Source organism: Eretmochelys imbricata, chromosome 1 (assembly GCF_965152235.1).
Source record: "Eretmochelys imbricata isolate rEreImb1 chromosome 1, rEreImb1.hap1, whole genome shotgun sequence".
In the NCBI taxonomy this organism is placed as follows: Eukaryota; Metazoa; Chordata; order Testudines; family Cheloniidae; genus Eretmochelys; species Eretmochelys imbricata.
In genome coordinates, this window is record NC_135572.1 from 39,756,756 (window position 1) to 39,887,593 (window position 130,838).

A 130,838-nucleotide genomic window follows, 5' to 3' on the forward strand; every position below is an offset into this window, starting at 1 on the left:
TGAATCACTCCATAATTGACCTGTTGCACTGCCCCTGAAGCGCTGTTATGGGCAAAACGGACGATGGTCTGATCCAATACGGACGCTCTTCTGTTCTTAACAAGAAGGAAGAAATGAAGCAATGGAAGGAAGCATAAAGGTCAAGAACACAGGAGGTAGCAGACTTGGTCTCAGATCTTGCAAAGAGTTCTGCATGCATGCATCGCTGTACCTGCTTGAGTCACATCTATGTCAGTGGTGCTGCATGTAGGTGCAAGGGTCTGCCTGGCTAGAGCTCATGAAGGATTAGGACCCTGGGTAGCTCAGAGCACAATCTGACAAATAGAACAGGCTGGAACAGTTTGAAAAGCACCCTAAGCTTCAGCATATCAGGAGCTCAATATTTCAGAAGAGAGGACCATGTATTTGGATGCACTTTATGGAGGGAATACTAAAGTGTTAGTTGAATTTTAACGTCATTTCACCTTTGCAACAGAGAAGGAAATCTTTCATAAATGAAAACAAATTTGTTCATTATATCCAAAATGCATTATGAAGGATCCTAGTATCTGTTGAAAAGTGGGCTGTAGGCTTTCATAGAGCCTAGCGTCTGAAAGCTCAGATCCCAGTGAGAGCTGAGGTATAACTGGAAAAGCATGTTTAAAAGAAAAGGCAAAATGGTTATCCTACCTGTAAATTTCAAGTCTGCACATCTGAGCCACCCATTCAGAAAACAGGGATTGTTCCAAACTCTTTGCTGGCTCTCACACACAATGACCAGTCTGTGCTAGGAGCTTTTGCACTAACCAGGTCTCCTCTGTTGATGTACATTTCCATCTCCACTTGTTTCTTCTCTAGTATCTAAACACTATTCCTATGCACAAACACTCAGTGACATGTTATTTAATAAAGCTAATATAAACTCCACAAGGGATTCTCTGGATTAGTGAATAAAATTCCCTGTTAACTATTCCCGTTTTTCCTAATTTCTGTCTGTCGGTCTTTAGAATGTGAGCAACTTGAGTATAAACTATATCTTCCTATCTGGAAAGTGCCTAGCACATTGTAGGTGCTACATAAACAAATAAGACTAATTATTGGATCGGACTCTCAATACCAATAAACTACACATTTCTTTCTTCACTACTACCTACATAACACCTGGGCTTGGGCTTTAATACTAAAAAAGAAAGGGGAGTGAAGAAGCTGAAAAGATGTCCTAAACATAGTTCTTTTGAATTACTCCACCTATAGGGTGACCAGATGTTCTGATTTTATAGGGACAGTCCCGATTTTTGGGTCGTCGTCTTATATAGGCTCCTATTATCTCCCACCCCCGTCTCGATTTTTCACATTTGCCATCTGGTCACCCTATCCACCTATGATGTATTCCTTAAACATAGCCAGATCAAGAGGCAAATCAGTCAATAGAGATCACCAATTATCTGACAAATTTCTTCAGCTGAAACAAAGTCAGCTGAGCCACAATTCCTCTCACAAAGAAGTCCAGCCTAAATATATCATTGGAAAAATTAAACTGGGCAAATTGTTTTGTTGGTTCCTCTGGAAAGTCAAATTAACAGTGGAAATTAAACTATGAACTGTAAATCAGTGTTTTATTATTCAGTATTAATCATGATTCATGTTATAAGCTGATCCACAACTGGTGTCAGGAAGAAATATTTCTCTCCCCTTCCCTATAGATTATATGCATTATGGGGGTTTTACTTCCCTGAGGCATCAGTCATTGATTACTGTTGAATATAAGATACTCGCCTTAGATACCATGATTAGAGATGCCACAAAAGCACTTAGACTATAGGTCTCATTCATCATGAAAAGTCCCATGTTTCTAAAAGATGTTTGTCAAGATATTCAACTATATGGATTGGGCTATTTCCATTTACTTCAAGGAGCCTTTGATCAGGCCTCTTGTAAGGAAGTTTTAATTTTTCTATCACATTTTAAAGAGATACTATCCCAAGGATAGATTACTTCTTTCTGAAGGCTAGAAACAGCTTTAGGGGCTAAGGCTCAGTTATGTTTTTTGGTGAAGTCCTCCATAAATGAAATATGAACAAAACTGCTTTAGCATTCAGAAGAGACCAGGAATTTAGCTTCTCCAAATTTGAATAGATGTGGAAAAATGTTCCTCATGTTTTTCCTTTAGCAAACAGGTTTTGCTGATCTTGTTGATTTTAAGTCCAATACTTTAAATATGATTTTTAGAAAATAGAGTTTCTCCTCCTTAGAAGCTTTCAATTACTTTGAAACAAGACATTCAGAATCAGGAAACAGTTTTCTTTCTTTCATGGATGGGTTTGAGCAAATTATTTTAAATGACTCTGGAGACCATACTTTGAGAATGAGGAGAAACCAGCTTTTAAGCTGCTGTTTCAGGGTACTATCCCTATTCAGGAAAGCACCTAAGCACTTTCCTGAAACGGGAACTTACTTCAGCACAATGCTTAAGTACTTTTCCGAACTGGGGTCTAAATATGCAGAGACATGAGTTATAGAATGATATGGTCTTGGATTTCCACCGTAATTCCATTTTGGATAAAATGAACAAAAATGCATGAATGTGTATCTGGAGAACCTGTCAACAAAAGAAAATTTATGTTTTGGAAATATAACTATGAAGGGGAGAATACTTCTGAATAAGCTGAATTTCCCTCTCCACCCAACTGGGAATCTATTAAGTCCCTATTAAGTAAATTAACTCGGTGCACTGCACAGGTGCCAACACAGGGGCTGGAGCACCACAGGGGGGAAAAAAAAAAAAAGAGAGAAGATTGGTAGAGAGCACCCACCAGCAGCCCTCCTCTCAGCACCTCCCCCTCCCCACAGTGCCTTCTGCCAGCCCTGCTGATCAGCGCCTCCCACCCACTGTGGATCCATGGCATTCAGGAGGCACTGGGGGGGAGAGGGGAGGAGCGAGGGCAAGGCACTCGGGGGGAGGGAGCAGAGCAGCAGTGGGAAGAGGCAGGGCGGGGAGGGGAGGGGCCTTGGGCGGACCTGGAGGAGAGGTACATTAGAAAGTCGGCGCATATAGTGGACAGGGAGTATGGGAACGTTTCTAGCCTCCTTTTCTCTCTTCCCCATGAAAGAAAAATACCTTCAAAGCATTTGCCTCCCAATGCAACCAAAATATTCTGAGGTTGGCATACCTATGCGGGAGCACTCTAACAATGGGGCATTTGGAATCCAACATTTCATCAGAAAGGGCTCTAGTTAGGGGAAAGGACAAAATCAATCTACATGTATGGTAGAAAAACAAAAGCATATATTGTGTATTATATGGCCTTTCATTTATTTTAACAACTCTGACATATCTAACAGAATGGAGGGCTCTGTGTTCGAACCCATGCAAGGCCAAAGAGAAATGTGAGTCTGAACAATATGTCAACTGAGAGGAAGCCCGATTCATGTGCAAATTCTTTAGCAGATTACTTTGTCTAGCCGTTTTTGTGGAAGAAGCCAGAAGCAGTGCATGTGCTCCACATTAGTGAAGAGGATGGTAGAAAAGGCAAGCTTGCTTATAAATAAAAAGCATCTTTAAGCATCTCTGCATTTGAAAGAACTATCCAGATAATATATGCCATGTTAATAAATAACATTAAAAATAATAAAAATGTTAAAGACAAGCCAGTGACCAATTAAACTAAACTTTACTTTGCCTGAGGCTAAGTACAGTTCAGGCAGTGATTGAAAGTTCTTACATTACCCTGCAGCTCTTATGTGGCCAAATTTGATCTTCTTGTCTCAAAAGAGCCAATTTACTCTGATGATTCATATCCTCTTGAATCAGCAATCACCAGTTTTTCCTCCCAGTTGTAGGCGGTAATTTCTGAAGCAGACTATTATTCTTTGGGGATTTAATTTAAAACCATTTTTATTTTACTTTGACCACAATGTGAAATTTTAAGACTGATGATGATCTAGAAGTTATTCACTGCTATGAAAAAAGCTATTGCAATGAGTTTAACAGATTTGCCAGGGTAAAGTACTTTAAATAACAACAGTGGACCTCAAAGAAATTAACTGTATCTCTTTATTGTTAACCAATTCATGTTATCCAAAATAGTAGATGTAATTGTAGCTTAATTGTACAACACAAAACATGATGCTAAGGGGAAAACATGTTGAAATTTACTTCACCAAGTACTCATTAAATGCATTCATAATAGCTCTGTATCAATAAGTGTTCCCAACTATTGGTAATAACCACTCTGGATCATTGTGAAAATCTACATTTCAAATAGTTGTTCCTGGTTATTTAGAAAAATTCACACAGCTTTATAAATGGATTAGATCCATTTTAATTCTAATCTATATATTGTAGATTTATGAACAACAAATTTAACTGGTATTTCTCAACATTGATAAACTGATGTACTAATGTTAGTGCACACACTTCAGAAAAAACCATAAAAACCCACTGATAGCACAGTATTTCACCTGCTATGGCAAGTGGTTCTAACACTTTGGAAATTCAAATGCTCATGCAGGAAGCCTGAGATACACAAACTGTTCTTTCAATGCACTGCAAGTAGAAACACTAGACTTCCACCAACCCGTGTTTTGAAGTATGGGCACAACATTTGCACACCAGTCTTTTCAAGGTTAACCAGCTATTTTTAGCCCCACAACTCAAAATATATTAAATCAACTTTATACCCTTTTCCATATCATCCCATAGTGCGTCTTTAACTCAGCAAAATCAAAAAAAGCTCAGTTGAACTGTTCATAAATAACTTGAACCTATTGTGTCTGAAAAAATGTTTAATAAAATGGCATATTTTAATAGATAAGTGTAAAATTTATGAGTGCATAATACCAAATGGAAGATTGCTGAACCATCCTCAGAGAAAGCAGGGCTTTTTCCAGCTAGACACTAACCAGGGTACTATAAAGTGAAGAATAATTGCAGTCCATGTTAGTTGTAAAATAATTTCTTAATTTATAAATTTCTTAAAGGAAAGACTCACTTTCTATGAACTATTTGACCCTCTAAAATTAAGAAAATTCTCTTGTTTAAATCTCCTTTTCCAGAGTTTGAGACAACTGAGCAACAATGATCAGACATCAGATACAATAACAATTACACACTGGCATCATTGAGAAATAAAGCTACAAGCCTCTTTTTTCCCCCAATTATGGGTATTTTCATTTGGTAGAGAGAAACCCATAAACACAAGCACATTCCACACCCCTCCTGTAAGATAGTATACCAGTGACAGGTTACAGTTTTAATGTATATCATATAATTTTATAATTTAAGTCAACAAAAAGGCAGTTAAGCAGTATTTAGCACTATAAATCCTTCTTGAAGTAAAACAAAATCTTTTTATAGTATCATAAGATGAAAGTCAATTTGCACACTCAAGTTTACATAGTGTTTGAAGGACCAGTCATCATATATATAGTAGTGAGGTAGGATACTGTCCCCTCCTTGGGACTGATGTTTTCATATGCTCCCTTGCCAGAAAGGTCCAGGTTTTTCTGATTGCAATTAAAATAATAATAAAAAACCAGGATACAAGATTCTTATATCTTGTTTTTCTTTTCTTTGCTTTATTAGAACATTTCTACACATCTAAAGTGAAAAAGTAATACTTATTTAGGCCAATCGCAGACAACTGCTGCCTACAGGTAGTGTTCCATTTTAAAATCTCTGCTGGAACCTACCACCTGCCATCTAGACCTTTGTGAACAGGTAGGCAAAGAAAACCATCAATGATGACAGGACATGAAACACCCAGAGAATTCAGCTCTGTGAAAAAATGATAAAGTCAGCAATATCAAACTCCTAAGGAGATGTGGCTACATGGGAAAATGTAATTTCAAACTGCATCACACTGAAATAGTATCCATCAGTTTTAGGTTCAGATCTAATCTCCTTTCTGACTTTGTGTTTTGGTAATACATACACACTTGACAGTCATGATAATAGTAAGTGCCAGTCTTCAAGAGAACAAGCGGCACAAACTATGAAAATGGAAAATAAAATGTAAGACAATGGAAACCTTCTGCCCCCATTCCTTTCTCCCTCCCCAAAAAAGCCAAAGATGACAGACTGCCTTATTGTTGAATGGGTTCCCCTAAATTTGTCTTTTTACCACCACAGTCAAACTGGTATAAGTGCTTTGGCAAAGTGGGGTACAATCTTCAAATCTGCAAAGGCCTGCTTTTTTCTCTGTTGGTGGTTCAGCTTTACGAAGAACATATATGCAAAATAACAGCTCTCACATTGCCTCAAACTCATCAATACGCTGCTTTGTATTCCCTTGTCGGATTTGTCGAAGAGTCTTGTACTTGTCACGACCTGCTTTAACATTCTCAGCATGGAGGACATCATTTTGTGTTTTCTTGGTTTCATCTCTGGCTTGGGCCAACTCAGAACTTAGTGTCTGTGGGAATAAAATATTTGAGTTTCAGCATTTTCGCTCCTCGGCACCAAGACTTAGGATTTCCTGACAACATATGATCTACAGTCTTGGACAGGGATTTGCTAAATGTGAACTATAGGAATGCTTCCTGCTATGCTCAAGAAAGAAGTGAAAATACCTGACTGTGCTGAAGCTGTTAGATACATCATGCAGACTGAGAGGTTAACAAACCTGGAGGCAAAGGGTCTTCACATTCTAATATCCAGGAAGAAAATTCTAATAAGAGCAAGGGAACACAGTCTGATAGGAGAAGCTAGGGCTTTACTCTAGTTTCTACTTAACTGAAAGGTAGCAGCTATTTACTTCTCTGCTTGAGTACCATGACCATCACTGCAGGAGGATATTTACACAATTCAGAAAATATTGTTTGTTGGTAAAATACTGATACTGAGAAAAAGTAGGAGCTCACGTTCGTTTTAGTATCTTCATAGAAAAATGGTACCTTTATGTTGTATTAATAAATTGTCCAATGACAGATTACTTTTTAAAAAAAGGACAGAAAAAAATGAAACATTATCTTCTAGAGTCTAACTCTTTGAATGGAGATAAAATTCTCTCCTAACAGGTTTATGTTTTTACTTTGCTTTTTATATTTCTAGATACTGTGAGTTGCTGCTGAGAAACGCAAATAATACTCACTGAACAAAACACCAGTTAGTATGGTAAAACAATTTTTGGTTCAGAAATTAAAGGATTAAGTTTTAAAGATTATAGTGTACTACAGGGGAATTTACATTTTTAATATTTGATTGTAAATATTTGTGGTAGTGCAGCATCACATTTATATGTACACTTTTTAAACTATACACAGAGTATGTTATTCTACTCCAAGTCTTATTTACTCAGTTTTGTGCAGTTTAGTTACAAATCTAGTAAGTGATAAAATATGCGAAGGAAACTACACATTACAGTTTCACTTAAATGTGCTGCTTAAATACACAAGATTTTCAGCTATTAAGGAATAAAAAACTGAAGGCTTAATTATACCATTAATGCAACCACAACCTTCATTACCTGGAGCTGTTTCTTAACACGTTCATTTTTCTGTGTCTCTGTTACCCGTTCTTCCTCACTTCTGTGGTTCATGACACCATCAGAAGACAGTTCTGCACTAGCTTCAGCATTGTTCTCATCATGTTCATCATGCTCATTCTCTGTTGGAGGAATAACTGGTGGTGGAGGAGGTGGTGGTGGTGGTGGAGGAGCAGACATTACAGTCTTCAGTTCTTCTTTGGTCTTTTCCAAATCCTCTTGGGCTGCAAAAGCCTAAATAATAATACTAGTACTTAGCATTTATATAGTTTCACCTTCAAAGTGATCTAAAAATAATCCAAGAATTAAAAAGAAAATAGTTTAAATGTCTACATATATGGTAACCACTCCTTCTGTACACTAGCAGAGTCATTTATAGACTGAAACCTGTGAGGATATAAGCCAGAGTGGAAAGGAGTTCTGATGACAGTATTTTTCTCCACATTGATTTATCGCTCAGTATTCTGAAATTAAATAGATATTTTGTATGGTTTGAAGAAGTTGGAGGACTAGGTCTTTTGGGGTGGGATTTTCAAAGGAGCCAAAGGTAGACATGTACCCAACGTCACTAAATTTCAATGGGAACTGTGCACCTAACTCCCTCCTTTGAAAATCCCAACTTAATACACAATGAGAGTTTATTACTTTGTGCTGCCATTCTGAGGCTTCCTCTTCCTTCTTCTTCTTGGCCTCCTCTAGAAGTGCGATCTTGGCAGTGAATTCAGCAAGTTCTGCTGCCTAAAAACAAGAAAATTAAACAAGCAGAAAGATTAATTTGCTACTCATTTTTGGCTATGCGTAGAAGGGGCAAAGCTTTTGCTATGCTTTAGGCTAGAAGAATTAACTAGGAGCTCAATCACTAAAAGTACTATTTTAAAAGGTACAAAAAATATGAATGAGCTGGGAGAAATTCTATGCTGCACCTCACAGGAAGCATTGCCTAGTGAGGAGGGCTTTAAGTCACCTTTGTACATCCCAGATTCTGAGCTGGCTGAGGGCTGATACAGCCCCAGGTGTGAATTAGAACAGCCCCAGGAGCTCCTAACATTTACAGAAGCCTTACCTGGGCTACCTACAAGCTGGCACCACAGTCCAAAATCTCGGGCTTGTCTTCACTACTGAGGTAAGATGACCTAAATTACGCTACTCCAGCTACATGAATAACGTAGCTGAAGTTGACGTAGCTTAGATCGACTTACCGCAGTGTCTTCACTGTGTTGCACTGACGGGAGACACTCTCCCGTTGATTTACCTTAATCCTCTCAGGGAGTTGGAGTACCGGGGTTGACCGGAGAGCGCTCTGCTATTGATTTAGCAGGTCTTCACTAGACCAACTAAATTGACCCCTGCTGCATCAATTGCAACAGCGCTGATCTCATAGAATCATAGAAGATTAGGGTTGGAAGGGACCTCAGGAGGTCATCTAGTCCAATCCCCTGCTCAAAGCAGGACCAACCCCAACTAAATCAAATCAAAATCTCCCAACAGTGAAGACCAGCCCTCAGTGCTATGGTAACTCTCCTTCTCACTCTCAGGCCTATCTGTTACAGATGGGGACTGCAGGGGGTCAGGGTAGGGCTGCTCCTACACTGGAGGAAATTCTCCCTGGATAACTATGGTGCCTTTATAATATAGTGTGTACAGGCCAGGGCCTGGAATCAACCTACTATATTTTCTTACTTTCTACCCTCAGTGATGGAAAAGGGAAAAAACTTACATAGTTGTAGTCAAACATAATATTTTCTTAAGCTTAATTTTTTCCCATTTAACAGAAAGATCAGCCTCTCAATGGGATGAAAATGACTGGCTATCTTACAGTGAAAGAAACTAAGGGAAGCCATTCTGGTTCTCAACCAGATGAACCTGAAATATTAGGCGGGGGTTTGTTTCAGAGTGGCTATATAGGACATATCTGTGAGGGAAGCATACTATGGCTTCCCTGTGTCTGCTCCCAAATCTTATTTTCTGCTGTGGGTAGCAATACAGTGGGAGATAGCCATATTCTGGCAACTTCTCAACAGTGATCTCTATGATAGCAGAGTATGCTGATGTATGCCACCTATACAGGTAATTTTAGTTATTATGAAAAAATACTTCTACATTCTGGGTGGGATTTTCAAAAGCGCTCAGCACTGGCCAACTCTCCTCCCAAAAGAAGTCAGCAGGAATTTTATGATTGATTTCACTGGAAGCAGAATTAGGCAACACTGAATTTTCCTGAAAACTCACCCTGAAATTTTAATGTACAATTTCTTTAAATAATACAAGTATATTAGTGTAATATGGTCCCATAATGAGCAATCGAGCACAGCATGTTACCAGACACTAAAGGACTGCAATGGCTCCTGGAGGTGACTGTGGGAAAACCTACAAAGGATGTCACTACATGCTCTGAGTAAGATATTTCAGTATAAATTCCATTTGGCATTTTAAATTTATTATTAATAATGAACAAGTCAAACTATTGTGATTGCCACTTATGTAAAAGGTATCAATCTGCTTATCAAAGCTGGAATCTAACGGTCAAGATAACTTACAGGTACCTATGTTCCATCAAGGAAGAGTATCTGTTTCTTTCAACAAAAAGGTAATTAATGTCAAACCACAAAACGCTGTATTTTCAACTTATTGAAATAACTGTAACTTGATTTCAACTACTTACTAGCTGCTCCTGATTCTTCATCTGATCAGCAGCCTGTTTGGCTAGAGCAGCTTTAGCCTCTTCTGCAGCTCGACGGTCTTTTTCCAGGCGCTCTGCTTCCTCTTTTGCTCGCTTTCGTTCTTGATCCAGTTCTAGAGCTTTTCTTGTCTGTTCTTCCAGCTCTGTCCAAAGGAAGGTTCACAAAATACACTGTTCGTTGGTTTTTGTACTGATAAATATAAATGTATCAAATTTTATATTCTCTATTAAGTCAATAAATTACCAAACTGTAAATTATTTAAAAAGTTGGCCAAGATTTTAGGGTGACTAAGGTTAGGCTCCTAAAGTCCGTATTTAAGCACCTAAATAAGTGGTCTGATTAAAGCCAATGGGAGTTGCTGAGCATTCAGCACTTTTGACATTCAGGACACATTTTTAAGGTGCCTAAAGCTAGGCTCCTTTTGTTTTTAAATCTTGGCCATTATCTTTAACTGTTCATCACATAGGACTTGATTTTCAGAAGCCCTGGCAGTTTACAACACAATTTGCAGAGAATAAGAGGTGGGGTGGCTCAGCACCTCTGAAAATTCTTTATCTCCTTATTAATAAAATAAGGCTTAAAGATACTTTCATCTCTTTGGAAAGGAAAGGCGTATATGTTAAATATTTTGCCATGGCATTTCACATAACCATTTTAATACAAAAGATAAGTGAAAAGCCATAATATCCCACTAAAATGGGTAGCAACCATTCCTTATCCACAACAGAGGAATCTGCTGGCCATTTTAAGTAAGCATCTCTACTACTAGAAGATAAGAGCAGTAAGGTTCAGAGAGCTAGCCCCTGGAAAACAGTGTTTTAACAGAATTTATGCCACAAAGTGCGTATTTAGGTAATTATACTCTTTCATTACCATGGTATAAGTGTCTGGGTTTAATTTGGGCATCTGCAATTAGTTTTGCCTTTTCCTTTAGGTTACATTTGTGAATTTCTTTTTTCTATTACGTTGAACTTTCAAGAAAAGTTATACAATCTTACATTTTCAGTATGACTAAATGAAGTCAAATTGTATAGTCTGTCTAAATGTGACTAGTGTCAGTTTTCCTAACAATGTAAAGATATTTTATGAACCTTAGATCCAAAAAACTTTGATATTGCTTCTCTGCAAGAAATTAATTTACTATCCAGAGAAGCCAAATAACTTCAATTTCAAAAGGGAGTGGATAGGAGAATTTTAATAAAAAAAGCTATATTGTTTTAAAAGTCATTTAACCGCCAGTTTATCAAAATATTGTGAGCGGGAGGGCAGAATTGTGATAGATGTGAAATACAAAGGAATTGATAACTGAATCTGCCAATCCCATTAATTCAGCAGAATATTTTAAACAGTCATCTACGAAAGAACATCATGTCATGCCATGTCTTGTAGTAAAAGTTTAAAATATTTTATACTTTATCCATTTTTGGGTAAGTCAGTTCCCATTTGCCTTCAGCTCTCTCAGGATAGACAGGCAGTTATGAAACCAACAAACCACTATTTTGTGTGGAGCGCTGTGAACATACTGAGAGAAATCTCAAGAAATCCTGGATCTCCAATATTGAAAAGGGCAGGAATTTATACAAACAGAAAGCGTGCCTAATCTTTTTACTTAAAGGGAACTGAAAATGCATGTGTAAATACTAGCTCATTGTACTGAGGGAATAATTCCAAATGTGGCAATGCTCTCTCAGGAGGGTGTGTGTCCACTTTTCTAAATTTATTATTAAATTGATAGAGATCTCAATGTCCACTTTAATATTAGACAATAGAACAGATTCTTAGATTTTGAGAAAAATGACAAGAAGCAAAACTTAAAGTTACACATTTTAAAATTCCATAACATTTATTGGACACCTTCTTGTCTTAGTTGGCAAAGTGCAAAACTGACAATTATTTGAAGTGCGGTGGAGCTAGCGGTAATGTCTTTTGTGATTTGGCAGACAAGCAATAATAGGACTAGGGATTTACATAACTTAAGAATACGGAGCAGCAAGTTACTAAGAAACTCCAAAATAGTTACGTATTTTCACCAATTTCAAAAATAAGACATTTAAAAATGTATTCTATCAAACACAAAGAGGCTTCCTTTGTGAAAATGGACAAAAATTACAGTTCCAGCTATAAAAGATTGATATATAGCATATATATATATATATGGCAGAAATCGCTGTATATATGTGATTATTTAAAACAAAATGAAAGAGACATGTAGAACTTAGTAATATGTGAACATTTTATTTCATATTAAAAATTTCAAAAATAAAAACTGAATGTATTGTTTCAGAAGGTTGCTGGAACTTGTAATGACTTGCTGGCAGTAGGGAAGTTTGAAGTGAGGACATACTTCTTTTATTTGTATAGTTTCTGTTTCACTTTTCTTTTGCTAATTTCTTAATCAGTTTCTCCTTTCTATTTTCTTTCCTTTATGGTAGATTTCTATAGATAAATATTTATTACTATTTTTATTATTTGGCCTACCTGAATGAAATTTTTAGTTCCAAATAATTTAAGGATTATGAAGAATCAATGCTTTAAAAGAAAACTGGGAATAACAGCCACTGGGAATAATATTAGAATAGAAGCAAGACACAGTTTGGCGCAATGGTTCCAGGGTAAAAACTTATTTCTAGCAGATTATATAATTTTTAAAAATCTACTACAGTACAAAGCTAAGTGCTTTTATACTACTTAATTCCAATTAAAATTATATTTTAATTTTACAGTGTTTCAACAGTCCTTTTCAGTCACATAACTCACCTCTAAAACTTAATGTTCTTATGCCCTAATACACACTCTTGTGTACACTCCTTGTAGTAAGATCATTCAGTAAATGATCACAAAATTAGAAGGTGGGGATAGCAGCACTGCCTATTATTAAGGTGCCTGATGCTTCCCATTATAAGATCCTGTTGTCAAAGTTATATGCAACTGACAAATTTTAACTGTTCTAGCAAAAATTTTCCACGCCTAGTATCTGCCTTAAGGCTGAAGTCTTTGGAGAGTTAGAGCCAAAATGGTTCAGCCATTTCTGAGAATGATGTTAGCGGCCATATTAAAAAATTGCAGTGAACTTCTATAAGAGACATTCTACAGTTCCCATGATTTGGAGAGGGGATTTGAAGTTTGCCAGGGGCCTAGCTGTTTTGTCAGGGATGTGTTTTTTGCCATCCTGGTGAAGTTTCACCCAAATTTGGCCAACTTGAAAAATTGCAGTTTGCACATGCTCAGTAGACAATTATTACAGCTTCACAACTAAATTCTCCAAATATTCCAACCACCCTGTTCATGTTCCAGTCTAGGGATGCAAGGGCAAAGCGGGACTCTCCCTGCAACTGCTGCTTGTGGCTGCTTGGGGCCAGTTTGGGACTGAAAGCTGGGAGATTGTATTCCCTGAACTCTCAGTGCTCCCTTAGCTGGGCTCAGGCACCATGATGAAGGAGGCTGTGCAAACTGAATCCAGAAAGGACAAGAATCAGACCTAGTGTAGGGAAAGAAGAGAGAAAATGAGACTGGGACTTTGGAGATTGGGTGGGGAGAGACTTGGACTGGCTAGGCTAAAAGACTGGCAGCCAGAGTGGGGGAGCTGGGACTAGTTGGGCAAAAGGGTTGGAACTGGGGGCGAGGAGGAAGGGGGCACAGAGGACACTAGGGGCCAGATCTGCCAAGGAGACAGAATATGGGGGAGAACTGGGACGAGGTGGGCAAAGGGACACGGAGCTGAGGACGAGGAGGCTGAGATTGTTGAGAAAACTCAGACAGCGAGACTGGGGACTAGCACAGGGAGAAATAAACCAAGGAGGGATGACTGGATGCAGGAAAGAGGGGAAGATTACACATAGATCAGATTAAGAGAGATTGGGAGTGGCGAGCCCAGTGGGGCAGACTAGAACTGACTGGGCAAAGAGACTGGGATAAGGAAGAGGGGTGGGGAATAAACAGTACTGGGACAAGGACAGGTTGTAAGGGACAAGGTGGAAGAGGCAGGCTTTGAGGGAACTGGGGCAGAAGAATCTGTGACACTGGAGCACTGTCTCCCGAAACGCAAGATTTCTGAATCTCACCATTCCTCTGTTGTCAGCAATACCTATGAAACCCACTGGCAGTGTCTCATCCATCTTGAACACTGGTTATGTAGAGGATGATAGCCTACTACTATCAGTTACCGCTTTAGCTCAAGTGGCTGAGCTCTGTGTGGTGGTTCTAAAGATCAACCAGCTGGGTGTACATGATGCATTTGTTTTTTCAATTTGCTATTTTAAAAACCTAGGTATAATCACACACAAAATCCTACATTAAAGGAACATTAAGGTTTAAATTTGAGCACTCAAAAATGAAGACATGCCAGAATTAAGGTTGTCTGTGTAACTGTAATTCAGATCCCTGGTATGCAATGCACTATGATACAGTCTTTAATTATATGATCACAGGACCTTGTCTCATTCAGTGCAGAGGATGGATGAGTAAATCAGGGTAGTGTAATGAAGGAGACTTGTCTAGGCCTCAGATGGTGCAGAATTTGAAGGGTATGTAGTGAATCAGGCAGGGGATTGCAGGAAGAGAAAAGATGGTGTCACAGTTAAGGTAGTTGAATACTATCCTGGAAAACTGGATTCTATCTTTGCTTCTGCCACAGAGTCCCAGTGTGGTACTGGACAAGTCACTTAAACTAAACATGTCACACGTGGTGGTAATTGTGTTCCTCATTATCTGGGTGCCCCAACTGAGATGCGAGGGGTATGATTTGCAAAAGTACTGAGTTCTCTCAGCTGAAACAGAAATCAATAGGTGCTGTGCTTTCATCATATAAAGGTAACGGTAAGTACTCTGAAAAATCAGGTCCTAGGCACCTGAAATTGGACACCCCAATTTAGTACATACGTTTGACCTTAACTTTCTATCTGCCTCAGTTCCCCACCTGTAAAATTGAGATAATACCACCCCTTAACAGGTCTTGTGGAGATTAATGTTTGTGAAGCGCACACATACAATAGTAGTGAGCATCACAGAAAAGCCTATGAAAAAATTAATAAATCTGTCTTCAGAACAGAGTTTGAATCACGTGCAGAAAATACGGCTAAGGGCCACACTCTTTTATCCATGAGAACAAAACAAAATATTGAAAAATGGCTCATTCAGCGAGATAAGGCTTCATCCAGGCTGGTAGGGTTTATTCTTCCCAGACTTGAGACTAGGTCAGGATAAAACCTTAAAGATGCTGGCCTAGGAAAGACTGTGGGGCTGAGCAACTTGTCAGCTGCAGCCCAGAGAAGACAGTGACAGAAACACTAAGAGAGAGACACAAACTGCAGCAAGCAGGCTGCCTCTCCCAGCTTAGAGATGGAGTAGCTGGGCAGAATAGAGCTTATTAAAGTTTTCAAGGAAAGGTTAGTATTTAGGTAAGGGGAAACTTGTGTACAGAACTTTGTTCTATCCCTTTGCTCTGCATGTTAGGTACCTTTGGGTGCATAAATAATGCTTTGTTTCATTAGGCTGTTTTTGAGTCACTTTAATCAGCTGCTGTCATAGGCTCTCAGAGAAAAAGAGCTTACGTGGTTAGTAAACAGGGGACTGCAGCCCAGAGAACCAGACTAAAAGTGGTAGGACTGCATGGTTGCACCTAGATGGGGTGAAGGTAGCGAAACCTATCTGCAAAGGGGTGTCCTTGAGAGGAACTAAAAGGGTTCTGAAGTGCATGACACAAAGCTTCTACAAATTTGCAGCTAAGAACACAGAGAATTATACGTCTTTTTAAATGAAATTATACATTGTTTTAAACAATTCAGTGGTACACAATTAAAGTAGCATATAATTCAACTTCTAAAAAATGCTGCAGTGTTTGAACTACAAGTGTCAGTGAATGTTAAAATCAAAATTGTATACAAAAGTGTCCATTAGTAAAAAAGTCATATTAAGTTTTGTAATTTTTATAAACAATCCTAAATTGTGGAACTAAAACTATTCAACACTTCTGCAAGGATTGAAATAAAAGGGATTACATGATGAATGAGAGTTTACCTTTTTGGGCCTTCATTGTCTGTTCTTCAATTTGTCTTAAGCGCTCCATTAATTCTTCTTTTTCACGTTCTATTCTTTCCTTTTCCTTTTCCGCTATTTCCCTTTTTTTCTTCTCATTTTCTAATTGTGCTCTAAAACCAAAAAAGAAATATATTACACAGCTGTGCATGAGTGCAAAAGGACTAAATTCTGCTTTCATTTACACCAGTTAAACTCAATTGAAGTCAAGGAACTTATTCTCAGTTCACGAAGATGTGTAAGCAAGAGCAGAATTTAGTACTAAGTGTTTCAGATTCAGTTTATCCTACAGATAAGTGTCAATAACTCAGTTATAACATTATTGCAATCTGGAATGTAGAAAGACTCTTAACACAATAGAGCTACAGAACCTGGGTCAAGGCTTGGCCAAGTTACATCCAAGGGTTTAGTGCTATTATGGCCAAGGTTCTGGTTTAATCTTTGCTGAAAATCACAACTGTGATTTTTAAAAGGTCAGAGAAAAGCCACGTTGTAACTGGGTTGAACTTGTATTGTCAAGGGCCCTTAGAGAGACAAGTTTTAAAGAATTAAGCAAAAGAGAACAAAGATATTTAGCAACAGGAATAGCTTTGAGAAATTATTGAGCTTTCCACAAAGACAACGTTTGCATGTTGAAAAGAGAAGCTTACTCACCCTGTGCAGTAACTGTGGTTCTTCGAGATGTGTGCCCCTCTGGGAGTGCCACCCTAGATGTGCTTGTGCCCATGCACCTCAGATTGGCGATTTTAGGGTAGCAGTGTCTGCTTGGCCCACGCACGCATCCCCCACAGCCTCGTGCCCTGCACCCTCATGCCATGCACCGATGCTATATAGAGCTGTACACGCAAACCACCCTCAGTTCCTTCTCTACCACAGAACTCGCTGAAAAGAACTCTGAAGCAGATGGGAGCAGGGTGGGTAATGGTGCACCCACAGGGACATACATCTCGAAGAACCACAGTTACAGCATAGGGTGAGTAGCCTTCTCTTCTTCTTCAGGTAGCGTCCCTATGGGTGCTCAACTCTAGAGGACTATCAAGCAGTACCCTCTACGAAGGGGTGGGGTTCACAGTTGAGTCTAGGATTGAAGACAGAACAGAAGGGCCAAATACGGCATCAGAAACTGAGGCATGAGTGATTACATAGTGTTCAACAAATGTATGAATAGCTCTCCATGTCATGGCTCTACATATTTCTGCAATGGGAATGTTCTTGTTAAATGAGTTCATACCCTAGAGGGAGATTGAAAATCATGAGATTGATAGCAGTAGGTAATGCAGACAGATATCCATCTACAAAGCCTTTGCTTGGAAATTGGAAATCCCCTACTTCTGTCTGCAATGGAGAGAAATAATCTGGGAGATTTCCTAAAGGCTTAGCTCTGTCCAAGTAAAAGGTTAATGTCCTCCTGACATTGAGCGTACGTACTGTCACATCTCCTTTATCCTGGTGTGGCTTAGAGAAGAAAACTGGAAGGTGGATAGGGTTGATTTATATGGAAGTCTGAAGATAACATTGGCAGAAACTTGGGATGAGGTTGCAGCGTGACCTTATTTTTAAAGAAGGCTGTGTAAACAACATCAGAGCCCCTATCTCACCCACTCTTTGATTAGAAGAAATGGCTACTAGAAATTCAGTTTTCAGAGACAGGTATAGAAGGGAGCAGGTGGCCATAGGTTCAAAGGTAGGCCTTGTAAGACATTTGAGTATCAAATTGAGGTCCCATGCCGGTGTAGGGCACCTGATTTGAGGGAAGAGGTTGTCTAGTCCCTTGAGAAACCTCCTTGTTAGAGGATGAGCGAAGACAAAAAAAACCCTGGAAAGCTGTTACAGCTTACTGCTCAGGGAATTCTGCACCATTGTGTGTGCGCAGAATTTATGTTCCCCACAGATTTCTTTGCTTCCCCACAGAAAAAAAGACTTTCTGACAGGGAAGCAAAGGGAAGCTGCAAGAGCAGACATGCACTATTCCCTAGCAGTGCAGGTACATCATTTTAGGCACCTGGAGCAGCCAGTGGAGAGGTAAATCACTGCGGGGCTGGGGACATCCCAGCCAGTGGCTCCTACCCTGAGCCGGGATCAGCTGATAGTCCTGGCTGGGCTGGAAGCAGGAGAGGACGGTACTTCCTCTTCCCCTGCAAGGAGTGGCTGGGGTTGTGTCAGACCCACTCCCAGAGACTCCCCCCAGCTGCAGGAAGCTCAGCATCCTCCCCTGCTTCCTGCCCTCATTGCTCCTCAACTGTGGGGGGAGGGGTCGCTGTACAGTGAGCTGCTCCCCCAGCCAGTCAACCCCCGTGCATCGGGACCTCCCATACCTAAACACCCCTGCCAAGCTTCACCCAGTACATCCAGAAGCCCCCTAGCCCTCCATACCCAAACCCCACCCCACTGAACTTCAAACCTTGCATCTGGAGCCCCCCTGCTTCCGGACCCCTATCCCTGTACCCCCACTGAGATCCCTGCACTCAAACCCCCACTCTGATGCCCTACCCTCTGCAATAGCCTGAGCCCGGACATCCAGACCCCCATACCACTGACCCCCAAATAGCTTTATCGAGGCCGCCACCCCACTAAGCCCCACTTCCCCAGCACCCTGCCCCCACCACTGAGACACCCACATCCCTCCGCTGAGCCCCAACCAGATTCACCTGGAAGCTCCTGCAGACTCCCATTGCCCCTGCACCTGGAACTGCCCCCCGCATGAGCCTCTGTGCATCCAGATCCACCCATACCTAGACCCCCGCACTGAGCTGCCTGCACCCAGATTGTCCCACACAGAATCCTCTCACCCCACACCTGGATCCCCCCACACTGAGCCCCTCCACACTTGTATCCTACCTGGTTGAACCAGCCTGCCCCACACCTGGTGCGCCTGGCACAGAGGAGAAGGGTCCCAGGGTGTTTCTGTGGCAGGCTCAGGCCTTGTGCTGTGTCAGGGTTGGGTGCAGCCTCACCGCTGAGTCCGTGTTCCAGGCATGGGGGATTGGGGGGCTGCAAGATGATCTCCCACCTTCGTGCAGCCAATGGCCTATGCTCCCCACTGCCATGCTAGAGCCTCTGCATTTATTTATTGACAAATAAAACTTGCAGAATTTTAAAATAGTGTGTGCAGAATTTTAAATTTTTTGGTACAGAATGCCCTCATGAGTAACAGCTGCCAAATGCACTTTTACAGAGCTTAAAGATAAACCTGTAATTTTTAGCTTTAAAACGTAATCTAGTTCAAATGATAAAGGAGAGTATGTAGATGAAAGATGTTTTAGGTCACACCAGTGTTTGAATCTCATCCACTTTTTGGTGTATGTGTAATAAGTAGATTGTTTCCTGCTATGAAACAACACTTTCTTCATGGCTCAGAACGAGTTGTTTCTAACCACACAAACCATCTAATTAGCTATACCTTCAGCTGGAGAACTCCGAGGTTGAGGTGAATGATTTGACCATCCAAGAGAGGAGATAGGGGATGGTCTGGAAACAGCAAGCTGAGTGAGGTAAGGAAACCATGTTTGTCACAGCCATGTTGAAACTATGAGAATAACCTTGGCTTTCTTGATCTTGAACAGCACTTTGGATATCAGTGGAACTGGAGGAAATGCATACAGAATGCCTGGACTTCAATGACGTGACCCAGATCACTTCTTGAGCAGAACTGGGACCACTTCTTGGCAAAAAGGTCTATCTGTGGGATGCCACAACATTGAAATATGTGGAGTATAGTGGGATCTATCTCCCATTCGTGATCTTGTGAGAAATGTCTGCTGAGGGCATCCACTGTGGTGTTTTGAATGCCCAAAAGGTAAGCTGCTAAGATGCTGATCTGGTTTTGTATGCACCAATTCCGAAGTCCCACTGCTTTGGGGCAGAGGGAAGGTGATCTCACTCCTTCTTGGCGGTTTATATAAAACATGCATAACTTGTTGTCCATCGGGGATATTTATGTATTTGCCCCTAATCAGTGGGAGAAAATGGATACAGGCATTTCTGACTGCTCTGAATTCCAACAACTTGATGTAAGGTGTGGAGGGTGGACTCGGGAGACCGCCATCTGTCTTGAACAGTGTTAGTGTCTAGATGGAGTTCCCCATCCCAGTAAGGATGCCTCTCATTACTGATGTTGGAGATGGCTGAGCGAAGAGGACCCTTGTGAAAACATTGTGAGGGTTCTTCCACCAGTCAAGGCGTTTTTTGACTACCAAAAGGCATGGAGAGTAGTTTGCTTGGTGAGTAAAAACAGTTCTGAGCTACCCCTGGATGCAGCACATGTGAAGTCTCCCATGATTTATTAAAAAGGTGTCAGCTGCCATATGTCCCAATAGCCGAAGACAACTCTGGCCAGCGTTTGAGGGTTAACTTGAACTGTAGTGACTAAAGTGGCTAGGGCTATGAACCTGTAAGAAGGGAGAAATGCTTTGGCTGTTACTGCATCGAGGTAAGCTCCTACGAACTCCAGTCGTTGTACTAGGGTTAAGGTCAACTTTTGTATGTTTAATTGTAGTCCCAGTCTGAGAAATAGGTCTACAGCCCTCTGAGTGGCCATCGAAGCTTCGTTGAAGGACTGCCCTTTGAGCAAGCAATCACTGAAATATGGGAAAATCAGAGTTCCTTGTTTGCGAAGATGAGCCATTACCAGAGAAAGAACTTTTGAGAACACTCTGGTCACAGACTAGAGACCAAACGGGAGCACCATGTATTGAAAATGCTCTTGACCCAGAGTGACGCATAGCAACCTTCTGTGGGAGTGCTGGATTGCTATATGAAAGTAAAATCTTGAAGACTGAGGACCAGTCCCCTTAGTCCAATGATTGAATTATTGCTACAAGAGTTACCATTTTGAACCTCTGAATCTTTACAAATCTGTTGAGTAATCTTAGCTCTAGAATAGGTCTCCAACTGCCATTCTTTTTTGGAATCAGGAACTACCTGGAGTACAATCTCCTCCCTCTGTGTTGTGTGGGAAAATAGAGTTACCTTTTCATAACTGTTGTTCTTTGAAATGTGTTGCTCATGTCCATTCCATTGTAGGTGTGTGTACTTGCCACATTCACTGGTGCTGGAAGTTCTTCCTTGAGTGCTATCCGTAGGGGAGTAGCACGTATATGCACCAGTATAAAAGGTGCTACCAGCTCACCCCACTCTCAGTTCCTTCTTGCCAGAAACTACAACAGCGGGGAAGGAGGGAGGGTCATGGAATGGACATGAGCAACACATCTCGAAGAACAGTTACGAAAAGGTAATTATCTTTTCTTCAAGTGCTTGCTCATGTCAATTCCATTGTAGGTGACTCCCAAGCAGTACCACCGGAGGGAGGGAGGAGTTAATGGACATGTCGATTGCAACACAGCTCTGTCAAAGCCATCATCATCTCTGGCCTGCTGAGTGATGGCATGATGCGTCGTGAATGTGTGTACTGAAGACCATGTCACGGCCCTGCATATATCCTGTATAGGGACATGCGCCAGGAAGGCACCCGAAGACGCCTGTGCCCTTGTCAAATGGGCCTTCGCTACCGGTGGAGGCACAGCCTGCGCAAACTTGTAACAAGGACTAATGCAGGTGGTGATCGAACTCGAAATTCTCTGAGAGGACACTGAAAGGCCCTTCATCCTGTCAGCTATTGGGATAAAGAGCTGGGCTGATCTGCGGAAGAGCTTGGTGCACTCCAGGTAGAACACCAGGGTGCGCCTGACATCTAGAGTGTGCAGCCGCCTCTCTGCACTGGTCACGTGAGGCTTTGGACAGAACACTGAGAGCAAGATATCTTGGGTTGACATGGAAGTGCGACAACGCCTTAGGCAGGAAGGCCGGGTGAGGCTACAGCTGGACCTTGTCTTTGTAGAATACCATGTATGGGGGCTCTGAAGTGAGGGCTTTAATCTTGGAGACTCGTCTCATCAAGGTAATCACTACCAGGAATGCAACCTTCGATGACAGGTGGGAAAGGGAACAAGAAGCCATGGGCTCGAAGGGCGGACCCGTGAGCATGGAGAGGACTAGGTTGAGATCCCATTGGGGAACCAGATCCCGGATCAGAGGAAAGAGCCTTTTAAGGGGAGGTAGGAGGTTGGAAAATAACAGGGGAGCAGGAGCCAGGACACAGGCTAGAAGGTCGCCCTCAAGCACACCCTCAAAATGCCTGCTTACCACCCGGCTGACTACAGGTGGAGCTTGAGTGAGCAGAGGCTGATGGCTTTGCCGGCGCTTATAGCCCTTGTCATTCTTACAGAAGGGCTCCAGCTGAGGTTGGTTCCCAAACCTTTGGATCTGTTGTGGCTTAAACCGATTCTTTGCCAGCCCCGGCGTGTACAGCCCTAGGATATGCAAGGTATCCCTCGATTCTTTTAGGCCATACAATTTACTGTCTGTTTGTTCGGAAAACAGTGGCAGGCCACTGAACGGGAGGTCCTGGATGGATTGTTGAACCTCCGTCAAAAGGCCTGATGACTGCACCCAGGACACCTGCCTCATGAAATGGCCGAGGCCACGGTCCAGGCCACAGAGACTGCTGCTTTTGATGCCACTTGGAGGACTGCCCTGGCCACTGCCCTATCCTCATTGAGGATAGTCAGGAATTTCTTCCTAGGCTCCTCTGGCAGTGAGTCCATGAACCACAGACTGCCAAATATTAAAACTGTAATTGCCAAGCAAGGCCTGATGGTTGGTTACTTTCAGCTGGAGGCTGGATGTAGAATAAATGTTTCTACCAAAGAGATCAAGCATCTTTGCCTCCTTGTTCTTAGGCATCAATCTCGGTTGGCCCTGCCTATTGTGCTCATTGGCTGCCAACACAACCAGTGAGCTTGGGGCAGGGTGGGTATAAAGATACTCATACCCCTTAGCGGGGACAAAGTATTTTCGTTCTGCCTTCTTGGAGATGGGGGGCAGTGAGGAGAGTGGCTGCCACAGGGCCTTAGTAATTTTTACCACTCCCTCGTGCACTGGCAATGCCACCCTGGAGGGGGCTGCTGCACTCCATACATTAAACAGGGAATCCGAGGGTTCCGCCAGCTCCTCAGCTTCCAGACCCAGGTTTGAGGCGACCCTCTTCAAGAGCGCCTGGTGAGCCTTGGCATCGTCCTGGAGAACCAGGTGAGAGGGCCCCACTGTCACCTCATGAGGTGAAGAGGACAAGGAGGCAGGTACAGATGGGTCTGCCAACTCCACCACTTCTGCCAGGGGAGCCTCAGCCGAGGCTGGCTCGCCCTGGGAAGCCCATTCTCATTCCACGTTTAAGTCAGGGGGGCGGGCGGGAGACTGTCGCTGATCATCTGTCGGATGCCCATGAGGCCGACCTATGCCCCTGTGACAGTTGGGGAAATCTCCAGGGGTTCCAGAGTTGCCAGGGGGCAGGCCACAGACTCTGGGGCCATGCTGCCACTGGTGGTCCAGCAGGGAATGTCGCTGCCCCCGACAGATGGCCCTGGCCTGCAGGCAGGATCTCCTCCTTGCTATTGGAGCCCAAGGAGGGCGATACTTATCTGGGAGACCAGGATGATGACGAGGCAGCCTGTCTACCCTGATCCCGTTGGCTCTGGCCCTGGACCTCACTGATGGCTTTCTGTGCCACGATCCCATTAACCAGCGGCAGCATTCGGTGGATCATGGATGGTACCCTTGCAATAGATGCCTTACACTTAGCGAGTGATGCTGCTCCATTGAGTGGTAGCGAGTAGACCGACGTGTCTGAGACCGTAGATGCGCCCTTGGTGAACCATGCTGGCATTCTGGCGATGGTGACTGGTGTGTCAACCTTCTGGAGTGGTGCATGAGATGGGAGAGCAGCTTGGGCGTTTCTAGCACCAGGGCTCTGTGGACCAGTGCCACGCCTCTGCGGGTCTGCACCAACCCACTGGCAATCGATGCCTCAAGCCCGAGGAATGCTGCCTCAGAGTCTGGGGACCAACGCTGGGAACTCTGGCAGGCAAGCCAACCCCTCGGCTGGGGACTGGTGGCAATGTTCAGGCGTGTGCTGAGGGGGCACCCCCTGTGGCGGGAAGCAGTGCCGCATTGATGGGGACCGTTGCAAGGGTCCCAACGCAGGTTTACCCCATGAACAGGGCACCTCACTGGCTGCTGTGGGTGGCACTGGGAGGGACAGAATGTCCTTAGTGGCCTGAAAGGCCTCAGGTATGGATGGCACCGCCAAGTGCCAAATGCCTCTGCTGCTCCCCGAGATGGCAGGCGGGTCTTGGAGTGTGCTCAACCACTCAGCGGGAGTCGGGGCCTGACCTCCATCTGGAGGGGAAGAGCTGCCCCGCAGCGGTCTTTGCTCTCCTCCGGCTCTCTCCTTCCCTTTACAGGACATAGGAGAATGCCCCCTCCCGGCCTTTCTTTGCTTTTTAGCTGGTAACGGGAATGGCGATCGGTGCCAGTCTGAGACTGGTGTCGGCAGCATGCTCTGCACCAAGGCCACGGTGCTAGGAGCAGAGTCCAATCTGGTTGGCTCTGAGGCTGGTGCAAGAGTCAACTCCATAAGGAGTGCTCGGAGACAAATGTCCTGCTCCTTTTTGGTCCATGGTCTGAAGTTCTTGCAAATAAAGACACTTGTTGCTAATGTGGGTTTCTCCTAAGCACTTCAGACAGCTTCTGTGGGGGGATCACTGACTGGCATGGGTTTCTTGCAACAGTCACAAGATTTGAAATCCGGGGCATGCCCCATCCCTAGGCTAAGTCCCGTTTGCGACCAACAAACTATCACTAAGTCCACACTAAGGGAACTATAAAACTAACAAATCTTTAAATACAAAAATTTCACAACTAGACACAGTTGAGAGGAGTAAGCTTGCTGAAGTAAGGAGACATTCCAGCACCGTCAATGGTGGTAAGTGGTGCCCCTTATACCGGTGCATACGTGCACCACTCCAGAGGGCACCAGAGCTGATCCCCTACGGATACCACTGAGGGAAAAACTTCCAGCGCCAGTGCATGTGACGAGCACACACTCCTACAATAGAATGGTCATGAGCAAGAAAAATAACTGGTTCTAGAGCACCCAGATTCAGAAGAGAGTCAATTTCCTGTCACAAAAGGTGCTCATGAGAGGGGTCCTGAACAGGGACAGCAAGGGGGATGGGTTGCGGGGAGGGAAGTAAGGTGGATGGAGTATTTTGTTGAAATAATCTCCAACACTCACTAGTCCGTAGCAATATGTTCCCAATTCTGACAGAAATGAGAAAGGCAGTCACCGAAGTGAGGGAGACTTGCAGATTCTTGCAGCAGATAAGAATGGGGATGGCAACTCAGCACCTTGACCAATCCATGCAAAACCATGCTCTGAAGTGTTCCTAACCTCTGTTTGCCACAAGCAGGGAATGGGTGCTGGGGGATGGATCACTTGATGATTACCTGTTCTGTTCATTCCCTCTGAAGCACCTGGCATCGGCCACTGTCAGAAGACAGGACACTGGGCTATATGGACCATTGGTCTGGCCCAGTATGGCCGTACTTATGTTTTAATCAGTCAAATCTGGAGTTTCAAAATTGTGGGTTGTGAGGTCAATGCCTGAAAAGTAGTTGGTTTCCTTCTGAACCGCTGTCCCTTACATTGAGGTTCGTAACAATTCTGGGAGGAATCAGATCTCTGTGCCATTTGGGACCTACTGAACTTTCTTTTTTGTGCAGGGGTGTAAATTCCCAGAGTGCGCAAGGTGGCTCTAGAGCGTAGTCAGCCTGCTGTGATGATCACCTGGAATTGCTCCTTCTGGTCTGTTGGAAGATGCTCAAAAAAGGCATTTAACTTTGAATGGTTAGTATGGCTGTATTTCACCATGATGGCTTGATAACAGGCAATCCTAAATCGTAAGGTAGCCAGTGTGTATGACTTACAGCCAAATAAATCAAGATGTGTTAAATCTGTATCATATCAATTTAGCATGGTGCTGTCAACCATGTTCATTCACAGCACCAACTACAAGAGAGTTGGGGGATGGGTGCGAAAAATAAAAATTCAGAGTCCTTGGAGGGAACGTAATTGTTTGTCTGCCCTCTTATGGGTGGATGGTACTGTGGTTGGAGTATGCCAAATTATTTTTGCAGGGTCTAAGAAGGCCTCACTAACAGGTAGTGCAATGCCAGCAGATGATGAAGTGTGCAGAGTATCAAGTAATTTATGTGCAATTCCTTAACCTCCACCAGTGGAATTTGCAAGGGGTCCACTATCCTTTTAATGAGGACATGGAACAGTTTAAAATCATCAGCCAAGGACAATGGAGAAGGCGTTTCAGCTTCATCTGAGGAGGAGAAAGGGCAATCTGTCCAATCTTGCTTCCTGCCCCTCAAAGATCTCCACTTGTGGATCAGGAACCTTAGAAAGAGAGACTGGTGGAAACTGTCTGCTCTTCTCCTGGTAAGAAAAAACTAGGGCCCTGGAGAATTGCTGTAAGGGTTCAACGGTCCCAGTATGGCTACTGAGGTGGTACATAAGGTATGGGTGCAGGCACCCAAGTGTGTCCATACCAGCATGGTGGAGCACATCTCTCACAAGGATAGTCCGACACCTTAGAGGTCTCGGGATAGAAAGTTCCTTGATAATGGAAGGGAAAGCCTCAGACAGAAATGTGAGAAAATGATGAAAAGTCCCCATCCTCCTCCTCCTCACTTGGTAGAGATAGGCATAGACTCCGTCGGTACTGGGCAATCTCTGTGAACGAGAAGTGGTTGGTACCAAGAATGGGTCGGTGCCAAATAGGGGAGATTCAGGTGTTTGTTACTGCCAAGTCCCAAGAAAATCAAAACTGTTGCAGTACTGAACAGTGTACGGTATCAAAGAGGCAAGTTGGGCAGGGGTAACTGTGGCAGAAGGCACAGACAGTACCAAAGGTCTCATGCTCTCCGATGAATGACCAGCAGGTGTCGGTCTGGTCTTTTGTGGAGCTGACGTGCTGGATACTGAGGACCTACTAGACTCTGTCAGCACCAATTTAGAAGAGCACGTCATCTACTCTCTGCCACTCCTATCACCTGATGGTACTGATCTTCCCGAGCTGCAATCCTTAGAGTCCTTAGGCTTGCTGTTGGTCACAGTACCTGAGGAACCTGCCGCCTTGTCAGAAATCATAGAATATCAGGGTTGGAAGGGACCTCAGGAGGTCATCTAGTCCAAGCACCTGCTCAATCAGTAGGTGCCAAAGTGAGTGTCTGAATCTGATACCATCTCTTTGAGGTGGATTCTCTATCCAGAAGACCACTTTCTAGAGTCTTTTTGAGAGGATCCCATAGATTTCCTCTTCAGTACTCTAGAGGCGTGCTGTGCCGAGGTTTAAGTGATAGACCTGTTCGAAGACCGTTGTACGGTGGGGTGGCCCCTGGCTGGAGCAAACCCTCCATCATAAGGAGACATAGTTTAAGTTCCTGGTTCTTTCTGGCCCTCAACTTCAATTTCAGACAGAAATTACACTTTTGGGGAACATGTGACTCCCCAAGGCAACGGACACACCAGGAGCGTCTGTCACTGACTGGGACAGCCTCTCGGCACAAAAGGGAACTTTTAAACCCAGGAGAATCAGGCATACCCTCAGCACACCGTAAAAGCTCCTATCTGAGGCGCAAGCACACGTAGAACAGAGCACCCATAAGAAACACTACTTGACAAAGACAAGGTTTTCTAGTAAAGCCAGATGACCCTTACCAATCCATGATCTAATTTACATATTCAGAAGTGGACAGGTAGAGTTTTACCTTCTGGGACCCCAGGTACTTTGTGATTCCATGGCCTGTTCTCGCAAAATGCTTTAGATGTATTTTATTCTGGTTCACAGAAGATTTTTAATGTCATACCTTTCCAACTGTTTCTGATGTTTCTCCTCTCTAGCTTGGGCCTTCATCTGTTGCACTTCAATTGTATCAGGCTTTCTCCTCCTCATGTACAGTTCATGATTTCCCATACACAATGCCAAAATCCGCTTATTAATTCTCAGACGAGGTGCATAAAAAACAAAATCCTAGCAACAAAATATTTTAAGTTTAATTTAAGTGCAGCTCTTACAGTCTAAAAATCTAGAATTTAAGCTAAAATCAATGCATTATATGTTTGGATTTGTAAGATTAAATATAATTTTACAGCAATCTTGACATTTTATCTCTTGCCAGTCCAATGGCAGAAATCTATAGCAGTGTTCCCCAAATGATGGGTCCTGATCTCCACAATGAGTTCAAGAAAGATTGTAAAATGGGCCATGAGCCTGGCATGGAAAGGAGGCCCAGGGAATGAGGGGGAAGTGAGCCTACACTGCACTCACCCTATAGTGGAAGCTCTTGTCCTACATGGCTGGGCCAAGCTCCCCACTCTGGGCATTGCAACCTGGTCTACAGGGTCACAGAGCCACTCAGTTTGGTCCAGTCACCCCTCCACTGTGAAGTGAATGCGGGTTGGGCCTACTTTCCAACTCAAACCCCATGGGCCTCCCCTCTGCACTGAGCTGGGATTAGGGTTGTGGTGCCCCTTCAGAGGGACAAGGAGAAGGATGCTGGCCTATGATTTTGGAACCCCAACCCCCAAATTTGGACCGTAGGTGAATCTTTCACACACAAAAAAGATTAAAAAAGCAGTTCATGGGTCACCTTAATAAAAAGTTTGGGAACCACTGATCTACAGGACTACCAGCTGAAAGAACTATCAATGTTCTGAAAACAGTGGGAGAATATTCACTGTTTACTTTAATATTTTGGCTAATTCATGAAGTTTAATTTTGTGCCCCAACCTATACTTCAGAAGGAAGATGCTGCAGTGGTGGACAGCAGCAAAAAGTTGTAAGAAAACTGGGAAAAAGCAGAAGTGTAACTTTAAGGGATATTGTACAGCAGCTGTCCAACCTGCACTAATAATGTATTAGTGGAAAAATATCCAAAAATCATCCAAACAATATCCAAAATGTGGATAAGACAAGAACAAGATAAAAATAGCATATTCTCTCTATACTTTAAAATGAACATTTCCTTTTGATTATGCGTTATTCCACAACTGAGAAGTCTAAGTAATTGAGAGGGGCTCTTGGTGCCATTTACACAGCAGAGAAGAGCTAGTGCGTATGCAAAAGTGTCAGAGCATGTTAGATCATAGTTAAAATCCTCATACATAAAGAAAAATATCCCACAGACTTTACTTACAGGGGCCTTTTTGTCAATCGGCTTTATGACAAACTTTTTGTCATTAAATGAGATGTTTCTGATTTCACTCCAAGGGAAACCAATCTTGGGTGTCAACCTTCAAAAAACAAAACAAAACAAAACCAAAAAACTATTTTTAAATCAAAGGCACAAAAATATGCATTCCCACCAAATATTTAAATCCATCTTTATTAACTTTGTATTGTTTTTTCAGTCACACTTTATATGTTATGGTTACATTACCAAACAGTTAATGAAGCAATGATAAATAGTTGACAGATGTTTAATTAATGTTTAATTGTTACAGATAGTTATACAGCGTACGGAATCAAAAGTTTCCTTATAACTAACTATAGCACCTTCTACTGATGTGCTCATATCCTTTAATCTTTAACACATACTATTCATGTTATAAGACTGGTACAAAAATAAATAATTTATTGCCCCTTTATAAACAATTAGAAGTATACCTGTTATAAAATGAGTGACTGTTTTCACAAAAGAAACACTCAAAAGTCTGTCGCTATAGCAAAGACAGAAGTTAAATCATCTTCCTTAAGTAATTTTGCATTTTGATTAAAGTTAGTTGTGCAATTTGAGTTGCTACACTGATTCCCATAATTCAACTTAAACTTCATCCCCTGCATTGTTTTCAGTTAAACATTCGGATATAATTTTTACCAGAAATAGTTGGAACATGTTGTGCATTACATTACATCAATGATGAATATTTTTCTCAATTGAACTAGAAGTCTTTTCCATTTACATTACAGTATCACAATTACAAACACGAGCAGCAGTTAGCAACTGAAGATGTATTTCAGATCAGAAAAGGTATTTCTATTTCATCGCCCTAAATGAATATTTCCTCTAACTCTTAGAAGCTACAGTGCCATCTAATGGCAATTTAGGTTTGCCAGGAATACTCTCAGGGACCTCATTTATTAGTTTGAAGGCAGATATTTTGAATGTAGATGGTATTGGCTATGTGATGTTGAGCTCACAATGTTTAATTCAGAAAATTCATGATGACTTTGTTTGCTAGTATCGTGATTCTAAAGAGTTGCTTTATTATATATTCTTTCTATATCTGAAATGATGGGGAAAGAGAACAAATGAGGAATGGGTGGACAGAAAGCTTCTCTGACCTCCTAAACAGAACAAGATGTTTCAATCTATTAAGAGTTTTCTTTGAATAAAAAAATTACACTTTATACCAGTGCAGCTTTGTTCTACAAGCTCTCCTTTTAATTGTAGCTATTACAAATAAAATGCTTCCTATTTTAAAAGAGTACTTCCACTTCCGCCATACTAACAAGACATCGTCCTTGTTGTTACTCTCACTGAAGAGAGTGGGAAGCACAGAGAGCATCCATACAAAAAAACACTTTGTAAGCCACTCAATCTTCAAAATGTGGAAGTCCAAATTGAAACCCACAAAGTGGGAAGTAAATTCCCCTTTAATTTGAGAGGAATTCAAAAACCTCCACTAGTGAACTTTTCTTCCACTTTCTCTCTCTTGTTATTTAGTCTGTAACATATCTGGGACAAAATTGTCTCTTATTACATGTATGTACAGTGCCTAACACAATGAGGTCCTAATTTCTGTTGGGACACTATTATAATAATACACATAATACAAACAACTTACTTGTCATCATGCTCATAAATATTCAGACCCAAAGCATCAACACCTAGCCACAATTCAGTACCCTTTTTATTCTTTATTTCGAAGTAGTTGACTCCATACATTTCCAGATCTTGTGCAATCTTGAGGTATTCCATCATAGAATCTTCCCTAATGAGAGAAGATAGGGTAACTAAGACAAACGAAAATAAATGATGTATATGAGTGGAGAAACTAAAGAATGCCTAAATTTGACACTTCAAGTTAATAATTTTATTTAATTCCTCTTGAGGAATTCACCTGGAATTCTATCTGGGTACTTATACAGCTGTCATCACCATAGTATTGAGTTCCTCACAATCATTAAATTTTATCCTCAAACACCACTGTGAGCTAGGGAAGTATTACATCCATTTTACAGATGGGCAATGGAGGCACAGGATAGATAACTAACTTGCCCAACATCACAACCCAAGTCTAGTGCCCTATCAACTAGGTCATCCTTCCTGTCTGACCTGGATTGGGGGGGGGAGAAAGGAGGGAGTGTTAAACAAAACCAAAGTAATTTGAAATACCTCCCCACCCCCAAAACTTAAGCTACATGGGACAATTTCTGCATAATTACCTTAACATCCCTCTGTGTTCTTCATGCCAGTTCTGTATTCTTTCTTCCCACTGTTCTTTTGTCAGTTTGTGCTGTTCTAGAACACTGTCAATAAAAGAGGCTGCTATGAAATGAAACGGACAAATGATCTGATCCATAAAATACACAGATAGTTATAAGCTCTATACCTGAACTTAATACATAATATTTATGCCAAATAAAAAAGGTTAACAGATTCAGGGTAAAATATTTAACTGGCATTTTCATTAATACACACTTTATAAAATTTGATTTTCAAAGTACTCCAAGATGTCTAAAAGAGTGAAATAAATCTGAGCGGAAAAAAACCACCCCAGTTTCAGTTTTAACAATTGTTTAAACTTTCACTGTGACACAAGCATATCCATGCATAATTTTAATTCATAGCTTCAGCAATTTAAATCTGTGGGATACAGATACTGGGTCTGAATATGAACTAGACAAAATACAGAACAGAAAACTTTCCAACTCTTATAGCATGAATTAAAGAACTCCTATACACCCACAAATACACCCAAACTTTTCAGTTTATTCCTAGAACTAAACCACCAGTTCTGCTGTTAGCTGGAAGAGAACCTGGGAGTACTTGCAAAAGAAACAAGACTAGGTTTCAGGACTTAAACTAATAACGTCACAAGCAGTTTTTAAACTTAAGGGTTGTTCATGTTAGCTACAGTCATGGACATGTGTTTCAACCTCTTAGAACATATAAGCATAATACAGCAACATGGCCTGGCACAGCAACAGCAGAAACCAAGTGCACAATATAAGGAACTGTTGTTTATTTATGTTAGTTAGTTACTAAGATTAAAAGTCTTTGTATGTCTTCTTAAAAGTTAAACCACAGAAAGTTCTCTCACTTTTAGTCCACATAGCTAACTTTTTTAACATTCCTGTAGAAACTGTTTTAAAGGGTGACTGGTCAGAAGAGAGAGCGCAGAAGTAATCTTACTGAAGAGATCAGCTCAATTGAGTTCCAGCTCTTCCTTGTTATTGACAAAAGTAACATTTACTACTTTTTTTCTCAAAAAGAAAAGGAGTATTTGTGGCACCTTAGAGACTAACCTAACTAAGACTAACTCTAAGGTGCAACAAGTACTCCTTTTCTTTTTGCGAATACAGACTAACATGGCTGTTACTCTGAAACCTACTTTTTTTCCTCTTTCTAGCACCATTCAACGATGGGTCAGTGAACTGGATTCTGTTTTGCCTCATACACCAATAATTCAATTCATACAATACAATTCAAGTACTGACCGTTGCTGGTGACAAATACAGATGTTAGAATAAAACAGAACTTGACCATCATACCCAGGGCAGAGTTTCCAGTGCTGGCTGTTAAAAAGTACATCTGAACTGAAGACAAACAGGATGTCTGAATTTTAAATTAAGCATATTTCAGCTGGAGCTCACCTACAGAGAAAACTGACCAAACAATCCAATTATCACAGTTACTTTTCAAAAAAAGACCACACTTTGGAGTCTGAGCAGTAAGCTTGTCCAAGCTTTAATCTTGTACAAAATAAACTTCAACATACTTAAACTTGCTTTTCTTTTTGAGAAAGGCTTTCAATATTAGAATATTTAAAACTGTTAAATAAGTATGTGGCTGGGACTCAGGTAGTACTGCAATACATACACTCCAGGCCTCTACTGTGCAAGGCACCACACACACACACGCACGCACGCAAAAAAGATTATCTCTGCCCCAAAGAACTTTCAATTTAAGTAACAGATCTTACTATAGTGAGCACCAGTCATGGCCATTCTTATTAAGCCTGCAAGACACTTTCTGTTAAGTTTCTGGTTTTCATGTGCTGACATCAACACTAGAATTTCATGTTTAGTTCACAAGTTTTCCATCACAGTGATCTCTTCCCCAAAATAAATTTGTTCATAAAAATTAAAGCAAAATCCAGCCACCTGATTTTGAATTATGGGAAACTGAAAGCAACTTTAGTTACTTAAAAACTATCCTTTTACTTCTTTGAGTTGGGGCGTGGGGGGAAGGGGGAGGAACTTGATTTGGAAAATAGTTCGGAGCATTTGAAAACTGAATTCTGAGCAGGTACAATATATTTTTATTAGGTCAAGAGATGAACAATTGGATGCATTGTACACAACTATTTAAAATGTACACTTTTCAAATCTACTTAAGATGGCAGCAGTCTGATATTTCTACTTACTATCTCTCAACCTACAGCTCTCCAACAACCTTCCTATCCCTACCGTTTCAAAATGTAAGTGAGGCCCACAGAGGTGGTGGGTTTGTTTTTTGTTTTTTTTTGTCCTTTAAAATGATCTGAAGCCATAAATGGTTTATATATCTTAAGAGTCTAAAAAGTACAGGGAGATGAGCAGTCCCTTGTCATTGTCCTTAAGTCTGGCCCTGAACTTAACACAAAAACTAGAGAAACACATTATAGTACATACATACAGAGAAGCAGCATGAAATGCCTTGACTGTGCCAATCTGGCCAAAAATATCCTGGGTAATCATTGAAATCTTATATGTGAGCAGTCCTAGTAGCTCCATATTTTCTAGGTTGAAACTACAATTTATTAAGAGTAGAAAGCCTAAAATTAGACAGACATGCTTGGTTTTGTTTCACAGGCCCATTTTGCACTGCCCTCTCATACCATACTTCTGTTGCTTGCTCTACCAGAGTTTAAAGTTTCCACAAATTTTAATCATAGAATTCATGTAAATACCATTTGAAACTGGCTGCTCAAGAGAACAAAGTGGGCAGAGTAGAGGGATATTGAGAAATACATGTAACAGTGATAACGTCACACAAACATGTAACTGAAAATAAACCCTGGGTTGTTTGTTGATTAGCCAACTGAACTCAGATTTTTATTCAACTTACAGCTTGTAGCACTCTCCTGTCCTCCAATTTGGTGGCATGAACAGGAACATTACCTCCAAGTATACACTTGTTTACTGCATTGTTTTAAGTAGCAGTAGTAAGAATCTTCCTGTGCTACCCACACAAAGAGCACTAGCATAACTATATATTATGGTTATGGGCATTAGTGTTCTAATACTTTTTGATTGCTAATATGTACAGGAAAACACAATGCTATAGACATGCTCAGAAACCATATTATAATCTCAATCTTAACAGGCTGTAAGTTTTTAGGTAGGATGCCAGGAGAAGCTCTCTTTTTTTAGATTGTTAAACTTTGTTTAGCCTTGTGTTTTTATTAGAAAGCGTTTAGATTTCTTTGGAAAAATATTTTTTTATAAAAATGTTAAGTAACTTAACGTAAGTTACAAAAAAGGAGAAGTACCAGAAAAAATCCAAAATTTCAAGAGATGAAAAATAAATGTGAAATAAGGAATAGAGTCAGGCAAATAACTGATTTTTCAGTTCACTGGTAGTTCTGAAAAATGAGAACAAGTATTCTGTTCAGCTCAAACAATCAACCACACACTGGAAAATTTTGATGAATCAAAAACATCTGTTCTGGGGAGAATGAAACATTGTCATTCTGAATAACTACGAGTTGCCACTATGAATTACTCCTGAGGGTATTCGGCGCCAAAAAATTAAAGATTTTGCACAGAATTATTTTAAAATTCTGCAAATTTTATTTGTCAAATAAATGTGGAGGCTCCACCATGGCACTGGGGAGCACAGGCCACGCAGAGGTAGGAGATCACTATGCAGCTCGCCTCCAGGACACAGACTCAGTGGACAGGCTGCCTGCCCACACCAGATGCACCAGGTGTAGACAGGCAGGCTCAGCAAGGTAGGATCCAAGTGTGGAGGGGCTTAGCGTGAGGGGGGATCCAAGTGTGGGTTAAAAGGGTTCTGTGCGGGGAAATCTGGGTGCAGGTGGCTTAGTGGGGGATCCAGGTGTGGGAGGGGGGGATCTGGATGCACAGGTACTAGTTGGGAGGTTCTGGGTGCAACAGTAATGGGACTCTGCAGGGGAGTACAGGTGAAGGTGGTTGGGGCTCAGTGGGGGGGCGGGGTCCATATACTGGGGAAGTGGGGTGGGGATCCTGGTGGCTTGTTAGGGTGCTCCAGGTGCAGGGAGAGCAGGGCTTATCGGAAGGAGGTTCTGAATGCGGGGGGTGAGGCTCGGCAGGACGGTCTGGGTATGAAGGGGTCAGGTGGATGGGGGAGCAGCTCCCTGTATAGGGATCCCTCCCCCTGCAGCTGAGGAGCAATGGGTGCAGGAAGCAGGGAAGAGTTTGCAGAGCATCCTGTAGCTGGCGGAGAAATCTGGGGGTGGGTCTGACCTGGCCCTGGACGCTGTGCAGAGAAAGAGGAAGTTCCGTCCTCACCAGCCCAGCCCAAGGGTAGGAGCCACCAGCTGGGTCTTCCCCAGTCCCACCCCCTGCCCCACAGTGATTTGCCTCTGCCAGCTGCCCTGGGCACCTGAAACACACTGCTGGGGAGGGTCACATGACTGCTCTTGTGGCTTCCCTTTGCTTTCCTGTGAGAAAGTCATTTTTCTGTGGGGAAGCAAAGAAATCTGTGGGAGACACAAATTCTTCGCATGCGCAGAGGCGCAAAATTCCTCCAGGAGTATATGAACAACAATACAGTCACTGGGCTAGGGAAAGGGTCAGAATATCTGTAAGCTGATGGTTAAGGCACTCACCAAGGATGTGGGAGAGAAGTTCACATCGCTGCTTCAAGAACTACTTAATTATTTTTAGAAAGTAAAGAAACTTGATCAGGAGAGGCAAAGAGACCAACGTTAGCATATTCCATAGCTCAGCGGCTAGAGCACACTCCTACAATGTAGATACCCAAGTTCATATCCCTTCTCCACATCAGGCAAAGGGGATGTTACCCAGGGTTCTTTCAACCCAAAGTTCTTGGTAACTTTTACTCTGTGTGAGGTGGTGTCAGGAAACAAATCAGGGAAGCCACAGCCATCCGACCAATAGATGGCTGGCACAAACAGGACAACACGACTGCTTTCTCTTAAAGCTAAACTTTACTTAGTCTCAAGCACTTACACACATCCACAACAGGTTAGTAAAACACCCCCAAACCGCGATAATTACCAAAGCTGAGTGTGGCTCTCGAGTGGCACAGTGGCAGGTGGGGAACACAAGATGCATCCAGAGGGAAAGTCCAGTCCTGAAGAGTCACACTACCTCAAACTTTTCCCCCTTATTTATACATTAGTGATAGAATGACATATCCCTTAAAGAAAACTTGTTAAGCAAGCAGTTCCAATGGGCGAGCAAGAGGCTCCTTCTGATTACTGATTAACCAGGTGTGGGTTTTTCCAGAGTTTGCAACCTTGAGGCCCCAATAGACATTCCTGGGGCACATCCTGCTCTTCTAAAATGCATGTATCAGCAACTTCAACACAATTCTTATCAGGAAGGACATGGGGTCAAGCTGCCCTTTCTGTGGCACTCGAAACCCCCTCCCCTCTTGCCTTGGTCAAGCTGAGTTTGCTACATGGCCACTTTATGGCCTGCTGACTTGGCTGCTTTTAGCAATAAACCATAGTGGTTTCAGGCACTTTACTGGTTTGCTGATATCCCCCCCGTACAGTTGGAGCTGAACACAGGTCTCCTACATCCCAGGTTAGTGCCCTAACAATTGGGCTAATAGTTATAAGGAGGGCATCACCACCACTAGTGCCCCATCAACATTTTTTGGCACATTCATGTCAAATTCACTAGTAGTTTCAGGTCTACCAAAACTGAATATTTTGGCAAATAAACTATTCAAAATATTTTGCCCAGCTCTACTAAGAAATCCCTATTGATTTGCAAACTGGATGTTTCCAATATTTATTCACAGAAGGCATTGATTCCAGAGAAGAGGTAGGAAAGTGAATTATATATCACTTTAATATAAAGTCATTGGAACACGGAGGAAGTTGCTCGACTAAATATGTGCAGTTACCTCAAGACATAGCTGAAGAGTTACAAAAAATTCAGTTCTCACAAGAACTGTACAGTTCTGATGCCTACTCTTCACTACTCAAAGCCAAAATGATCTCCTCCTTTACTCCTAAATTTTACCAATAAAACAAACACTCACTTCAGAGAACTACCACCACCATATGGCCTAACATTAAAGAGAAGATGAATTATATTATTGAAGAAACTGATACTCAGATTTTAAAAGCTAAAAAAATGTTTCATTAGCAAGTTTACAATTCTGCAGCATCCATAAAGCAGCTGCAGTTTCCCACTTACCGCTGAGGGAGAAGTCTGTCATTGGCCAAGTAGCCTAGTTTATGAATCTCCTTATTGTAATCTCCATACTTAGCTTGGACAGCATAGGAAGCCAGTAGAACTGCAGTTTCTGGTGGACAATAGATTTCATCATTTAAAATGGCTTCTTTGACTTGCAGGAAGAACAGTCTCTGAGTTATTTCCTGAATTAACTCCTCAGATACATCCTCAGGAAAAAACTTAGCCCTGAACTTAAACTGCAGAGGATTTTCTTTCCTTACATCTTGCTGTGTTACCTGAAAATATAAATTAAAGACTTTAAAGAAGCTATATATTATGTTTAGTGTATTTACTTCAGTAACAATCAATTAACTGGCAATAACACAGATTAATCCAACTCTTCCTGGCAAGCCAGTTATTAGCAATGACTAAGGCTCCGTGTTTGTCCAGGAGGTCACAGATTCTGTGACCTTCCATGACCTCCATGAATTCTGCAGCAACCCATGTGGCTGGCCCGGGAACCACCTGAGCAGCTCGGGCTCTCCCGCCGCCCAGCAACAGGAGTTTGGGGGTGGGAGGGCTCAGGCCTGGGGGTGCAGGGCGGTGCTTACTTGGGGGGGCTCCCTGGAAGGGCAACAGGAACTCCCCTCCCTCAGCTCCTAGCTCCACATGCTGCCTCCGCCCGCAGGCACCACCCCCGCGGCTCCCATTGGCCGTGGCTCCCAGCCAATGGGAGCTGCAGAACCAGGGCTTAGGATGAGCACAGGCAGCACATGGAGCTAGGAGCTGGAGCTCACCACTTCCAAGGAGCTGGTTAGGGAACCAGCACCAGTCCCAGCAACCCATCCTCCAAGCACCCGCATTCCCCACCTGAATACCCATGGCACCCCCCGAGCCAACTCCCCCCTCTCCCCCAGTTTGAGTCAGGGATATATAGTAAAAGTCATGGACAGTCACGGGCCGTGAATTTTTGTTTACTGCCCATGACCTGTCCATGACTTTTACTAAAAATACCTGTGACTAAACATAGCCGTAGCAATGACTTGAGAGTCAGACAGCACTATGAATAATTTCAATTTAATTAGGCAAACATGACAACTTTCAAAGACTACTTAAGGCCTCATTAAATTTACTGAAGGCTTATGGTAATTTTAGTTTCTCACCATGATAATCTGAAAAAAATCATGTTAGCTCTAGTAGTGCATTCAATCTTGAGCTCTGGGTGATTGCATAGTGTTTAGAGCGTTTGGTAGTGGAGACAAACAGCCTTGGGGATTTTCTGAGGCTCAATTCTATTGAGGTAGAACGCTAGTGCAAGTCTAATGCCCTGGGTATGTAGTCCTATGTGTTCTCGTGAGGCCTGGGAAAGAATACAGGAAGGTGGATTGGTTGATTTATGTGGAAGGATGAAGATATTTTAGATATAAATAAGATGTGGTCTTAGGGTGACCTTGTCCTTGGAAAAAAAAACAGTAGAAGGTAGGTAAGCCATGAGAGCCCCTAAGTCGCCCACATGGCAGGCTGATATAATGGCTACTAAAAATGCTACCTTCATTGACAGATGTATCAGATAGCATGCCTCAAGGGTTCGAATGTGTCTCCAGTGAGGCAGCATTATACCAGGTTCAAGGCCCATGGCACTGAAGGCGTTAATAGCCTTCCATCACAAGATGGACTTTGATCAAACTAGTGGATAGTCCCAAGTTTTTTAACTCCAAGATGTAGTCCAATATCACGGGCAGAGTTATGGAAACTGTCTTGCTTGGCTTGGCACCATATAGCAAACCTCTTCCATTTCTGAAGGTAAGTCTGGTGTGTGGTTGACCTCCTTCTGTTCGGAACAGGTTAAAAAAGTATTACTAAACAGGTTAATTTGTCATGATGGAACCATGTAGGAGCCATGCCTTCAGGTGAAGTATTTCCGGGTTCAGATGGTGGACCTGCCAATCATTCTTTGATAGAAGGTCCGGCTGGAGCGGGAGAGTGCGTGGTGCATGTAGTGCCATCCGCAACAGGTGGGAGCACCAAGTCTGTCTGCGCCACGTTGGGGCTATCAGTATGACTTTGGCTTTGTCCACTCATATCTTGTTTACTACCCTCAATAATATGGTATTGGTGGGAACGCGTATAGAAGTGGCACCTCCCATTTGAGGAGGAAGGCATCCCCCAGTGACTGGGATCCCAAACTGTTCTCGAGTAGAACCGTGGGCACTTGTAGATCTGCAATGTTGCAAAGAAGTCGATAGATGGGGGTCCCCTCTGTTGAAATAGGTTCAGCAGGACCACATCGTTTAGTTCCCATTTGTGATTGTGAGAAAATTTCCTGCTTAATGTATCCACTCTAATGTTCTGATAGCCTGGCAGGTAGGAGGCTGAGAAATTGATATTGTGTCAGATACACCAATTCCACAGTGACATGCCTTCGATGCATAGGGAGTGGGATCAGGCTGCTCCCTGTCGATTTATATAAAAAACATGCAAGCAATGTTGTCGGTCTTTACTTGTATAGTCTCGTTATCAACGGCAGGAAGGGGAGGCACGCATTGCAAACTGCACAGTGTTTTAATAGATTTATGTGTAAGTACGTTTTGGAGGGAGACCACCTGTCTTGAATTGTATGGTGTTGCAGATGAACTCCCCAGCCTATCAAGGAGTGAGTATCATAGAGAGTGGATCCCGAGAAAAAGGAATCCCCATGCACAAGTTGTTGGGCTATGTCCACCAGTGTAAAGAATCTTTGACTTTGGTTGGCATCGTAAGATGTCTGTTTAGGCCATGTTTGTGCGGCATGTAGATGGTTCTGAGCCAGCCTTGAAGATCGTGCATGTGGAGATGCGCATGTCGTACCACAAATGTGGGTGCAGCCATGTGATTTAAGAGTTGAAGGCAGGTGTGTGCTGATATGTGTGGACTGTTCATTACTGAAGAGATGAGGTTGGTCATAATAATAAACCTGTTGGTTGGTAATGACGCTTTGGCTTTCAGGGTGTTGAGATGGGCCCTGACGAAGTCTAGCTGGTGAACGGGTTTTAAAGTCAATTTTTGTGTGTTTATCTGTAACGCCAGATTCTGGAAAAGGGCAATCGCCCTGTAAGTAATGTTGACAGCATCTGCTGGGTTGGGTACTTTTAGTGAACAGTCGTCCAGGTAGGGGGAATATTATTACTCCTTGCTTGCGCAGGTGTGCCACTACTACTGCAAGAATTTTAAAGAAAACTTGAGGCGCTGTGGAAAGGCCGAAAGGTAGGACCTCGTATTAATAATGGTCTGTTCATAGGAATAATAATGGTCTGTGACCGGAGTTCCGGTGTTGGTATAATCCTCGTCCAGGGAAGAGGAGGAATTGTTAGTAGGTGGCATGGTGTCTTGCTCTATGCTCTCCTCCCACTGACAACTGCCTCGTTGAACTCTGCCCCCCACCACCCTAGATGCCTGCAACGTCAATCTAATCCCCTTCCTATAGAAAATGGGGAGCCTGCTGAACTGCCTTCCATAGGTGGCCTAGGGGTCCCAGTAAGGCCATTATGTGAGGAATGGCATGGGTGAGGCCATCCAAAAGTGCCCGTACCATGGCTGTATGTCATGCCTATAATGAGACCTCAATCACAGAGGTCAAGGGGTTGGGTCCGGTTCTATAGGTGAGGAGTGGTGTGAGGAAAAAAAATCCTCTTCCTCCATGCTGGAAAATGGAGGGACTATTGGACAGATGGGTTGTTTCAGTACTGTGTGCACCACAGAGCCGTTGGTGCCAAAAAATGGTGAGTCCAGCATCACCAATACTAATAGGTCTTTCTGATGAAGGAAGTGGGGTGGTGCCATGGCTTCAGCACTGAAGATCTTGGTGCCGACAATTCTGGTATCACAGTCGACTGTGCTGATGGTTTTGGTGGTAGAGTTGCTGGTACCAATGGCATCATTGTCAATGCACTCATCAGTCCTGAGGAAGCTGGTGGAGCAGGCATAGCCTGTGTTGGAGGTCTTGGTGCCATCTTCACCTTCACGGTGGAGGAGGTAGGCTTGCTCTTGCCTCTTGATTCTGCACAGGATCGCTGGGGATTGGCAAAGGCCACTGTGCAGGCACTGCTGGAGGATCCCAGTGCTTCATAGGTACTCAGCCGTGGTGCGGTCGGTATCAAGGAGAGAGACCGAGATGGAGATCACTTCTTTTTGGTCCGGTCTCTCTGAGGAGAAGTTGCTGCTTGTTTGCTCGTTGATTTTTTAGAGGAATGAGCCTTCCTCTGAGAAGAGGGTGAAGTCTCTGGAAATATTTTTCCAGAGGTAGACTGCTGGCTGACGTCTGAAGCTGGGTGCAGAGACTTCTCCGTTAAGATGAGCTTGAGGCACAGATCCCTGTCCCTCCAAGCTTGAGCCTTTAGGATGCTGCAGTGAGCGCATTTCTGAGGGATGTGCAACTCACCCAAGCAGCGGACACACTGCGAGTGTCCGTCTGGTACCGGCATGGCATCTTGACATGCCAGGCAGCACTTAAAGCCTGGTGAACCAGGCATAACTGAAAAGATGGTGGTTCACCCCATGGGTGAACTTAGCCAGTCTAGGAAAAACTTTTTTTTTTAAACTAGGAAGAAAAATGGGGAAAAAAAGTAAGTAACTGAACTGCTAAGCTTAAAAACTATGCTAAGTAAACTATTTTAACGTGAAACGAGCTAACTTTGTGACACTACTGGGAGCTCTATTTCAGGCAGAGCACAGTTGAAAAAGAACTGAGGGGGTTGGGTTGTGCACGCGCTAGCTGAGGTGCCAACAGCGCCACGAGACAGGGACTGCACATGCATGACCTGGACGGGCACTGCTGCTGAAATTCTCCAATCAAAGGCACAGGAATGCACCAACACCTGAAGTGGAGCACTACAGGGCCATCACTCAAAGAAGAATTGTGGCACATTCACTCCTGAATCTACTTTTTTTTATGGCATAGAGAATCAGGTTCTTTTTAAAACCTTTAGTCTACTGCTATACATGTGCCAAAAATGATGTCCGAGGGTATAATCCGAATATCAGGGTTGGAAGGGACTCCAGAAGGTCATCTAGTCCAACCCCCTGCTCGAAGCAGGACCAATTCCCAGTTAAATCAGGCGTAGAGATGAAAATAACCCAAGAAAGTTATCATGGAAGAATGGTGGTAGGTCAGCATAGCAGGGGATGACCAGAGAGAAGATGGATAGTATGCAGCAGATCACTGAAAAGGTCAGCTGCTGAGTGCTTGAAGCTAGCAATGGATTGAGAAGGCATAAGAAAATTTTGCTTTCGTCACCAATATGACATGAATAAACTGATTTTTACTTATTTTCCTTGGTCCTATTTACATTTCAATACTAACCATTGCTGAGACAAACAGGTTAAAATTAATGTAAAGTAAAATTTGCAGATGTAGCAAATGGTAATAGAAATGTTCAGAAAATACACTGTCAAAGGCCCCAATCCTTCACGTGTAAGCACATGCTTAACTTTATGCATTGTGAGTAGTCCTACTGAGCTCTATGGAACTACTCTTACTGCATAAAAGTTAAATGTGCTTAACTGCTTGCAGGACACGAGACAAATCTGTAGATTTTCCCCTTCTCATCTCAATAAAATTCATCCCAAATTTTAAAAATATTTGGGTTTATGTTTTACAGTCCTTTTCTGAGGAATGTAAATAAGGAAATACCTAAATTGAGAACTATGGATCCAAAAGATGACTGCATTATGTATGCCTAAGACCAGATGCTTGTTATGTCTGCGATTTCTGTGACAAGAACCATGCTTGAGACGTTTTTTGTCCACAAAAGTTATGGATTGTAATCTGTAGAACTTTTGCTATTGACTGAAATAGAGCCAGGATTTCACTCATGGTCTTTTTCATCCTGGCCTGCCTGCTCTCGAGCAAGACTTTCATTACTATCTATATTTGGCTCTGATTTGGTGTTTTACTAGATGTTAACATTTTTAATTAAAAATGCACATAATTAAAATAGTATGTCATGGTGAAAACTTATTTTAAGCTAAAATTATGATTTTTGCATTTTTATTTTATTATTGTTCTTATTAATTATTATTATTATTTACACCTACATCCAATCAACCCCATCCACATTTAACTCAAATATATATGTAGTAATTTAAAAATATTTACAATAAAATACCCTAGATTTCATTTGTAAAGACCAATTGTCACCCTACAAGTTCTTAGCTAAAGTTCAGTAAACTGGAGGTTGCCCAAAAGTGTGTGCAAACTGGCTTAAAAGTAAAGAGTACCTAATGGTTAAGGAAATATGTAGTCCCACCTCTTTTTTCCCCCCGTGAAGAATCTGTATGGACACTGTTTTATAAAAGAAAAAAAGTTCTAGTTCTACTACTTTGCAGTAGAATCTGCCTAATTAATATATGACAAACAAATTTAAATTTTCAACATAATAATATTATGTCCATTCAAAGATATAGGCAATTTTCAAATATTTTTATATTTTACTGATGAACCAGAGCCAGTTGGGGCTGGGGAACACAATGATCAAGGAGAGTCACAACATTATTTATTATTTGTAGTATGATAGTGCCTAAATGACTCAATAGGTCTTGCTTTCTAAAGTGCTCTCAGAATCAAGGGAGATAGCAGGACCGTATAAAGGCAATTATTTCATCACTGTATCAGAAATGCATCCTTCAGCTGCAGTTCTCTTCTTCAACTTTTAAGACAAAGCAAAAGACACTGAATACGTGCTTCTAATGAAGACAGACCTGAAAAGTACTCCATTCTTAAAATGTTATGTCCACTACAAACTGAAAGTTCAGAAAGAACCACCATGACATGGGTTATCTAGAGTATTTACTTCTCATCAAGTGAGCTGACAAGAGAAAATTCTAGTAAATTGCCTATTCCAAAAGGTAAGTTGCCTCCCAAAACTATATTTTGCTTAATTCCTACCTAGAGACAAAAATAGAACGTTGCTGCCAAGTTATCCATTAAGTCCTAGATTCCTCAAGCATTGGAAGAAAGCTACCAGAACGAACCAAAAAGAACTGTAGGCTTTAAAACAATTATTTATATGAAACTGAGCTTCTGGGAGTTTGAAATCTCCTAGATAACCTTCCAGGTGAACAGATTCAGTTCATCATGCCTACCACAATGTGGGACAAAGGCTGAATAAATGGCAACCTCCGAGTACAGCTAGTTGGAAAAATTTTTCAACTTAATTCTGTGTTGGAAAATGCACACTTGTCAAACCCATGACTTTTCACAGGAACATGCCAGATTTGACTAAAGGTTTCTCAAGGTTTCTCACGGAACATCTACATGAAATAAAAGATCATGGCTGCCCTGGGTCAGCTAACTCAGGGTTGTAGGGCTCAGGCTGCAGGGCTAAAAATTGCAGTGTATACATTCAGTCTCAGGCTGGATCCCCGACTCTGAAACTCCACAAGGAGAATGGGTCTCAGAACCCAAGTCCCTAGCATGTGCACTATGAGCTTGAGTCAATTGACCCAGGCTCTGAGACATGGAGCCATGGGTGTTTCATTGCAGTATAGATATGCCCTCAAGGTTCAGGAGGGAATTACTGGACAAAACCATAAAGAGAAAGCCATTCCAGAATAGCCAGAGCAGGGACTTGAACTTGAGTCTCCCACATAGCAGGTGAGTGCCCCAATGGAATCAATTTTGGCTCAATGAATATTTATTTATACGACAGGAGATATGAAGAGAAAGTCATGCAGAATAGCCAATAGGCTAGTGGTTAGGACACTCACTGTAAGGATGTGAGCACTAGAACCCAGGTTCTGTAGAGCCTAGCACAGCTGACATTCCCACAGTGCCATGCAGAAACACAGCCAGGGAGCACCATGGAGAGTAAGTGCCACAAGTCGTACTGCCCAAGGGAGCCAGAGTGACATTACCCTGCGTCCTCTGATTGGCCAACCACCCTATTTAACCTTGAAGGGTGCCTCAGGAAGCTGTCTAGGCAACACCACAGACTTCAGGCCTGCTGTGACTACAGAGCTTACCTCTGATCCCAGCCTGATTCTGACCCTGACTCTTTCCTCCGGACACTAGCCTGATCCTACCTCTGATCTCCAGTCTCCAACCCAGGCCTGACTTTGACCCTAACTCTTGTTTATTCAGCCTGATTCTAGCCTGATTCTAGCGACTCCTCCAACCCCTGCTCACCTACCACCACACATTATGGATTATCCAGCCCAGCCAGACCTCCTGCACTCCAGTCCCTTACAGCTGAATCTCCCACATCCCAAGTGAGTGTAAGTCTTTGGCCGGCATCTAATCACCAGGTTACTGGTTATTCTGGGGTGGATATCTGTCTTTCCCACTCCACCCCCAGAAAAGAAACTGGAAAGGTCTTTTTAATTCTGATGTGAACTAGGAAAATTTTTGAAATCTCAAAAAAGTTTTCATGAGATGAGCAAATCATTTCCCACCCAGCTCTACATCTGAGGATTGCTCCTAAAAAAACCAGAATCACTGCGCCGTGCAGGGCTGGCAGTTTCTCTAAAACATGAAATGAAAGGCATTCTAGGCTAAAATTAATACCAAAAGGCATTTGCCTCCGTTTGAAATAGCACCTCTGATGGCACCCATTTTTGAAAATCCTGGCCTAACATAGGTAGCAATATAAATGGGAAATTCCATAGCCATATTCATACTGCATTGCTTTTTAAAACTTATTCCTAACTTTTCTTCCCCAAAAATAAATTCTGTTGCATGAAAGGGACAGAGGAAGAAAGCTCGTTTGTGATCAAGGATAATGAAATATGAGAGTTTTTTTAATGTACAAATCACCACAGTAACTGAAGTACAGGAAAACACATCTTCATCTGAGTCAAATAAAATGCTGATACAATTGTACAGTAAGATTCCACTGGTTTATAAAAAGTTGAGCTGAACTAATCTTTAAAGAAATCTGTCCATTAATTAGATTACAATTTGTAATATAATATATACAAATAGCAAGCCTGTATATAAACTATTTCAAATTGAAAGTTCATCCGAACAATCAAGAATATTTTACCTTTTTATTCAGCTTCAACCAAGTTGAATAGCCTTTGCTGTCCACATACTGCAGCCCAAAAAACCAGACTTCACGCAGACCAACTGTTTTCACCACCTAAAAGTAAAAGAATCATTAAATCAATAACCTGAAGGGCACCTGGATTTGGGTGTAATGGTTCAAACACAAGTTCAGATTCGGATACAATATACAGCAAGATTTTGTGAGCAACCAGCTTAGGCAAATAAATCCATAAAAGATTTGTATACAAGACAGAGCAAGAAGGAATAGCTTACTCTTAATTATAGTAATATCTTCCTCCATACACAACCAGTCAGCATGAAGTGATATGTCTCTCACTCAAGTTAAGAACATGTAGGCCAAATAACTGTTTTCTTTTAGTGAAAGACAATCCAAACAACAAGAGAAGAAGACAATGGGATTAGGATGGGGAGGAAAGATGACAACAGACATGATTATTGGTAAGTAATTCATTGTTTAATGTCTCCTCTTCCTGCATCCTATAACCAATGGATATGGCTAGCAGTACTAGTGTTGGAGGAGAGCGCTCCAAGTGATATCAGTGGCATTGTCTTACTGGCCACTTCCCAGATCTCTGCTGATGCCCTAGCCAAAAATGCAAGAAGTAGAATGTCTTAATTTTAACTAAACCAGAAGACTAATACCAGCCTTTTAGAAGCTACACAATGAAATCATCCATTTATCTAGAGACAAATACAACTGATTGCTTTCTGAAAAATTTTAGATGTCAGAAGCTTTGCTTGGAGGGTAGGGATAGGGTCCAGAGTGACCTAGACAAACTGGAGGATTGGGCCAAAAGACATCTGATGAGGTTCAACAAGGACAAGTGCAGAGTCCTGCACTTAGGACAGAAGAATTCCATGCATTGCTACAGGCTGGGGACCGACTGGCTAAGCAGCAGTTCTGCAGAAAAGGACCTGGCGATTACAGTGGATGAGAAGCTGGATATGAGTCAGCAGTGTGCCCTTGTTGCCAAGAAGGCTAATGGCATATTGGGCTGCATTCATAGGAGCATTGCCAGCAGACCGACGGAAGTGATTATTCCCCTCTATTTGGCACTGGTGAGGCCACATCTGGAGTACTGCATCCAGTTTTGGGCCCCCCACTACAGAAAGGATGTGAACAAATTGGAGAGAGTCCACCAGAGAGCAACGAAAATGATTAGGGGGCTGGGGCACATGACTTACAAAGAGAGGCTGAGGGAACTGGGCTTGTTTAGTCTGCAGAAGAGGAGAGTGAGGGGGGATTTGATAGCAGCCATCGACTACCTGAAGAAGGGTTCCCAAAGAGGATGGAGCTCAGCTATTCTCAGTGGTGGCAGATGACACAACAAGAAACAATGGTCTCAAGTTGCAGTGGGGGAGGTCTAGGTTGGATATTAGGAAACACTATTTCACTAGGAGGGTGGTGAAGCGCTGGAATGGGTTACCTAGGGAGGTGGTGGAAAGTCCTTTCAAGGCCCGGCTTGTCAAAGGGGAGGGGTTGGTCCTGTTTTGAGCAGGAGGTTGGATTAGATGGCCTCCTGAGGTCTCTTCCAACCCTAATTGTTTATGATTCTATGATTGGCCTAAAGCAGTAAGTTACCTTGATCCAAGTTCATCCTCTGAGCGTAAGGATAACCCTGTAGGTTCATCAACCTCAATTGGGAAATAGTTTAGAACAAACTTACTATGGGACAGCTTTTCAAATCAGTGCAACAGGGGAACCACAATCAACTTCCTATAAGCTAATTTAAAGGCTGGCCCACATAGATGTAAGGACTTGTAAGGACAACAGTAATCTCCAGCATTCTTGATTAGGTGGTTTACTGAAATGCAGAGACAGTAAAGATTCAAGTTTTGGCAGTGGTAAAGTGAAACCTATTTCACCAAGATATGAGATATTATTCATTTTGCATTCATGTCACAACTCCCCGATCATATCTCATTACTGAAGATTCACAAATTCGAGATACATGCTAGTTGCAGATCCTTGCACACACTATTGGGCTGTCGTATATTGATGCTGCTAGAAGTCTGAACTTTTCCCTCTCTAGGCAAAGAAAAGATCCAGTCTCACTTGTAGCTGTGAGATATCTAAGCCAGAGCTCTGAAGCTTGAAAAATCAACTAGTGATTTTGGACATTCTCCCCATAAAGTCTTCTGCTCTGTTCTATTTGGTTCCTCATGTACTAGGGAGAGGAGTAAAATGCACTCTGATAAGTCTAATTATCACCATACCATTTTTTTCTGTCTGACCCTGGTCAGCACACAGGATGGCCAGTGCTCAGGGAACAGAATCAGAGTTCTGTAGTGATCAAAGCTGGTGTCTGTTGGACCCTTGTCTCATTTGCTCTAGAAGCTGGGAGGTGTGTAAAGAATGAAGCAGGGTATGCAAGAAAAAAGAAGCATGGTCTTGTAAGGGTTGAATGCCACAAGTGATAACTCAGTTCTATCCCTTCCTCTGCTATAGACTTCCAGTATGCTGCTGAGCAAGTAACTTAAATTAAAGTTTTGGTAGATGGCCTCTATTTGTGTGTTCTTCACTTTCTGGGTGCCAAACCTGAACCCTTTTGTCCTGATTTTAAGAAGTGCTGATAAGCACTCACAACTGCAGCTGAAGTCAATGGAAATTATACTCAGCACCTGTGCTAGTAAAGCACTGTGGTCTGGACGAATGAATAGAGTTGGGATGCAGGAGGTTGAGTTCTAATCCTGGCTCTGCTACTGATTCAACGGTTTGGCCTCAGGCAAGTCGCTCAGTTTCCCCATCTGTAAAATGGGGTTAATAATACTTCTCTCAGTAGATTACCTATGCATGAGTATCCCTATATTCCAGACCACACAGCCAAGAATAAAGGTTTGGCAGGCTTTTTCTGAAAGGAACTGTGGCTAAGTGGATGAGCTACAGGTCTGCAATGTTAGAGATCTGCACTTTAGTCCCAGCTAGTGTAATCTCTCAGTTGGTTATCAGACATGGTTAATAATAAGCATTATGCATAATACAGACTTATTAACATCAGTCAGCAGAAGATTTAAGTCTAGAACTCAGGCTGTCCTGATTTCCAGGTATTTGTACTCACCTCTACCCCAGGAGTTGCTGACCTGCTCCAGGAAGTCAGGGGCTCCTGCTATATGTGATGCCCCCAAAGGGACTGATGGATTGTTGGGGCTGTGCTGGGCCATGGACGCTGCCAGGGTAGCCCAGCCTGGCACTCTACACCTTGAGAGATCGGCTCCTACCCGATGATGGCTTCACAAGAGTGATGGGTAACTGGGTCCATGCACTGAGTCGGGGGAAACCTGGCCCAATTCTCACCCATTCCCCACCACCAGGACAGCTGCTCTGGCAGCAGTCAGACTAAGTCTGTGTTCCCAGGGGTTCCAACTGCAGTGCATGCTGTCACTGTTGTGGGGGCCTAGTCTGAGAATGTTCAGGGTTTTAGCCATCTGAATCCTTCCTGCTCCATCAGATGTCTCTAAGGGCACAAACAAGGCTCTGCCATCCCTCTCTATTCTGGGACACCCTTTACATGTCTTCTGTTTTGTTAAGTACCATAAGTTTTCCCTCACTGAGTAGTATTCAACGAGAGATTATTTCAGACAGCCCAGTGCATGTGTTCTTCGAGCTGCCCAAAGCTTTATACATTCTGTTAAAATTAAGCAGTAACACCACATGCCATAGCAAAGAAATGGTGATTTTCATCAGCTAGTAACTCAGATAAATCTCAGTGGAATTTCATGGGATGAAGCTGGAGGCATCTCCCTGGCCCCATGGCTTTCCCTTGCAGAAGAACAAAGCCCTGCTGCAAAAATTGGATGCTAGACCTTCTCAAAAAGTAGAAAATATCATAAGAATCTTTTAATAATGGGAAGTATTTAGGAATCTAAGGCCTGGTCTACACTGCGGGGTGCATGGGTGGAATCTAAGTTATGCAAATTCAGCTACATGAATAAAGTGGCTGAAGTTGACGTACTTAGATGTACTTACCGCAGTGAAGACACCACGGTAAGTCGACAGCTGATGCTCTCCCGTCAATTCTGCCTGCGCCTCTCGCCTGGTGGAGTATTGGAGTCGACGGAAGAGCGCTTGGCGGTTGATTTATCGCATCTACACTAGATACGATAAATCGACCATTGCTGATCCAGCGGGTAATGTAGACAAGCCCTAAATACAGAGATCGATGCCAGATCCCCCTATAACATAGGGCTTTTACAATTATTACTGTGGTTTCAGCTAATTTTTATTTCAGGCTGTAGGGACACTATTACATATTTTGACTTTTATAATGCATATTTAACAAGTGTTTAAAAAAAGCTGCTCAGAGCTATGGATTCGTACTTCAACAAATCAATTCACAAAGTTTCAGAACAAGAATTCTCTATTAGGTAACCAAATAAATAGATTTCACTGGGTCTTCCCTGGGAAACTTAGTAGAGGACTTTTGAGATATCTGGCAAGGAGGATGAGGCTATAACTTGAGGAGATGGGGGTGAGTAAAACCCCAAATTTTTCCTGAATTGGGAATATACTATTTTGTCCAGGAGCTTCAGCGGTAAATTCTGAGAACTTGACAAAAATCAGTTTGTGGCTAACAAACATACTTCATGCTGTTCGGTGTCGCCTATGAAGTAAGAAGTGGGGGAAAAGCAGGTTAGTTAAGGCCCACAAAATTAGCCTTTCACCTCCAGTCTGGCCTCCAAATGGATGAGACAAAAAATTTGTGGTGATGGAGAGATGCCTGTTAAAACAGAATCATGTTGGTGGGATAAGGGAGGACTTCACTGAGCTTCGTGACAGCAGGGAGAAAGCCATAGATGCTGAGTTCTTGGACTTCCCATTTACCAGCAGATAGGGAGAGTGAGGGGAAATGCCCTAGTCTGGAAACAAAGAGCAGCTTGGAGAAAGTATCATACTGAAGTGGGAAACAAAGCCTTCCACATTAAATCTTCCCAACATTGACTAAGAAAGGGGTTTGCTGACATTCAAACACCCTCAGGATCATCGGACAAGAGATAATGCCGTGACAAGGTAACTTGCTTTGAGCAATAACTACAAAGGACAAAATTTACTGCAGTGTACACCACATGGAGATAACCATGATGACTAATCAAGCTACCGTTAGTTTAGAATGTGTCACTTCGCTTTGTTGGCAGTAATATTCACAGAGAAATATTACACCTTTTCTCTGAAAACTTCATATTTGTTTCACAGCACAATTCAGTGATTGATTTGGGTCTATGAAGCCATGTGTGGGTTTTGGATCTGTCCAAATGATTTCTCCCCTCATGTACAGGCATGGCAAATGAACCAAGGGACTCAAGCTAACAATTTCTCAATTTAAACATCTACAGGCTAATTGTAAGAACTGCCGAGGCCACCTGAAAGCCATGCAAGGAACTGAGGCAACTCGAAGGAGAGAATCTAGTAGGTATTAAGAGAATTTGCATCTATATATTTTATCCCTTGTTCAGAGAAGCTACAGAATGGGTGAAACTGATTATCTGGGCACGAGACTTTATGCAGCAGCAGATCACCTCCACCCAATACCACATGTCAAGAGGTAGCAGAGATTGGCAGAAGAGAAGTCGCAGCTGCCTTCGCATACCAGAAGATGGCACAATTTTTACTTGTTGAGTTCTTGTTGGCAACTCACCCATACATCTTGGGGAGGAGGCCAGATGACTGCCCTGTCCCCAAAACTTTTCTGCCCCGAAACACTTGTGAACTATTGAAGAGACCGTTTTAAATCACTTTTTAATTCCATTTTTTCTTTTTTCTAGAAGTCTTGTTTCCCTGATTCTCTATTCGTGAACTGGAAGAAAAAGAGAGCATGAAGGTTGAAGTGTGACTCCACAAATTCCAGTACAAGAAGGCAAAAACATAAGTAAAAAAACCCAATAGATTAGGAGGGAAAGGAAGGTGCTTGCTTATACACCTACCATAAATGACAGTCTTTAACCTACTTGCTGCTTTGTGAATAAAGACATACCACTTTTTGAGCTGTCTTGATTGTCGGAGGAGGGAAAAGAAAAGAAAGCATGCAATCATTTTTATTTAAAAGTGGCTAATTAGATTCCATTCCTCAAAAGAATTGTGTCATACTCCTGCTTCCTTACTTCGATAGAAAGGAAGGCAGTCTAGTTATTTTTCAATGTTACATTTTCTATCTTAGATTTATTATTAAAGGATATTTAAAGTTATATAAACATACAATGAATACACTTAGTAATTCCTGTGTTCTTTGAGTATATGATTGAGAATATCTACAAAACATAGTATTAATTTCAAGATGGTTTGATATATGTAATTCAACTGAAGCCTGGCTGCTTATCCACTCTTGGAAAGTTGTCCTTGTATTTAATGCTTTCCTTCTAAATTGAGGAGAGGTGGCTCAAGCGGATTATTAGTATGGCTTAGATCAATATAAGATATTAATTTGAAAGCATGAACAGAAATCTATAACACTATAATGTTATCCATTTTAGCCATGATTATTACATATCATAAAGGGTTACCTGGTCAAAGAGCTGTTTGCCAGTTGTGTTGGGTTGGATGGCAAACTCCAACTCTGCATCCATTGTGGTAACTCTTACATTGATCTATGGAGAAGAAAACAAAATTCTTAGACAGTATGTGTTGTACAATGCTTTCATACAACTAATGACAAGTTTATAAGAAAAAATGTTCCTATATTGGAGTCATTTACCATATTGCAAATATCACTTTCATCTTACTTGTACATAAGACATAGCAGATATACAAATGGCCAAAAGTGAACCTACAGTATAAAAAAAGATTTACATTCATTCAGTGTTAAACTATGTATGGTGTAATATTTAAGTCAGGATTTGAAAATCAAAGAGTATAACAAAGTTTAAAAATTATGCAACTGCACAGCTAAAGTAACTAGAAATAGAATATGGAGCCAGTCAGCTACTGGTCACCATTTCAGTTTGTTCGGGATGTTAGCAGTCAAATAGCACCATTTGATGGATGTTTGGTGGCCTACATTAGGTGAGTTGGCAGCCTGTATTAAATATATCTTGTACTGATGCACCTGCAGTTGGGACCTTTGATGAGAGAGGCCAAGGACTGAATGGGTACAGAGACAGTACTGCTGTCTCACTCCAAGAACTGGTCTTGTTCCTAGAATTAGCACAGCAGTGTGCAGAAGCTGGCACCACCACTATTCATATTATACTTGTCTAGAGACTAACACCACTCTCATTTATTTATCTGAGATTTTCTAGAAGCACTTACGCACACTATGAAAAGGAAATGAAAAAATCCTATATTTCTTCTAGTATCATTAAAAACTATATCTAAAAGAAGTAGCAGTTCTGAATTACAGGTGTTAAATGATGTAACTTGTAAGAAATAAAACCAAGTATGGGTTTGGAAAAATAGTGGATATTAAAAGAAATAAAATTAAAACCTGAAAAAGCTTAAACAGTTTGAGAGATCAACTATATTTTGCTATAAATAGCAGACGAAGCAGAATTATTTCTGATTGTGTGTTTTACCATACTTAAGGCATAAAAGTTTCCCTGTCCTTCACAAAATTTACAATTTTTTTGATGAGCTCCTGGAATAGAAATCCTACCACTCCACTAATTCCTATATAAATCCACTTCCATGACACATTACTCTAGTTTTGCCACTAGATGGAGTACTCTGAGAAGGAAATAAGTCATGTCGTGGTAACCTAATATATCATTGTTTAACATCTGTACTGCAGTAGTGCCCATAGGCCCCAACCAGGATAGGGGTTCCATTGTGCTAGGTGCTGTACAAAATCATACAAAGACAAGGATCCTACCCCGAGTAAAATTTAAGACAATATATGAATGGTGAGGAAAGAGGAGCAGGTAAAACAATGCGTTAGCTGTCCCTCTTTGCCCTCTATCTCACCAGTCACCATCATTAATCGGCTAAATTTCCTAAACACATACTAAAGTATAATTGGGTCTACAGGAAGAATCTGAAGGAGACAGTCTTATGGAGCTCAGGAATATAGTTCTATGCATGAAGTATAGTATGGAAGAACACACCTACACATTTGTTTTATAAACACTGACAGATGGGCAGCAGTCAAGGCATTGTTGGTAGACTGGAAGAGTCAGGGGGGTGGGTGAAATGCAGTAAGAGAAAGCTGGACAAGTAGTAAGGGGTAGGAGTTGTGAAGAGACATGAAGCTGAAGACAAGTCGTTTGAGCTTGACTAAGGGAAAGTGCGGGAACCAATAAAAGTATTCCAAGGGGGGCTGACATGGTTACAGTGATGAACAAGGGAAAGTTATCTTAGCAGCTGCATTTTGATTTATTTGGAAGAGAGATGTGGGTGTCATGAAGGAGGTTACCATAATCAGGAGAGCAAATAATGGCCTGGATGAGAGTTTTGTTTGTCCACTTCTTTCTTTTCTGTACAGACAAATCTTAAATGATATGCAGGAAGAAAATCTGGACACAGCCTGGATGTGTGAGGCAAGAGAGAAAGGGAGGAAGCACAGATGACCTCTAGGTTATAGGCTTGGGTGAAAAGGTGGGGAGGGAGCGCATATCTCAGTGGTTTGAGCACTGGCCTGCTAAACCCAGGGTTGTGAGCTCAATCCTTGAGGGGGCCATTTAGGGATCTGGGGCAAAAATTGGGGATTGGTCCTGCTTTGAGCAGGGGGTTGGACTAAATGACCCCCTGAGGTCCCGTCCAACCCTGATATTCTATGATTCTATGGTGTTTTTTTGTCAACAGTGATAGATTAGAGGGAGTGAAGAGGATTTTGGAGAAAAGAGTTTTTATTGTAAACTCAGAACCAGTGGAGTGGATTTTTGATTGGCTTAAAAAAATTTCCTTCTTCTGGAGGGAGGTTAAAAGTAAAAGTAAACAAATCCATTAAAAAAAAAAAAGGCTGCTGAACTCTCAGCAGGACACATTCATCAATTTTAAGTTAAAATTTAAATCTTTCCTAAACTGCTTTATTTTTCAAATTAAATACTAAGAAGTCTACCTAACAATTTACGTTAATAGACCTTTTATCAGTTGGACTCAGAAGGAATAAAGCTGGATCAGATTTTAGCACATAACAAATACACTGACATTTAATATGAAACACCACCATTATTACCAAACAAAAAGTGTCACAAAAACATCATAAAATGCAGTACGTTATACTGTTAAGTGATCAGTTTTCTAAAATGATTCCAGAAGCTCTCTGGAGTAATAGTACTGATCTGTATACAGAAATCCTCTGTTGTGACAACCACCTGACACAAATCAAGAAGTCATTAGTCAACAGCGTGCATCATCTACAAGATACAAACAATCAAAGGGACATTAAAAAAAGGGGAAAATATACAAACTGAACATCTAACTTGCATCTTCTATTTGTACAAGAGCAAGTTTTCCAATTCAGATAAAGTTTCTGATTGATAGAGGTCCAGATACGGGAGGTGTGTTGAAACAGTATCTGACACGTACAACTGGGAGAGATACAAACACACATATTAGCAGTACTAGGTCAATTAGGGTATATCTACACTGCAATTAGACACCTGTAGCTGGCCTGTGGTAGCTGAGTTGGGCTCATGGGGCTTGGGCTAAGGAGCTGTTTAACTGCGGTGTAGATGTTTGGGCTTGGGCTGGTGCCCAGGCTCTAGAATCCTGCGAGATGGGAGGGTCACAGAACTCAGACTGCAGCCTGAGCCCGAACATCTACACCACAATTCAACATCATCTTAGCCTGAGCCCTGTGAATCCAAGTCAGCTAACATGGGCCAGTCACAGGTGTCTAACTGCAGCGTAGACATACCCTTAGACACATTACACTAACCAACATAGTCTTCAGCTATTTTGTTATAGCAACAGTCAAAGAAAAAGAATCAGCCAGCTACATTTAACATTTATGTGCTTGCCTCTGTTAACAGGAGATTCATGTCTTCCCACTCAACATGTTCCCTTTCTTAAAATAAATTTATTTTTTTTTTTTAGTAAAAGAAGAGGACTAAGAAAAGGAGTTCATTGTTAAAATGTTTTCTATTTTAAGCCTGCTGGCAGCTGGGTTGCTTTGAATGCCTTCCAAATAATTCTATTGCTAAAAAAAAAAAACATAACAGCTTTTAAAGGTGTATACCTACAAAATACAATTCTTTAGGTTTGTAGAATCATAGAATCATAGGACTGGAAGGGACCTTGAGAGGTCATCTAGGCCAGTCCCCTGCACTCATGGAAGGACTAAGTATTATCTAGACTATCCCTGACAGGTGTTTGTCTAACCTGCTCTTAAAAATATCCAATAATGGAGATTCCACAACCTTCCTAGGCAACTTATTCCAGTACTTAATTACCCTGATAGTTAGGAAGTTTTTTTTAATGTCCAACCTAAACCACGCTTGCTACAATTTAAGCCCATTGCTTCTTATCCTATTCTCCAAGGTTAAGAACAACAAGTTTTCTTCCTCCTCCCTGTAACAACTTTTTACGTACTTGAAAACTGTTATGTTCCCCCTCAGTCTTCTGTTCTCCAGAATAAACAAACCAAAAATTTTCAATCTTCCCCCATAGGTCTTGTTTTCTAGACCTTTAATCATTTTTGATGCTCTTCTCTGGACTTTCTCCAATTTCTCTACATCTTTCCCGAAATGTGGCACCCAGAACTGGACACTGTACTCCAGTTGAGGCCTAATCAGTACATAGTAGAATGTCTTGCTTACAATACCCCTGCTAATACATCCCAGGATGATGTTTGCTGCCTTTTTTTTTTTTTTTTTTTTGCAACAGTGTTACAATGTTGACTCTCATTTCACTTGTGATCCACTATGGCCCCCAGATCCCCTTCCGCAGTACTCCTTCCTAGGCAGTCATTTCCTATTTTGTATGTGTGCAGAGCTGGATTACCCAATAGGCAGACTAAGCACGTGCTTAGGGCACCAGCAAAGCAGGGGGCACCCAAAAAACCAAGATTTTTTTTTGGAAAAGATATTTAAAAAAAAAAGCATCAAAGTAGTCATCATGGGAAAAATCAGAACTTTGTTAGACTTCCTTACACTCCACTACACACTTTCCCCATTTTTCTGTTCTCTTTTTATTACTTATCCCCACCTAAACCAGGGGGGCATCCTACTAATGTAGAGCAAAATAATGCAAGGACATCAGATCCTGTCATGTATTGCAATAAACTTATGTTTTATTATTGATATATTCTTCTGAGTTATACGTACTTGATTCGTTTTTTTTTTTTTTTTTCTTCTTTCTTATGAAAACGCTGCCAACATGTCAGGGCATTATCAAGGAATGCAGAAGAAGCTTTTAGAACAGAACAAATATGCCATATTCTTACCATGTGCTGCACACTTTCTCAATCTGTATTTTCCACTGAATGCATCCAATGAAGCGAGCTGTAGCTCACGAAAGTTTATGCTCAAATAAACTTGTTAGTCTCTAAGGTGCCACAAGTACTGCTTTTCTTTTTGCGAATACAGACTAACACGGTTGCTACTCTGAAATCTCTCGATCTTGTTGGCTGCAGTGCTGTTGATTGTTGTATGGTAGCAGTAAGTTTTTTCTCAACAGTCCAGTTACTTTATACATTTTTCTCTGCCTCAACACACCGATGGGCAGTTCTTAAAACATATTTGGGCAATGATCGTGTGTTGAAATCTCTTTCTAATACTCGCTGGCAGGCACATGCAGTGGCAACAAGTGCAATTCTGGAGTCCTACTCAAAGATTGTGGATGCATTAGAAAGTATAGCTGAAGACCAATCACAAAAGGAAAAAACTATACGAGAGGCAGAAAACATTGCAAACAAGATGCAAGAACTAGAGTTTGTATTCATGTTGACCATATGGAATGAAATTTTACAACACTTTTACCACACAAGTCAAGCTCTCCAAGAAAAAGAATTGGATTTGAAAACATGTGCAGACCACTTACACACTTTGAGGAATGATTTGAAGACATATCAAAAGATATCTTGCTTGATACTAACCACAAAGAAGCCCAGTCCTGCAAGCAAATCAGGAAAAAAACATGCAAATGACAGCAATGCAACAGAAACAGCACTGAATCCTAGAGACAAATTTCACGTATGTACTCACTATGCTATAATTGATACACTTGAAGCTCATATGAAGAGAGGTGAAGTGTACAAAGAAGTATCGAGTAGATTTTCTTTTCTAAACGATATGGACTTATCTAACAATATTCACAAGGTTCCCAAAAGCTAGTTGACTCATACCCTGTTGACTTGAACATGAATCTCTGTGGAGAAGTACAGCAGTTCCACTGTTATATGCGCGCAAAGTTTAATGAAACAGGAAAAATGAAATTCAGTCACATTGATCTTCATGACACAATACTGAAAGACAAAATACAATGTGTATTTCCAAATGTAGAGATCTCACTATGTATTTTTCTAACATTGATAATTACTAACTGCTCCGCAGAATGCTCTTTCTCTCAGCTGAAAAGAATAAAAAACCCTCAGAGAACATCAGTGTGTCAGGACAGACTTGATTCACTTTCCCTATTGTGTATGGAAGCGGACATGCTTCGTTGAGTTAGCTTCAATGAACTTATCCAGAATTTTGCAATCAGAAAATCTAGAAAGAAGCTATTTTAATTTCAGCATACATGCAAGTTTTGTGTCATTTCAAAAAATAAAATTTTATTTTACAGTGTAGTATTGTTTTTATTTTGAATTACATATGGGGGGGCACCATAACCTTTTCAGTGCTTAGGGCCTATAAAAGTCTTAATCCAGCCCTGTATGTGTGCAACTGATTGTCCTTCCTAAATGGAGTACTTTGCATTTGTCCTTATTGAATTTCATCCTATTTACTTCAGACCATTTCTCCAATTTGTCCAGATCATTTTGAATTTTCATCCTATCCTCCAAAGCACTTGCAATCCCTCCCAGCTTGGTATTGTCCACAAACTTTGTAAGTGTACTCTCTATGCCATTATCTAAATCACTGACAAAGATATTGAACAGAACTGACCCCTTCGGGACCCCACTTGATATGCCCTTCCAGCTTGATTGTGAATCACTTATACTACTCCCTGGGAACTGTTTTCCAACCAGTTATGCACCCTCCTTATAGTAGCTTCATCTAGGCTGTATTTCTCCATTCTGTTTATGAGACGATCATGTGAGACAATATCAAAAGCCTTACTAAAGTCAAGATATACCACATCTTCTGCTTCCCTCCTATCAACAAGACTTATTACCCTGTCAAAGAAAGCTATTAGGTTGGTTTGACACAATTTGTTCTTGACAAATCCATGCTGACTGTTACTTATCACCTTATTACCTTCTAGGTGTTTGCAAATTCATTGCTTCATTATTTGGTAATGAAGTTAAGCTGACTGGGTATTGAAGTTAAGATGACTGGTCTGTAACTCCCTGGATTTTTCACACCCCCTGAGAGATATTGTACTGATATAAATTCTTAGTGTAAACCAGTCCTGAGACAGAAAAGGGGGTATTTACCAATTCTGAGACTGGATGGAAGCTAAGGTGGAGAGGCAGCCAGGAAAGGAAATTAAGTTTAAAAAAATAAATCAGGGCTTGACAAGGAGAGGTCCCTCAGCACTGTATCTTCTCTCTTACCCAGCACCTATCAGTTTTCTTTTTTATTTCTAAAAAATGCTTTTTGTCAATGTATTGCAACAATGAGTGAACAAATAAATTTAGAACACCTGATAAATGTTAGACAATAATTACCCATCAACAATGGCAGGTTTCAGAGTAACAGCCGTGTTAGTCTGTATTCGCAAAAAGAAAAGGAGTACTTGTGGCACCTTAGAGACTAACCAATTTATTTGAGCGTGAGCTTTCGTGAGCCACAGCTCACTTCATCGGAGTATACCGGTATGCATCCGATGAAGTGAGCTGTGGCTCACGAAAGCTCATGCTCAAATAAATTGGTTAGTCTCTAAGGTGCCACAAGTACTCCTTTTCTTTTTTCCATCAACAATGAAACTTCTATGCACACTGAAGTTTCCCATAGCATAAAATCTTGTGTATATCTTAAAATAGCAATAAATAATTGCAATACAATTATTTTCAAGTTAAGTCATGGTTCTTTTGTCACTTATCACTTAGCCTTTAATGTAATAGCCTAACAGGCTTGGCTTACCTGTCTGCCCTAAATTGCAGTATCTCACTGCTCTGCTCATATAAACTAAGCACAAAATAACTTTTTTTCCCCTAAATACTAACACAGTAATCTAGCATAATCAGGATTTACTTATAAGTACAGCTAGCTTGCAAAAGCCAAAAAATACAGGAAGTGTGGGGAATAGATAATGGACCTGCTGATATACAGTAAATACCACTGGGCTCATCTCACCTGTTAATTTTAATATAACTAGAGAAAGCAGTAAACTTAGGGCTTTCTACACCTACAGCATTGCAGCGACACAGCTGTGCCACTTCAGCACTTAGTGAAGACACTACTTAGGCCAAATAGGAGAACTTCTCCCATTGGTGCAGATACTCCATCTTGCCAAGAGATGTCAACAGGAGACATAGTGCTGCTTCCACTGGGGGTTAGGTCAGTATAACTACATCACTCAGTGGTGTGGATTTTCCCTTGAGTGATGTCAAAATAGCAACATAGGTTCCGTGTGTAGACCAAATCCCACTGTGTGCCACACCTAATTTTGAAACATGTTTTGGACCATTTTCTATTTGCCTTCTTTGAAAAAAACATGAAAAAATGAAATAATCTTTTGAACAGCTTTACTTTGCATTTATTAGTATCTTCATTTAATAATGTCTTTCTTCATGCACTTGTTTGTTTTGAAAGTCAGTACATTAGACTGAAAACAGGACTGATTACGTTCAACTGAAAAAGAAGATGGAGAGATTTTTGTGGGGAGGGAGGAGAGACAAGAAATGAGGGCACACAGGTGGGACAGTATATTCTCATCTCTATTAACATTTGAAATTCCGAACATGCATTCTTTAAAATATATTTTACTGAACGCTCCAAGGACTCAAAGTTTGGCATATAATACTACAAAGCAAAATTAAATATTGAAGATGCAATCATAACTGTATAAACCAGATAACAAATCATGATTAAGCTAGACATATTAAAAGTTATAGTTTCTTCCAGTCATTCCATCATTCTAGGTCAAATGCCAACTGCCTATAAACTGTATTGTGCATTTTAAATGATCTGAATTACAATAGTACCCAGGGGCAGTCTCTGTACCAATATAACTAAAGACAACACATAAGTGGATGTAACAAAAGCTGACAGAATAAGGTAAGGAAAGCATGACACAGTAAACAACAATAGCAACACTATGGTTTTTCAAAGTCACTGCGTGCACATTTTAAAAAATAAATCAGTCCTCTCTGGGTATGTCTACTCTGCATGTAAACCCATGCTCAGATTCAAGCCCCAAATCCATTTCCATCTACACACAATTCTAACTCAGGCCCAGCCCCTGACCTCACACGCATGGAGTGTTTGAGGGCCCAAGTCTCACGGAGCTCCAACCCAAACTCCCATCATTTTGTAGTACGGATGCAACTTGAGCCTGTGACACCGAGACTTAACATAAGAGCAGCCATACTGAGTTGGACAAAAGGTCCATCTTGTCCAGTATCTTGTCTTCTGACAGTGGCCAATGCAGGTGTCCCAGAGGGAATGAACAGAACAGGTAATCATCAAGTGATTCATTCCCAGCTTCTGGCAAGCAGAGGCTAGGGACACCATCCCTGCCCATCCTGGCTAACAGCCATTGATGGACCTATCCTCCATGAATTTATCTAGTTCTTTTTAGAACCTGGTTATAGTCTTGACCTTCACAACATCCTCTGGTAAAGAGTTCCACAGGTTGACTGTGCGTTGTGTGAAGAAATACTTCCTTTGTTTGTTTTAAACCTACTGTTTATTAATTTAATTTGGTGACCTCTAGTTCTTCTGTTACAAGAAGGAGTAAATAACACTTCCTTATTTACTTTCTCCACACCAGTCATGATTTTATAGACCCCTATCATATCCCCCCTCAGTCATTTCTTTTCCAAGACGAAAAGTCCCAGTCTTATTAATCTCTCCTCAGATGGAAGCTGTTCCAGACCCCTCATGATTTTTGTTGACCTTTTCTGTACCTTTTCCAATTCTAATATATCTTTTTTGTGATGGGGCACCACATCTGCACACAGTATTCAAGATGTGAGTGTACCCTGGATTTATAGAGGCAATAGGATATTTTCTGTCTTATTATTTAGCTCTTTCTTAATTATTCCTAACATTGTTAGCTGTTTTGATTGCCACTGCACATTGAGTGGATGTTTTCAGAGAACTATCCACAATGACTCCAAGATCTTTCTTGAGTGGTTAACAGCTAATTTAGACCCCATCATTTTATATGGATAGTTGGCATTATGTTTTCCAATGTACATTTCTTTGTATTTATCAACGTTGAATTTGATCTACCATTTTGTTGTGCAGTCACCCAGTGTTGTGAGATCCGTTTGTAACTCTTCAAAGTCTACTTTGGACTTAACTATCTTGAATAGTTTTGTATCATCTGCAAATTTTGCCACCTCACTGTTTATCCCTTTTTCCAGATCATTTATGAATATGTTGAACAGCACTGGTCCCCGTACAGACCCCTGGGGAATACCACTGTCTCTCCATTCTGAAAACTGACCATTTATTCCTACCCTCTTTCCTATTTTTAACCAGTTACCAATTCATGAGAGGACCTTCCTCTTATCCTGTGATAGTTTACTTTGCTTAAGAGCCTTTGGTGAGGGACCTTGTCAAAGGCTTTCTGAAAATCTAAGTACACTATATTCACTGAACCCCCCTTGTCCACATGCTTGTTGACCCCCTCAAAGAATTCTAAAAGATTGGTGAGACATGATTTCCCTTTACAAAAACCATGTTCACTCTTTCCCAACAAATTATGTTCACCTATGTGTCTGACAATTCTGTTCTTGTGAACACTAACGCAGCATTCTGTTGATTCCCCCATGAATTTTGACCCAATCCCGGGCATCGACAGCTGCAAACATAATAGTTTGAAATAAGCAGCTTGAAATAAAATTTCCCTTTGCCATTCTGGAACCTCTGGGATTGTAATGTCCTCAAGAAAGTACAATGTCTGAAAGTACAGAGAAGGTTTCTGTAGTAAGCTCCCCCCATGCCTCTCAAGGAGCTCAGCAATTAAAAAAAACCTGTAAGCTAACTTGCCATTGGCTGTGCAGTATTTTCACTGTGATTAACTGAGCTGAGGCATTCCTCTCAGAATATACTGAAGCTCAATTTTACAAAGTATCATTTTTTGGCCTTGAGATTTCACAAGGCACATTTGCCTGTGGATGGCACTGAACCTATTGTGAAGCACTGGAACAATAATGTACTGTTTGATTTCTGCTTTTAGTCCCTTCGAGCTCTGCTGGTCCTTCAACCTTGGTAGAGTGGGCCCACTCCAGCAGGACCCTGGAATGCAGAACAGTCATGGACAGGTCCAAGCAGAAGTGTTTCCATGATGGTGGAAATTCTGGACAGGGCCAACAAGCAGGTATAGTACCAGAGGAAGAAAAACTCAGCGCAAGTGGAAGGCAAGACACTGACTGCAGAGCAAGAGGACAGAGTTTCAGCATTTGAGGAGAGGCTTCTAGCACAGTTTCTGGAGCAGGAACATCAGCTCAGGGAGGAACCCAGGAGAAAGACCTGTTCAAGATTCTGATAATGCCTATAGCCCCCAGAGTACTACAGGCTCCTGCTGAACCTGTCCTGAGTCCCCTCTATGGTTCGATATCCTGCAGATCAATTCTATGGTTGGGCTGCCTGTGCAATTGGGACTTAGCAGCAGCTGGACATGGCAAATCTGTCCCATGCAGTCCTCCAACCCCATTCCGATCTCCCTTCCCCTGCAAGCTTCCACTCCTGTGCAGACAAAGCTCCACCTCGTGAACAACTCCAACCCCTGGAAGCGGCACCAAATAGGAAGGAACACAAACAGGTGGCCAGGAGACACACAACAGTAAGGGAGTTTATTGTATGAAACTGTTTGGCCTCTTCATGCACTTTGTTAAGGGTTTTGGTGTTAGTTTATTACTATTGTTTTCATGTGCTAATGGCACCTGACCTACCTGGCAATGACTTAATACTGTACTTTTCTAAAATATGTTCAAAAATAAGGTTTTTATTTTGCTAAGAAATTTTATTGCCATCAATGCATCACATTACGTAATGTATGCTTCAAATAACTAAGGTAAACACATGATGAGAGACAACTGGGAAGTTATATGCAAACACTATTTCTCAATATATTTCTCTACATCCTCCCATAAATCCAGTCCCTGCCAGTTTAGAAGCACTCATGTCATTCATAATTACAACGCATAGCAACCTACCCCTCCCCCAACATTTCATTGCATGATGTGATAGCACCTCATTTACTGTAAGGACTGTACAATCACACTCAAATGTACTATTCTCCCTATTTCACTGGCCCATGAAAATCCATAATATAGGAGTAAAGAGCATTCCTGACTTATATTGCCCAGATGCATCCTGCCCTAGCTGTGGCAGGTGCACTTTCTGTCTGAGTGTACAAGTTCAGCAATCCATTACTGTCATAGCTCTCCATTCAGGGGCAAATGGTTCACCTTTGGCTTCACAGATTATGAAGAGCACAGCAAACCACAATAATGGCATGGATGACACAGGCATCCAAACGGGTCTGTAAACAGCACCACAGACTCAGACTTTAAGGTCAGAAAGAAGGGACCATTGTGATAACTGAGTTTGACTTTCTGTGCACATCACAGGCCACAGAACCTCACCGACTCACTCCTGTGATAGACCCATAACCTCTGGCTGAGTTCAGAAGTCCTCAAATCATGATTTACAGACTTCAAGGCCATCCACCATTTACTCTAGTTTAAACCAGCTTAGTAACCTGTGCCCCATGCTGCAGAAGGAGGAAAAAAACCCAGGGTCTCTGCCTCTCTGACCTGGGGGAAAACTCCTTTCTGATCCCAAATATGATGCTCGGTTAGATCCTGAGCGTGTCGGCAAAACCCACCAGTCAGACACCTGTGAAAGAATTAACTGTAGTAGCTCAGAGACTTTCCCATCTCTGGCTATTGTGGATATTTGCTACTACCAGCTGCAGATGGGCCATATGTCATTGTAGGCAATCTCCTCAACCCATCCCCTCCAGCAGGACATTCAATCACCATTATGCACCTGCTGAAAGCCTAATTGAATCTTCTTTTGCCAGGCCTGCTGAGATCAGTATGTGTGTCAGTAGCCAAGGCAAAAGGGAGCATGCAGGGTCCCCCATGTTAACAGTATCTCCATTTATAACAATATCATTTAGTGGGAATAGTGTCCCAGCCTGTCCATGAATGTAGACTCCCAATCATCAGAAAACCTTGGCATCGTGGACTTTTCCAGTGCAGCCCATGTTGGTGTCCATAAGTCTGCCTGTGTGGTCCACAAGGGTCTACACAGTAAAGGAGTAGTACCCTTTGCAGTTTATGTACTCTTGGGCAAGAAGTGGGCAAACTATGAGCATGAATCCTATCAATGGCCCCAGTATCATTTGGAAACCCCATTCCTCAAAACCAGCAGTTACTTCAGGGATATTGTTTATGCCCACCACTTTTGTGGAAATCACCATGCCTGACTGCCTTAGAAACCTCCACAACCATTTTACCCTTGATTGACTTTCCAGCGCCAAACGAGTTTGCAACGGACCTGTAGACGTTTGAGGTAGCCAGTTTACACACGGTTACAGCAACCTGCTTCTGGCCATTTGGGATGCCCTCATGAATGTCATATAATGCTGGAGGGTTGGGGCATGCTGCTCACAAAGCTCCAGAAATGTAGCTTTCTTCATGGGAAAGTCTGGGATTCACTGCTGGCCATCCCAGGTCCACTATGTGTTTGTGGCCCTGCACCAGAAGTGCTGGTCTATGTAGGTGGCATCAGAGGCTACATAAAAAGAGTCATGAGCAGCATCAGTCAGCTCCATTTTTCTGTATCCTGTATCTCCCTTCTCCTCCAACAGGTGCCTTCGGTAGGTCAAAAACTGCTGCAAGAATGTCCGCTTCATCTCATGGCTGCTCTGCCCATTTGCTGGAGTAAAAGTGCAAGCAAAAGAAGCTCTTCAAATGGTGACTCCTCCCTGCTGCTTGCTCCAATTGCTGGGAGCGTGCAGACCCAAAATACAGCTCGGCAGGATCTGTTGAGAACCTGCCAGGCTGTGATAACCTCCTGTAACATGCAGGGTGGACAGTCAAATTTTCCTACACTGCACCACGAACCAGGGGCTAGAGCAACCACAGCTGTGGAAGGCACTAGGAAGCCTGACATAAATTGCTTTGATTCAGTCTGCGTACTGCAATGTGGATGCTGAAGCCTTGGGCTAAAGGCCCTGGGCCAGAAATTCCAAACCTATGGTCAATATGCAGTGTGGAAGCTTAAAGCACTGGGCTTGCAAACCCAGGGTTTGTGGACTCAAATCTCACTAACCCCTGGCTTACACTGCAGTGTACACCATACCCTCTGTTGGCCACCTATATATCCATTTATACTGTGAAAATAAATGCCAAATAAATTTATTTGAATTGTAATTTAGCTACCCATAACAGGGTAGCTGGCCCGTTAAATGGAACTGGTCTCAATTCTCCTTTTCCAGTCCAGGTGCTCCCAGCTGAACCAATTAGTCAGACAGGGCAGCACCTGGGGGCTAGAAACGGTCAGTCAGGAGTCAGAGCAAACAGAGTCAGTCAGAAGAAGGGCCCTAGGAGATAAGAACTACCAGAGACAAAGTGGTTCCTGCGAGAAGGCTGAAGGCAGGAGAGCAGAAAAAGGGATTTTACTGGCTGATGTCCCCCAAGCCAGAGAGCAGAGGGAGATGCCTGCTGGCTCTATGCTGGAGCACCAGAGTCCAGGGACAGAGAAGGCAAAAGGAAGGAGCAGCAGCGGAGGGGCTTATCCACTGACATCTCCTTGCTTGAGAATTGGACCCCAAGGAACAGTGAGAAGGGCCAAGGGGTGTTTGAGGAATGCTTTCCTCGTAAGAATCGTCCTGGCAGAGAGGCAGTGGGAGTTCCCACCGGGAACAGCTGGATTGCAACCCCAGGCGGAAGGACTGTGGATGGCTGTCCTGGAAGATGGATGGAAGAGGACAGAAAAGGAACCTTGCTGTGATGGAAGACACTGGGGTATGGTGACAGCAAGGAGTGTATGTTCGGAGGGGATATGGATGATGTGTTGGGACTTGTTAGAGATTATTGCACAATATTTTGTAATAAACTGGACCCCGGGAGGGGTGATATTTAAGTAAGAGCCTAAAGTGGAGTCCTTTAGGTTACTCACAAAGGAAACCTGAGGTGAGGGGCCACTTGCAGGGCGGTCCTGAGGTCACAAGGCCTACCACGTAACAGGAAAGTAAATGTGAAAGGTTTTCCTATGAAAGTGATATAACTAAACCTTATATAGCCAAAAAAAGTAAACTTACAGTATATTCAATTCAAGCGTCAAATTTAAATACTAATTATTAAAATTCACTATAATCTTTCAAAATTTAAGATAATTAAGAAAATGTTAGGATGTCAACATTGTTCTACAATCTGAAGTCTACTGCTTTTCAGGTATTCTATACCTGAAAAGATCTAAAAAAGATATGCCAAATTACACTCCCTTCCAGCGTAGATTTTTATTTTGTTGCATCTACACTATTTACCGTCATTAGGTGTCCTATGTAGTGTCATCCTCTCTCTTCTAGGGCTTTGCACATACTCCAAAGTCTGACCAAAAATAGCTGATGGGGAAAAAAATTGTAGAAGCCCTCTTACTCTCTGTAAATGCTACGGTCAATTAAACCTAATCTTCTTAGGCTATGAAATGATTAACAGTTATGTAACTATATCTAATTTTAGTCTCAATGCTTCTACTTTAGGTGAAGATCTGGGAAAATGGCATACAGTTAAAAATGATGTTGATTCAGTTTTTTGGGAAGAACATGCTGGAAAAAACATTAAACAAATATTCTACTCTTTCAGGCTGTTGAGGTAACTAAACCTTTCAATGGTCATACATCCATTGATAATAATTATCTTTTGTGATCAGAGTTAAGGGCCTGATGCAACTCCCATTGAAATCACTAGAAGATTACAATGGAAACTGGATCTGGAGCTAAATTCCATGATGCCCAATAGAGTTGAGAGTGTAGAAGAGTACAGGCAATGCTAAATAAATAGCCTATGAGAAATAGCCTAAATGGATCCCAAATATAGCCTCAGTGGAAAAAGTATGCTACATTAATTATCAATCCTAGATATTTCTAGAGTACTCATCACTTTAATATCTTTAAAAGTCCTAACTCCAATTTTTCATTCCAACTATCTGGCCTAATAATGTATAAGTGATCAAACAAACACTCCCACCTTTTAAATAATGGCTTTCTATTACCACTCAAAAGATCTCATTCACAGTCGCATGAACATGATCCCAGAAGGAGACTTAGTATTGAGAAAGTCTTAAGAATTATGAAGCTAGGTTTTGTTATTAAATTCATCTGTGATACAAAACTGCCAGCTGGATTCTGTGTTCAACATTTCAGCCAACCTGATCTATTTTCCATCTAAACACAAATAGTGAAACTGAGATCCTCTCTCGATTTCACTGTGATCTGCAGCTGTGTTAGAGGTAGTAGTGAAATATAAAATACTTCTTTATAGCAGGCTAATACACTGAAGCCAAACACAGTTTGGCAGAGGTCTTTGCTACTAAGTCTTTCAAAGTTGAAACAATGTATATGAGCTTCATGATGATTCCAAGATCAAAAGGTAAAATTTATTCTACACTGGTATGAAGGTTCACCTAAAAAAAGGATATCAATGAATGTGTTATATTGCCCAGGCTCACACTTTACAAGAATTTGTTAGATCATCTGAATTCTACACATTAGACCACTCACATTCCAACCAAGACATTATAAAAAAGACAACAGCTAGAACAGTCATAGTAATACAGGTAAAAAGAGAGCTATAGCATCGTATTATCAAAGTGCTCTCTCATTATAACATTAAGTGCCAACCCATGAGATGCGCTACAGCAGGGGTCTCAAACATGCCACTCGCATGCTATTTCCTGTGGCCCGCCACAGGCGCCGACTTCCCCCCCGCCCCTCACCCCCCGCCTGACCACGCCACATCCCCGCTTCTCCACCTACCTCCCAGCACTTCCCACCACCAAACAGCTGTTTGGCGGTGCTTAGGACTTTCCAGGAGGGAGGGGGGAGGAGCGGGGCCTTGGCATGCTCAGGGGAGGAGGCGGAGCCAGGACAGGGATTTGGGGAAGGGGTTGGAATAGGGGCAGGGAGGGGGCGGAGTTGGGGCAGAGACTTTCAGGAAGGGGTTGGAATGGGGGTGGGGAAGAGGTGGGGCCTCATGGAAGGGGTGGAGTGGGAGTGGGGCCGGGGGCAGAGGGGGGCTTTTGTAACTTTGTATTAAAAGGGGTCAGTGATGCAGCCCTAGGGCCAATGTACTAGTCCTCATGTGGCCCTCATGGTGATTTGATTTTGAGATCCCTGCTCTACAGTAATTAAGGCACCAGTCACAGCTTAGAGTTAAGTCTAAAATACATTACAACTAAAAATCAACAAATACAGAACAGATAAAAAGTTAGAGTAGCCCATTACATGAAAAAAAAGAGGTCCATACAAGGATTTAATTCACAATGAACTTGGGAAAAAAATAGTTATTTGGCTGTTAGTTGGCTGTTTTTAAATTGAGAGATGAGATGAGGCAGATGCCCAGAGAGAGAGAGAGTCCTTCCACTGCTTAGGACTGGCCACAGGGAAACACACAAATCACATTCTAACCCCAGGCACAACAGTAGGACTCCTAGAAGGAAGTAGATGTCACAGTATATATTTTCATAAAGACAAGTCTTGAACATAACCACTGTTTAGGCCAGTCAGGCCGTTTTAAAAAAAAAAAAAAAGGACCAACTAAAAAAGTCCATCCACCACTTCAAAAGCAGCCAGTGAAAAGCCTGAGGGAAGATAGTATAAGTCTCATAATGCTGTTCAATGCTGTGTGAAAGTGTGGTCCTGCATTCTGCATTACTTATTAACAGTAGGTGCAGTTGATGGCATTTATAGAAGGTAATGCCAGTGGATTTCTTCAAAATACAGTCATGTACAGTAACTCCTCACTTAAAGTCATCCCAGTTAATGTTGTTTCATTGTTACGTTGCTGATCAGTTGGAGAACATGCTCGTTTAAAGTTGTGCAATGCTCCCTTATAATGTTGTTTGGCAGCCGCCTGTTATGTCCACTGCTTACAGGAAGAGCAACCCATTGGAGCTAGCTGGTGGGGGCTTGGAACCAGGGTGGACTTGCAGCCCCCCTAAGTTCCCTGTTCAGCAGCCACCCAGCAGGCCATCAACTGCCGGGCAGTTCAGCTGTCCTTCCCCTCACGGCCATACGCTGCTCCTGCCCTCTGCCTTGGAGCTGATCCAGGGAGCCTCCTGCTTGCTGTGCAAGGGGGTGGGGGAAGAGGGGTGCTAATATCAGGGTGTTCCCCTCTCCCCGTTCCTTTACCCCATCTCTACAGAGTGGGGGGGGGGAGGGAGGGAAAACACGACAGGGCTCACAAAGGAGGGAGCTTGCAGGCAGCAGGTGCTGTCTCAACTTGCTGGTCTACTTAAAAAGGCAGTGTACTTAGAGTGGGGTCAGCATACTTTAAGGGGCAATGCGCGTCTCTCTCCCACATACTCGGTGTGTCTGTCTCTCTCTGCCATGCTGTCTCCCCTCCCTCCATCCGTGCTGCCTTGTAGAGCATGAGGCTACATTAACAACGTGTTAATCCTTGAGGGCTCAGCCGAGGGCTAGTTCATCATCTAGCAGTAAGCCATTCCCTGGAAGATATCCCACCCTCTTCCACCCTGACTTGACCATCTCAACCAAGCTTCCCAATCATCATTGCTCATATATATAGTCTTTTGTCTGGCAAAAAAAATTTCCATGGCGCCTAACCCTCCCCTATTTACATTAATTCTTATGGGGAAACTGGATTCACTTAACATCATTTCACCTAAAGTAGCATTTTTCAGGAACATAACTACAACGTTAAGCGAGGAGTTACTGTAACTCCCTTCCCTAATGTGTTTATTTCACTTGGTATTCCTCCATGGATTTCACATTCTCCCCAGAGGTCAGCTGGCAAAGGCCAAGACAATAAATTGAGAAGTTTTGTATAAAAGTTCCCATAAAACAATTGCACCCCTCCCTAACAGGAGTCCAGATTCTTCTCTGTGATCTGGTATTCAAATTTTCCTGGTCTCTGAGAGAGAGTGCCAGCACTTCTAACTCCCTCCAGTCTCAGCTATGAAGGAAGAAAGCAGTTTCTAGCCTACTTCCTCCCTTCTTCCCAGCAGCCCTGGGACTATACTGCCCAGGATTCTCTCTGGCTAGCCAAGGTAAAAGGGAGCCTTGCCCACCCAAACTTCAAGGTTCTGGTCTCACGCCCCAGACAGAGGTAGCAGCCTGGGCTCTCCTCAAGGCACTTTCCTCCCAGTTGCTTTAGTTGTTCCATGGATCTGGGTTTGCATAAAAATCCCTGTAATGCAGTAGGATGGCCCCAGAGACTTCCCTCCTCAGTCTTAAAGGACCAGTAAAACCCCCACCACCCAGTTGGGAAGCTCTCCTGAAAACCCTATTAAGAGAATCAAGCCTCACTGGGTCACAAGTCCGTGTGTTGTGGCATTTTCCTACATTTAACACACAGCTTCCAATGGAAAGGGTGTAGCCATAAAAGAAAACAATCTCCTTATACTGACAAGTCTGAACCAACAGCAAAATTTCTTATAGAGCTACTGAACAACAGAGATACATAAGGGCTAGGTATTACCAAAATTATTTATTCCAGTGGCTGAGTACAAGGCAGAAATAGCATTCAAGCTCCCATTAAATACAGAGAATAAGCAAACAGGCCATTCCATGTCAATGAAACTTGGAGGATGAAGGGACAACTAGAAGCCACTTTATGGATGGTAGAGGAGAGTCTTACGGTCCTACTAAAGCTCTGGCAGAGTGATTCAGTGGCTTAGTAATATTCTCCCAATAATATTCTCTTCAAATAATATTGGAACCTTTCTGGAAGCAGAAGTTTAAGGGTTAACCAGTTTGTGTCCCTCTTCTCAGCAGGAACATGGATGAGACCTGGCCTCAATGCAAATGAGGCGCTAATCAGACTATGAAAAGTGTGTGCTTTGTCTTCCTCTCACATTTACAGTCCCAAACCACAAATAAGATCCAAGTTATTTCCACCAAGGAGTCAAGCCAAAAGACATCCAGGCCAGTCCCATGGTGCAGTGGAGGCCATGGCATTCTAAATTGACACATAAGTTTCATTACATTGTTACTCATCACTCCCCCGACCCCCGACCATAGGGACTGTTATCACTGCTCAGCTAAGCAAGTCTTTCCCTGCAAGCCCCCACACAGGGTCAATCCAATACACATTAAGACGGTGGAAGTACTTCCACTGACTTAAACAGGCAATGAATCAGATGCATGAAGTGCATCTCTGCAGCCACTTTTCACCATTATGTTTCACCTGAAATATAGAAACTCCAGAAGCACAATTCCCCCTAACACCGTGCTGCAATGTTAGTTCAGTATTGTCAGAGAGTAGGGCCTCCCAAAATTAAATGCTAATCACCACTTTTTGAAGTACCTAGATTTTCTATCTTGGACGCTTGCCCATATACAAGTATTAAATAGACCCAACCTTGATTATTAGCTTATGAGATCTGACAAGATCACAGTCCAGGGAGCAGGTTTTAGAGTGGTAGCTGTGTTAGTCTGTATCAGCAAAAAGAACAAGGAGGACTTGTGCCACCTTAGAGACTAACAAATTTATTTGGGCTAACAAATTTCATAGGCTAAAACCCACTTCATTGAATGCATGCGGTGGAAAATACAGTAGAAAGATATATATATATACACACACACAGAGAACATGAAAAAAATGGGTGTTGCCATACACACTATAACGAGAGTGATCAATTAAGGTGAGCTATTAGCAGCAGGAGAAAAATAACTTTTGTATGGATAATCAGGATGGCCCATTTCAAACAGTTGACAAGAAGGTGTGAGTAACAGTAGGGGAAAAAATTAGCATGGGGAAATAGTTTTTACTTTGTGTAATGACCCATCCACTCCCAGTCTCTAATCAAGCCTAAGTTAATTGTATCCAGTTTGCAAATTAATTCCAATTCAGCAGTCTCTGGTTGGAGTCTGTTTTTGAAGTTTTTTTGTTGAAGAATTGCAACTTTTAGGTCTGTAACTGAGTGACCAGGGAGGTTGAAGTGTTCTCAGACTGGTTTTTGAATGTTATAATTCTTGACATATGATTTTTGTCCATTTATTCTTTTGCGTAGAGACCGTCCGGTTTGGCCAAGGTTCTCTGTGTATGTATCTTCCTACTGTATTTTCCACCGCAAGCATCCAATGAAGTGGGTTTTAGCGCACGAAATCTTATGCCCAAATAAATTTGTTAGTCTCTAAGGTGCCACAAGTACTCCTAGTCCAGGGAGCGTTATGGCTATTATGTCAAATTCTAGAAGAGCAAGGAGGCATCCACTTACTGGTTTCGGCATTTTTCTCTCCTTCCTTGAATATCTTGTTCAGTCAAAAATCTTCTGCAAATTATTTTGTCCCCTTCTGTTAAAGACAAAGACAAATACAGTACAGTTGTTTTGCAATTAATCATAGTAGAGTTCATGTACATCATAGCAAATAGTACAAATTCCAAACGAGGTAAACAAATAAGTAGCCTACCTGCCCAAAACACACTTCACTCCATGGTTGCATAAAAGCAATTGGGACATCTGGTAAAAGCAGCAATGTCCTTTTACCAGAACTAAAAGAGCAGAGTGCAAGCAAATTAGATTCATTTTATTAGTTTTCTGCAGCTGCACTTTAAATGAATACAGAGACAACTGTGATCTAAAATGCTTTAGCACTCCTTTAACAACTTTGATATCACAGACTTTTTAATACTAAGGATTCTAAAGATTAGCCACTATTTAAAAATTTCTTTAAAGTTGAAGAGTGCTGCATAAGAGTTAAGTATACCTGGGCCACCAAAATTTGCACACTGAATTCCTACGCTATAATTTAATTTGTTCACCCTAATCAAACTTTAGCAGTACGCAAACATGAAGAGAGCCAAACAGGATCTTTAAAATTAAGATATCCTTTTAAAATCTATTTAAGGAGGAGTACCCTGTTAATTTTGCAATCAATCAGGTGCACTAATTCAGGGATTCCCTTTTTCCAAACAAAACGAAATGTACATAAGTTGAGGTAAAAAGTGAAATAATGCAGAGCAAGCAAAATCTGCTCTCTGAATTTTACTTAAAAGCATCAAAGTAATGAATAGTGCCACTTGCTTAAAAAAAAGCAAAACAAAAAAGCTTTTCACTCTTGTATAGACATAACTGCAAAAACATTTACTTTTACTGTGTTCTAGAATTTAAATTTAATTCTTCTGTACCACAAGAAACTTGCCTGCATTATAGCATTAGATCAGATAGCATTATTATCTAGTCACCTTCTCCCCTTTGGATATAGCATCATTTGTTAAAGTTAGTCGTTGCTATGACCGTTTTGTACAGGTTCATTGCCAGGGAGTAAGGCATCATCCACAAAAACAACATTCATTTTCAGTGCAGTCGTACTCTGAAAAGTGACTAAGAATGTGCTCACCAGAACTGAATACAGTGACTTGTCTGGGCAGCAGGAGAAAAAAAAAAAAAGAGGACAAGGTTCCTTTAAAGGTCCCTACTACATCTGGGGTACAAGGGAGACAGAAATGCGATGGACTTACCAGAGTGGAGTGGAACAGGACATGGCTGGACCAGGGAGGGACACTGACCCACCATATGCACCAAAAGGAACTCTCTCTCAAACACTGATCAGCAGCTCTCCCTCCCACACATGGGAGCAGAGTAGAACCAGGTTTTATGATCTGCTGTGGGTTTGCACTAATCACCTGGGGGGGGGAGGGGGAGGAGGCTGGGAAAGAATATTTCCCTCACTCCCAAACTGGTTGAGGAGGGTTGCAGTTTTTGCCTTCTCTACAGCAGGTCATGGACCCAGTGAAGTAGGTAAGGAGGTTAGATTAAGATGTTGCAATTCAGAAGGTAGCAGGCTCGTCACATGTCCAATGCAGATACTCATTACAGAAAAGATAGAGCTCCCTGATAAACAGGAATTGTAAGTGAATTTAGGTGGAGGCATCCCCTCAGGAATCCAGAAGGTGGCTTGGGGGTCCTAACATCTGCTACATAGGGAGACAATCCCCTTTAGTTCCAGTCCCCCTTAACTCTAGTATAGGGAGGTTGCAGGGTTCCAGCAACAGGATGGTTGGGAAGGAGGAGGGACAAACTGAAAATGAAAGTTTTTCCAGATTTCATAAAACCCCAAGAAAATTAATAAAAACAATTTTTTCATACAAGTTTTAGTTTTCAAAGGAAAGACCCATTTCTCATTTGAATAATTTTAGATAGTTCTGGTAATGATAAAACAAAGTTATTTCATTTTAAGCTAAGGAACGCTTCTAACGTGGTACTGCTGGAACCAGTCTTATTTAACATATTCATTTATAATATGGTAGAAGATATCAACCGCACATTACTGAAAATCACAGAGAAGAGTTCATAGACTTTAAGGCTACCAGGGACCATCATGATCATCTAGTCCAGCGGTTCTCAACCTATTTACCACTGCGGGCCACATATGCAGTTGTGTGTGTCCTGTGGGCCACATCCACACAGTATATATACTATTTGTATGGCCCTGAGGATGTCATATGGGCCACACGTGTGTTGATCAGGCTGCTGGTTGAGAACCACTGACTAGTCTGACCTCCTGAACATTGCAGACCACAGAACCTGACCTACACACTCCTGTATCACAGAACATCAGGGTTGGAAGGGACCTCAGGAGGTCATCTAGTCCAACACCCTGCTCAAAACAAGACCAATCCCCAACTGTAGCATGCCCATAACCTCTGGTTGAGCTACTGAAGTCCTCAAATCTTGATTTAAAGACTTCACGTTAAAAAGAATCCTCCATTTATTCTACTTCAAACCAGAAAGTGACCTGTGCCCCATGCTCCAGAGGAAGACAAAAAACCCAGGATCTCCACCAGTCTGGCCTGAAGGAAAATTACTTCCTCACCCCACGCTGACCGAGTGGAGTTGCAAACACCATGAAGAAATAATTTATGGAGGTCCTAGACAGATCAGAAACAGGAGCAAGAAAATAAAGGGCAGAAGACGGGGGCAAAAAATAATTGCTTGTGGATTGTATTCATTTCTCAGATTCATATGATCGAAGGGCATGGCTACACCTGTGAGTTAGAGCAATTAAAGCAGCCCCGTGTGCCCAAACTCACAATGCGTCCACACTGGCAAGGCACGTAGAGCACCCTGACTCCACGGCTAGAGCGCTCCTGGTAATCCACCTCCGAGAGAGGCATAAAGCTTGGTGCGCACTGGCGGGAGCGCCGCAGCACCACTGTGGATGCCCTGGTCTGCTAGTGCACTCTGATCAGCCTCCAGAAGTGTCCCACAATGCCTGTTCTAGCCACTCTGGTCATCACTTTGAACTCTACTGCCCTCCCCTCAGGTGACCAACTGTCAGACCCGCCCTTTAAATTCTCTGGGAATTTTGAAAATCCCCTTCCTGTTTGCTCATCAAGGGGTGGAGTGCTCTCAGCGGATCTTTCCAGGTGACAATGCCTCCACGCGCCAGGCGATCCCCAGCATCGAGCAATGGCAAGGTGCTGGACCTCATCCGTGTTTGGGGGAAGGAAGCTAGACTCAGCTGTGCTCCAGCAGTAGGAATTATGATACCTTTGGGCAGATATGAAGGGACATGATGGAAAGGGGCCACGACCGGGACACACTGCAGTGCAGGGTTAAAGTGAAGGAGCTGTGGAATGCCTACCGCAAAGCCCTAGAGGCAAACTGCCACTCCGGTGCTGTCCCTGCAACCTGCCGTTTCCTCAAAGAGCTGGACGCAATACTGTGGGGCGACCCCACCTCCACTCCAAGGACCACCATGGATACTTCAGAGTCCAGTTCAACAAGGCAGGAGGAGGAGGAGGAGGAGGAGAAGGAGGAAAGTGGGAGCGAGGGTGCTGACAAGGAAGAGGACACCCCGGCATCCCTAGATGCATGCAGCCAGGAGCTGTTCTCAAGCCAGGAGGAAGGTAGCCAGTCGCAGTGGCCGGTGCTTGGGGAAGGACAAACACCAGAGGAGTTACCCGGTAAGTGGCTTTTATTTTGGGAAGGAAGTTATTCGGTTCGGGTTCTTGGGGCAACGAGGGTTAGGGCTCCATGCATGCCTAGATGTGGAATAGGACATTGATGTGCTCTCTCACATCACAGTAATTGGCCTCAGTAATCTCTTCAAAGGTCTCATGCAGAAGCTGTGCAGTGCGCTTGTGCAGGTTCCTTGGGAGCGCTACTGTACCCCTTGTCCCAGTCAGGCTAACATGTCCGCGCCACTGTGCGGTGAGGGGTGGGGGAACCATTGCTGCATACAGGCAAGCTGCATATGGGCCAGGGCGGAAGCCACATTATAGTAAAATCATAGAATATCAGGGTTGGAAGGGACTTCAGGAGGTCATCTAGTCCAACCCCCTGCTCAAAGCAGGACCAATCCCCAATTTTTGCCCCAGATCTCCAAATGGCCCCCTCAAGGACTGAACTCACAACCCTGGGTTTAGCAGGCCAGTGATCAAACCACTGAGCTATCCCTCCCCCCAGAAGACCTTCCCTTGCTTCCCAGGTCACCCTCAGCAGTGAGATATCTTCCGGACGAACTCCTGTAGAAAATGTGGGGACAGTGTTCAATATAGGGGCTCCTGCAGCTGTTGGCTCTCCCCAAGGCACAGAACCCCAAAAGACAGTACGACAGTGAAACAATCAGTCCCCCTCGACCCTGTGCTTATTCACCATTTTGGGGCTCCTCTGGGTTGTGTGTGCTCACTTTGGGAGAGGCAAATTCTGCTATTGTTTAGACTGTGCTTGTTTTAAGTGTGGGCGAATCATTGCTCTGTCTGGTGTGAACAATGCCACCTCTGTTAAGTTCTGCATTTTGCCTTTACAGCTGCAACCTTGAATCTCAGCGGTCTGTGTTATCACCGGCCGAAAGACTCCAAAGAATTAGGAAGAGGCCATGTAGAAGCAAAGAAGACATGCTGCACAAAGTAATGCAGCAGTCCCTTGACGAAAATCAAGAAGTGCAGGAGTGGAGGGGGAGTGAAAGGAGGTTTGGCCAGCAGAATGCAGAGCGCCGGCACCAAAGCGCGGAGCAGCTGATAAGCATTATGGAGCGTCAAGCGGACTCGATCCAGACGCTCGTAGCCATGCAGGCGGAGCACTACCATGCCTTCCCTCCCCAGCCCTTGTCCCCAAACTCTTTCCCTTGTGTCCCCATGTCACCTCCAACCCACTTTCCCCAACATCCGGGTTCCTATTGCCAGCAGCTGCCTCCAACATCTATAGATTAACCACTACAACCCTTATCCACTGCACTCAACCCCCATCACCATGCATTTTAGCCAGCCTGAAGTGCAGCACTCATTGCACAGCACTCCACACAGGAAGGCTGAGTATGAGAACAGGACATACACAAATCTTGAACCGTTCCCCATCCCACCCCCTTTCCCTGTTTCCCAAGCAGTTGTGTTTCTTTTCAATAAATTAATTTTCTTTTAATAAATCACATTTTTGGCTTTGAAAACAATCTTTATTATTGCATTAAGTAAAAGATACCTTAGCCCAGGAAAGCAACAGGCACTGCAAGCCAGTGTAGCAAGCACAGATTCCTAATAACATCGGAACCACTGTACTTCACTCCTATGTAGGGCACCAAACATTACTGGTGGCTGTCAGCCTCATATTGTTCCCTCAAGGCATCCCTAATCCTTGCAGCCTCGCGCTGGGCCCCTCTAATAGCCCTGCTCTCTGGATGTTCAAATTCAGCCTCCAGGTGTTGAACCTCCGAGTTCCATGCCTGAGTGAATCATTCACCCTTCCCTTCACAAATGTTATAGAGGGTACAGCACGCGGATATAACCATGGGGATGCTGTCATGGGCCAGGTCCAGCTTCCCATACGAACAGCACCAGTGGCTCTTTAAACGGCCAAAAGCACACCCCATAGTCATTCTGCACTGACTCAGCCTGTTGTTGAACCACTCCTTGCTGCTGTCAAGGCTCCCTGTGTAGGGTTTCATGAGCCACGGCATTAAAGGGTAAGCAGGATCTCCAAAGATCACAGTGGGCATGTCAACTTGCCCTACGGTGATCTTCTGGTCTAGGAAAAAAAGTCCTGGCTTTCAGTTTCCTGAACAGGCCAGTGTTCTGAAAGACGTGTGAGTTATACACCTTTCCAGGCCAGCCTGTGTTAATGTCAATCAAATGCCCACCGTGATCCACAAGCACCTAGAGAACCACAGAGAAATACCCCTTCCAATTAACGTACTCAGAGGCTAGGTGGGCTGGTGCCAGATTTGGAATATGCGCCCCATCTATCACCCCTCAGCAGTTAGGGAAACCCATTTGTGCAAAGCCAGCCACGATGTCATGCACGTTACCCAGACTCACGGTTCTTCTGAGGAGGATGTGATTAATGGCTTGGCAAACTTGCATCAACACGATTCCAATGGTCGACTTTCCCACTCCAAACTGGTTAGCGACCAATCGGTAGCTGTCTGGAGTTGCAAGCTTCCAGATTGCAATAACCACCCACTTCTCCACTGGCAGGGCAGCTCTCAATCTTGTGTCTTTGCACTGGAGGGTGGGGGCGAGCTCATCACACCTTCCCATGAAAGTGGATTTTCTCATCCGAAAGTTCTGCAGCCACTGCTCATCATCCCAGACTTGCATGACGATGTGATCCCACCACTCAGTGCTTGTTTCCCGAGCCCAAAAGCGGCGTTCCCTGGTGTTGAGCATGTCTGTGAATGCCACAAGCAATCTCGTATCATATGCGTTACGAGAGGCAATATCATCAGACTCCTCACTGTCACTTTGTAGCTTAAGGAGTAACTCTACTGCCAAACGTGACATGCTGGCGAGACCCATCAGCATATTCCTCAGCACTTCAGGATCCATTCCCGCAGAACGAAAGGAAAGACAGAGCGTGCAGTACAAAAAACGTTGAAAGATGGCACCAAATGTGGACCGAATCACAGGGATTGCTGGGATGCGAAGCAATGCATCACAGGGCGTTGGGACAGGACCCAGAATGCCCTGTACCCTTCCCACAAGGCACAGCACCAGAATGGGAAGAGGTGCTCTGTGGGATAGCTGCCCATAATGCACTGCTCCCAATGCCACTGCACGTGCTGCAAATGTGGCCACACCTGTGCGCTTGCAGCTGACAATGTGGACAGACTGCAGTGCTTTCCCTACTGCGCTCTCCGAGGGCTGGTTTAACTCACAGTGCTCTACATCCGCAAGTGCTCTGCCCTAAGAGGTTGACAAAATTGAGGGAGTTCAGATAAGAGCAACAAAAGAATTAAGGGGCTGAAAGGACTAATTTACCAGTAAATAACCTTACTCTTTACATTTAGCTAAAACAACAGCTAAGTCCTTGATACAGAAAAGCAGTTACGCGCACTTGCGTTAACTCCCATTGATTTCAATGAGACTTTAAAATGTGCTTAAATGGTTTGCTGAATTGGGATCTAAAAGGAGAAGACACAGTAACACCAAGTAGGGAGATGAATTCAGTATGATACATGGTGAAAAAAAGAGAGAAAAAGAAAACTAAAAGTTAAGATTACTGATATTAGTTTAACCTGGTCTCCAAGGAAGACATTCATGATAATGCCTGCCAATGAAGGTTTGTTCCTTACACCATGTTTCCTAGTCATCTAATCCAATTTTTAAAGTCCCAAATTATGAGATTTCCACTACCTCCCTAAAAATACTATGCCACAGCAGAAACATTTCACTATTGGCAAGTTTTTTCTCATAAACAGCCTAAATTTTTGCTCTTGTTTTTTGTCTGTACATCTTTTTAGGCTCCTTTGCATCATACTAATAATCTAAAAGATTATTGAAAGTTTTGAACAGGAGATCTGCCAATAGAATCTCTTGCACTGGAATTTGTCATCTCATCCAATCACAATTAAGGCTGCAAGTCTGTCATGGAAGTCATGGATTCCGTGACTTTCCAGGACCTCTGTGACATCTGCAGCGGCTGGCCTAGGAGCCACCTGAACAGCTCGGGCAGCCCTTGGGCCAGCCGCATCAGCCGCTGCTGGGGCAGTCTCAGGCCACCTCACCCCCCCGACCCAGCAGCAGCAGGAATTTGGATGTGGGAGAGGGCTCTGGGCTGGGGCAGGAGGTTGGGGCATGAGAGTGGGTGAGGGCTCCGGGCAGCACTTACCTCAGGGGACTCCCCAGAAGCGGCGACATGTCCCTCGGCTCCTAGGCAGAGGCATGGCCAGGCACCTTTGCGCACTGCCCGCCCATAGATGTTGCGAAGCCAGCACTCGGGGCAGGGGTAGCACATGGAGAAACCCTGGCTGTACCTCCACCTAGGAGCCAAGGAACATGTTGCTGCTTCCGGGGAGCCACGTGGAGTGAGGTAGGGAGCCTGCCAGCCCCCAAACCACCCTCCCCCAACAGCAGCGGGGGTCCCAAGCCACATGCTGCTGCCCGGCGCTCTCCTGCCCCCCACCCCCATCAGCAGTTGTGGTGCCACCGGGCCACACACACACACACACTCCCCCATCCAGAGCACCCACGGTGCCGCTGAGCCGCTCCCTGTCCCAGAGCACCCAAGATTTAGTCAGGAGTATATAGTACAAAGCCATGGACAGATCACGGGTCATGAATTTTTATTTACTGCCCATGACCTGTACCAAAAATACCCATGACTAAAAGGTAGCCTTAATCATAACTAAGCAGTACATAATTTAACAAAGTGATTATTTATCAATCGTTTCTATTGCAGTACGACACAGAGGCTTCAGTCAGGTCAGGGTCCCACTGTGCTAGCTGGAAACTGTAGGTTAATGACAGTCCCTACCCCACAGAGCTTTTGAACCTGGTTAACTGTGCAGAGTACACAAGTGACAAAGGCAAACAGTGTTAAACTCTTTTACGCATTTCTTCTTTAAATAGTATACTGCAAACATCTAAAGTCACAAAACTAGTCATTGCAGTTTTTCTTTAAATTTGATACCTTCAACAGAGATTGAAATCAACTTTGTCAACAATATGCTTAAGAGAACTTTGATTAAATATTTCTAAAATCTTTTTTATCTGCTTCAATATCTTCACAAAACTGTGGAGGGCTGCAATGACTCTTTGTATTACATTGTAAATTTCTCTTTCAAATTTCATTAGAGACTGAGACCAGGTCTACAATACAAACTTTTGATAGCATAACTATGTTAATCAGGGGCGTGAAGAGATGTGATCTCTAACCACCATTAAGCCCCTAGTGTAGATGCAATTATACCAGAAAACTGTGCTTTTGTCCATACAGCTTATTTCATTTGGAGGAGAGGGGCAGGCTGCAACAAGCTATACTTACAAAAGTATAGTTTTGCCAGTACAAATTAATCCACAACACTATCAGCGGATTGCCAGTATTGCTGTAATCGCATAGCTCTACCAGTAAAAATGCTTCTAGCGTAGATCTTGCCTCAGGGTAACATTTTCAAAAATGCCTAAATGACTTAGGAGTTCATTTTCCAAAGTGAGTTAAGCACTTCCCTAATGGTTCCTGTACTTTGTAAGTCATAGTAATATTTTCCTGGAAATGTTTGGCTGACCGCACCACATGTAAGTAATCTTTGTATTAATTCCTTCTCTTAAAACAAAGAAGACAGATCTGGATTAATGTTTACACATTTAATGAGGGTCATACCTTTGTAAAGATTTTGAATCCAACACAAGTCATGAGAAAACCCACTGATTTATTACCACATTTTAATAGAATGCTATAATAAATTAGATGTGGTTCTGTAACTGTGTAATATAACCACGATATTATAATGCTATGTAAAACTCAGATACTGTGGCAAGGGCCATGTACCTAGACATTCATTTTTATAAGATCTGATATCAGACCATTTCTTCCTTTAACATGTTCATAAAATGTTTCAATTAACCTTTGCTAATTACCATCATAATAATGGAAGAAAGAAGGCACATACACACACTACATGATGATGTAGTTAGCTGGTATTTTATTTTACATTTAAAAACAAAACAACTTGGGATCAGATCATCACTTCTCATGGAAGTTATTCAGGGGTGAAAGTAACATTTAAAACTTACCAGTTCCGGGGGCCAGCTCTCTTCCCTGCTCTCCCACCCCCCGGAAGGGGCGGGGCTGGGGGGTTAGCGTCCCCCAGCCAACCCTTCCACGCTGCTTGGCCCATGCCGCCCAGGGCTCCTGTGGTGATTTAAAGGGCCTGGAGCTCTGGCCGCTGCTGTGGCAGCAGTGGCCACAGCCCTAGGCCCTTTTAAATCACCGGCCCCAGGGAAGCTGCTCCTTTTTCTCCCCTCCCCACTGTTGGCAGCCTTACGGGGGGAGGGGAGGAGCAAAAGGGGCAGCGACAATAAAGTGCTGCCCCTTTTGCGTTCCCCTGTCGGCGGCCCTGCCACTAGGGACCCAGCAGGGCCGCCGACGGGACGTGCAAAAGCGACAGCGACATTAAAGCGCTGCTGCAGCAGCGCTTTTAAGTAAGGCGGTAGTGGCTGGTACTGGTGGCTACCTTTTACCAGTATGCCCTATCAGCCTGTACCTCCTTACTTTCACCCCGACGTTATTACAGGAATGGGCCAGAAGGAAAAGACTATAACGTTACAGAGTTGCTGACATGTTATTCCTTCAGAAACCGGGTAGGGGACTTAATCTTTGAAATGCAATGAGCTCCCCAGGAACATCTCAAAGGATCCACTGAGAACAAGAGCAGCAGGGGACTTCAGCGCTTGCTCAGAGACATGCAGCCTTTTTGCCCATGTGTGTCTGTTCAAGCTCCAGGAAGCACCAGGCTCCTTCTCCTGGAGCCTGGCAACACAGCCCTAAGAGAATCATCCCCTTTCCCCCAATCACCCAAAGTGGAGGGGTTTTCCACACTCAGGCTAAGTGTTTCCACACCAGATTCCCCAAGGAATTGGCCAAGGGCTCTAAACACTGCTCTATCTCCAAGTCTCCCCATCCCACACGTAGACACCCGAACTCCATGATCTCATAACTGAGTAAAATATTAAGAAATATTTATGCTTTAAAATTGTGTTAGAGTGATCAAATAAGCAGTTGTTCAATAAAGTGCATCCTGTCCAATTACTGACACTAATTATTGTTCCAATAAAGCAAATACCATGCAAATATTTGGACAAAGAAAATTTAGCATCAGTGCCATACAGCATATTAGATGGCAAAAGGGGATTTCTACTCCAACTGTTTCCAAAAATATCACATTTAGTGTAAATAAGTATTTTATTTGATAAAACTGAAATGTTTAGGCTTTGGAACAATTCATTAATTCCATGTACTTGCTTATAAGTTCTCTAAACATCCATGTCACACTGAATTGCAAAATCCTTGAGAAGGGTCAGAAGAGGCCAAATTATTATCTATTTGGATTTCCTGCACTTCGCAAACTATTCATTACCTTAATCCAAAAAAGGCTCATCATCTACGTTTCTCAATCTTGACTTGAAAGAGGCACCTTTAAGATGAAGGGATAGTTCATGCTCCGTGACTAATCCTTCAGTCCTTCAAAACCATACTCTACACCAGTCATTTGGACCTTCTGCAAAACTGTCAAAATTGTCAGCTGTGTCTACATCACAAAATCAACCATCTGAGAATTCTCCAAGAATGCAGGCTCTTGATTAAGAAAGGACGTCTAATTACAACTCGGTCAGATTTTAAGTTATTAGCATGTATCAAAGTTCCTACTGTAGCCAACAAAAAATGTATTTATCAAAAGCTGACGAATAAAGGTTTCTTTGTAAAATGGCAGCATATAAAATGCTTGATGCCAAATTCTGTCATCACATACTTTATGCAGCAGCTAGTTTCCAAAGGAAACTTTTATATACACAGTAAAAGCCTGGGGAAAGAAGAAGTGGGAGACTTGAATAGGATGCCTGCTTGGAAGATTAGATAACATGCCTTATTGTGAGGGACTCATTGAGCTTTACCTATTTAGTTTAACAAAGAGAAGGTTACGGGGAGACTTGATTACCATCTCTAGGTATCTACATGGGGAACAAATATTTAATAATGGGCTCTTCAATGTATCAGAGAAAGGTATAACAGGATTAAATAGTTGGAACTTGAAGCTAGACAAATTTAGACTGGAAATAAAGTGTAAATTTTTAACAATAAGGGTAATTAACCATTGGAATGGTTTACCAAGGGTCATGGTAAATTCTCTATCACTGGAAATTTTGAAATCAAGATTGGATGTTATTCTAAAAGACATGCTCTAGAATTATTTTGGGGAAGTTCTATGGCTTGTGTTATACAGAAGGTCAGACTAGATCACAATGGTCTCTTCTGGCCTTGGAATTTATGGGTATGTCTACACTGCAATTAAACACCCATGGCTGGCATGTGCCAGCTGACTCGGGCTAAAGAGCTCATGCTAAGGGGCTATTTAATTGTGGTGTAGAAGTTTGGGCTCAGGTGGCAGCCTGAGCTCTGGGACCCTGCAAGGGGGGATGGTCCCAGGACTGAGGCTCCAGCCTGAACCCAAATGTCTACACCACAATTAAACAACCCCTTAGCCTGAGCAAGTCAGCGTGGGCCAGCCACAGATTTTTAATTACAGTATAGACATACCCTAGAAAGACTGAAGAACAGTTGGATGCCTGCCTAAGTGGCCTTAACTTTCTGCAGGAGAAGATTCACTGCTCCAATTAAGCTTATTAGTCCAGCAGGGCAATCATCTTCCCCAGTAATGCACCTTCTAAAATGCAAAGGCCAAGGGCTCCCTAATAGCACGCTTCCTGAATCCCAGCAGAGGAGTTCCTCTATTGTAGATTTTAGGAGGTCTGTAGATATTCACAATTCATGTCTGTTCCAGAGATGTGGAGAAAAGTGGGCCATGCAACAGCTCATGGTATCAGAGAACCAAAGAGGAGACTTATGTAAGGGAACTCACAAGAAGTGCCTGGATGTCCAAGCTGCAGCCAGGTAATAATTAACACATACACCTAGTTGGTGACAAGGGACTGTATGCAACTGAACCAAAAACTTTTGATTTCATTTAAAACAATTAAGAGTAGCTTTCCTGGCTTTAAAACGTGGATGAAGACAGATTAAGCTTTGTCACTCTTAAGTTTCTAATTTTTTTTTTTTTTAAATAGAAATTCCCAAACAAAAACCCTTTTTGGAGTAAGGTTGCTGACTTTTATGCAAGATACATAATTACAACAGTACCATTAAGATTCTTATGCGTTAAAAGATTAAGTGCTGTATGTAGTTAAGTATATACATTGAAAGAATTTGAAAATGTGTGTCTTCTGACCAACAGCTAATGTTACTGGAAGGTATAACATAAATTTCCACTTACCAATAAAGTAGTCCATACTAATTAACTATAATGGTAGCAGAACATTAATGCAATTTAGCTTTATGTGTAATTTTCTGGGGGTTTTTTGTTTGGTTGGTTTTTTTTTTTAAACAGCCGTGTTATGTATTTTGCATAAAGTTTATTTTAGTAAGGTTAACCAGTTACCCCATGTTAATTTGGGTTTTTTTTTTGTTTTGTTTTGTTTAGAGTAGCTACAACTTTTGAAAATTTCACAGCAGAACAAAAAGCAACATAACCTCACAATATATTTGTCTTATATAAGAGCCAATATTTAAAATAAATGTAGAAATTGACAAAGATGACTGATCTAAATGTTCACATTTCAATATGAAGTGATATAATGTTCATTGCCAACACTATTTTTAAAGGGATAACAACAAAAGTTGTAAAATTGGATACATTTCATTTCAGACCTGATTATTTTCCTTTCCAAATAGCAGTTTAGTCTTTTAGAAATACTTTATTTTATGCTTGGATTGAAGTCATGGTAAGTATCTGAATATTAATCTGCATTATAACAATTCTATCCATCTCTATATATTATGGGTTAGGTTTCTTAAATCATAATATGTTAGTATAGAACACTCATTACCCCTTTAGTCCTAGCACTTTAGACTAAGGCCAATGCATGGTTTGTTTTCCCCCTATACTATAGGATATCGTGACAGAAATGAAAAAACAAACAACTTGGACTCACTTCATGAAATGATCAATTAGATTCTAAGGCTACGTCTTCACTACCCACCGGATCGGCGGGTAGTGATCGATCTATCGGGGATCGATTTATCGCATCTTGTCCAGACGCGATAAATCGATCCCCGAATTGGCACCCGTACGCCACCTCGACAAGTGGAGTAAACGGAGTCGACGGGGGAGCTCCCGCAGTCAACTCACCACCATGACGACAGCCAGGTAAGTCGAACTAAGATACTTCGACTTCAGCTACGCGAATAGTGTAGCTGAAGTTGTGTATCTTAGTTCGAACCCCTCCCCCCCAGTGTAGCCCAGGCCTCTGTAAAGGAGAACAGTAGTTTTGGATCATGAAACAAAATTCATACTCCTGAGCTTACTGACGATAAAATTAAGCAGCAGTACAATACTGATAAGGAATAAGATGCTTGGAGAGAAACATATATAAAGTCAGGTTTCAGAGTAGCAGCCGTGTTAGTCTGTATTCGCAAAAAGAAAAAGAGTACTAGTGGCACCTTAGAGACTAACCAATTTATTTGAGCATAAGCTTTCGTGAGCTACAGCTCACTTCATCGGATGCATTCAGTGTAGCTCACGAAAGCTTATGCTCAAATAAATTGGTTAGTCTCTAAGGTGCCACTAGTACTCCTTTTCTTTTTGTATATAAAGTATACTCATTCAGCCTGCAAGAGAGACTATATTAAGATACATATGCATCCTTCCAATAATCAGAAGTTTTTCCAAAAATCTTGTGGCAATCAGACAATACTTTAGTTTATACAAACAGTCTTGAAATGCCTCCCCTTCATGCACCCACACACCTTCAACCCAAGATGATAGCAAGACAATTTTTCTGTGCTTAAAATGTACAATACAAAAAAGTAATGCCTTGAACAACTTCCACCACGATATGTCAGCAATCAGGGCCTACAGCAGAGCTAATATCCAGACATCCTCATCAGTACAGGGCCAGCAGACCAGCTCTTAAGCCAGTAGCTCTTAAGCATTGCTGGCTGCTCGATGCTTATGCCCACCACTGCACCTGCTCTTGCACTATCTTGTTCTTGCTTCCCCTGTCTTGAACTCAGGCTTGCCTCTGTCCTGCCGCTGCTTTGAAACCCACCATTCCTGCAACGACCCTCCAGTTCGACCTTTAGTTTCTGACTCTGGCTTAACCCTTGGCTCTGGTTTGACTCTCAGCTCTTGCTTCCAACTACCAACTCCAGTTCTGACCCTAGTCCTTGGTTCCTGATACCTGCTCCAATCACTAGTCTAGATTGCTCTTGTACCAGTTGTCTGACAGATTGAGCAACTCCTAAAATTATAGCCAGGTGTCCTTAAGCATGGACCCTACTAAGGTCCCAATGGAACTGGCAGATACCGTCCAGAAACCTGCAGGTGCAAGTACCCATCCTTCAATCACAGAATGTGGTCCTGCAGGTGCAGGTTTCTCTGTTGGCTCCTCCTACCCAGCTCTTCCTGGAGCCAAAGATTCCTTCGCCTAACGAATTTGACAGAAATCATAACAAGTGTTGGGGGGTTCTGAACCAGTATCAGTTCCTGTTCCTACTACACCCTCGCTCATTCCCCACAGGCCATAGTGAGCACACCAGGACCCCCAAGTCAGTTTGCAATGCAACTCTAAACACCTGTATTGATTTGACTACTGGTAAGCGCCAAGATCCATCTAGGTGCCTTAGTCAACCCGGGGGCCTCAAGTAACTTTATGGACTTGAACTTTCCTAAGATCCATGTGTTTCCAACCAAATGCAAGGACTCACCAGATCTGGTCAAGACTATTTATGGGCCTCTTCTTTCCTTAGGACCAGTAACCCACCAGACCTGCAGAAACAGTTATCCTCCAGGGGCACCAGAAAAACCTTCAGTTTGGATTAATCCAGGCCCTCAGGCTCCCATCATCTTAGGTATGCCCTGGCTTACAAACCATGACCCCCACATTCGCTGGTATTGTCAACTATCCAGTGTCTCAGGCATCAAGAATTGCTCTGCAATTCACGTCAGCCACTGGAAGACCCCCGACCCTCAGTGTCCTCACAGCTTCTCCTGCTGTGACCAAGATCACCCACAAATACAGAGACTTTGCAGATGTTTTTGACATGGAGAGGTGCCCTCTCCGAACCCACATTTCAGGTTCTCCACCTGTACATGCAGGAGGATCTTCAGAAGGGTTTCATTTACCCATTCACATCCCCAACGTTTGCACCAATCTTTTTTGTCAAGAAGCAGGATGGCTCTCTGCAGCCGTGTATTGTCTATCTGACCTTGAACAAGGTGACCGTATGAAACCGCTACCTGCTCCCTATTATCAACGAGCTCTTAGACTGGCTAGGCACAGTCTGTATTTTCACAAAGTTAAATCTGTGTGGGGCTTATAACCTGGTGCGCGTATATGAAGGAGACGAGTGGATGACCACTTTTCATACTTGACACAGCCACCATGAATATCTAGTCATGCTGATTGGCCTATGCAACGCTTCATAAAGTGTTGAAAGAGTGCTGAACGATATATTTTGAGATATGCTGGACCACTTTGTCATTATCAACCTTGTTGATATTTTGATTTTCTGCAAAGACCCAGCTTTTCATGACCAGCAGGTGTGTAGCGTTATTGAAAGACTACTTCTGAATCATCTATATGCCAAGCTGGAGAAATGCAAGTTTGACCTTAAATTTCTTGGGTGAGATGATACATCCAAGGGACTGGCAGTGGACCCCTGCAAAGTGATGACCATCACAGATCAGGTGGCATCGAAGGATGTCTGCGGAATCCAATGCTTCTTGGAATTTGCTGATTTTTATAGATGATTTATCCCAGGATTTTCTGTGCTCACCAGTCCTCTCACAGCAAAGCTGTGAAAGGGATTTGGTTCTCATGGTCCTCAGAAGCACAAGCTGCCTTTGATAATTTGAAACAGAAATTTGCAGACACTCCAAACTTTGCACTAGGGACAGTTCTTGCTCAACCTACTGCTCCCGATGATTGAATTCATCAATGTGCTTTTTACTTATGAAAACTCACTCCTGCTGAGATGAATTATGACAACCCGGACAAAGAATTGCTGGATATCAAAGCAGCCTACGCAGAATGGCATGATCTTCTGGAAGGTCCTAGGCTCCACTCCAAGTTCTGACATCATAAAAACTTGTAATACCTAAAAACGGCCAGGAACCTGAATCAGCAGAAGACATGCTGATCCCTCTTCTTGTGCAATTCAAGTTTGGGGTCACCTACCAGCCAGGAACAAGGAAAGCAGAAGCATAGTCCCAAAAGAATGAGTACTACAAACCTGGTGAGGAGACTATGTCCATGATTCTCAAGCCCTCAAACTTCATTTCTGGCATCACAGCCCACGACCTGTTATCCTCCATCCACTCTCAGTTATCTAGAGATCTCTTTGCCATCCAAACTCATCAAGCCTGAGATCCCAAAAAGGACCAGACGGCTGCAGGCTTCATGTTGCAGGACAGAAGTCTATACCATGAGGAATGCACGTGTGCCCCCAAAGGGGCCACCTGGCTTCACGTCCGACAACCCTGCCACAATGCTCCCCTAGCAAACCACATCCGCCATTCTAAGACCCAAGACCTAGTTTCCAGGGACTTTTGGTGGTCTGCCATACGCACCTCTGTTGCGTCCTGTACATATGCTTCCTAAACTATCATCAGGATGATTGGCTTTCCTTGATCTGTCATGCTGAATTTTCTTAAAACAAATGCCACACATGCATCCACCAAGAAAACACCTTTCTTTACTATCTATGGTTTCCATCTTCATGCTCATTGATTGTTTGGAGGCAATCTCTGGATGCCTGTTGTTACCAAACTCACAGCCCACATACAGCAGGTACACCAAGAACTCTAGAGGCAGTTAGAAGGCACCAAAGCAACCTACATACAAGTATGCCCAGTCGTCCCACCAGCAAAACCTGGCTTCACGACAGGGAATAAGGTGTGGCTGTTCACCCAGAATCTGTGATCAACTTGCCCCCCCATGAATCTGGAAAATAAGTATCTAGTACCTTTCCAGATTACAAAACAGATTAACCAGGTTACATTCAAGTTACAGCTAACAGATTCCTTCAAGATTCACTCAGCCTTCCATGTCTCTCTTCTAAAGCCATTAATCAAGAATCCCTTCCCACTCCATACTACTCCCCCTCCTCCACAGATAAATATTCAGGGCCAAGAAGAATATGTGGTTCAGCAGATTCTAGTCAGGTCTGAGAGAAACTACAATATCTAAATGACTGGGATGGGTACAGCCTGAATCTCCTGTGCATCTTTCACCATACTTACCCTGAGAAACCAGGCCCCAAGGTCTCTAGATGGCACTCTCAAGGGACAGTACTGTCAGGAACTAAGGCCTGTAGCAGAACTAATCTCCAGGTAGCGTCATCAGTACAGCTGGTCTGCAGCAGAGTGCCTGATTGGCCACACCGCCTGATTGGCTGTACGAGGCAGCAAGCCAGCTCTTAAGCCACCAGCAGTAGCAGTAATTCATTGTCTGCTGTATGCTCATGCACACCACTGTGCCTGTACTTGTGTTACCCTGTTCCTGCTGCCCTTGCCTTGCACCCAGTCTTGCTTCTGTCCTGACACTGCCTTGAATCCCTCCTTGTCTGCTCTCCTGCTCACTCAAGTTTGAACACTGGCTTTGGCTTCTGATTACTGACTCTGGGCTTGACCCTTGACTCTGGCATCCAGTTCCTGCCCTCGGCTTTGACCTCTGACTATTGACCCTACTGCTTGGTTGCCAATGCCTGATCAGACCACTTGGCCTGACACCCACTCTGATCACTAGGCTAGACTCTCCTCATCCCAATCAGCAGATGCCATCCCTGCACACAAACAAAAAAATCTTGGGGAACAGTAAAAGATCATGTCATTAAAAATGTCTAGGTGTCAGACTGTATATCTAAAGAAACCTCATTTACTTCATTCCCAAAGAAATACTGCTTACTGTCACAGTTACCGGGTGGACTGCACCTCTGACCCCATCCTGGTCTCTCTGAGTGTAACCTCTTGAGGTCTGTCTCATGCCTCTAGCTGTCACCTCTGTCTCAGGGTGGAATCAAACAGTTCTCCCACTCTCAGACTGGGCCTTGGCTGCAGTGCTCTGTTTATCAGCCATGATTATCTCAGCAGGTCTAACTTATGTCCAGACCCGGCAATTCTCAATTCTCAGCTCCACACTGGTCATGCTTACACTGCATATTTTCTATTTCATATATAGCACCAATTGTACGATTTAAGGACTGATGGTTACATTTGGCATTTAGGGCTAAATCCCCGAAAGGGATTTAGGTGTCCAAGTCCAAAATTTAGATCCCCAAAGCCCCTGCTCAGCTGCTGCTTTACCCTGTAAATACTTAAGTATCAACCGATAAAATCCTATAGACCCCTAAAAATCTGCCACTGGGCATACACACCACCACCGCAGTCCAGGCAACCAGGCATCTAACTCACACCTAAACTCCAGCAGAATCCTCAAACTATGCAATGCCCTGCCTATCTCACCTGTGTGGCCTGATCTGATAGACATGCTCAGTGGCTTCCTAATAGATCATGCCCTGTACAAAATGCCAGAAGTGGAGGTGGTGTCCCCTTTGTATGTTTTAGCCTAGTGGTTAGAGCACTCACTCAGGATGTGGGAATCCCAGATTCAATTCCTCCCTCTGTCAGATGTGGAGCAGGAATTTAAACCCTTGTCTCCACCTTTCAGAAGATTTAGCTCAGAAGTTAGGGCTAAAGATATTCTGGGGCTGTTCCCTCTCAACCTCTCCTGTTTAAATGGTTCCACTTCTTATAAACAAACACTCTCTGGAAAGAGTGAGAAGAACAACTATAAACCAGTGGTTTGGGGACTCACCTAAAACATGGGAGTCCCAAGTTCAAGCCCATGCCAATCACTACCCAAGGTGAGTGCTCTATCAGTCAGGCTAAAAATTTAAGGGGGGGGGAGCACCTCCACCTTGTTTTTTTGTAAGAAAGGTCTTAGGGCTTGTCTACACTTAAAATGCTATGCTACCTATGCTGTCGGCGTAGGTAACCCACCTCCCCAAGAGATGGCAGCTAGGTAAGTTGACAGAAGAAGACACAGCTACAGACTAGGGACCGAATGGCTAGGCAGCAGTTCTGCAGAAAAGGACATAAGGGTGACAGTGGACAAGAAGCTGGATATGAGCCAGCAGTGTGCCCTTGTTGCCAAGAAGGCCAATGGCATTTTGGGACGTATAAGCAGGGGCATAGCGAGCAGATCGAGGGACGTGATCGTCCCCCTCTATTCGACATTGGTGAGGCCTCATCTGGAGTACTGTGTCCAGTGTTGGGCACCACACTACAAGAAGGATGTGGATAAACTGGAGAGAGTCCAGCGAAGGGCAACAAAAATGATTAGGGGTCTGGAACACATGACTTATGAGGAGAGGCTGAGGGAGCTGGGATTGTTTAGTCTGCAGAAGAGAAGAATGAGGGGGGATTTGATAGCTGCTTTCAACTACCTGAGAGGTAGTTCCAGAGAGGATGGTTCTAGACTATTCTCAGTGGTGGAAGAGGACAGGACAAGGAGTAATGGTCTCAAGTTGCAGTGGGGGAGGTTCAGGTTGGATATTAGGAAAAACTTTTTCACTAGGAGGGTGGTGAAACACTGGAATGCGTTGCCTAGGGAGGTGGTGGAATCTCCTTCCTTAGAAGTTTTTAAGGTCAGGCTTGACAAAGCCCTGGCTGGGATGATTTAATTGGGTATGGGTCCTGCTTTTGAGCAGGGGGTTGGACTAGATGACCTCCTGAGGTCCCTTCCAACCCTGATATTCTATGATTCTATGACTTCCCTCGACCTAGCACTGTCTACTGGCTAGCTTAGGTGGCTCGCTGCTCAGCTTGCCCCTTTTTTTGGATCCCATTCTTAGACACCTCTCCCCAGGCATTGTATAGGGGAGTCTGTATACCTAATGTGGGGCTATGAATTCCATTAGGCAATAGGGCACCTGAATGTTGGACATTACAAGACTGAGTCTAAGCCCCTTTATGGATCTGCCCTTATGTAGCACTTTGAATACATATACTGCATTCCTGTGACACAGGTAGGGAGGCAAATACCTGCAACTGATCAATACAGAAAATGAGGCATAGCAAGGTGAACTGGACTTGCCTAAAGCTACACAGCATTACACCTCAGGACTTTGTCTCCCATCCCTGCACTTGTTGATTCACACTAATAAACGGCTGTCAACAAACATGTACTGTAAGTACATGGCCTGTGATGGGTTTTAGATGGGGTAAGATCCAAGTTACCTGGGAAAGAATTTTCTGTAGTATCTGGCTGATGAATCTTGCCCATATGCTCAGGGTTTAGCTGATCGCCATATTTGGGGTCGGGAAGGAATTTTCCTCCAGGGCAGATTGGAAGAGGCCCTGGAGGTTTTTCGCCTTCCTCTGTAGCATGGGGCACGGGTCACTTGCTGGAGGATTCTCTGCTCCTTGAGGTCTTTAAACTACAATTTGAGGACTTCAATAGCACAGATATAGGTGTGAGGTTTTTTTTGTAGGAGTGGTGGGTGAAATTCTGTGGCCTGCGTTGTGCAGGAGGTCAGACTAGATGATCATAATGGTCCCTTCTGACCTAAATATCTATGAATCTATGAATCTAGTAATATCAAATCCTCCATCAGTACGATATAGTCTGACAAATGCAACTTCACACTTTGTTAAATAAAATTAGTGTAATCAGTTACATCAGCACTAAGACAAAGTGGTATTTTAAACATCCAGGCTGATAAAACCAACAAGGGCAAGGGAATTATCTAGCTAAGAAATATATTTTCATGCTTTAAAATTTCCTTGACTTAGCTAGTTTTTAATGGTGAGTTTGAAAACAAAGATTTGCATTATCTGTATCAGACATTTATCCAACTTAACATAATGTACAATGGCTCAGGCTGTTGCAACCATTATGTAGATCAGTATTTAGAGATTATAAAATGTACATTTGTTGTAAACAATAGCAACAGATGCTTCATAGTGAGTTTGTGTGTGTGTTTTTTGGAAGGGGGTGAGGGGGTGAGAGAACCTGGATTTGTGCAGGAAATGGCCCAACTTGATCATCATGCACATTGTGTAGAGAGTTGTCACTTTGGATGGGCTATTACCAGCAGGAGAGTGAGTTTGTGTGTGGGGGGGTGGAGGGTGAGAAAACCTGGATTTGTGCTGGAAATGGGCCAACTTGATGATCACTTTAGATAAGCTATTACCAGCAGGACAGTGGGGTGGGAGGAGGTATTGTTTCATGTTCTCTGTGTGTATATAAAGTCTGCTGCAGTTTCCATGGTATGCATCCGATGAAGTGAGCTGGAGCTCACGAAAGCTCATGCTCAAATAAATTGGTTAGTCTCTAAGGTGCCACAAGTACTCCTTTTCTTTTTGCGAATACAGACTAACACGGCTGTTACTCTGAAACCTGTCTTTACGGACTAAGTCACTTTCAACTTTTATTTTCAAACTGAGGAGTGAGCTCTAGTTTCAAGCTGGAGCGATTTACAAATTCAAAGCTCCCCCCAACTCTCAAAAAGCCCTGGAGGCGGCGCGGGAATGTAGCTGAACCTGACGCGCCCGCAAACCTCTCAGCAATCCTCGTCGGGCTGGTACCGCGGCCGCCTCCTGCTCCTGGGCTGCAGAGGGCAGAGGGGTGGGTGGGTGTTTTGTTTCTGACCTGAGGAATGTGTTACAAAGTATCGTCCTCGTTGCAACAAGTAGCCGAGGGGCCTTACCGAGTTGCACTTTCGTTCAACCCCCTCCCCGCAACGTAGGGCTTTGAGCAAGTCGGGTTTATGCGTCGGCTCCGGGAACCGAGAACCAAGATTAGACGGCAGCGGACGAGACGGAGTTAGTAGAAGAAAAGCATCAACTCCCATCCCGCCTCGCAGCGGCTTGAGCCCCGTCGCAGACCCCCAAACCCCTTCTCCCCATAACCGGCCGGCCCCTTCCCGCAGTCTCCGAAGGGAGCGGGCAGAGAGGAGGCTGGGGGCGGACCGCCCAGTGTAGAAGGGGGCCGAGAGGAGCACAGGGTGAAGCGACAGCAGCGGCGGGAGAGGGGGGCGAGCAGCGTGGCGGTGGCAGGGAGGGACACAGCCCGGGGGGAGAGGGACACAGGGCTCTAGAGGAATTACGCGGCGGGGGCGCGCGGGGGAGGACACAGCGCTGGGGGCGGGGCCGCGGGGGGACACACGCGGCCCTGAGGGGCCACGGGGGGGAGGGACACAGAGCAGCCGGGGGGGGAGGGGGCACAGACACACAGGCCCGAGGGGAACACGAGCCGGACAACCCCGGGGAAGGGGGGAGGAAGGACCAGGCAGGCAGCCCCCGGTCATCTGATAACGGGCTCTGACAGCTACTCGCTCCCGAGACCCCGGCCCCAGGCTGGCTAGAAGCAGCGGAGATGGGGCGGGCCGAATGCGGCCTGGTAAGCGGCGGGTCCGGCAGGGCGCAGACACCAACCCCCTCCCCAGTTCTTCCCCACGTCCCCCTCACCTGCAGCTCCGCTCCCCGGCGCGGGGCTCTGCCGGGGGACTCGCTCCCACCGGGTCTCCGATGCGCGCTCGGTGGTCCGCTGTGGCCGGGCCCCCGCGCAAGCCCCTCCGCGGCCGGGCAACAGTCGCTGGGGGCCGCCCTGGGCTGTTCACTGGTGGGTCAAAGCAGGAGACGCGCAAAGCGCCGCTGACAGCTACGCAATATGGCGGCGGCTGCCGCCGTTTAGATTTTCCTCCTTGTTGTTACAGAGCATGCGCGAGAGGTGGGAGCATGCGCACTAGCCACGGCGAAGCCGCTGCCCTGAGCTCCCCGCCGCGGGGGGCTAAGAGCGCGCGACCGTGAGGAGCCTCGGTGTGAAAGAGGGTCCGCGGGAGGGTTGTCGGCAAGAGGGAGCGGGGGCTGCGTAAGGGGGGAGGTGAGGAGCACGGAGGGACCCGGCGTGCAAATACACAGCGGCGGAGGGGGTCTCGCTCCTGAGAAGTAGTGTTGGGGGGAGGGCAGGAGGTGGCATGTTATGCCCTTGCTGGGACCAGACCCAGTGTGACCCCTCATTCCTCTCCTCCTGTCTATCCAGATGGCTCTTGGCACGTGTGGACGCTGCTCACATAGGTGATGTAAGGCTAATTTTTCACGTCTAATACACGTGTCCAGAGGTGCTGGGGCACTTGCCAGTGCCACACCCCCTGGTTTGAAGTGGTTTCTCTCATATACAGGGTTTACGGTTTGGTTGCATGGCCCTGAGCACCCCCACTGTACAAATTTTTCCTGCACTCCTGCAACTGTCATACATACACTGGCTGCATGGGTGGTTCCTGAGAGCTGTGTTTGGCCCTGGATATTAGAGAGACAATGTGGGGGAGGTAATTTATCTGATTGGACCAACTTCTGTTGGTTAGAGAGACAAAGCTTACAAGCTATTGGGCCCTGAAGAAGAACTTGGTGTAGTTTGAAAGCTTGTGTCTTTCACCAACAGATTAGTCCGGTAAAAGATCTTATCTTGCCCACCTTTCCTCTCTAATAGGTGCACCTTGACAAACCTGCTTCATTAGTGAAATCTTTTTGAGTGCTCCATTTGGCAGCACTCTGTCACGCTAAAGCTTATTACAAGTGTCCCTTTATTTTTTGTTGGTTTCAGAGTAGCAGCCGTGTTAGTCTGTATTCGCAAAAAGAAAAGGGGTACTTGTGGCACCTTAGAGACTAACCAATTTATTTGAGCATAAGCTTTCGTGAGCTACAGCTTTGTATTACTCCTTAGGAGCCCATGCCTGTCCTGCACTGTGCAGACAGACACCCCTCCCCACACACACAGTTTGAAAGGAATGGGGCTCTGCAGAGTTTCAGCTGGAGTTACTTGGGGAAGCTGATTCAGTCACATAACCTGTTGCCTCTAAGGCTGGGACTTCAAGAAGAGGGTGGCATAGGTGCCGACTCCATGGGTGCTCTGGGACTGGAACACCCATGGAAAAAAATAGTGGGTGTTCAGCACCCACTGGCGGGCCCTGCCAATCAGCTCCTCCTCCTTCCCCCCCCCAGCACCTCCCGCTTGCCAGCGGGCCCTGCCAATCAGTTCCTTCCTCTCCCTCCCAGCGCCTCCCACCGATCATGGATCAGCTGTTCAGCGGTGGGCAGGAGGTGCTGGGGGAGGGGGTGGAGCAAGGGCAGGGCACACTTGAGGGTGGGGGCAGAATGGAGTGGGAAGAAGCAGAGTGGGGCAGGAAGGGGTGGAGTGGGGGTCAAGCCACCCTGGGGAAATGAGAAATTCAGCACCTGTGGAGGGTGGTATGAAGCCAAAGATCCCTATGGGTTGTACAGGAGGGGCATTGCTAACACTCTTAGACCCTGCTCTTAAAAGACTTAGGTCTTTAAGCACGGTGGGTGGAATCCACAAAGAGTCTTAGGTGCTGCAAAGCTGAGTGTTATAGGGCCTAACTTTTAGGTACCTAGAAAATCACAGGAACAACACTGCAACCCACAAAACCCTAGGCTCCTATACAATGAATGGGAGAGATAGGTGACTAAGAAAGCGATCCACAAAATCTAGCTCACTATTAGGGAACCACCTATGCTTAAAGTATGCTCACCCATGGGAGATACCAAACAGGGGTTTGGTCTGAGCATCCCCTCTCTGAGATAGGGGCAAAAGTCCAGGCTCTTGGGAGACACGTACTTTGGCTTAGTGATCCATGAACAGGCACCTACCACCCGGAGACAGACATCTTAGGTGCCTACAGCATTTCTTGTCCACTGGTTCCCTAGACACTTTTAAGGAGTAGTGGATGCTCTCCAAGGTTCTCTGCTCAGTGTCCCCTTCCAGATCCCTGATTTTGTTCCTGTGACCCTCATTCCTGACCCTGTTATTTTTTCATTATCCCCTGTAATTATTTGAATCCCAGGTTCAGTAGTTCCTCCCCTTAGGCTGGGGGAGGGTCATTCAGACACCTGCCTGCCTCCCAGACTTCAATAGGTATAACATTTCTTGTGGGAATGGGTTAGGTACGTGCCTTACTCCACACAAAACAGCCGGAGGTGATACCCATTTTATAACTTTAGCCCAGTGGTTAGAGCAGTCTCCTGGCATATGAGAGACTCACATTCAATTCCCCCTCTCTTATCAACAGTTATGATTGTGAAAATGATTGATTAAGGTATAGCTAAGCAGGAGTCAAGTTTAACTATATAAACTGGGGTCCAAAAGGAAGCTTTGGAACCTAACTCCAGGACACAACCCAATATCAGAGCTGCCAGACCTCAATGCTCTGCCAACTATGTCATGCAGAAGCTGGAGCCCCAGATGACCTGATCCTGACTGGCCACAAGTAAAAATTCGTCTGCTTTATTGGGAGTGGTGAGCATTGTATGCTTAGTGTGTGTATTCTGTTTTGGTAACTGTTAATAGATAACGGTTAAGGATATTACTGTGTAAGGCTTTTTCACTGATAAAAGGACCTTTGGTGCAAAGCCGCAAAAGATTACACTCTGAGCCCTAGGAAATGGGTACATGTGGGTACTTAAATTAACCAGGTTACAGTCTGAGCCCTAGGAACTGTGAATGGCTGGCCCTGAGCCCTAAGAACTGGGTATAGGTAGGTGCCTTCATCCAGAGCCCTAGGAACTGGGAAAGGGTGGGAGTGAGTAAATTAACTGGGTTATGCCTTGAACTCATGGAAGGGTAAAGGTGGAGTGCCCTAGAGTGTGCAGGTAACAGAAGAAGTTCCACATTAAACTAGCCCATAACTCTGTGGTCAGAACATCTTCGTGAGAGGTGGAAGACCCTTATTCAAATCTTTTCTTCCCCCTCTGGCAGAGAGGGGATTTGAACATGAGTCTCCCACATGCCAGGAGATGAGACTAAACATTATAAGGTGAGCACTACCTCCTCTCCTCCAGCTGGAGATTTTGAATGGCAGTCGATCCTGTAGGTGCACTCTGAGCACACCTATCAGATTGGGCTCTGCACACAAGTTAGGCAGCGGAATGCTTGTCTTCCCCTGGTTTGTGGATCGCTCTGGACAGGGCCGGCTCTACCGTTTTTGCCGCCCCAAGCAGGACGTCTGAAGACAGAAGCTGCCGCCGAATTGCCGCCGCGGCACAGCCTGCAGACTAAAGCTGCCACCGAATTGCCACTGCAGCAGCCTGAGGAAAGAAGCTGCCGCCGAATTGCTGCTGCCGCGGAAAGACGAGACACCGCTCTGACGGCACACAGACTGCCGCCCCTTTCACAGTGCCACCCCAAGCACCTGCTTGGAATGCTGGTGCCTGGAGCTGGTCCTGGCTCTGGGGCTTAGGCAGGAGATAGGCAGAATCATAGAATCATAGAATATCAGGGTTGGAAGGGACCTCAGGAGGTCATCTAGTCCAACCCCCTGCTCAAAGCAGGACCAATCCCCAGTTTTTGCCCCAGATCCCTATATGGCCCCCTCAAGGATTGAACTCACAACCCTGGTTTAGCAGGCCAATGCTCAAACCACTGCAGCAGTGTGCATGCTCAGAGACAGAAATGCAGGCTTAGAGGGAACTTTTTCTCTGAAAAATTAGGCCATTAGTGAGTTTAGGGGCTTACAGGGTTCATCAGGAGTTTTGAGGATCAAAACTGACATTAGCAGATACTAAATCTGGCATCTAGGTGTTCAAGTACCTTTGTGGTTCACACTTCGTGAGTAAAAACAATGAGGAGTCCTTGTGGCACCTTAGAGACTAACAAATTTATTTGGGCATAAGCTTTCGTGGGTTAAAACCCACTTCATCAGATGCATGGAGTGGAAAATACAGTAGCAGGTATATATATACCCATTGATTTCAGTATGAAGTTAGGCCTGAGAGTCTTCGTAGGGCACAGCTATTCTGTTGATCACATGCAAACACATGAATGCAAATTCTTTTGGCGTCTAGAAAAAATGTAAAATTGTGGTCTCAACAGAATACATTTCATATCCTTGTTTTAGTATTTTTCTCTTTCCACCATATTTTATGCATTGTTAACAATCATGCCTGATTAGTTTCTCATAGGAAGCTCTAGCTTCACTTCACACCATCATCTATTTGAAGTCACTGCCTTAAAAAAGGCATAGGCCCAATGGTACTTTATTCACCTGGGTAGTATCATCAAAGTCATGCATGTGCATAAGTATTTGCTGAATTAGGGCCATGATATGTGCCTCTGTAAATCATGTGACTCTGTTCAACATGAAATATGTTTTGAAACAGAAAATAATTTCTTCCTAGTCACTAAACTGAAACTCATGCTAGTAACCATACCTGAAAAGAGTAATTACAATGAAAATACTATATAAATAAGGCAAGGTTACTATCCTGAGTAAGCATTGTGCAAGACAATGGAAGATTAGAAAGGAAAGTGAGATTTAAGGGCACAGGGGAAGAATAGAATGTTAAACACCTCCTAAACCAGGGGACAATTGGCAGGCCAATAATTTCTGTTAGAAAACATATTACACAGACAGCATAGACAGATGAGAGAAGAATTATAAATAAGGCTATGATTTACTCAGTTATTTTTTGTAAAAGTCATGGACAGGTTACAGGCAATAAACAAAAATTCATTGCCTGTGACCTGTCCATGACTTATACTAAAAATAACAGAGAAAATCTTGGGGGGGAAGGAGGGGTACCTAGGGCCAGCAGCACCAGCTGCAGGGGTCTGCCCAAGCAGTGGCTGGTGTGGCTGTCCCTGTGCCCACCTGAGCAGCTGACCCCGGGGTCAGCTACACTGGCCGCTGCAGAAATCATGGAGATTGCATGATAGACACAGAGCCCTAATTATAAATAACTTACTTCGGGTGGGGGGAGGGAAGGCAGTCATTTGACACAGATTTCTCCTGTTAAAAATTGCTTCACTGGACCAAGGCAGAGAAAGTTACATATTTTGATGACTAAATGAGTGTGAGGATTCTGACACTACACTCCAGCCATTTCCTTACCTCCAAAGTGCACTAGCCTCAGCCAGCACCCACAGGCCCAATAAGGACTTTAACCCCATGGTCTGGTTAGTGTTGCCCACCATAAAAGGAGGTGGTTGCTCTAGGACACCATCCCTCTTGGAGAAAGGGAAGGTTCAGAAAGCAAGCACGGAGGTTAAGAACACTACAGTTCCAAGGTCACACTGGCTCTGTCCTCCTATCCCCTCCCTTGCCACATGTGAACACACACATGCAAAAGGGGCTAAGATGCTGCTTCACACATTCTGGGATTTTTGTGGTGTGGGGGAAGAAAAGGAATGCTCAGGCTCTGACTACTTTTCTGTCACTCATGAGGTATGGAGGAGAGACTCAGACTGTCCTCAAGTAGGGATGTGTATTGTTGAATATTATTCTTCATATAAAATTCCTCCTTCCATGGTGGGTGGAGGGAGTAGCAACAAAAAGAGAATTCTGGAGGAAAAATGGGAATAAAAATACTGAGGGAGACCCAGCTGCTTCTCTGTTTTGCTGTTTTATTTTGGTTGTTTGATAGGAAAGGTGCTCTCTCCTAGACCGACAGTATAGCCAGGGACACCAACCAGCAGATCTCACTATGAAGGGATCCACTTGAGTTAACAACTCTGAGTCATGCAGCAGCTATTAATATACCTTGACCTCTGGCTGTCTGATAAAGAAAGAAAGGTTGGAGGAAGAACAGAGAGGAATTTCTAATTAAAGCTGCTGCTTCAAAGAGTAGTAAGAAAAAAAACAAGCTTTCAAAAAAACCCAAACAAACAAAAAAGAAGCAGCACCAAGCTGCTTCCTGACAGTGAGATCATGTGGAATAATCTCCCTGAGGGAAATTATGGAAGCTGCATCATTTAAGTCATTTAAAGTTAGTCTGGACAAAACAGCTATTATGTAAAGAATATTCCTGTATGCTGAGAGGGATATGCATTAGATCAGTGGCTCTCAACCATTCCAGACTACTTTTCCCCTTTCAGGAGTTTGATTTGTCTTGTGTACTCCCAAGTTACAACTCACTTTAAAACTACTTGCTTACAAAATCAGACATAAAAATACAAGAATGTCACAGCACTCTATCACTGGAAAATTGCTTACTCTCTCATTTTTACCATATAATTGTAAAACAAATCAGTTGGAATATAAATATTGTACTTACATTTCAGTGTATAGTTTATAGAGCAATATAAACAAGTCATTGTGTATATGAAATTTTAGTTTGTACTGACTTCGCTAGAGCTTTTTACATAGCCTGTTGTAAAACTAGCCAAATATCAAGATGAATTGATGTACCTCCTAGAAGACCTCTGTGTATCCCCAGGTGTACATGGACCTCTGATTGAGAACCACTGTATTAGATCAGTGATTCTCAACCTTTTCCTTTCTGAGGTCCCCCAAACATGCTATAAAAACTTCATGGCCCACCTGTGCCACAATACCTGGTTTTCTGCATACAAAAGCCAGGGCTGGTATTAAGGGGTGGGTAGAAAGCAGGGCAATTGCCCAAGGCCCCATGCCACAGGGAGCACCGTGAAGCTAAGTTGCTCAGGCTTCTGCTTCAGCCCTAGGTGGCAGGGCTCAGGGCCCCACACTTCATCCCTATGCAGTGGGACTTCAGCTTTCTACCCTGCACCCCAGCAAGTCCAATGCTGGTCCTGCTTGGTGGAGCCCCTGAAACCTGTTCGCAGCCCCCAAGGGACCATGGTTGAGAACCACAGTATTAGATGATTCAGTAGGTCTCTTCCATCCAGTTTCTGTGAGAGAATAATGCAGTAGAGTCCAGGTGGTAAAAGGGTTGAGCCCACACAGTTTTTAATAGGCATTTTAGATTACATATTTTGTATAGATATTTCTCTGGCACTCAATGCCATAGAATGTGAGCCCCTCACACTATAAATTACATTAAATTACCTCTAGAAGGCTGAAGTCTCTTTCCTGTTGCCCCCCCCCACGCCCCCTTTTTTTTGGAGCCAATTCATTACAGTGAAAGAATAAGGGTGGTCAGTTTCTCCAGTATCTGATGTCATTACTGCACTAATATTTAGAGTAATGCTGGGCTTCTGCAGAACCATGGTCCAAAATCATTGGCCTTTCACGAATCTTCCTTATCTTTAGTCACCACAATACAAGATCTGCTCCCCATTCCCCCATCCATTGAAGTGTCCTTGCTGAGTACAGCAGGTATGATGGGGAGCATAAAGAGATGGAATCTTACCTATCCAGACCCTAGCGTATTCAGGGTTTTGGGGGCAAGAAGCTTGAACTGGACCAAAATTTGACTGTCACCCAATACAGACAACAGCACACAGGTGTAGTGTGTTCATTCGGGTTGGCTGTTGTAGAGACAGGACACTGCATCAAATGCTGCTTCAAGGTAGCCCATTGAGCCAGCCCCAAGTATTGAATTAGTTGCAGTTGGTCATTACAAGCATTAATAGAGAGTGGTGGTGGTAGGTTCCTCTAAAAACAGATACATTCGTTTATAATTTTTTTATTTTACATTATACTTTACATCCTGTCTGATTACATAACGTATGTTTATAGCTGTATTACCCCTCAATAAAAGATAAACAAGGTATATGAAGTAGTTTTATCTACCTTGTAAACATGATAGTGACTTCCCCCACCCTCCAGGGCTGTAAAATTGCATTCATATCTCTATCAAAACAGTTTACAGTCAATAATGCATTAGAAGTGTAGTCAGATTGCATTCATCCTAGAGGTAGAAGTGAAACTACTAGAAGGGCTGTGGTTACTGCATGTTATTTTTTTTTTACAGAAAGCTTTCAGAGATATATGTCTAATTACACAATTCTTAAGAGGTAGGTTATAAAGATAACGTTACAACTACTAACAGAAGCTACTGTACTATAATTGAACAATAAAGATAATAGGAAACACACTTGGTTTTTAACTGTGGAAAGACTGTATAAAATGGATTTGGAGGATTCTTGCCCAATCAGAGCTGCTAGTATAGACCCCCTGTACCCATGCAGAGACCCAGTGATTTCAAGGAGGTTCTGCTCAAGCATAACAGTTGGTCCATGCAGATTATTGCAGAATTGGGACCTAATATGGCTAAAACTAAAGATATTCATCTGACATTTTACTGTATGATCTGAGGCTCAATGAGGGAAATTGGATAAAGCATTTTGGAGATGACTGCTTTTGTGAAGGGTTAAACTTTTTGTAGAGTTTCCTAGATTTGTCATATTCAAAAATGGTTGTGTACAATTTCAAGTTTATTTTATCCTGTTATCCAAGATTTATGCCTTTGGCTAGTATGGGAATGTTTACTGTGTTAATAGTTTAGGCCTTGACCCTGCCACTCTGTGAATAAAGTCTCAGATATGCTTGAATATTTGCAAGATGGCGTCCTAGCTGTTCATCCTGGGAATATTTATCCACATGACTAAATTTATATACAGAGATCTATTAATGTGCTTAATATTTGCAGGAATCGACCCACAGTCGTGTAAAACTATTGCAATACCAGTGTTAGAATACCATTAGCAATGCCATGCTTTAAAACTAAAGTGTTTTATTCATATGTTAAAAGAATCATAAAATGTTTAAATTAATAGGCCCTTGGCCTGGTTTATATTTTCTACAAGGAAAAAAAGATTACTTTTAAAAAAATTCCAGAAGACAACAGAAATACAGGGATGGTGATTGTCAGATGGCTGTTAAGAAGGTTCTCCTGTTCTAATAGTATCCACCATCACCAGATAAAGAAACAGATCTTTAAAGAAAACTTTGTTTCATAGCATTCTGTCTGACAAGGAATCACTTACCAACAATTCTGATTGTGAAATCTATACCGCTATTGTTTTGTCTTTATTGTCCCCACTTCTCTATTATTTATCTGAATAGTCTCTATTTCTTTAATTGTTATGCAACAGGCAAAAACTAATTTTGCAAGATTTAAATCAACTAAGGTGGTGGGGTTGATGAAAAATACTGGTTTTTAGTACTTTAATTTAAAATGATCAGTTAAGGTATACATCAGCAGGATTAAAGTTTTACTATATAAACTGGGGTCCAAAAGGAAGTTCTTTGGAACCTAACTCCAGGACACAGCCCAAGATCAGAGCTACCAGACCTCAACGTCCTGCCAGCTATATCTTGCAGAAGCTTGAGTCCCCAGACGATCTAATCTTGACTGACCACCAGTAAAAATTCATCTGCCTTATTTGGAGTTTGTGTGCTTAGTGTGTGTATTCTGTTTTAGTAACTGTTAATAGATAAAAGTAGTATAAGGACCCTACCGTCAATCAAACCCTACCCCCGCCCCTTGACCCCACCCCTTGACGCTTTAGCCCCGCCCCAGCTCAAGGGGGCCCTACCATCAATCAAACCCTAACACCACCCTTTGACCCCTTGACCCCCACCCCCTTGCCCGGAAGTCCCGCCCCCATCTGGGGTTTTACTTCCGGGGTCAAGGCTGCCACATGACCGGAAGCAAGGTGTGTTATGTGACCCCCCAACCCCGCCCCTTAGCCCCACCCTTGACCCCTGCCCCCCTTCACCGGAAGTCCCATCCCATGGGGGTATTACTTCCGGGGTCAAGGCTGCCACATGCCCAGAAGCAAGGTGTGTCATGTGACCCCTCTAACAACTCCTCCCACTGCCCTCTACCAATCAGGATGGGTTTCGCCCCTGTAGGACCACCCAGAGAGGAGATTTGACCAATCAGGGAGAGTTCCGGGGCGGGGGTGACCCGTCCGAAAGTGGGTCTTGTGACCCCTCTAACGACTCCACCCCCAACCCTCTACCAATCAGGAGGGGTTTTGTCCCTATAGGACCGGCCCCAAGAGGAGATTTGACCAATCAGGATGAGTTCCGGGGCGGGGTGACCCGTCCGGAAATGATTTGTGTGACTCCTCTAACAACTCCTCCCACCAACCTCTACCAATCAGGCCGCCCCGAGAGCAGAGTTGACCAAAATAGGGCAGGTTCTGGGATGGGGTGAACCGCCCAGAAGAGGGGCATGTGGCCCCTCTGCCAATCAGAGCTCAGCACCATCACCCCATAAGTCCCAGCATCGGGCAGAAGAGGCTGTCTTTTACCAAGAGCGCATGTTTTACAAATCGTGGAAACATGGATGCCTTCACCACCCCCATGAGAACTTCAGACTTTGTTTTAGCCCCGAGGGCCTTCAACAAACCGCAAAGAAAGCGCTACATCAGCAACAGTTCTGAGGTGGAGGAGGGGGCGATTGAGGGGAGCCCTTTGGCCCAGCCATTGATGGATACCCCGGACCCTGAAACGCAGCCACTTGTGGCGCCCCGCGATGAGCATGATGGCTTCTTGTTGTCCACCCCCCTGGAGGAGGAAGGCGATCACAGCTCGGGGAAGTCACTAGTGGACAAGATGAATGGAAGAGACAATGCTCAGGTAAATGAATGTTTAAGAGGTGACGGTCGAGGTTGGGGGTGTAACGGGGCTAGGAACCAGGGATTGGGTAAATCAAAAACCAAGTAGTGGGGTGCTTACGCTCTTTCTTTTCTAAAAAAAAAAAAAAAATCTCTCGGCAGTTCGACGATGCCTTTCTAGAGGACCCGGAGACCCTGGACAGCGTTGCACCAAGCAGCGAAGATGAACTGGGCCCACCTTGGTTTTGCTCAACGCTGATACAAAATGTTGAAGAGGACTCCGAGGATGACAGCTATGAGGAGTTTAAGAGGAGGCTTGGCATGGAACTGACTGAGCCAGTGCCACGTTGTGAGCGTAAAAAAGTCATGCGGACTATTGTACACGTTGCTGTTTATTCTGTTCTTAATCACTGTCTTAGGGAAAAGCTTTTTGAAGATTGCGAGGGCTGTGTCATAGATGCACCAGGCCAGCGGCACTATGACTGTGTGACTTGGACTTCAGTGGATATAAACTGCAAGCTCCAGGGCCTGTGTGCTGAGCTGTGTTTGGAAAGCTTATTAAACACTGTTATTGCCATAGGTTATGCTATGCAATGTCTGTGCCTAACCCAAGAACATTTAGCACAAGGGGTGACCTTGATAAATGCTGTGCAATTCAGTGGAGACCTTGACCATGTTTTAAAGAAAAAGACCAAACCGGAAGATGCCTGCTTAGAGCGTTATATTGACCGTCTGGTCCGCACAAAAAGTTACAGAACCCTGCTTAAGAAAAAGGCTATTTGTAAGAAATCTAAAAGGATTAAGTTAGAAAATAGTGAGGGGCCAAACATGCGATATAAAACTTGGTAGCTGTAAATTTTAAAAAAAAAATCTATTGAAAAGGGCTTTGTGACTATCTGTATTTCTGTTAAAAGGTCTCTGGCCCTTAAGGGAGCTTAGTTTTTTGTTTTTTTTTCCTTTCTTTTTTTAATGGAGCATCTTGGTTTGTTTTCAAGGAGCTGTATATCTTTTAAATAAAGAAAAATTGTTTGTAAGAACCTAGCTCTTGTGTCTTTTGTGTAAGAGAGACCCATTTACAGCAAAAAAAAAAAAAAAAAAAAACTGAAATGTATGTTGTGGGAGGGGGAAAAATATCCTAAAAATGTGTTTACAATAAAACAAACAGGGATGGTTCAGACATGTGGTTGAGTACAATAGAGCTGACTTATTCAGTTGAACTGAACAGGTTTAACCACCCCCCTCACTGAATAGCCAGGGTGCCTGTGATTACTCACCCTTGCTGCCATAGGGTTAATTTTGATGGGGGTGCACCCATAGTAAGGGAGGTAGGTGGGTGAGGATGGTGAGTTCTGATTAATATGAAATAAAATAAAACCTCAGGAGTTCGCAGATGCTATTGGACAGTTTAAATATAACCCCTGGAGTTGGTGGAACGCTATAGGCCGGTTTAAATATGGCCCAGGAGTTGGTTGAAGGCCACGGGGCACTTTTTCTAGAAAGCACCCCCGCCCCACCAAACTTTAAGCATGAAAGAAACATGTTTTTAAAAACAAAAACAAGCCCCATGACATTCATTGATATCTGCAAAGGGCCCCTCACTTGAAATGGTTACTATAAGAAGGCCCTACGGGGGGGAAAAAAAACAAAAAGTATTTGAACTTAAAAAAGAAAAGCAGCCCAATTGTGCAGAAAACTTATTCCCCACACCCGATCACAAAAGGGAACGCTAGGGAGGGGTGATCCAATCAACCTGCTAACTATTTTGAAACAAAAGAGTTAGGATGGTATAAAAAAAAACAAACCTCAGGTAGCTTGGAGACTGTCTCTTTCAACAGAAACTCTCTTGAATTGCTGCTGGACTGCAAGTGGAGGTATGTTCCCTGTTTTTTTAACTCTGAATATATATATATATATATATTATATAATGCCATTCTTTGGCCATGCTGTCTTAGTAAATAATGGTGCATATCTTTATTGCAGTGTGATCTGTTTAGCATAGAGCCAGTAACTTTAAGTTGCAGTTCATCACCAGGCCAAGGTAAAAACCATTTTTAACTGGAGTTGTGCTTAATAACTTCAGGTATTACATAGGTTGAATAGGGATTTGGGAGCTAATACTAACTAACATTTTGGCTTGTTTTTTACCCCAAAGACCCCAAGCACACATGGCTGGGGCGGGGGACAGAACAACCAGGGGTCTTTTTAAAAGCATGTGGATTTATTGAGAAGTATTTTGTTGCAAACAGTGTTTTAAACTCTGTGTGTGTGTGTGTGTGTGTGTGAGAAACATAGGTGGTTTTTAAAAAGTTTATATCTACAAACTGATGGTGATGGTGTGTTTCCAATTAACAGGGTTTTTACTTTGCAAAATGAGATGTATGTTTTAAAAAAAAAATATTTGTGGGGGTTGTTTTCAAAGTGGTAGAAATAAACTCAAAACCTGTGTTTGTTGTACAGCCTGAAATGGATTATTTTGTTTTAAAGCTATGACTTTTTTAAATAGAAAAAACACCCTAATGGATATTTATTATTTTATTTTAAAGTTTACTAGACAGTTTCATGTGTTTTATTAGAATGTTGTTTGCTTTACAGCACGGTCAAAACATGAGCGGGTAAAAATGCTCAAAAGAAAAAGGAAAGAGACAACTGAAAAGAAAAATTCACAAGTATCAGTGACAGATGGATGGATGAAGCCGGGTAAATATATTTTGCTTATTAGTCTGGTTAATTTTGCAATGTCGACATACCCTAGATGTCAGAAGCCAGTGTCTCATCAGGGAGGGGGTTCCTCCTCAGCTGATGGAATTCTGGGGAAACTGAATGAGCTATAAGGCCCTGAAAAGAGCTATCAACAAGGATCATTGGGCTAGTGCATCACCCTCCCCTTGGCATCAGCTTGTGATGGATCTGAAGGGCAAAAATCACCACATCCCAGTAACCCCTTGGGAGGCTGATGGCTGGGGTTCTGTATTCAACACTCTCTCCTTCCCCACACCCAAGCTGCAACTGGGGCTGGTGGAGGAAGATGAGTCATAGGACTTGAGTAACCTCCCCAACCCCAGCAGAGGCGAGTGAGTAAGGCCCCACATATGTCCTTTGTGCTCTTTAAGATAAGCTCCTTGCTTCCTTGTGAAGATGTATGGCTGCTGACCAAGGAGAAGAAGCAAATCTGATCACCTCCCTCATTCTCTTTTGCACCAGGCTTGGTGGGGATACCAGCAGGATGAAATCTCAGCAACTCATGCTTGAATAAAGTCACCTTTTTAGTATTACCAGTAAAGGGAAGAAAAAACTGACTTACATAAATTATCAATAGCCAGATCATATCCTCCATGGGTCAAACCTCCACAAGAGACACTTGCACAATTTGATATAATAAGCATCACAGAAACCTGGTGGAGTGAGGATAATCAATGGGACACAATCATTCCAGGGTACAAAATATATCAGAAGGACAGAACAGGTCATGAGGGGGCCGGGGGGGGGGGGGGGGCGGGGGAAGTAGCACTATCTGTGAAAGAAAATGTAGAATCAAATGAAATAAAAATCTTAATTGAATCCATATGTTCCATAGAATCTCTATGGATAGTAATTCCATGCTCTAATAAGAGTATAACCATAGGAATCTATTATTGACCACCAGACCAGGACAGTGATAGTGATGATGAAATGCTAAGGGAGATTAGAGAGGCTAAGAAAATCAAATAATTCAATATTCGTGGGGGATTTCAATTATCCCCATATTGACTGGGTACATGTCACCTCAGGATGAAATGCAGAGACAGAATTTCTCTATACTTTAAATGACTGTTTCTTGGAGCAGCTGGTACAGGAACCCCCAAGGGGAGAGGCAACTCTCGATCTAGTCCTGAGTGGAGTGCAGGATCTGGTCCAAGAGGTAACTATAACAGGACCGCTTGGAAATAGTGACCATAATATAATAACATTTAACATTCCTGTGGTGGGAAGAACACCTCAACAGCCCAACACTGTGGCATTTAATTTCAGAAAGGGGAACTACAATACCCACCTGCGGAAGTGAAGAAACAGATTGATAGAGCCAGAAGAGTTCCCAGAAGTCACCTACTACAGGACAGGACTAACAAAGAAAATAACAGAACTCCACTAGCCGTCACCTTCAGCCCCCAACTAAAACCCCTCCAATGCATTATTAAGGATCTACAACCTATCCTGAAGGATGACCCAACACTCTCACAAATCCTGGGAGACAGGCCAGCCCTTGCCTACAGACAGCCCCCCAACCTGAAGCGAATACTCACCAGCAACCACATACCACACAACAGAACCACTAACCCAGGAACCTATCCTTGCAACAAAGCCCATTGCCAACTGTGCCCACATAGCTATTCAGGGGACACCATCACAGGGCCTAATAACATCAGCCACACTATCAGAGGCTCGTTCACCTGCACGTTCACCTGCACATCCACCAATGTGATATATGCCATCATGTGCCAGCGATGCCCCTCTGCCATGTACATTGGTCAAACTGGACAGTCTCTACGTAAAAGAATAAATGGACACAAATCAGATGTCAAGAATTATAACATTCATAAACCAGTCGGAGAACACTTCAATCTCTCTGGTCACGCGATTACAGACATGAAAGTTGCGATATTACAACAAAAAAACTTCAAAACCAGACTCCAGCGAGAGATGTTGAATTGGAATTCATTTGCAAATTGGATACAATTAACTTAGGTTTGAATAGAGACTGGGAGTGGCTAAGTCATTATGCAAGGTAACCTATTTCCCCTTGTTTTTTCCTAACTCCCGCCCCTCCCCCGACGTTCTTGTTAAACCCTGGATTTGTGCTGGAAATGGCCCAACTTGATTATCATACACATTGTAAGGAGAGTGATCACTTTAGATAAGCTATTACCAGCAGGAGAGTGGGGTGGGGGGAGAGAAAACCTTTTGTAGTGGTAAACACCCATTTTTTCATGCTTTGTGTGTATAAAAAGATCTTATATACTTTCCACAGTATGCATCCAATGAAGTGAGCTGTAGCTCACGAAAGCTTATGCTCAAATATATTGGTTAGTCTCTAAGGTGCCACAAGTACTCCTTTTCTTTTTAATTCAAGAAGTATACTCTTTGGAGGAGGCTACTTTCTTAGATGAGGAAAGGAATAATCATGTGAATGAGTTGCTAGTGTATCCTTTTCAAGCTCCAATACAAAATCCTTGTAGGAAATGTCCAGGCACACATGATAGCATTATAAATGGGACAAAAGCTTTGTGAGTAAGGAAAGGCATCTTTAAAAAAGAAAACATCACTTCACTCCTTTACAGTGAGTCAGTCAAGATATGAGCATAGGACTGAAGTGATTAAAGATCTTGACTCCTGTAAATATTCTGGGAGGCAGAATCACATATATAGAGTCCAAAAAACAAAGGGAAAGTGCAAGAAAGCCCACCTATAAATAATTTCTGGTTTTCAGCCAGGGCATATTGCGCAAGGCTTTGTCTGGATCTCTTTATTCCTCTGAGAAAGTATGTGTCAGAACCCACCAGGATTCCCAAAATGAGAGAATCAGCCACCTTTGCCTTCCCCACTCTTCCTGAGTCGAGTAGTCAAAAAATCCATGTGCATGCACTCACACCTCTACACCTTGTTTATTTGAAAAGCCATTTTTAGTTCATAAAAATCCCCCCAGAAGTATTTGACAATTTCCCTTCACTAGTTTTAGTCCTGAGCTGCACCAAGCGCAGCACAGGATCTGCCCCATGAACACACAAAGCTGCTCTGAAGAATACAGCTGCAGTCTGCAGAACAAAAAAGATCCTAGCATGAACACTTGCTTTATATTAAGAAACAAATAAGTAAACTTAGGGTACCCAACTGTTCCGATGTAGTATGGCTTTTTACACCTGTGTAACTCCATTGATCTCAGTGGAGTTACTTCGGATTACTGCTGGGGAAATTCTGTGCCACTGCACGTGTGCAGAATTTATGTCCCCCGGAGATTTCTTTCTGCAGATGACTTTCTGACAGGGAAGCTGCAAGAGCAGTCATGCACCACTCCCTAGCAGCACAGGTACATCATTTCAGGCACCCAGAGCAGCCGGCAGAGAGATGAATCACAGTGGGGCTAGGAACACCTCAGCCAGTGGCTCCTACCCTGAGCCAGGATCAGCTGCTAGTCTTGCCTAGGCTTGAGCCAGGAGAGGACGGGACTTCCTCTTCCTCTGCAAGGAGTGACTGCGGCTGTGTTACACCCACCTCCAGAAACCTCCCCCAGCTGCAGGAAGCTCAATATCCTCCCCTGCTTCCTGCCCCCATCACTCCTCAGCTGTGTAGGTAGGGGTCACTGTACGGGGAGCTGCTCCCCCCATCCACCCAACCCCCGTACATCTGAACATCCCATACCCAGACACCCCTGCCAAGCCTCACCCCATACACCCAGAATCCCCCTAGCCCTCTGTGACGTTATGAGTGTAATATCATACCTCATTGAAAGGTGATGGGGCCAGAAAGAGTTAATTAACTCACAGACTGACCTGACCCATGGCCGAACTTTAAAGACTGGTTAGGAAGATATGTAATTGAATAGAGCTTTGAAACGCAAGTCTGCATTGTTAGAGGTAGAAGGGTAGATGTTTGCTCAGGTCTTGTGATGTAAGCAAATAAGTCTTGTCTATTGCTAAAGCTTTTTGATTCAAAGATCAAAAAAGGAATATTAACATTTAGGAAGACACTTGAGTGAAATAGTATTATTGTCTCTGTCTCTTTGAACGTTGTGATAACCTGTATCTGAACTGTTTAATGGATAAATTATCCTGTGCTAATTGCCATGATGTTTGGAAGAAGGAAAGTTAAGCCTATCATCTTCTCAGGAAACCATAAGCCATAAGAATTGAAATCCTCAGTCACTGACTGGAGTCACCCTGAATATGGACCTTGGACTATAACTGTCAAGGTTCCTCCCCCACTCTGAACTCTAGGGTACAGATGTGGGGACCTGCATGAAAAACCTCCTAAGCTTATCTTTACCAGCTTAGGTCAAAACTTCCCCAAGGTACAAAATATTCCACCCGTTGTCCTTGGACTGGCTGCTACCACCAAACTAATACTGGTTACTGGGGAAGAGCTGTTTGGACGCGTCTTTCCCCCCAAAATACTTCCCAAAACCCTGCACCCCACTTCCTGGACAAGGTTTGGTAAAAAGCCTCACCAATTTGCCTAGGTGACTACAGACCCAGACCCTTGGATCTTAAGAACAATGAACAATCCTCCCAACACTTGCACCCCCCCTTTCCTGGGAAATGTTGGATAAAAAGCCTCACCAATTTGCATAGGTGACCACAGACCCAAACCCTTGGATCTGAGAACAATGAAAAAGCATTCAGTTTTCTTACAAGAAGACTTTTAATAAAAATAGAAGTAAATAGAAATAAAGAAATCCCCCCTGTAAAATCAGGATGGTAGATATCTTACAGGGTAATTAGATTCAAAAACATAGAGAACTTCTCTAGGCAAAACCTTAAGTTACAAAAAAGATACACAGACAGAAATAGTTATTCTATTCAGCACAATTCTTTTCTCAGCCATTTAAAGAAATCATAATCTAACACATACCTAGCTAGATTACTTACTAAAAGTTCTAAGACTCCATTCCTGGTCTATCCCCGACAAAGACAGACTATAGACAGACACACAGACCCTTTGTTTCTCTCCCTCCTCCCAGCTTTTGAAAGTATCTTGTCTCCTCATTGGTCATTTTGGTCAGGTGCCAGCGAGGTTACCTTTAGCTTCTTAACTTTTTACAGGTGAGAGGAGCTTTCCCCTGGCCAGGAAGGATTTCAAAGGGGTTTACCCTTCCCTTTATATTTATGACAATAACCTATGGACTATTTCTAAAAGGACTTTTGGCAACTACAAGCTGAGCTCTGCTATGTATCTGAACCTCAAGAATTGAATTCAAGTCTGTATGTGTATTGATCTTTTAACCAACGCTCTCTCTTTTTTCTTTTTTAATAAATTTTAGTTTAGTTAATAAGAATTGACTTTAAGTGTATATTTTGGGTAAGATCTGAGTTATCAATTGACCTGGGTCTGGGGCTTGGTCCTTTGGGATCAGGAGAACCTTTTCTTTTATATGATGAAATAAGATTCTCAAAATTTATCATCATATGTTTGACATGTGTGTCTGGATGGAGGCCTGAGGCTGGGTACTTTAAGGGAACTGCATTATTTGGACTTTTCAGTAACCAGTGAGGTACTATAGAAGCTGTTTTGTGCTGGTTTGGTAAATCTAAGTATCGGAATATCCAACAGCGTTTGGGGTTTGTCTGCCCTGTTCTGTTTGCAGTTCACCCTGATTGAGTGACCTTAGCTGGCTCCCACAGGCAGCCCCGTCACACCCTCCATACCCAAACCCCACCCCACTGAAACTCAACCCCTGCATCTGGAGCTCCCCTGCACCCAGACCCCCTGCCTCCAGACCCCGACCCCTGCACCCAGACTACTCCCTTCTGAGCTCCCTGCACTCAAACCCCCAACCTGATGCCCCACCCCCTGCACCACCCTGAGCCCCCACATCTAGACCACAATCCCACCAAGCCCCACTCCCCCAGCACCCAGACCCCCCCACACTGAGGCCTCCCACACCCAGACCCCTCCACTGAGCCCCAATCACCTTCACCTGGAAGCCCCTACAGAATCCCATTGCCCCTGCACCTGGAACCCACCCCCACAATGAGCCTCTGTGCATCCAGATCCCCCCACACCTAGAACTCCCACTGAGCTGCCTGCACCCAGATCGTCCCGCACAGAATCCTCTCACCCCACACCTGTATCCCCCCACACCTGTATCCCCCCACACTGAGCCCCTCCACACTTGCATCCTGCCTGGTTGAGGCTGTCTGCCCCATACCTGGTGCACCTGTCCCAGAGGGGCATGGCCCCAGGGTGTGTCTGGGGCACGCCCAGGCTTTGTGCTGTGTCAGGGTCAGGTGCAGCCTCACTGCTGAGTCCATGTCCAAGGGGTCGGGGGGCTGCAGGGTGATCTCCCACCTTCTTGCAGCCAATGGCCTGTACTCCCCACCGCAATGCTGGAGCCTCTGCATTTATTTATTGACACTTGCAGAATTTTAACATATTGTGTGTAGAAGTTTTAATTTTTTGGCGTAGAATACCCTCAGGAGTATCTGTTGTATACTAGTGAAGATTAAAAACCTTAAAAGATTAAGTCATTAAGCCTGGGTGGTATTCCTCCAAGAGTTCTGAAGGAATTTATCAATGAAGTGGCTGAGTTGCTACCAAAGTATGTGTTGTCACATTAAAATCAGCTATTATGCTATTACTGAAGTGAATGCCCACATCCTTTTTGATTTCATGAGCATAGTAGGAGAGAGGTGTACCCAGAGATTTCTTTTAGAGGGGCTTGATTAATCCTACAAATTTGTCTTATGCTGTGTGATCTTTTACATATCTGTATGCATCCAGTTTCAGGACTGGAGCTTGAGAAAATAATTTAGCTTTACATAAGGCATGTGTTCACGTGTCAGTTGTCAATGTGTTGCAATTTTACATTATCAGAGTGGATCATCCTTGATCAAAGTTCAGTGGAAGAGAGAAAATGGCAGTGGGGGAAATGGTAATACAGTTTGCTGTAAGAGAGTAAAAAAAAAAAAAAAGCAGCCTTTCCCCCCTTCATGTTGTATAAAGAAGGCCTGAAAGCTCATCTTTCTACTTTTTTTAAAAAATCAGATTTTTTTTAAAAGTTAAAAGTTCAGATCTTTCCTATCCTGCAAGAGTGTAGATGGCTGAAGAACAAGTAGGATTAGGATATAAAATTACCAAAGTAGTGAAACCAGACTAACTTGATAGGGAAGTTTTTATTTAGACTGTTTAAAACTCTGGGATGTTAACAAAAAACCCTCCCCGTTAAGGTTCGATTATGTATATCAGAGGCCCTCAAAGATTTCTGCAGCAAGGGCATGGAAGGCCAGACTTGCCATTCCTGATAGTTCTGAGATGTAACTTTTTGTTGTGTTTTAAGAGTCTGAAAAAATTTTTAAAGTAGTCCCTCTTTAAATCATAAAGCAGCAATAGAAGTATATCGAAGATACAGCCTTTCCTATCCATCCACACAGCTAGAACACTCATCATATTTTGTCTCAGTGACTGCAACATCTTTCTCTCTGGCCTTGACAAATGCAGTCTTTCCCTGCTTATACCCATTCAGAATGCTGCTGCAAAGATCATCCTCCCAACATGTTCCTTTGACCACATCACACCTCTCTTTGCATCTCTCCAATGGCTCCCCTTCTCTATCCTATCAAACATAAAATGCTTGTCTTCATTTTCAAGGCCCTTCATGATCTATCCCCATCCCACCTGTGATCTCTCATTCACTATCAAGATATCTACTCCCACCTCCAGCCAGTGATTTCAGCCTTCATTCCACATTTCAGGAAATCTTGTTATTACAGAAAGCCACACCTTCTAATCCATTTATGCTTCCGCAGTTAGTTTATATAATAAACAATTTCAAGTGTTATTATACAACTGACAGAGCTTGGACCCATGTTTCAGAAAACCTTGTTAGATATGCCAAAATACTGCAAACTTGGAAAAATTTATTTGAATCCAAACTTGCAACTCTACTTCATAATTAATTGTGTCACAAAGTTCGAAGCTTTACCGGCTCTTAACATGCTCCTCAAAGAGCTCTTGCCATTCTTTATGGAAGGGCCCTATCAGAACTCTAGCTAGGGTTGTTTAAAGTTAACCATATTTGAGAGGATAGTTTTCATTCTCCCAGCCAGAGATATCAGAAGAGTTAAAAGCCTACATTCAGCCTCAAGAAGCAGTTATAAATACATCAGAGACTGAAAGAAAGTCACAGATAGATACTGATTTACAAAATAACCCATATAACTGGTAGTTGAGGTCCATGTTGTGCCTTCTTATATCCTGTTTAGGGTGTTTTGCTGGAAAAATATAGATGGCACAATAGGCCATGAATAATATTTTTGTAATTTGTCTGTTTGTTTCTGTAGCAGTACAGAAAGCAGTAAGGAATATTAAATATAAATTAACTTACTATACACATCAAATGATCAAATTCCTTAGACACACATGCTAGGCCTTTAGATTGTAAGCTCTTTGGTCCAGACACTATCATTTCTCTATATGCAGCATCTAATGGAGTCTTTACCTGGTTGACTCTAGCAACTACTGCAATATGTGTTAATACTACACCTTTGCACAATAACCATCAGCTTTCACTCATTTTTGTTCTGACATCAAATAGGAAAACAACTTTCACAAAAATATTGCGTGCGCACACACACACGATAGGCTCTTTTAGGAATGCCTCAGCCAGTGAATTTTTGTAAGGCATGCAACAACTCACTTGCATGCCTTAGGCAGTCCAAAATGGCATCCTCCATGCAGCATGACCATGCACGTTCTACAAAATGGCATCCTCCATGGGGGACAGAAAGAATTATCTCATGGGCCAGATCTGGCCCACGGGGCCACCAGTTGGACAACACACAACTGGTCAAGAACGCAATGCATGCCTTGTATACACAGACGGCATGCGACTGACTAAGGCCCAATACTCGTATCATATATGTTGGCATAACTATTGGCTCAGGTGCCATTATTCCAGATATATATCTGTGCAAATAAGAGGAGAATAAAGCATTTTAAGGTAGTAGGTTGTTTTTTCATCAGTCGTGTAGTTATATTAGTGCTATTAACGGTGAAAAACTAGACACTGGCATTTTTCCACAATGTCTTATTAGTATTGTGATAACCCCAGTTATGGATCAGGGCCATACTGTGCTAGACATGATACAAACACATAACAAAACAAAACAAAAAACAGAGGCTGTCCCAAACTTGGATTGTAGCTTCTTCCCAAAGCGGCTATAATCCAAGTCATTTCACGTGCTCTATTCAGAGCAGGTTTAAAAGTAATAAAAATCCTCACTTTCAGTCTGGATTAGAGCTCCCATTACTGATTGTGTGATGCAGCTGTACTGTTGAGAAGAACTGCCAGTAAGAAAATTCCTCATCTAGACAAGACCCCAGGAAGTCACCCTAAACAAAGAGGACCAGCCTCTGTTCCAGGTGTTATGATGTCCCAGGCAATTTGTCAGAGCCCCTAAATAAGACTTTAATTTTGATAACATTTTACTCTATATTTCTGTTAACAAGATCATCTGGGACCTGCAAACTTGGATCTAAACTTATCCAGCACAGTCACAAAACTACTAGCTAGCCAGAAGCCATTTGTACAGCACCTAGCACAAGCTAATCTTGATGGGCTTCTAGGTACTAATGCAATACAAATACAATACTCTGAGAGTTCAATCCTGCATACCCTTAAACCACACAAGTAGTCCCATTAGTTTCAATCAGATTTACTCATTGACTAAATATTGCTGAAGTGAATTATGATTGTAGGACTGGCAGCCTAGTTCTTAGAGGTTTAGTTTGAATTCAAGATATTTAACCAGTATTCAAGCTATTTTTTAAATTCCTGTATGTAGTTACACACTGAAACTTTGTATATACTGTATAGATGACGCAGAGAACCTGCTGGGCAAAGCAATTATAACAAATCTTAGTTTATTTTTCTTATCCCTATCTAAAGAAAAGGTTCTCTTTGTGCAAATAAAATTAACATAATACAATATTAAGAGTACACTTAATCTATGGTAAACAATATGTCATTAAAATAACATCGCTGATAAAATTTAAGCACTCAGAGTTCCACTGAGCCAATGGAAGATCGGAAACAGAACCCAGGATTCCCAACCATTAGACCTACAAAGCTCTGCTTCCTACAAAGCAGAAAGTCTGCTTTTAGGCCCTGAGCCCACGAACAATGATGCATGTGAGTAACTTTACTAATGAGTAGTCCCATCTTCTGTTGCACCGTCTAATTAAAACATAAAATCCTGAAAATTAAAGCAAGCCTTGTTTTAATATTTGCATCAACCACTGTATGATAATATCTCACAATCAAAGTGACTGTCCAGGTCATCTGGCTTTTCACACAATGGAACTGGTCATGTGAGTAAAGTTGTTCACATGCTTAAGCGTTTGCAGCATCAAAGACTTTGGCCTTTTCTACACACAAGGGTTTGTACCAATTTAACGACATTGGACCAATTTATGAAAGGATGTGATGAAAGGATGATGTTGACCTTGTCACAAGCATAGTTTTATTGGCTTCAGAAGAAAGAGAAGATAATCTGGGTAGTGCCTACTATTTTATCCCTCACCAAGATCTGTCCTTTATGATACGGGGCAGAAGATTAACCTCTACTTTAGTTCCCAAGAAGAGGAGTTCTTAATGCTTGATCCTCAGCTGATGTAAGTCAGCACAGCTCCATTGATTTCATGAGGATTGTGCTGAATCTTGTGCCCGCTCAGGAACTAGCACACACTGAAGTATTATGTCCTGAGAACCTGAGGGCAATTTCTAGTAAGCAGACATTTTGGGGGGACAAGCAATGGCTAGGATACCTGTAGAAAACACACAGCAAGATAATCCAGCGTGCAGTCTCTAATTATGCATCACTTGCTATCACACCCTGAAGTTAGTTTTACTGTTGCCTTTAGACACGTAGGAAGAGAGACTGACAATATGTTCTTATGTTGGTTTGAAGTAGTGTTCGCTGTCCACATTTACTGCCCATAGCATTCCAATCTATCAAATACTGGTATTGTTTATCTGGAACATATGGACATTATGTTTCTTCATCTGTCTTTATGATTTAGCAATTGGAGACAAGGGAAGAGATCTAGCAGCAGGTGAACTAGCCAGCTCTCTACAGACCACAGGCAAGTGCTCTACAGCAGCGGTTCTCAACCAGGGATCTGCGGTGCCCTGGGGTTCCGCAAGCCCTTTCAGGGAGGCCACGGAGCCCCGCGGCTGAAACCCGGTGCCCCGAGCCCCAGCACCCCCCACGCTGAAGCTGGAAGCCGCACTGGGAGCTGCCCCTGCCCACACACAGCCCCTAGCTACCCCCTGCCTGCACCCTGAGTGACTCCCCTGCCTGCACACAGCCCCTAGCTACCCCCTCCCTGCACCCTGAGTGACTCCCCTCACTTCACACAGCCCCTAGCTACCCCCTCCCTGCACCCTGAGCGACTCCCCTCACTTCACACAGCCCCTAGCTACCCCCTCCCTGCACCCTAAGCGGTTTTCAAACTTTTTGAACTGAGTCCCCCACTTTGAGTTATATTTTTTGGTTGCATCCCTCCACAGCCCAGACAGATTGGGTGGCCTCCTGAGTGAGTCAGGGGGCGAAAGTGGCGCTCCCTCCTTGGACTCTGCTGTGCGGAGCTGGCTCGAGCCCCGTCAGGCCTTGCCCCCCAAATAGAAGTAAAACTATGCCTATGCCCAAGGATCCCTCCCACCCAGAGCCCCAAGTTCCCTCCCCACCTCTGCTGGGCCCTGGCATTTTTATAGCACGTTGAGGGGGCCTTAGAAAGAAAAAGGTTGAGAACCCCTGCTCTACAGGCTACAACAGATCGCTGGTGCCTCCCCATACTTGGAGAGGGGATGGGAGCACAAACTAAAGGGGAGGACATGTGACCACCCCACATATCTCCCCTGCCCAGCGACCCCTCCCGCCCTGCACCCAGGGCCGCAGTGCTCTCCCCACCCCATGGTACCTGCAGGGAGGGAGAGGGGCTCTGTCCGTCTCTCCCTGCACCTCCCCCCGAGCATGTTTGGCTGCTCTCCCTGGCAGCCGGATGGGGAGCAGGATGAAGCCACTTCTGCCTGAGAGAGCCTGGCTGGGAGGGAGAGCTCTCTGAGACAGAAGTGGCGCCATCCCGCTTTCCCTCCCATCCCCGTCCTGGCTGCCAGCTGAGCAGCACAGCATGCCAGGGGAGAGGCGCAGGGAGAGAAGGACAGAGCCCCTCTCTCTTCCCACCCCCAGCAGGCCAATCTGGGGGGGTCACTTGACCCCCCCCCCCCCGATGCCCTCCTCTACGCATCACCTCTGTTTGAAAATCCACTGCTTTAATCTAGTTATGATCAAGCCTTTGGCCTGGTGCAAATACTCCTGTTGATTTCTACAGAGACAAGTCAGAGAGACAGACATCTGTGGAAGATCTTCACAGACATGTTGCAAATGTCCTGGAGAGTAACTGAACAAAATGAAGATTTTGCCAGCCCAGTAACCCAGCACAAAGATATGGAAGGAAACTAATCCACTATTAATGCCATACTTAACTTTTCGCAATATTAGGTTTCCACTGCAATTTTGACAGTGGGAGCCCCGGATGCCCTGGGGCTGAGAGCAGGAGCCCCTACTGTCAGCTCCATGCAGCCGCTGTCAGCCTGGGTGGCCAACAACGGGAGCTGTTGCGTTCCCACTGTCAGCCCTGGGCCCCTGCTCTCAGCCCTGAGCGGCTGATAGCAGGGGCTCCCACTCTCAGCCCCAGTTGGACAGTGTCAGCCTCGGGCGGCCGACAGCATGAGCCCTGCTCTCAGCCCTGTGTTCCCGCTGTCAGCCCCAAGTCCCTGCTCTGAGCCCTGGGCAGCTGACAGCAGAAAAGTAATAATGGACTTTATTACTGCAAATAATAAAGTTCAATATTACTTTTCTGCAATTTTCCATAGTTTGTTTGCAACTCGGCTGCAATTTTTTGATAATCATCCTGCAATTCAAGTAGGACCTTATCCACTATTCAAAATCCACAAAGCCAAACAGATACGTTTAGCGGTCTACAGCCTAATAAATCATAAAGAGTTACTCAAGGTGAAATGAGATGAGAAACATATAGAAATGCTAGCTGACAACAAAAATAGCTGTGATCTGATTTCTGGAAATACCTTTAACTTCTTCATTGCATAACTGAAAAGTTAAGGATTCTTTCCACCCTAATAAGATACCGCTCTACTCATAAGAGCTCTTAAGTACCATAGTTTCTCACAAAACTGGGTGATTGGGCAACAAAGTGGCAGATGAAATTCAATGTTGATAAATGCAAAGTAATGCAGATTAGTTGGGATTATGTTTCCATATACATAAAACGATGGGGTCTAAATTAGCTGTTACCACTAAAGAAAAAGATCTTGCAGTCACTGTGGATAGTTCTCTGAAAATATCCACTCAATGTGCAGCGGCCGTCAAAAAAGTGAACAGAATGTTGAGGATCATTAAGAAAGGGACAGATAATAAGACAGAAAATATAGTATTGTCTCTATATAAATCCATGTTTCACCCATATCTTGAATACTGCGTGCAGATGTGATCGCCCCATCTCAGAAAAGATATATTGGAATTGAAAAAGGTTCAGAAAAGGGCAGCAAAAATGATTAGGAGTATGGAACAGCTTCCATATGAGGAGAGATTAATAAGACTGGGACTTTTCAGGTTGGAAAAGAGATGACTAAGGGGGGATATGATAGAGGTCTATAAAATCATGACTGGTGTGGAGAAAGTAAGGAAGTGTTATTTATTCCTTCTCATAACATAAGAACTAGGGGTCACCAAATTAAATTAATAGGCAGCAGGTTTAAAACAAACAAAAGGAAGTATTTCTTCACACAACGCACAGTCAACCTGTGGAACTCCTTGCCAGAGGATGTTGTGAAGGCCAAGACTACAACAGGGTTCAAAAAAGAACTAGATAAATTCATGGAAGATAGGTCCATAAATGGCTATTAGCCAGGATAGGAAGGGATGGTTTCCCTAGCCTCTGTTTGCCAGAAGCTGGGAATAGGCAACAGGGGATGGATCACTTGGTGATTACCTGTTCTGTTCATTCCCTTTGGGGTACCTGGTATTGGCCACTGTTGGAAGACAGAATGCTGGGTTCGATGGACCTTTGGTCTGACTCAGTATGACTGTTCTTACATTCACAGACACCCTATGTAAAATCCTGGCCCCAGGAAGTCAGTGGGAGTATTACTGGATTTCACTGCAAGTCCCTATACAGTAATACACTGACCACACAAGCCACTAAACAATACACTGCACTCAAATATATAGGAATTTGACGTAAGTACTAGAAGTTCAGTTGTTTCTTTTATGTATAGAGATATTAGACCAAGTTTTCTGTTAGTAACGGGGCATGGCTCCATTGACTTCAGTAGAGCTATACAAGTTTGAAATAGAATTTGGCTAGTTTTAAGACTAGAATACTGCATGATTTTGTTACGACTGCTTCTCTGTATGGAAGAACAAAGTCAGAAGAATAAAGTAATAAAACAGATTGCTGCCTCAGCCGTTTTGAGATTGCAGTAATAGTTCTGTGGCTTTCTAAATTCAAAATGGTGCCAACATATTGGCAGAGAGCCCTAAAATGGTGCAAAGAATACCCAGGGTGTCACAGATATTTACAAATGCATTTCTCTACCTCTACATGAGAACTGTGACAAAGCAAATGCAATAAATTTACAGCATTGTTTTACCACTGTCTGGGGGATTGCCAAATAGTTGAGAAATATTAGAAGCAGCTGCTGTAATGCTCCAGCAGGATGAGATGTGCTGCAGAGGTTGGGCCCACACAGTGTCAGCTTGGCATAGATCAATCGACATCACACGTAAATGCTAGAGAGAAATAAAAAATGTGACAAAGTCAGACCAGACAGCTATAAGAGTTGTGGAAGTCAAGCATATCAGTCCTAGAATGGTGCAGGCCCTTTTCCTATTAACGGAAAATAGGTTACCTTAGGTCAGCGAGCCGCAACTGAGTCCAATTAAGGGCTGCCTGTGACCTTTAAACCCCCCTCACCCTCTGGCAACAGGGATGAGAGATGAGACACAAGTGGCAGTAGGGAAAAAAGGCTCCTCTTCTCCGTATAGGGGAAGCTACTAAGCTCACTGACTGGGGAAGGACTGGCATCCAGAAGCTAGCATAACAAAGCAACACCGTACAGAGAGGGCAGGGAGAAGACTATTTTCCTTTCTGTGTTATGAATTTGTTTCTTTTGTTTGGTTGAAGAGTACTGCTTGAGCCTACCCTGAGGCCCACCTTGTAAATATTGAAAAATAAATACAAGGGAGAAATAGAAAAAGAATTTCTGAAGTGGGACTGATTGACTCCAGGCCCTCCCGCTGCTAGAGGAAGAAATGCTGGACCCAGTGAGGTAAAGGAAGTGCAGTGCCACAAGAACAAATTTGCTTCAAATGCCAAGATGCAGTTCTCAGTCTGAGTTTCCAATAGAGGGCTCAGACAGGCATCAGACAGCCTGTCTTGTATTGCAAGGGGCATACCCCTCAGCTGTTCTTAATCTTGCCCTAAACGGAGGGGGTTTGGGTAAAGCCAAGAGCCAAATACAGTACTGCCAACTCCAAGCGTTCAAAAATCATGAGTCAGGCCCCAGAAAGTCATGCTTTAAAAAATCATTACATTTGAAAAACAGACTTTAAGTTCTCTTTACTTGGCTTCTAGTTTGAGCCTGTAGGGTTCACATTTTCAAGCTTCTTTACCCACATCCATTAGAGCTGAAAGCTACTTTTCTTTAAACGGTTAAAGTTCTCACATGATCCCAGACTCCACGAGCTGGAGCGTTAAGAAAACATACACCAGATGTTGCAAGAATTGGCAGCACAGCAAGAACCACCATTTAATATGCTGATACCGTTTGCGTGATCCCAAGATGGTAGAGGGAAGGAGCCAATCCCGAGTTACCTCCTGTTCCAATTACATCACTGATGGGACAGCCACGCCCTGTAAACTGCAGGACTGTACAGTGTCCCAAGTGTCTGTGTACTTAGTGCTGACCCTTCAGTTGGTTTTCTGAATTTTTATTGGAGTATCCACAATTAGGTAGTTATGGGTGTATTGTTTTGAATGGATCTTCAGACACTTGAGTGCTTCATAAATGAGCTCTATTGCTGAAAATATACATATATTGGGTTATGTAATGATAGCATTTTTGTTTCCAACATAGCTTTTGTGACTTTATTCACTAATAAATAACCATAAAAGTGCTGGGTTTTTTTAATTCACAAGTAGTCGCTTCTGACCAGCTATATTAATGGCAATGGGTTGGAATATCCCAGAGTGACATTTCCACTAGATGCAGGCTGTATTCCTTGAAGGAGATTTTCTTGCCAGTTCTCTCCACCCATAGTTCTCTTATGAAAAAATATACTATTTAACGATTATAAGTCTTTCATTTTCTATTGCTTGAAATTTTTTACTCCATACACTACCTCGGAAATGTAAAATACTGTTTAGGGGTGTTATGAGCAAGGCATATCCCTTTCTTAGCTGCTATGATGACCCCTGGCAGAGATGCAAACCTCTTGCATGGTAGGAGACGTCACTCATGCACAGCACCTTTTCTAAACATCTTCTGCACATATTTAATGAGCATCAGCTCAGTTAGACTAATACTGACTTGCTGCTTCCCAGATCACTATTTCTCAATAACCAGTCCGTGGACCAGCACCAGTCCCTGAGATCTCCCTGACACAATTTAGGAAGGCAACAAGCTGGTCTCAGATTTTAAAAGGTTGAGAAACACTGCCCTAGAGGACCCTACAAGGAACTACTTTTCAGAGTTCAGTACAGCCAGGCAGACGGAGCCTGATTATTCACTTTCCTACTAAGTGAATGGAATTAAAACTGGTGTTATGGTGCAGACAACCAGATAGATACACAGTAACTACAGTCTCCAACATCAAAGGACATTCACTTATTCTTTTTGTATTGTTTGTGTGTTTCAGTGGAGGGTTGTAAGGATTCATTTTTGTCGAGTACCACCATCACAATGGTCCCTTCTGGCCTCGGAATCTATGAACTATATCTATTACAGATAATAAGGTTTAACCAGCAAGAGAGAAATAACAGAGGAAGCATTGACAAGAGGAGTGAGCGTTAGGCTGAAAGTCATGGGTTTGTAGTTCATGGCTGCCCTGCACCCTGTGCAGTCATAAACAGGCCTTTATTGTTATTTCCACTGGGACCTCTAGGTGCTACCATAATCAGGAGTTCAGACCACATTGTGCCATTATTACATACATTTCTAATAAAAAAAAAGATGATACCAGCCCCCCAGGAATTTACAGAGTGTGGTAGAGGTAGGACCACTGCTGGCTTCCTGTTTTCCACTTTTGCCCCCCCCGGCCTCCACCAATTACATTGTGCCCCCACATAATAAAATACATGTAACCCTTCTGCCCGTCAGAGTTGGCAGCGACAAGGGCTGGGTTCAGTATCTAGGGGTTCCGTTTCAATAACACAATGCAAAACTGGCTGGAGTCACCACCCAGTAACCTGGGACAATTACATACCACGCCCCTGGGCGCCTCCAAGAAGCAATACTTCCCCTCTCGCAAGCACAGAGTCTGAGTGTAGCAAAAGCCTTTTAATAAAGGAGGGAAACATTGCAGCATTATGTGGGGGAAACACCACAAACATGATTCATAACACCAACCATGAGCAAAAGACCCACCACAAGTAAGTTTGGCAATGTCCTTTTCCCCTCAGGGTCTTAAGTCCAGCAACGCAACATTCATCCCCCCTCCCCCTCCAGTTTCTGTCCTTGATCAGTTCAGCCCCCCCAGAGTTCAGAAGTTCATCTGCAGAGTTTACCTCCCAGCCTGGGTGGAAGTGGAAGGCGGTATGGGGGAAGCATCTTATATGCTCCGCTGCTTGACAGCCAAGTGCCATGCCTCTCCAGGGGTTCTGCTGCAGTCTTCACCACCAGCCACACCTCTCGATCAGCTGCCCTGCTATCCACTCCACTCCGCTAGATGTCCTACTGTCTGCTCACAAACTTGTCTTCAGGCCCCCCTGCCCTGCTTAACACAGCTCTCAGCAACTTCAGCTCTCAGTGATTTTTAGCTGGTCGTAGGAGGGAGCCTCAGTGCTGGTACACCAGTAGCCCAAAGTAGGTCTAATGCTTAGACCTAGCTGTCACTGATTTCAGCTCTACAGCAGGTAACAAGACTCCGAATGGAGCCAAAATTAGCTCTGTTATTACACCATGGAGGAAGGAGGGGTCAAAGTAGCATTTCAGGCCCTCAGAAGGGGCCCACATAGATATCCCCAACCTCTCTTAATTCACTGGGTTTTGGAACCCATGTCCCTTGCCTAGCAAGTGCTACTTAGTTGAGGGTGAGTCCCTCCATCATAAAATGCCAAGTACAGTTCTACTGTCCTTGATTCACATAAGCAGGATAACAACCCTTTATTACTCCTGCCCCAACAACAGAGAGACTGGGGATCCCACAGCAGCCAAAGCGACCATTTGGACAAGCAGCCCATCAAGTTAGGCAGGCTGGGTGTGCCCATGCAAACAAGAGTGCTCACGGAAACGAGATCAGCCCCTGAAGTCCTTTTCCACAGCTTACCATCAGATGTCAGGGTAGAGCTCATTCTGACTCTGCTTACATTCACACAAGATGGACTTTTAGAGGGGAAAAAAAACTACTTAAACTTACCCAAGTTGAAATTTAGAGCTCTCCTTAATGTCTAGGTAATTCAAATACTTTTTTAAATCACAGACTCAGGGTAAGCCAAAACTGGGAAGAAGATTCTCTTGATTTGTACAAAGCATGGAGATCTTTGGAAGGAAAGGAAAATGAGGAGGATCAACTTCAGAAGGGATAATAGGACACAGCCACCACTTCACTTACTCTTCTGAGTGCCAACTATTACGGGCACTGTGAAAGCTATGTTGACATAAACAATGACGGAAGAGGTCCAAATGAAGTTTGACAGAGAAACTTTAGCACCAGATTCAGACTCTATTTGAGGTTATTGTCCCTATTTGAACTGTATAAAAGGATTCTGCCCAAAAGAAATGTAACAAGGCTTGCCCCCACTCTCCATTACCTCTAACTCCACATCTGAGAGCAGCAAAGGCACAGACCTGAATTCATAAGGCAGCCAGGGCCAAACGCTCACCAAATCAAACTTCTGGAAAATCCAAATTCAGGGATTCCTGACTGTTACCCATTCCTCTTCACTTTTGTTTAAATAAGGTATTTTGAAATAAATATTGCACTCTTTCCTCATTCACTGTCCAACCTGCATGCTGAAGGATGTAGGGAATCTGCAGATACAGTATTGTAGTGCGTGATCATGTAACTAAAGACTGTGTACTAATGCATACGCACAAGGGGTCTGAGTTAAGATTGCATAGGCAATCTCAGCTTTGACTTTTTCTGACTTTTGAGTGCTTCATTGTGCACTTTCAACATTCTGTTATTATCATTGTTCATATGGCATGTATTGTTTCAGAGTAGCAGCCATGTTAGTCTGTATTCGCAAAAAGAAAAGGAGTACTTGTCCCACCTTAGAGACTAACCAATTTATTTGAGCATAAGCTTTCGTGAGCTACAGCTCACTTCATCGGATGCATAAAAGTGGAAAATGCAGTGAGGATGTTTTTATACACACAGACTATGAAAAAATGGGTGTTTATCACTTCAAAAGGTTTT

General features: G+C 43.3%; 1 protein-coding gene across 1 annotated transcript; it reads right to left on the bottom strand.

The window, feature by feature from the left end:
• Positions 1-4,015: 4,015 nt before the first annotated feature.
• On the bottom strand, positions 4,016-97,838 carry RDX (radixin). Its single transcript, XM_077808999.1, has 14 exons — positions 97,617-97,838; positions 74,372-74,447; positions 53,246-53,329; positions 46,728-46,823; positions 37,732-38,006; positions 31,531-31,614; positions 30,930-31,076; positions 29,279-29,375; positions 27,950-28,113; positions 16,160-16,290; positions 10,126-10,286; positions 8,109-8,201; positions 7,446-7,697; positions 4,016-6,392 (listed from the first exon to the last, which is right to left on the bottom strand). The coding sequence occupies exons 2-14, from the start codon at positions 74,381-74,383 to the stop codon at positions 6,228-6,230; spliced, it is 1,761 nt and encodes a 586-aa protein (XP_077665125.1). The 5' UTR covers positions 74,384-74,447; positions 97,617-97,838; the 3' UTR covers positions 4,016-6,227.
• Positions 97,839-130,838: the final 33,000 nt, after the last annotated feature.

Bases quoted from the DNA above. Each gene is read 5' to 3' on its own strand.
- RDX (XM_077808999.1), bottom strand. The intron at 31,077-31,530 runs GTAATTATGCAG...TTCTCTCATTAG, and splicing joins GAACACAGAGGGATGTTAAG to GGAAGATTCTATGATGGAAT. The intron at 28,114-29,278 runs GTAAGTAAAGTC...TTTTGTTGCTAG, and splicing joins CGATTGACAAAAAGGCCCCT to GATTTTGTTTTTTATGCACC.